The sequence below is a fragment of the Schistocerca americana genome, chromosome 6, assembly GCF_021461395.2.
Source record: "Schistocerca americana isolate TAMUIC-IGC-003095 chromosome 6, iqSchAmer2.1, whole genome shotgun sequence".
Lineage (NCBI taxonomy): Eukaryota > Metazoa > Arthropoda > Insecta > Orthoptera > Acrididae > Schistocerca > Schistocerca americana.
The window spans coordinates 3,297,226-3,441,404 of record NC_060124.1 but is presented as its reverse complement, the minus strand read 5'-3'; positions in this window follow the sequence as shown (position 1 = coordinate 3,441,404).

Genomic DNA, 144,179 nt, shown 5'->3' with positions numbered 1-144,179 from the left:
TGAGGGTGTCTTCAACATCCACAATGCCCACCATTGGTGTGTGGTTAACCCGCACTTCACCCACAACTGTGGGTCTCAAGTTCGCTTTGTTTCAGCCGAAATATTGGGCGACAGGCGTTTGGGGCCCTAGATGTTGCCTGACCGGTTGACTGCACGAAGATATCATGCATTCCTCTCAAACTATCTGCCTGATGCACTGTAGGATGTTCTACTACATGTTCAGCAGAGGATATGGTTCCAACATGATGGTGCACCTCCGCACTCTGGAATTAATGTGCAACAGTATTAGGACAGAACATTTCCAGGGAAATGGCTCGGAGGTGTAGGTCCAGTTGTGTGGCCACAGTGTTCACCCGACCGAAATCCCCTGGACTTCTTCCTGTGAGGCACCTGAAGGATCACGTGTACTCTACTCTGCCGACGAATGTGGAAGAATTGATAGCGCGTGTTCGCGCTGCTCTTGTTACTGTGGACGCAGCTTTGCTGCAAAGTGTTCACAGATGTATGATCGGGCAGGTTGTGTAATTTTTGGACGTGCAGGGAGGTCACTCTGAGCATGTTCTGTTGTGAAGGTCATGCGGTCATTAATTTGGACATTATTGTTGTCACTGGCAGCTCATGTGCGACATCTGAGCACTCATATTATATGTAGCATAAATGACAAATAGATGTTGTGTTATTGTACTGTGCTATCATCTTTAGCATCTCAAAATTTACGTTGTTTTTCGTAATTATTCTGTGCTATGACAGCTCAATTGTTTCTACCGTCTGTTTCTCATTTGTGTAACCACGTATCTGTTATGTTCAGCGTTACAAAGTGTTGTAAATGTACGATACATGTGACCTATATATTACAGGGTGAAAAGTCAGAATGAAATTAACAAATAAAAAAATGCGACTCTACCCAGAATCTAACTCTCGACCTCTTGCTTGCTAACCCAAAACTCTGTCCCTTGCACCAACGAATCAGCACGTGTATAGTTTGCTGACAGATGTAGTTACCATGCATGTGGTAACAGTGTGGCCAGATTGCCACTCTTTAACGTCCTTTTTCTGCCGGATGTAATCGCCGGACGAAATTTTGTGACAGAAATTTTTTTTTATCGTTGGCACGTGAGGAGTCGCATTGCTAAGCCCGAGTGCTCGATTTTCGCCTCACCCTGTGTACTCCGTAATCATGAGGGTGTTCAGTCCATTCAGCGTGTCCTGTAACACTTCTTTACTTTCACTGAAGATAGCAATGTCATCAGCCAGTCTCATCATTCATATTCTTTCATCTTGAATTTTTATACCACTCTTGAACACTTCATTTATTTCCACCTTTGTTTCTTCGATGCATAGATTGAACAATATGGACGGAGAGCCACATCTCTGTCTTACACCGTTTTTAATCCGAGCACTTCGTCCTTGGTCTCCCACTCTAATTGCTCCAACTAGGCTCTTGTATGTCTTTCCCTACGACTTGCCGTTATTTTTATTAGAACTTAGTACTGCCAGCCACATTCTGCACTGTTGAACGCTTTTAGCACGTTGACCAAACCTATGAACTTGTCTTGCTTTTTCATTAGTTTTTCCGCGGTTATCAACCGCAACATCAGAATTGTCTGTCAAGTGCCATTTCCTTTCCTAAAGCCGAACTGATCGTTATTTATTGGAGCCTCAATCGTCTTTTCCATTCGTCTGTATTATATTCTTGTCAGCAACTTCGATGCATGAGCTTTTAAACTATTGTGTGATAAGTCTCGCATCCATCTGCTCTTGCAAGTTGCAATCTTCGGAAATGTGTGGATGATGTTTTCCCGAAAGTCAGATGGTATATCGTCAGACTCATACATTGTACACAACAACGAAAATAATAGTTTTGTTGTCATTTCCACCAATGCGATTAGAAATTCCGATGGAGTGTTTTCTATCCTTCTGCTTTACTCGATTTTACGTCTTCAAAAGCTCTTATAAATTCTGTTTCTACCAATGAATCCCCTGCCTCCTCTATATCGACTCCTTTCTCTTCTTCTGCCACGTCAACAATCAAATTGTGCCACTCACACAGGCATCCAATGTACTCTTTCCAACTCTCCGCTATTTCTACTGTGTTCAAAAGTTGAATTCCCATTGCACTCTTAATGTTACCAACCTTACTTTTAATTTCACAGAAGGTTGTTTTGACTTCTCTACAGGGTGTTACAAAAAGGTACGGCCAAACTTTCAGGAAACATTCCTCACTCACAAAGGAAGAAAATATGTTATGTGGACATGTGTCCGGAAACGCTTACTTTCCATGTTAGAGCTCATTTTATTACTTCTCTTCAAATCACATTAATCATGGAATGGAAACACACAGCAACAGAACGTACCAGCGTGACTTCAAACACTTTGTTACAGGAAATGTTCAAAATGTCCTCCGTTAGCGAGGATACATGCATCCACCCTCCGTCGCATGGAATCCCTGATGCGCTGATGCAGCCCTGGAGAATAGCGTATTGTGTCACAGCTGTCCACAAAACGAGCACAAAGAGTCTCTACATTTGGTTCCGGGGTTGCGTAGACAAGAGCTTTCAAATGCCCCCATAAATGAAAGTCAAGAGGGTTGAGGCCAGGAGAGCGTGGAGGCCATGGAATTGGTCCGCCTCTACCAATCTATCGGTCACCGAATCAGTTGTTGAGAAGCGTACGAACACTTCGACTGAAATGTGCAGGAGCTCCATCGTGCAAGAACCACATGTTGTGTCGTACTTGTAAAGGCACATGTTCTAGCAGCACAGCTAGAGTATCCCGTATGAAATCATGATAACGTGCTCCATTGAGCGTAGGTGGAAGAACGAAACTAAAATTAGCTCTAACATGGAAATTAAGCGTTTCCGGACACATGTCCACATAACATCTTTTCTTTATTTGAGTGTGAGGAATGTTTCCTGAAAGTTTGGCCGTACCTTTTTGTAACACCCTGTATAAGCTAAGTCAGACGTTCCAACAATTATTTCTTTTTCGATTTCTTCACATTTTTCGTGCAGCTGTTTCACGTTAGCCTCGTTGCATTTCCTATTTGTTTTGTTCCTAAGTGATATGTATTTCTGTATTCCTGAATTTCCTGAACATTTCTGAACTTCTTTCTTTCATCGATCAACTGAAGTATTTCTTTTGTTCCCCATTGGTTCTTCACAGGCCATCGTATCTATGGTTTTCTCTCTATCTTTCGTGCTTCTTCAGCTGAACTGCCTACTGAACTACTCCTTGTTTCAACACCTACAGGCTCTGAGAACTTCAAGTGCATCTCTTCATTCTTCGGTACTTCTGTATCTTATTTCTTTGCGCATTGTCTCTCCCTGACTCGACTGATAAGCTTCAGCCTAGTATTCATCAATATCAAATTGTGATCTGAGTCTATACTGCTCCTGGGTACGCCTTACAATCCAGTATCTGATTTCGGAAACTCTATCTGACCATGACGTAATGTAAGTGAAATCTTCCAGTATCTCCCGGCCTTTTCCAAGTATACTTCCTCCTCTTGTGATTCTTGAAGGAAGTATTCGCTATTTCTATCTGAAATTTATTGCAGAGCTCAATTGGTCTTTCTCCTGTCTCACTCCTAGTACCAAGTCCATATTCTCCCGCAACCCTTTCATCTAACCCTTCCCCTTCAACCGCAATCCTGTCCGCCATTAGAGTTTCCTCTCCCTGTACTTACTGCATTACCCGTTCAATACTCTCAGATACTTTCCTTACCTCTTCATATTCAGCTTGCGACGTTGGCTTGTACGAGTATACCTTAACTACGTTTGTCGGTGTTGGTTTGCTGTTGGTTCTGACGAGAACACCCCTATCACTTACCTGTTCACAGTAACACTCTCTAACATACCTTCCTTTTCATAACGAATCTTGCTCCCATTACACCATTTTCTGCTACTGTTGAAATTACCTTATACCTATCCGACCAGAAATCCTTCTCTTCTTTCCATTTCACTTAACTTTCGTCGGTTACGTAGTCTTTTTCTAGTGATCGCCTCCCCCTTCGCAGTCCCTTCTCGGATATCCAAATCAGTAAGTAGTCTGGAATCATTTGCGATTGGAAAGATTATGACACTTTTTACATGCAGGCCACATGTCCTATGGATACACATATTGTGTCTCTAATGCTGTGGTTTCCATTGCCTTCAGCATCCTCAGGCCGTTGATCATCGTTGGCTCTGATGAGCTTTGACTGCTGTTCAAAAGTTCTACCCCTAGATCACGGGTGCTGCATCTACGATTGGAAAATATTTAGGTTGACGGACAGAAGGTATAGCACAGCTAATAAAAGCTGAGTTTATAGATTGATCAACACACAATTTATATTTGGTACTGAATAATTCCCACATGAATGTAGTGGAACTGCAATAGTTCTGTGAGAAATTAGCAATCATTTTCGTTTTCCTTAGTGAATTTTTGGGGTCGATTGCAGCAAATAAATGATACTTAAATGAAACTGTTGCAACTCGTAGAAGTGTTGCAATGACTCTGACGAAATTGTGCCGAGCTAGATGGTGCTCCAGTTCTGATTGCTATCAATAACACAAAGTAACATAGAAATTTTGCCTTCTCTCTCCAGTATAAAGAATAAGAAGAAAGCACAGAAAGAAAAAAAACTTCTAATTTGATAAAAATCTGGACACGTTTGATTTTGTCTTTCGTATTTCAAAGCAAATTTAGGAAAATATTAACCTAGTTACCAAAATACTATAATACCTTATTGCTAATATAGAGAATGCCCCTAAAATTCTGCAAACTGCAGGAAACCTGCTAGTCACCATAAGAAGCAACTTTGAAGTTGTAGCAGGTGAAATTAAAGTACTAATGAAATTCTGGAGCATTGATCCTAAGTTGACCTCAAAAGGAACCTATGAATTGAAGGTATGTTCTAGGAAGCTTTCTGCTGACCATGGAATTATGGATACACAAAAGTCTTTGCAAGTCACCATTTTAACGATTCTGTAGATATTTTACTTCAGCGATTAAACAAACGTTTTACCAATCTATAGAATGTTGATTAATTTTTTTCCTTACATCCTGTTCATTTCTTTAAATCAGAAAATGAAGATATTTATAAAAATGCAGACAACATATTTAGAAAGTAGGAGTTACATATAATCATAAGTCTTCCGCATGAACTTATTAGCCTAAAAGCACTTATGTCGAAGGAACTCGGAAAGATAAGAAACATGATGTCAACTAAGGACATCAAAACATTTTTGTTGAAAATTCTTTTCATTTAAGTAGTCTTCCAGATACGGGCACAGTTCTACAGCTGTACTTGAATCTACCATTGTCTAAATTGACGCTAATCAAAAGATAGAAAATTTTGTTGTTAAGTTTCTCACTATTCTCATTTCTGCTGCATCTCATTAGCTTTTATCTTTTTCGGTTTACTCTCTGTTCATTTCATCCAATAGATCCTGTAATTCTTCTTCACAAACACTGAGAATAGCAATGACATTATAAATTTTGTCATTTATATCCTTTCACCCTGACTTGTAATCGCACTATTGACTCTTTCTTTTACTTGCGTCATTGTTTCTTCGATGCATAGATTGAACAGTAGGGGCAAAAGAACGCATCCCTGTCTTACACAATTCTTAATTCCAGCACCTCGTTCTTGGCTTGTAGCTCCTTCAAACTTGTGATTACAATTTTTTATTTTATTTTTTGTTAGCATAATTTGATATCTGTGTTATTTCTGTTCGTTTGTTGTTGGTTCCCAGCTTTAGGATTCATTACCAATACCTTAGATTGTTATTCATAAGTACCTCCTTGGTTTCAGGCGACGACTATGGGAAGAGTAAAAGACATTGAAAAATACACGTATCTGTAATAAAGCATCTCTTCAAATTTCGATTCGTAATATGTGCATGGTATAGTTGCAAAGCGCACGATCGGCCGAGCACTCCGTCAGGCCACAAGTGGCCCATTGGGACCATCCGACCGCCGTTTCATCCTCAGCTGAAGATGCAGATAGGAGGGGCATGTGGTCGGCTCACCACTCTCCCGGTAGTTATGAAGGTTTTTGGTGACAAGAGCCGCTACTATTCGGTCAAGTAGCTCCTCAAGTGGCATCACAAGGCTGAGTGTACCTCGAGAAATGGCAACAGCGCATGGCGACCCGGACGGTCACCCATCCAAATGCCGGCCACACCCAATGACGCTTAACTTCGGTGATCTGACGGGAACCGGTGTATCCACTGCGGCAAGGCCGTTGACAGGAGTACCCGACGGGCTTGTGAATACATATGGGCAAAACTTCAGCTCCGTATTATCATATCGGACTGCGTACGCCAACAGGAAAATCCACAGGCATATTTCCCAAGCAGGCTTCTGTTGTGCCCTCCCAAACAATAGTGAATTCATTTACTTGTACGCACATGCTCTTCCTCCCGTATTGATATTTGCCTCGTCACAAATGGTGACCACATTCAGCTCCCGTATCGTGAGTTAAAAACTTCGAGGGATGTACTACCAAGTGATATTTTCAGCATATCTTTCTGTGTCTTTATAAGGGGTGGTCAAATGAAGATGGTACAGATGGAAAAAATGTGAATAAACTGTTATTTATTGCAAAATTAATCGCCGTAACTGTTAGTGCATTGATCTCACAGTGAGACAAGATGGTCAATGGCTTCAAGGAAAAATGTTTGCGGTTGCCTACGGAATCATGATTGAACACAGACGTGCACATTTTCCTCCAAAACAAGTCGACAGCCACGGACGTCATTCTTCAGGCCTCCAAATATGTGGTAATCGTGTGGGGAGAGAGCATATGGATGTGATGTAAGAGCCTGCAAGTGAAACGACTGTACCGTAGTTGAAGCAACAATGGCAACACGTGGGCGCGCCTCATGTTGCAACTGAGCAACGGGTCCTGGCAGTCGGAGAAAAGGTCATCAATTGCCCGGAGTCGACGTGCACAGGTTTGGACTTTTTTGATGGGAGTGAGTACATGTGCGATTGCTCCCGGGTTCTAGATGATGTTTCATACGGGACAATACGGGACAGGAACCGATATTCTTCATCGTGATTCCGTTCCACGTGCTTCAGTGATGTCGACATCATCTTCTCCTCCTTTTTCAGGTAGTGATGTACGAACTGCTCACAAATTTTCTGGAATTTAAGACACCCTGTCTTGAAGGCGTGAGCGGTATCGGGACTAATGTGCAACTTGAACCGAACGTCTTCCATCGTCCGCCATCGGTAAATTCTGATGGTGATGACGGCGGGGGTAACGACACGATGCGCCTTTCGTGGCCTGCTGCCGTCTCTCAGGGACAACCGACCCTCTCTAAATCGTTTATTCCATGCAAACACATGCGGTATTGACATAGGCTACAGTGCTGACTACTCGCAGCAGACATTCGGGCAAGAATTTCACTTGCTGGCGCTTCTTTTGGAGTGAACAACAGCAATACACTTCGCTGTTCCTGTTCCCACCTCCGTAATGCAATAGGTCGCAGACAAGGGTCACTGACCTCATGTCGAGCACGCCTGACAGAGAACTGCCTCTGTCCCTTACCGATTCCCGATAGAAGCCCCTTCTACACTCCTGGAAATTGAAATAAGAACACCGTGAATTCATTGTCCCAGGAAGGGGAAACTTTATTGACACATTCCTGGGGTCAGATACATCACATGATCACACTGACAGAACCACAGGCACATACACAGGCAACAGAGCATGCACAATGTCGGCACTAGTACAGTGTATATCCACCTTTCGCAGCAATGCAGGCTGCTATTCTCCCATGGAGACGATCGTAGAGATGCTGGATGTTGTCCTGTGGAACGGCTTGCCATGCCATTTCCACCTGGCGCCTCAGTTGGACCAGCGTTCCTGCTGGACGTGCAGACCGTGTGAGACGACGCTTCATCCAGTCCCAAACGTGCTCAATGGGGGACAGATCCGGAGATCTTGCTGGCCAGGGTAGTTGACTTACACCTTCTAGAGCACGTTGGGTGGCACGGGATACATGCGGACGTGCATTGTCCTGTTGGAACAGCAAGTTCCCTTGTCGGTCTAGGAATAGTAGAACAATGGGTTCGATGACGGTTTGGATGTACCGTGCACTATTCAGTGTCCCCTCGACGATCACCATTGGTGTACGGCCAGTGTAGGAGATCGCTCCCCACACCATGATGCCGGGTGTTGGCCCTGTGTGCCTCGGTCGTATGCAGTCCTGATTGTGGCGCTCACCTGCACGGCGCCAAACACGCATACCACCATCATTGGCACCAAGGCAGAAGCGACTCTCATCGCTGAAGACGACACGTGTCCATTCGTCCCTCCATTCACGCCTGTCGCGACACCACTGGAGGCGGGCTGTACGATGTTGGGGCGTGAGCGGAAGACGGCCTAACGGTGTGCGGGACCGTAGCCCAGCTTCATGGAGACGGTTGCGAATGGTCCTCGCCGATACCCCAGAAGCAACAGTGTCCCTAATTTGCTGGGAAGTGGCGGTGCGGTCCCCTACGGCACTGCGTAGGATCCTACGGTCTTGGCGTGCATCCGTGCGTCGCTGCGGTCCCGTCCCAGGTCGACGGGCACGTGCACCTTCCGCCGACCACTGGCGACAACATCGATGTACTGTGGAGACCTCACGCCCCACGTGTTGAGCAATTCGGCGGTACGTCCACCCGGCCTCCCGCATGCCCACTATACGCCCTCGCTCAAAGTCCGTCAACTGCACATACGGTTCACGCCCACGCTGTCACGGCATGCTACCAGTGTTAAAGACTGCGATGGAGCTCCGTATGCCACGCCAAACTGGCTGACACTGACGGCGGCGGTGCACAAATGCTGCGCAGCTAGCGCCATTCGACGGCCAACACCGCGGTTCCTGGTGTGTCCGCTGTGCCGTGTGTGTGATCATTGCTTGTACAGCCCTCTCGCAGTGTCGGGAGCAAGTATGGTGGGTCTGACACACCGGTGTCAATGTGTTCTTTTTTCCATTTCCAGGTGTGTATATAAACACTTGACTGCGTTACCAACGTCAGCGCTAGGCATGTTATGTGATATGTCTTGTTTTTATTTCAGTGTCCCTTATACATAAGCCGTCCCTATGTGAGGCGTTTATCCAGAGATGATTGCCTTCGAACCTCCACTGGATGTATCAACCATTCATTGTTAGATATGTATCTGCACACCTTTGCCTTACCCAAGGTCGGTTCGAGAATATGTTTCCACAATGAGCGAAATATCACATGTCGCCTCCCCCAATGAGAATGTGTTTCCACACTTAGCGAAATACCGTATGTAACCTTCCACACCCCATCCTTCTTCACATAGAAGCGACATATCATTTGACACTCCCACCTTTCCTCCTTCCCTCTCTCCATCGTACATTAATTCCGTTCCATAAAGCTTGCTAATACCAATCATAACTTTAAGGCTAGTGAAAGCGGAAATATCGTGTTTTCGGAATTAATTATAATGCACCCTGTGCACAAATTATGCACTGGGGGTGGCTGTGGCACCCCTCTCAGCTTAGTGCCCCAAGTGACAGCTTGTGTCCCTTGTCGTTAAACCGGTCCTGCCCCTGCCTTCAAATGTTCATTAGCACTTGCTTTTTTAATGTTTATTCATATTTCGCACCTCCAAGCCCATTAGTCTGTTTCGTTTATGATTATCTAATGGAATCCAGTGGGCAGGTATCCGATATCACAACATTCAAGAAAAGCAGCATCATCATCTGTATATTTTTCTGTCATTGCGCTCTGCTACCCACTTCAAATGGCGCTGTTTATTCAAATCCTCTGCATTGGTGGAGCTCAAACTCTCTTCCAGTTACTTCTCCAGACTGGTAGGTTGTGGCATGTGGTCTACTTGCCGTCAGTGGGCCATTACATCTTTTTGTAAACTCTCATTACACTTATTGATGTTGATAAATGATATGAACTGTACAATGTATGTTGTAGGTGCAATGCCACCCATCTTTACACAACACACACTTTTCATCTGATATCAGCGCAGTGCCGTCCACTTTTACCTAATAACACTCACATTTTGTGACTTATGTCAGCACTAGGCCATCCATATATACTGTTCACGATCATATAACTCATAAATACTCTGTTATATCAGCATATAAGTGTCCTTGTATAAAATTCATATGCAGATATTTTCATAGTTTTGCAATATGCATAATGTTGAATTGAATACAATTCTATAATATTTACAAAATCTTTGTCACTGCTGTGGTGACTACAGGGTTTTCATTTGAATTATCTCCTCACGTGGCTACTGTCTTGGTTTCCTAAGCTTGACTCACCGTTCAGTGCACTCTCGCTCTACTTGTTAATATTTTGCCATTGTGCATCAGGAGTGACTCATCCCAGTCAGCGCTTACTTTCATTCAAGTTAATAACGGCGCTCGATGCACTGTTACTTTACATCTATCTATTCAAAATGAAAATGATATGAAAATAGCCCTCATTTTAAACATCAGGTTTTATTTTCATTTCATTCGATAACTTAACTAGGCATTCAAACCAGATTCATAGGTCTTTTGAGAGAACTGAAGATACTCTAGATCGTGGTAAAAGAGAAAAATATCGGGAAATCTTCTTGCTTTAATCCGCTTGTAGCTTATTGTGGACTTTGCTGCTCAAACATATAAACACTATGAATATAACAAATATTTGTCATGTGCTTTATGTATTTGTATCTGCAGAATGGCTCATTTAAATTCGGATGGACTAACACTGCGGCTGCTCGTGTTATAATGTCCACCTACCTCAGTACCGCTTCCGCTCGACGTACCTTCACTCTGCAATCATAGTCAGCGAAAAAGCAGTGTTGAAGAAAAATGACACCTAATACCTACCCTGCTGAGCCGCGTAACGCTAGTAGTGAAAAACAGCTCCTGAAAGTTCATATTTAAGAAGATTTCTGGAGGTAATATGGTGTATTTTTGACTTTAATAGGTGTCTGAAAATTTCAAGACAAAGCTTTTTATTGCTTAGGCAACAATTGGAGGCTATCAAGTCCACATTTAGTAAGATACTACTCTATCATTCTCAGTTCACAGTCAAAACAACAAATTTCACACGCAAAAGCGGCCAGAAATTGATTTCCAGTCCGACCCGATGGAATAGGCAAACTAGCAATGACTGAACCACTACCATAAGCGATCAGTGGTATCTACAGGGTGTTACAAAAAGGTACGGCCAAACTTTCAGGAAACATTCCTCACACACAAAGAAAGAAAAGACGTTATGTGGACGTGTGTCCGGAAACACTTAATTTCCATGTTAGAGTTCATTTTAGTTTCGTCCACCTACGCTCAGTGGAGCACGTTATCATGATTTCATAGGGATACTCTACCTGTGCTGCTAGAACATGTGCCTTTACAAGTACGACACAACATGTGGTTCATGCACGATGGAGCTCCTGCACATTTCAGTCGAAGTGTTCGTACGCTTCTCAACAACAGATTCGGTGACCGATGGATTGGTAGAGGTGGACCAATTCCATGGCCTCCACGCTCTCCTGACCTCAACCCTCTTGACTTTCATTTATGGAGGCATTTGGAAGCTCTTGTCTACGCAACCCCGGTACCAAATGTAGAGACTCTTCGCGCTCGTATTGTGGACGGCTGTGATACAATACGCCATTCTCCAGGGCTGCATCAGCGCATCAGGGATTTCATGCGACGGAGGGTGGATGCATGTATCCTCGCTAACGGAGGACATTTTGAACATTTGCTGTAACAAAGTATTTGAAGTCACGCTGGTACGTTCTGTTGCTGTGTGTTTCCATTCCATGATTAATGTGATTTGAAGAGAAGTAATAAAATGAGCTCCAACATGGAAAGTAAACGTTTCCAGACACATGTACACATAACATATTTTCTTTCTTTCTGTGTGAGGAATGTTTCCTGAAAGTTTGGCCGTACGTTTTTGTAACACCTGTATAATAGAAGTGCTCACAAGTATTCCATAATGAAAACAGAATATGCCACACGGATTTTTCAGGAAAGGCTGAAATCTCACACGCTCATAACTTTCCAACAAATCAATCCAGAAATGTCCCGTTTTCATCAGAATGTGCGTAACGGCAACAGCTTTAGTCACGACTTGTTCTAAACACGAGAAACTCAGCATTCCTTCATTTTACACATAATGCGCACCATGTCATCTAACAGATCTTATATGTTCGATAGTTAGAGAGCGACTATCTCCATCCTTCCCCACTCTCTGCATATCTAAGTTTCTGCGGGCAGGAACAGCTTAATCCTGATTGGCTGATCAGTCTGACTGACCAATCAGAATGATCCTTTGAGATCATTCTCGCGCTAAAACTTGCCTAGACCACTCTTCAGAAAGTAATTTGCGTAATTCTGAAATGCAACTATTAATATAATGTTTAATAAAAATACCGAAAAGTAAAATAATCTTGAAATTAATTTAGAAACCGATTACACTTTAAATGATATTCTGGCAGCCTTCTCACAAAAGCATGCACACCTCGATATATGCCATCGGTATCGTAGTTACCATACAGCTTTCCCACAGTCCAATTTCGTAATGTTTTACAGAAAATAATATAAAATTCTACGTATATCTCACATACACTCTTTCACTCATTGCCATTTATACACACAACAAAATAATAAACGAATAATAATTTTGAATGGTTCTTACACTACGAAAAGCAGAGTAATTAAAGTTCTGCAAAGAAAAATTCCAATTAAATTATTGTTTTTTATACTTTGAGAACTCTGGATGGTTTTAAATGATAACAAAAAACAAACTGTTATTGTTCCTAACTGAATTTTGCAACCTAAGTGTCGTTTTGCTGATTTTTAAGGAATTTTCTCAATCTCTGAAACTATAACAGATAAAATTTTGAAATTTTGCCATGAGCCTTTACTGAATAAGAAAAGATGGTATACCAAGTTTGAAACCAGTTGGATAATATTTACTATGTTTTATTCAGATTCGTAAGGGGTATGAATATACGTTCGTACTAGATGAAACGGTAGCCTGTCCTCATTCTGGGTCGTGGCGACAGCTGTGCTATGAGTCATCGCTAAGACATTATTCTGCAGCCTCCTTTCAGCCACCGGCTCCACTTCTGCGCAACTTACTGCAATAAATGTTATCCCACAGTGATTTGCAACGTTACATCACGATGCTGTTACATAATTCATCTTTGATCTTTTTAAACTCTGTAAGTAGGCTGTTTAGGTTTTTATATTGTTAACGCCACGTAGCGCTCTGTATGAAAACCACTGGCTGTGCTGTGTGCAGTCTGTGGCTGGGTGACATTGTTGTAATTTTCGCTGTTTACATACTTAGAACATATAACAGTACTGCTAATGAGATTTTACTGCAACATTTTGGTTTACTTGAAAATACATTATGGATTTAAAGTGCTTTCTGAGAGATCCAGATGACGCAGTGGTTAGTTTATTTGACAGCTACACGACTATATCACGACGCTACTCATGTGTGACACAATTTACATTGTTGCTTTTGCGGTGTATCTGTTTTATATCTGCATAGTTTTTCTGTGTTATTCTGGAAAGTAAAACATGTTTTAGTATAACTTTTGTGGTACAGCTACAATGAGACAGCTTTTTCCCTAGCACAATACGTTAAATTACAGTACTTACTTTATCACGACAATAAGCGTAATAACTAAGATATCTATACGCATAGCATGTCACTTTTGTTTATTAACGAGGTAAGTACATTGACTTCTACAGAACTTCGCTCATGGACGACGATAATTACGACGGCACATTTTTACCCTTACGTAATGACAGAGATTATGTTACAACAAGACGCACGGTTTAGCGCGGCAGTACACGTATTTGAGTGATTAATTTTGTACTTAAAACATTTATTTTTAAAGATTTTTGAATAACAAAGATGGAAAGTTTCTCCGTGATACATTTCATTCCATTGATGTAATCTGTAACACCTGAGGTTATAATTATATTAATCCTCGGTGGGTAAACGCCTACATTGTGTACTATGTGTCTGGCAAGCACAAGGAGCCCTAGCTAATATGGTATTTGCTTATACAACTTTACACATCAGTACCATATTTCTCTAACACATAAATTACACAACTATCTGATTATTTAACTGAGAGAGAGAAACATTTATTTTAGTACATCAGTGGCAGATGTTTATGTAATTACACCGTTGGATAACTTCACACTTACGAAATTGTATTTTGTCTGTACTTTGTGACCTGTTCATATTTTTTCAGAACCATTGTGATATTATGACAGCTTTGAATGACGTATTTGGTATGTGATCATGATTTTTAAAGTACGTTTGAGGTAGATGACACTATTGAAATGAGCAGAGAATTTTTTTTAGGTTTTGACATTATTGCAGAAAGCTATGACGATTTTGAGATTTGACTGAGGTTTTATGATGTTATTATTACGACAACGATGTGTATTATGCTTTTGAGGTATTTTTATGATCATGGATATGATGTTATGTGAGGAATCTGATTATGCTATGTATTTATTTTCATGAAATATTGAAGACGTGTTGATGAATATGAATATGTACATGTGTAATAAGGTAAGGAATAAGAAGTAGTGGTTAGGGACTCTGATTTATGAAAAGGATGTTGGAAACCAAGAATCGTACATTAAGAGTTATGAAATGTGTGTACATACGTGAATGTTAGTTACCACAATGCTGACAAAACTTTTTGGACAATGTTATATATCAGACTTTGTTTCTACACACTTCTAATGTAAATTTCTAACCTTTGATTTTTTTTTATTTTATATGAGACTGTCACTGTAGCGGAAACTGATGTCATAAATATTTCGGTAAGGAAGGTAGGTCACCTTGACATAATGCACTCTGAACACCCAGCTGTGTGACAGTTACCTGGAAAATAAGCCATTAGTGTGTGCCTTTCAGAGGCACAGGTGGAGAATAAAATAGGCCATTATCCTCGCTATTGACATTTCTTTGTAGAAAGCATCGCAAATACGACACGCTCATTCTTTGGAAAGATACTTACATCTGCACACCTGATTATGACAAGTGACTTTCTACGAGAATCGAGAGAATTTCTACTAACTTATGAAATGAAACATGACTATTGAATGATATTTTTATGCTTTGTACATTGTTGCTTATTTCATTTGATATCTGTTTTCCAGCTGTGTTGCAGCATTGGTTTTATAAAATAAAATTAAATGCATTTGCTAATGTGAACACTTTCTGTCAACAGATCTATTAAATAATAATTTTATGATCCACATTCTTCGAAAAAAGAGCACTTGGAAAGGAAAGAACAATAAGAAGGGACTAATAACAGTAACTGCACACATAATTTTCTTTTCAAGTACTTGGTAATATTTTTTGTAGAATAAGTTGTGGTGCACCATTTTAGTGACATAGACATTAAGATGTGAATAGACATTTCCCTTATCTGCATTGTTGTCTTTAGTGTACTATTTTTTCTTCTTGTGAGTTTGTCATGTTTTGGTATAAGTTATTGCAATTTCTGCTGCTGTGTGCCAGGCATAGTGCTACTGAATTTCAATTTGTATTACTCTGTTAAGCCAGTTTTACTACTGATTTATTTTTCTTGTTGCTGCTCATTGCCTCATATTGGTTGTATTTGCTTTGCTAATTCAGATATACTGCTGCTTGCTTTGCCAATTTGCATTTTTTTGTCATTGCTGTTTGTGTTAATTGTTTTGTACTGCTGCATTGCCTCATCCGTTAGTATATACATCTCAGCTCAGTAGATTTAAGTTAGCTTAAGAGGGGGTAGACTACATAAGAAACTGACTATGGAGAATAGGGAAAGAATGCATTGAGAAGTTATATGAAAAGGATTTGGGCCAAAATGAGTATGGTACAATGAGAAATAATTATTTTGAAAGAAATATGAATAGAATACAGAAAAGAGGTATAGACAGGACTTTTTGGAAATAATGAAGAACGAAGGCAGATCCCCAAGAAGTAAAGAAAGTTTTGATTGCAAAATACTGCAGTAAAACAAACCCTGTCCTTTCCTTGTGTTATCCCACTATGTGTTTGTGTACCCTTGTGTATTTGTGTTCTTCCTGTCTTTATGTGTTTATCTGATAAGAGATATGTTGTAGAATTTTTCTAATAATGTGTTATTTACTTTGTAAAAATGTTTAGACGTTATTTATTTTCTTTTGTTTTAATGCTCATGTGTGAAGTTGATGTTTCAAAAGTTATTCTGATCTTTTATCTATTTACTTATGTCATAATTCCTGTAACACTGATGTATATGTTAGTTCGATTCTTTTGTAAAGCCCGTATTATTACAAATGTTATCTGTATTGTTATGTTCTTTAATGATGTATTTTGTACCTTTGTAATTGCATTTTATGTTATAAAATTGTAATTGTCACCAGTTCATCAAATTAAGTAACTTGTAAGCTACATTTCACTGCACACGTTTTTGTTGGTCATAGTATAGGGACAATATGTGAGAAGTAGGGACTGATAGTGTGTGCACGTGTGTTAATAATTCAGCAAGGGACTGGTTAACAGCACTGCTGGTTCTAAGGACAAAAAAAAACTTTGTGAGTGCACAAGCGGTGGTTCATGGACTTGCTATATTGTCTGCAAGACTCTTCGATGGTGATTGTGCACCTGCACAGTCGCAACGGATGGCTGCTAGCCATCTCTACAAGGACTACAGTGGGTCTACACCTTTTATGACTCACCAATACCATTATTTCTACAAGGACTGCAGTTGGTCTGTATATCTGGTGGCCCACCAATACCGTAATCTCTACCAGGACTACAGTGGGTCTGCTCTGTGATGACCTACCCACCAATATTCTTCAAAACTTTGACTGACTCTGCTGTGGGTTTGCTCTGTTGTGGCCTATTACCTGTCTGCATGTCAAGAGTCAGCACTTTCTTTCCATTGGAAGGACAACGCTACTTCTTCAAGACTGCATGGAAATCCACTACTTCCGTGTGCATTCTCTTTTACTGCTCAGACTTTGAGAAAAAAAAAACACTGCAATTTTACTGTGGTGAATGATCAGGACTGTCTTTATGGACTGTGTGAATATTTTAGCTTTTGACCAACATTGTATCAATAAGTGTGTGCATTTGTTTTCTTTGTTATTGTAATTATGAAAAAAATTTTGAAATCTGTATTGGCCAATGCCCAGAACAATTTGTAAAAATTTTTTTGGGGAGCATGGGGGCTATGTAAGTAGGCTGTTTAGGTTTTTATATTGGTAACGCACGCAGCGCTCTGTATGAAAATCACTGGCTGTGCTGTGTGCAGTCTGTGGCTGGGTGGCATTGTTGTAATATTCGCCATTGTAGTGTTGGGCTGTTGGCTGTTAACAGCGCGTAGCGTTGCGCAGTTGGAGGTGAGCCGCCAGCAGTGGTGGATGTGGGGAAGTGAGACGACGGATTTTTGAGAGCGGATGATCTGGACGAGTGTCCATGAGAAACAATACATTTGTAAGAATGGATGTCATGAACTGATATATATATTACGACTTTTGAACGCTAGTAAGGTAAATACATTGTTGTTCTCTATCAAAATCTTTCATTTGCTAACTACGCCAATCAGTAGTTAGCGCTTTCAGTAGTTAGAATCTTTTATTCAGCTGGCAGTATTGGCACACGATGTATTGCAGTTGTTTGAGTAACAAAGATTTTTGTGAGGTAAGTGATTTGTGAAACGTATAGGCTAATGTTAGTAAGGACCATTCTTTTGTAGGGATTATTGAAAGTCAGATTGCGTTGCGCTAAAAATATTGTGTGTCAGTTTAGTGTTGATCAGTATAGGTAAAGAGCGAAATGTCTGAGTACGTTCAGTTTTGCTCAGCTGTTTGAAAATCAAATAACGTAAGAAGTTCATCAGCACAGTAATTAATAATTTTTCTAAGGGGACGTTTCAACTCTTCCCCACACTTTTTAGTCGACACCCTAGTGGCATTCTTTTTAGTTAAGCCCAGCAATGCCTGAACATTGAGTGTCAAATTAGCCAGTGTCAGTCTTGATGCCTTCCGCTAAAATGACATGCCCTAAATATATAATTTCACCTTTTCCGAATTCGGACTTGTCTAGGTTGGCACTAACATTACTCTTCTGAAATTGATCAAGAACTTGTTTGAATATTTCATTAGGTGACTCCCAACTTTTGGCAGTAATTAGTATGTCATCTACCTAGACAGTGATTTTGTCTAGTAGCTGTTCCCCTAGCACTTTTTCCAACATGCATATGAAGGCTAGTGTTGATTTTTCAGACCAAATGCCAACACTCTGAAATGATAACTTCTTCCTCCACGTACTAACGCTGTATATTTTCTACATTCCTGAGGTAGAAAAATGGTTCAAATGGCTCTGAGCACTAAGGGACTTAACATCTGTGGTCATCAGTCCCCTAGAACTTAGACTACTTAAACCTAACTAACTTAAGGACATCACACACATCCATGCCCGAGGCAGGATTCGAACCTGCGACCGTAGCAGTTGCGCGGCTCCGGACTTAGCGCCTAGAACCGCGAGACCACCGCGGCCGGCTCCTGAGGTAGAAGAGTTTGGTAGAGGCTGGCAGTGAAGTCTATGCTTGCCAATATAGATGCCAGAAAACTTCTGCACCAATTCCTCCAACAGTTCTGGTCGATCCATTTGTGGCTGTATTATTTTGTTCAATGCGTGGGCATCGAGCGTAATTCTAACTCAGATATTTTTCTTTGTTACAAGACGAGAAGGCTACTATATTTACCTTGGGAGCACTCTGTTACTTTCCATTCAAATATCTTTTAAATTTCTTTGTCCAACACTTCCCTTTTTGCCAGTGGAATGGAATAGGGCTTAAGCCTAAACGGGTCGTGTGGCTTTACTTGAAAACCTGGTTTCTTTGGAAACGCTCTTTTGTGCTGTAGTAATGTGTGTTCTAACTCATAGGCTTGTTGTCAGTAAAACCCTTAATGATTGTAAACTTTTCTCTGATCCTAATCTCGATGCTTACCTGCTGCTGTGAGTCTACTCTTGTTAAGAAACAAAGGGTTTCTCTCGGTTTGAGATCCCAACACATCTTTTCCCTGAGTATTAGTATTCTGGAATTGCTTTCATCACGCTGTGGCCCCGGATTCCCTTTAAATTTTATTACATTTTCCTCCTGCCCCTCTTTCATTTTCATTACACCTTCAGCAAAATCTAGGATTGCTCTGTTAGCAATTTACCAGTCTGCTCCCAGGATTAAACTGACACATAGGTCTGACTGTGAATGTCATTTCCTGCGATGTAAATTAGAATAAAATCTGCTTCTACGTATATAACCTTGCTTCGGGCCTCACAGGTAGTAACTACCTTTACTCCTTGTACAGACAACTCTGGTATTTGCTCATTTTTCTTTATTCTCTCGTAAAAGCCACTTGACGTTACACTAACTTCGGTGGCTGAGCCCAGAATCGCCACTATCTTAATGTTCTGAACTTCAATTTCTGCAGCTAGTTGGTAAGATTCCTCTACCTCTGGCGTATCCACTTTCATAAGTGCATCTGTAATGTTATCCCTCTCCTCATATCTCAAGAATCTCATTAGTGGTCCACTTATTTCGGCCGTTCTCATTTGGACCATGTGCGAATCGCCTACATACTTCCCGACTGGCCTTGATATCTTTCTCTCTCTGGAGTACGATCTTTGCCTTGAAAATTTCTGTTCCGACACTGACAATGTTGAGTGTTTATGGGAAAAGATCAAGGCAATCGTAAAATGCGTTTTAGACAGGTTCGTGCCGAGTAAAACTGTAAGGGACGGGAAAAACCCACCGTGGTTCAACAACAAAGTTAGGAAACTACTGCGAAAGCAAAGAGAGCTTCACTCCAAGTTTAAACGCAGCCAAAACCTCTCAGACAAACAGAAGCTAAACGATGTCAAAGTCAGCGTAAGGAGGCTATGTGTGAAGCGTTCAGTGAATTCGAAAGTAAAATTCTATGTGCCGACTTGACAGAAAATCCTAGGAAGTTCTGGTCTTACGTTAAATCAGTAAGTGGCTCCGAACAGCATATACAGACACTCCGGGATGATGATGGCATTGAAACAGAGGATGACACGCGTAAAGCTGAAATACTAAACACCTTTTTCCAAAGCTGTTTCACAGAGGAAGACCGCACTGCAGTTCCTTCTCTAAATCGTCGCACAAATGACAAAATGGCTCACATCGAAATAAGTGTCCAAGGAATAGAAAAGCAACTGGAATCACTCAACAGAGGAAAGTCCACTGATCATGACGGGATACCAATTCGATTCTACACAGAGTACGCGAAAGAACTTGCCCCCCCTTCTAACAGCCGTGTACCGCAAGTCTCTAGAGGGAAGTTCCAAATGATTGGAAAAGAGCACAGGTAGTCCCTGTCTTCAAGAAGGGTCGTCGAGCAGATGCGCAAAACTATAGACCTATATCTCTGACGTCGATCTGTTGTAGAATTTTAGAACATGATTTTTGCTCGAGTATCATGTCGTTTTTGGAAACCCAGAATCTACTCTGTAGGAATCAACATGGATTCCGGAATCAGCGATCGTGTGAGACCCAACTCGCTTTATCTGTTCATGAGACCCAGAAAACATTAGATACAGGCTCCCAGGAAGATGCTATTTTCCATGACTTCCGGAAGGCGTTCGATACAGATCCGCACTGTCGCCTGATAAACAAAGTAAGAGCCTACGGAATATCAGACCAGCTGTGTGGCTGGATTGAAGTGTTTTTAGCAAACAGAACACAGCTTGTTGTTGCCAATGGAGAGACGTCTACAGTTCGGTGGCAGAAGGAACAAGACTTTTGGTCAGGTGAATACAGGGTTATAAACACAAAATCAAATAGGGGTAATGCAGGAGTAGGTTTAATAATGAATGAAAAATAGGACTGCGGGTCAGCTACTACAAACAGAATAGTGAACGCATTATTGTGGCCAAAATAGACAAGAAGCCCACGCCTACTACAGTAGTACAAGTTTATATGCCAACTAGCTCTGTAGATGATGAAGAAATTGAAGAAATATATGATGAGATAAAAGAAATTTTTCAGATAGTGAGGGGAGACGAAAATTTAATAGTCATGGGTGACTGGAATACGAGCGTAGGAAAAGCGAGAGAAGGAAACATAGTAGGTGAATATGGATTGGGGCTAAGAACTGAAAGAGGAAGCCGCCTGGTAGAATTTTGCACAGAGGATAACTTAATCATAGCTAACACTTGGTTCAAGAATCATGAAAGAAGGTTGTATACATGGAAGAATCCTGGAGCTACTGACAGGTTTCAGATAGATTATATAATGGTAACACAGAGATTCAGGAACCAGGTTTTAAATTGTAAGTCATTTCCAGGGGCAGATGTAGACTCTGACCATAATCTATTGGCTATGAACTGCAGATTAAAACTGAAGAAAGTGCAAAAAGGTGGAAATTTAAGGAGATGGGACCTGGATAAACTGAAAGAACCAGAGGTTGTACAGAGTTTTAGGGAGAGCATAAGGGAACAATTGACAGGAATGGGGGAAACAAATACAGTAGAAGAAGAATGGGTAGCTCTGAGGGATGAAGTAGTGAAGGCAGCAGAGGATCAAGTAGGTAAAAAGTCGAGGGCTAGTAGAACTCCTTGGGAACAGAAGAAATATTGAACTTAATTGATGAAAGGAGAAAATATAAAAATGCAGTAAACGAAGCAGGCAAAAAGGAATACAGACGTCTCAAAAATGAGATCGACGGGAAGTGCAAAATGGCTAAGCAGGGATGGCTAGAGGACAAATGTAAGGATGTTGAGGCATATCTCACTAGGGGTAAGTTAGATACCGCCTACAGGAAAATTAAAGAGACCTTTGGAGATAAGAGAACGACTTGTATGAATATCAAGAGCTCAGATGGAAACCCGGTTCTAAGCAAAGAAGGGAAAGCAGAGAGGTGGAAGCAGTATATAGATGGTCTATACAAGGGCGATGTACTTGAGGACAATATTATGGAAATGGAAGAGGATGTAGATGAAGATGAAATGGGAGATACGATACTGCGTGAAGAGTTTGACAGAGCACTGAAAGACCTGAGTCGAAACAAGGGCGCGGGAGTAGACAACATGCCATTAGAACTAATGATGGCCTTGGGGGAGCCAGTCCTGACAAAACTCTACCATCTGGTGAGCAAGATGTATGAGACAGGCGAAATACCCTCAGACTTCAAGAAGAATATAATAATTCCAACCCCAAAGAAAGCAGGTGTTGACAGATGTGAAAATTACCGAACTATCAGTTTAATAAGCCACACCTCCAAAATAGTAACGCGAATTCTTTACAGACAAATGGAAAAACTGGTAGAAGCCGACCTCGAAGAAGATCAGTTTGGATTCCGTAGAAATATTGGAACACGTGAGGCAATACTGACCCCACGACTTATCTTAGAAGAAAGATTAAGGAAAGGCAAACCTACGTTTCTAGCATTTGTAGACGTAGAGAAAGCTTTTGACAATGTTGACTGGAATACACTCTTTCAAATTCTAAAGGTGGCAGGGGTAAAATACAGGGAGAATAAGGCTATTTACAATTTGTACAGAAACCAAATGGCAGTTATAAGAGTCGAAGGGCATGAAAGGGAAGCAGTGGTTGGGAATGGAGTGAGACAGGGTTGTAGCCTCTCCCCGATGATATTCTATCTGTATATTGAGCAAGCAGTAAAAGAAACAAAAGAAAAATTCGGCATAGGTATTAAGGTCCATGGAGAAGATATAAAAAACTTTGAGGTTCGCCGATGACATTGTAATTCTATCAGAGACAGCAAAGGACTTGGAAGAGCAGTTGAACGGAATAGACAGTGTCTTGAAAGGAGGATATAAGATGAACATCAACAAAAGCAAAACGAGGATAATGGATTGTAGTCGAATTAAGTCGGATGATGCCGAGGGAATTAGATTAGGAAATGAGACACTTAAAGTAGTAAAGGAGTTTTGCTATTTGGGGAGCAAAATAACTGATGATGGTCGAAGTAGAGAAGATATAAAATGTAGACTGGCAATGGCAAGGAAACCGTTTCTGAAGAAGAGAAATTTGTTAACATCGAGTATAGATTTAAGTGTCAGGAAGTCGTTTCTGAAAGTATTTGTATGGAGTGTAGCCATGTATGGAAGTGAAACATGGACGATAAATAGTTTGGACAAGAAGGGAATAGAAGCTTTCGAAATGTGGTGCTACAGAAGAATGCTGAAGATTAGATGGGTAGATCACATAACTAATGGTGAAGTATTGAATAGAATTGGGGAGAAGAGGAGTATGTGGCACAACTTGACAAAAAGAAGGGACCGGTTAGTAGGACATGTTCTGAGGCATCAAGGGATCACAAATTTAGCATTGGAGGGCAGCGTGGAGGGTAAAAATCGTATAGGGAGACCAAGAGATGAACACACTAAGCAGATTCAGAAGGATGTGGGTTGCAGGAAGTACTGGGAGATGAAGAAACTTGCACAGGATAGGGTAGCATGGAGAGCTGCATCAAACCAGTCTCATGACTTAATACCACAACAACAACAGTTGACATGAATTAGTTTCTCCTGTACAGACACTGGAAACTTAAGAACTATTATTTCTGGTAAGTCAGATTCACGTAAACGATCATTTCGTTATGGTTCTTTTCCCAGAAGTACTGTAAGAACTCCTTGTAACTATTGTAGCCACTGTTTTCAAAGCTCCTAGCTTCAAATATTTCTGTTGTTATACTGTTTTGTGTACTTGTGAACCAGTATTGGTTTAAGAATGCTGTAATAAATTCTTGGTACGTTTTACATGTGATACTGGCTCCTGTTCCCATGATACTGAGTCCCCTTCAAAACGACTGGCTACGAATTTGATTTTCTACTGTTCTGTCATGTTGCCAAGTATGATGCCCTCAAACTGACGAATCAAAGCAACAGGATGTATACTACCTTTGATGGAAAAGCTATGAAGTTTGTAACCATTGGCATTACTGACTACTTCATTAGTATGAACGGCACCCTTACGTTTTTCCCGTTCAATCCACGTTTGGAGTTTCTATTTTAACGCAACTTCCACATCATCTATATTTTTATTCACATCACTTAGTTCAGGTGTGGTTTCTACCTTCTGTTCTATTTCTCTCAAACGACCCTGAATCGTATTTATATTACCACTACAAACAGATTCTATTAATGATATATTACGAGTAAGGACTGCATTTTCGTCCTTTAAGTCTCCGACCTGTTTGTTTTTCCTTTGATGGGTATCTTTGCTAGTTTTGTTTAGTATGCTCTGTACATTACTTAATTTAATGATTTCATCCCTAACTGACAAAAGTAATTTGAGCTTGCATGAGATTATTTATTTTCACTACTTCTTTATCAATCTTGCCATTAACCTCTTGCTTACTTATATGTGATTTTTGATCCCTTTCTTCACTCTCATGTTCAATTCTTTTCTCACAAGCTCTTATTCTAGTTTCATGAGAATCAACCCTGGTCTCTATATGTTTAAACTTACGTTTAATTTTTGTTATATCCTCGTTTGCTGCTTCTATTTTATCAGCAAATAATTTTTGCCCTTTCTTTCATTCATTTGAATCCTTTATTATTTCTTTTTGCCCAGATACTATCTCCATTAACCTTTCAACCACTATTTTGTAATTATCTAGAATGGGCAATGTAACGGCTGATGCTGTTCAATGGCTTAACCTTCTTCTTCTACTTCCTGATTCATTAGAAATGATGGTGTCAGAGTCATCATCTCTGACATCACCAATCACCTTATTTAAATTATTATTAACAGTAATGTCATCTAATCAGAATCCACCTCTCTAATTTCACTAATGCTATTATCCGAAATTGTGTTTTCTTGGAAAACTTAAGTTTCTACATCAGATGATTCTGGTAGATAATTATCATCCTTTTGATTTGGTACACTTTTCTCTTTACTTATATTACTAATTTCATCTGGCATGTCCTGTAATTGGCTTGCATCTTCAATTTCATTACCCCGATGCTACACTGTCTCTCTACTTCTAAGATTGTACCGCATTTCGCCTTCCCCCGATAGTTTGTTATTAATGGAATTATTACGAAAGAGTTGAACAATGTTCTTAAAAACCCCTATGGTTGTGAATACTAACCTCCTCTCGATAGCTGTAAAGTGATTATCGTACACGGTACCTTATTCTCCGACGTGATGCTGCTGCTCGCCGTATGGTCTTTGTCGTGTTGGATGCCTTCGGCTGCCATAGTCAACAACAGACGCCTATCACTGCCGTTTGCAGCTCTCTAACGCAGGACTGCTGCTGGTGGAGGCGACAGGTGTTACTTCCAAGTTTTTCGCCTCACCTGCTGTACGTTGCACTGTTAACTGCTCCCTGAAGTGTTGTTTCTCGTAACTGTGAAATAAAACGTAATCCGTTTGGACCGCGCACACACTTATAACTTTACACTTCGATTTCCGTTCCACTTTTAACGAAGCGACGTGGATTAATTAGCGGCATTATCAATTTTGTTGCCTAACAGTAAAAGGAAACTTACTAAAGTTCAAACAGGATATAATACACAGTTCACACAGTGTCGCTTTTTATCTTTTTCACTCTTCGTGGAATACTGATTCGGGCGTGTGATAATCATTACTGTTCACTTTTCTCACTATGATTTTCACATCTCACCCGGTTCACGGTTCTCGTTAGTGGATAGTAGGCGATTCTTTAAATACACGTTCCCCACCATGGATGCCATGTATAAATTATACATTGTCGTGTTCGAAGTGAGATCTGGAAGCTGGAGAAATCTGCAGAGATTGAATAAGGGTCCCTAACCTATTTTTCCGCCAACCTATCATCTTCTAAAGTTGTGTTCCCAGCGCAGAAGACAGCTCGTCGGTCGTGTGATCTTCTTCGGCAGAGCGTTTTCGCTGCTATCTCGAACATGAATTTGTGTACGTGCTTTTTTTGTGGGGTGCCACTTGTACAGGCTAGTCTCTGTATATACAGAGGAAAAGATCTGTAGTTCTGACAATGACGGCAGGCGACTCCTCTCATTAATGTATCCTGTCTGTTTATATTTTAAAATATAACTTTTTACACTGTCTTCAACAACACTTGACATAGTTTTCTTAATAGTACCTTAACTTTTCTTACAACTTCCGATACAGAGTACGACATGTCTGTCCGAAACAGGGATACACGTCCGGGTCTGAAAAACACCCGAAACAGAGTGACTAGAACAGCCAAAGTACTTCGTCTCCCAGGCTCGCCAAAGCAATCCGAAGATGGCCGAAGCTCATCGGCTGTAGTATCATTACTCTTACGTTTCTCAAAGCTAGTGAAATTTAATTAAAAAAAACGGTAGACTCGTAATATAACCATGAGAGACTGTGATACTGAAAACTGTTGAATCCAATGAACAGAACACAAGTAATTAACAAGAGAAATTAGGTGTTTGGGCGCCTAACACCCGAATATGCTGACCAACCAGAAGCGAATTCAGTACAATTTTAGGACTCTCCCACGGGAATGGTACATACTGTACCATCTGCTGCTTGTACGTCACACCACTTTTGTGCCATATGCTACTTCACGTGTATCAAGCTGCATCGAGGTGAGCTTGTAGCAAGATAAAATACTGGCGGGCACAGCCAGGAATATCACAACTGCACCATGACACAGCCGTTCCCCGCACGGTAACTTCTAGTACTATAGTGCTACTGGCACTAGTTGAAGTGCAACCATATTGGTTTGTGTCTTTGCGCTTTGAATTTCAGATGCAGTTTGATGGTCGGTGATCGCAGGTCCTCGATGGCTTGTTGCAATCGCAGCTGAAGTTGAGCGGCGCTCATACTGCGACTATACCGTGCCGTACCGTTAACATACAGGACCAGCTGGACTCCGGCCGTCCTACGTGTGTGTGTGTGTGTACAATGCGTATAGCGACAGTCAGAGACGGACCATGTGCATAGCTGACACGGATGCATCGTTCTGAAGAGTCTCCTCCGTCCACACGCCGAAAAAATGTAAGTTAACTGTTTGTTATTTCAAAAGTAATCGCGGTAGCTGTTACTGCATTGATCTCACTGCGAGACAAGACGGTCAGTGGCTTTATGGCTTCATGTTGCAAGGGGAATCTATGATCGAGAATCTGGTACAGAAGCCCGTACCTCCAGAGGGAGTGGAGTGCTCTTGACCCGTTTACGAGCGCAGCACCAAAGTACTTTTGTCGTTCTGTTTCATCCAGTGCATCTTACACACGTCAGAGTAGCAGATACGCAGTCGCTTAGTGACATCTGTAGGCAAATAGTTCACATGCAGGGAGCTGTTATATCTCAGCTTTTCGTAGAAGGTGACATGAGTAAAGGCATTCGAACACCCAACTGACCGCCACCAGTAGACATAAGCTTTCCGTTGCTTGGATGTTTTCTATTCTTCACAATCATTGCGGTGGCAATGGCATCCATATTCTACTAGTCCTAGGTTAAGTTAAGGAGTGATGTATTCTGTTGGACATTGCCGCAATGAGGTCGACAGCAAGTCGAAAGTGGGTCGAATGTGAGCTCCGTCTGTACCACTTTCACTTGTGAAAGCTGAAAGATGTGCGCCTGTATCACACTCATTTCATAATTTATATCATTTTTTTTTAAATTTTGCGACAGTATTTTGTTGTAACAAAATGATACTGAATGCATGAGGCGGTTGTGAGCAAGGTATTTAGGACCCTTAAGCCCTAAATTCGGCAGTCTGTCTCAATGCAGAGACGATGGTCTCCTTTTCTGCGTTGACCGTTTAGACAGATAACATTGGTGAGTGCTTTGAATGCTTCGTGGAAGTCATGAGATCTACCTTTGCTTATTCTCCCAAGTAGCTGTACAACCTTTATGATTCCGCTTTTCACGTATTTTTGATGTCCCAAAGAGATCTCCTTGAACCAGCTTTAGCGAATCGCAGGCCTTCGCTCCTCGTGTGGATCTATCGCCAAAACAAAAAGTAGCTCTAGCGGCTTTTCTGCCCGTCCTCATCGGCTAGTGGAGTGGGCGCCACCTTCCTCTCCTAAGAAACTCAGCTTCAGCTGTGAACAGGAGTCAGAGGTTCTCTTTGTGGCGGGGAGTCGTGGCGTCATGGTACCATGTGTGTTCCCAGGGGACCCGTGAAAACTAATTCTTGATTCGTTTAAATTAGGGAACCAGTAGACTGGAAAGCATCAGTGCCCTCTTGTTCTTCTGTAAATTCCTTGTTTGTTTTCCTATTAATTGTGTGTGAAATTCACTTACTTTTGAGCTGTTTTGACTTTGTCCTTGTACGTTATGCGCCATTCAATTTTCACACACGTGGACCCACTGGATAAGTAACAGCTTTCGCGCTTATTTTGATCAGTTTCCTTTCTAGTGATTGTCCCTCATGGTCTTTAATTCGTGTGGCAAATGAATATTTCAGAGCGAGAAATTTTTCTGGAGATAGGATCTTGACGATTTGTGTGCGATCTTGAGTCCACGTGACAGTCTGGCTAGTTCGTTATTACAGTGGAGTTCACTGATAAATATTTGTGGTCGCGATAGCAGTGATAGTTTGGCTTTCCAGTGATCCTATAACTGTATGAAGGATTTCTCTAAAGTTGCGTAAATATTTGTTCTTTTAACTGTCTTCTAGCGAGTTCTGCTATCGACGTAGTTTGCATGCTTATTATTCCCAGTTCTTTGAAATCACTGTCGTAATTTCCTGGAACGACCATTGTTCAGTATTAACTTAGTATAGCTATGAAATACAGTTAACTAGATATGCTACCAGGTGAGGGAAAGAAATCGTCTTGAAAAGTTTTCTTATTTGACAACTCTGTTTATCAGGTATCAGCAATATATGAATGTCTTTTTGTGATTTCTGGTGTAATCCTTTATATGTTTCAAAAGCCTAACGCAAGTGGTAGTCGCAAAATCTGTCTATTTTTCCTAATCTAAAGAAAGTCCCAGTAGGATATGGCAAGAGAAAGAGAGAGAGAGAGAGAGAGAGAGAGAGAGAGAGAGAGAGAGAGAGAGATACATATAGCGAGACAGGTTTACGTGAATACTATCAATTGCTTCCCTTGAAAATTTCTCTCCATCTTGCCTACTCTGTACTATCACAGATGACATCTCACTGATCACATTTGTACTAAGACTGCGGTACACACCAGCTGTCTACCTGCTTCCACCGGTCTGAGTGGAATGCATAAGTTCTGAATCCTGTTCACCATCCAGCAGTCTTCTATAGTTGTGGCCCCCTGCGCAGAAAATAGCACGTAGCTCGTGAGTGTTTTATCTTGAGGCTGTAATAAACTATTAAGGAGGAATGGGCGTAGTTTACATAATTAAATTTTGAATTGGTATGTTTCCATGGTATGTCACTCATTTTTTGTTAGCAGAATACGAGAAACTGCACAACTGTCTTCCACTTTATACATTTCAACGTACCAAATTACTACTAGTCGTCATCTTACATTGTAAGCTTAGCTTACCGCGGAGTCCGGAGGTGAGTAGATTTTGATTCTCAAGCTCGCACAGCTGACGCCAGCTACTGGGATTAGCGACCCGATGTACTTGCTTAACGCTGCTTGCAGTACGTTACACATACTCTCTATGAATCCAAACAAGTACTGTTAAATATTAATCGATCTTTTTCATACTTTGTACACGAAATTTAATGGATAATAGAATCATACTGCTAAAATTTCAAAATGAAATACTCACTCATTTTGGGGATAAAATTTGTTTTACCTAAAACACGTAATTGCGCTGGAATTTTGAAACCGAGTTAGGGACTGTAATGTATTCATATACAGTATCAATTGCAACTACAACAAGGAGTATAGGTCCCTATAATGTAATTTTCTGGCATTTTCATTACTTCCAATGCTACTTATTTCTGACGTAATTAAAAGTACTTTGGAAAATTATTATTTCATTGTATTTTGGTTGTGTGAGTGATTTTGGAGAGACAGAGAGTGAACTCCGCATGGCGTGTTTCGTGCGAATTACGAGACATTATGGCGAGAACTTCTGTACAAGAGGACTGCTGAATGACTGACTCAGTTAATTCGCAAATAGTCGTGTATTAGTGACTGTTTAGAAAGTTTAAAGTATTGGGTGGGATTAAATATCTTCTCGCGGCTTTTTGGTGTGGAGTAGGTAATATTGCATAACTAGTGTCGGGATGTTAAATGAGGGCTTGATAGCCATTTTCTCGTTGTAAAGACAAGAAACCACATTACACGAAATTTTAGAAATTTTTCAAACACAAGTCACGCAAGAATCCCGAATGTCCGATAGTTTCAGTAAGTTTCAGATGTTGCTCATGGACTACAGTTATTCGGCCTTTGTGTGATAGGTATTTCACTGACTTTTCGTTAACGCTGCTTTTATGAGTTAAACCAGCATCTTCGAGGGGCAGACAGCCTGAAGCCTGTCTAGGTAGGTGGACAGATTCGTTCAAGGAAAGTGATAGAACAACCCGTCCTGCCGCAGCATCACAGATAATTTCCATTCCTCACACTTTCATAGAAAGTAAAAGAATAAATGAAAAGCATCTCTGTGTAATTAATTACTATTAAACTGTACTCAATAACACGTGAAAAAGAAACAGGCGGCATGTCCTATAGTTTTTGTTTGGAACACTGTTGTAGATTATTCCTCAAAACAAACATCAGCCGATGACGATTTTTGCGCAGGTTCTCTGGCTCGTTACACAAGTGACATGTAGTATTCTGCAATGGACAGATAACTCTTGCCTTACATCCAATACAGCAACGCAAATTGAAGTTGGAGGTTTGAGAAAGGAAAGGGAAAGACCCAATGACATCAGCTGCATCGGGACAAGTGCTGTCGTTGGTTCCTTTCCTTTCCTCTCGCTTCCTTCCTACGTCAATTTATGTAATAGACTCCTGTTCAGAAAAAGCAGACTAGATGTAGGTACATGTACATTAGCATGTTCTGCAGAAGTGATTAGCGTTTGAACCATTCCAGCCCGCGGGTTCAGGGTCAACATCGATATCGCGGTGCAACATCACCTAACGGTAAAATCTGCCTGGGGCTGTCGTTGTCACTACAAACCGAAGGTAATGGATCGTGCGGCTTGAGCAGACCTGCAGGATGCCTCGCAGACGTACGCGCGAACCGCACCGTCAAGTCAGTGCATTTGAAACAGAGGGCGCTTTTGTTGGTGTGAGAAAATTGATGCTCGTGTGGGACAGTGTTTCGGCAGTGCAACAGGTGTGTGCTGCATGGTCCACGGAAGGCCGTAGAACACAATGCTGTGGATTAGGTTGTCGAACCACCCCCCCCCTCCCCACCTAGAAGACTGACGTATCATCCTAATGACATTGCAGGAAAGTTCTGCGTCCTCCTCTGCTCTGGCGTGTGGAAGAGTGTAACACTTAGCTCACTGTCAGGGCTGACAGACTGTCGCCGTTTCTTATTGGATAGGTTACGTGCGCGTCGTACACTACTTTGACGAACGTGCAGAAACATGTTAGAAGGCAATGTTGTATGGAGCGACGTCACTGGGGACAAGATTGGCATCAGATAGTGTCTTCGAACTAACTCAGCTTCTGTTTCTATGAAAATTATGGACGCAGCACGGGGAGCGGCATTACAATGGCTGTGTTCGCATAAGACGTGCAGCGCCAATTCAAGCCCTTATGGTGATGCGTGCTACTGGATACAACCACAAATCAGAGCGGGAGCGAGTCCAGGGCATTGTCAGCAGTGTGACTTTGACCTACATTAATATCTCGAGACTGGATCCATTCTCGTTCTGTACAACACCCCTGATGTCGTTTTTCAGCAAGGCAATGCACGAACACATGTTCCTACACAAACATGTGCTTCTTGGTTTTTCAGGATTTCAGCCTTTCGCCCTGGCCCTCCAGATCATTAGACTTGTCGGGGATATGGTAAAACAACGGGTGCGTGCAGCACTGTGACTGAATGCCAACCACCTAAGGTGAACTTTTGGAACCAGGTGAATATAGCATGAATGGCTATACCACACACCTCCATTCGCACATTATACGAGTCAATGCCATCATGCATGGAACAAGTTATCAGGAGCCATGGCGGACTCTGTGCATACTCGGCAACAGGACACGCGCTGAATGGAGGTGACTCAAATGCTAACTATTACTGCAGAACATACTGATGTACATGTCCTATGAATTTGAACGTCCTGTCATTCGTACAGAACAGTAATGCGGACGGGGACGTCATGTTTTATGCACATCGGCACTGACCTTGCGACATTATAATACTGAATCTTGTACCTGTTATTGCAAATGCGCGGACTACATCGGCACGCTGCCATCCCTACACACACCCACATGTAGCGCCACCTACCCGCAGTTTCTGTCGATGTCCTCCATACTCGTTGAAGTCAGATTCCCGCTGAAGGTGGAACGAAATTTACATCTGCACCGAGGGTTGTGCATTTATTGCTCATCGAAGCGAATCGGTTATATGAATACATCGTGTATGTTCTTTCGGACATGTTCGAAGCAGGAGATCCCAGGTTCGAATCCCTATCCAGCGCACGTTTTCGCTCGTCACTGCTGTTTCCGTCTCGATGCACCTGATATCATTAGTTCCTTCTGTTTCCTTTCTCCCCCTCCACCTTCAGTTACATGATTGGTGGATTCAACATCAGCTCTTGAAATAGCAAAGTTACCAGATATGTGGACATGGATTTCCAAGGCTGTAGGTTGAACATGAGGAAATTTTCTTGTCAAATGAGAACCTTAATGTATTTTTCCTTAGATATTCAGGAGACATGGTGAACATGTGGGAAGCTAGAAACCTGCTTCTTCACAGAGCACAAGGGAAACTTAGTTAGTAAGATTAGTACTTACGAGCCTGGAGAGATTATACCAGATGCACGAAATATACCTGCTGACAGCTCCATGATGTCCCATTGCGAAGTACCTGGTGAGCTGCCCCTCACAGCACAAAAGACCCGTCAGCACGGATGCCACCAGAAACATGTAATCTGTCGTCATTTGTTTTACCAAGACTTCTTCACGTCGGACATCAGAGTTTAGAGCCGAACTGCTAATAAATAATCTGTATTTCTCAACTTTTTTGATAGTGATTGCAAAATAATGTTAATATCAGCGCTATCCTGGTATGAGGCTGTAATGAGTCAGCCACGTGGCCCATGGCGAGAAATCGCCTTAATTACAGAGATTAAAGTTTTTTAGAAAAACTGCAGAATGGGTTTTTGGGTGAATTTTTGAAAGTTGCAACGAGTTGTGTTGGATGATTGCTATTTTTGTTCTCAATTTCACATACCTTAAATATAAAAAATTATAAAATTTCCATTGCTTGGTAGTCTCATTCTCAGAGTAAACACTAGCACTGTACGTCCTCAATAACGGTTTGTTGTGTGTAGGATGAACCAGATCACCGATAAACTTTCAGAGGTGGTAACATGGATGAAAACAAGGACACAAGTCCAGTAACCATGGGCTCTAAAGATCATGCCTCAAGAGCTATGAAACTTGTTCATCTTCGCAATTGTAGTGGGAAGAGGCAGACAGCACCGTATTAAGACTTGTCTGAGCTTTCCAAGTGATTTATTGTTTCCAACTACAGTAACCCCATTCCTCTCAATGTCACCTTTGGGTCCCGCAATGCTGAGGACACCACTTCGCTGTATGTGAAACGGCTTGGTGCGGAATGGCTGCCTCAGCGACCCATGCTGCACCACTGTGAGTCGACCTTGAACATCAGAGGAGTTGCGGCGTCATCAGAAAGCCAGCAGTTGACTCAGCAGTCTACGACGCTGCCGACTCAGCGCCGCTCGGTGTGAGCCGCAGGTGGCCAGCTGCGTGCTTCTCGCCAGCGTGGCTAAAATCGCGGCGACAACAAGCGCCTGTGATCCAGAGTCAGAATCTGTGACCCTCGCCTCTGGATGCCTCCGGTATGTGTTGGAAGGCAGGACGACTGCTCACGGCAGCGACCCCTTCAGTGGCCGAATGCTGGCTGGCTACAAACCCTGCTTCAGCCTCAGAGTGTCGAACCAGCGACCTGCCTTGGACTGGAACGCTGGCGACCCATCTGCTGCTGTATGTAGCTGGTCGTGTGACACGCCCCACTGTCCAGAAAAGCTGGCACACTTCAATGAATCTCGTTAGAAAGCCACTCCTATTTATACACGGCTGTGCGCCTCTGTTTTGCCATACGCTCCGCTTCGCGTTACGTACTCATAACACGCTAGATTGGACAGTCGGCCGCTTCTGCCTGTGATTTGCGACATGCAAAACCGCTACGTATACTGTTTCAGCAATTTTACGGCCCTGTGGCCCCTATTCTACTTCGCAACTGATGGTATGCGTAACTCACTGCAATCCGGCCCTCATCTGGCTATAACTTGTGCCCAGAATTTTGCACAGAACTAACTTCCCTTATCCTAAACGATGGTGCTGCTACACTATTGCGAAACACATCTCATTTTATGCGAAAGAGCTAAGGCCTGTGTTTACAGGACATCTTTTTTTGTTTTGGTTCTCATTACCTCCTCCCAAAATATGGAAAATAGCTTGCAGTACAATAGATGGAAAAATTCTCATAGATCATAAGGTGAGCCTTTTAGAGCCTATGTTTACTATACACAGTTTTGTGTTTTGGTTCATACTACCACTACTTCTGAAACTTCGTCGATGGAGTTGTGGATTATCCAGAATATTCTAGTCTCTGTCTTCCTCAACAGTTTCTACTCTCTGCAGCTGTCAGTAGTACCAAACAAGTACCTCCCTGTTATGTTAACTAACGTCCTGCCATTCTATCTTCTCTTCTTGTCGGTGTTTTCCACATATTCCTTTCCTTGTCGTGTCAGTGGAAAATGTCATTTTCTGTCTTATCAGTCCACCTAATTCCCAACGTTCTTCGGTAGCACCACATATCAAACGCTTCATTCTCTTTCTTTCGTTTCCCCAAGGCCCGTAACTCATTTCCAAGAAATTCTTGGGTCCAAATGTTCATTCTCAGAAAATTCTTCCTCAAAGTGAGGCTAATGTTCGTTACTTGTTGACTACTTTCTACCCAGAATGTCGTCTTCGCCTGTGCTAGTCTGCATTTTACGTCTTCCTTTCTTCGTCCTTGAGGCGCTACTTTTACTTCCGAGGTACCAGAACTCTTACGCTTTATCTACTTCGTGGGGCCCAATTTTGATGTTACCACTAATTTCATTTCTGCTATTTCTAATTACTTTCATCTGCCTTAAGTTTACTCTCAGTCCATATTCTCAGACCCGTAGACTGTTCATTCTATTCACTATTTCCTGGTATTCTTCCTGGTTTTCACTGAAAACATCAGCTAATCTTGTCATTGACACTCTTTCAGCCTGCATTTTAATCTCGCTGCTGCAACTCATTTTATTTCCATTCTTGCTTCTTCGATGTATAGCCTGAACTGCAGGCGGCAAAAACTACATCCCTACAGCCACACGGCGGCAGTCAGGGTCTATGGAAGTTTGTACCACACAGAGAAATTATCGCTGAAGTTAAGTGCCACGCCGTCCGAACGCATATTAGTAACACACTTATTGGAGGAAATCTGAGCAGGTATGGTACGCTTAAGAAACAGGGCACTTACAATACCCTCCTTCGGATGCTTATGGCGTGTTCTTGGTGAGGCTGGGAAATTTAGCAAATCTGAGTGGCGGAAGAGGTAGAGAAGATTCATGCAAGAGATGCACACTTAAAAACAAGTTTATTCAGTGAGTTGGTGTCAAAAAAAATTCTTAGTATACTCTAGTGGGGTTGCCTACAGGAAATTTGTTCCGCGTTTCGGAGAATCTTACTCTCAAAATTTCACGTGTCAAAGTAGACCTAATCACCTGTAATTTCTGTCACGCACAATGGGAAGATTTAGAAATTCGAACACGTGCAGAGCGAAGTCAACAATATTTTTTATTGCGAAGGTTCTTCAAATGATGGCAGAATTGTCAGAAACTGGTTCTTGTACACCATATAACCTCCAGCACCCACCACAGTGGCTTATAAAGTGCTCACATATGTAAATAGAGACTGAAACTTCCTGGCGGATTAAAACTGTGTGCCCGATTGAGACTCGAACTGGGGATCTGAGCTACCCAAACAAGAGTAACGATCCGATCTCACAGCGGTCCGACCTCATAGTAATATTAACTCTATTATTCAAACTGTTTTTAAATTATAAGCATCAAACAAAATATTCGCCAACTTACGTCAGAACAAGAGAAATGTATCAAAAGAACAATATACTGCCGAAAGCCACTATTAACGTCCGCAGAACTTTTATTTCTGCCTGTTCTAGAAACATTTGATATCAGAACCGGTCTCACCACTTTGCAAGAAAATTCTCGTGATTATAGTCAAAAACGATTTGCTCGAAAGTAGTTATCCTCATCTTCTCCACAGTACAATTACGAGAATGGTCCTAATTACAATATTCTAGGCATCAATGATTAAAATGAAAATTTCATTTTGTGGTAGTTGATTTTATATTCTCGCGTAAAAGTAATTTCACAAGATTCCTTCTCACTGCATAACGCCGCATTTGGTGGCCCTATATTCATTTACAGGCAATGGAAGCGAAACAGGCTGGCATTTTGCTAACTCATTTACGCATAACAGAAATTTCGTTCATTGTTACTGTCAGGATTCTTTCCTCTTGCAAACAAGTCTATTGAATAAGTGGTGGCCAATAATAACCGCTGCCTCCAATGGAACAATCATGTGAAAACTGCGTCATTTGTCAGGGAAGACAGCATTACCTGTCCGTTCTTGGTAGCGATGCTGCATTCTTTATTTGTTCCCTCCATTGATTGATGGTGTGGTATGCTGGCAAAACGTTCTTTGTTTTACAGCAGTCTACGCTCCTCATCCCTTACATAGCGCTCTTTCTCGGTACTCGTTAAAATTCCAGCGAAGCAACTAATTACTGATTAACAAACCGTCAAAATGATAGATGGGTTAGGAATTCATTAAATAAAAGGGTAAATGAATTTCTGTCAGTTATTTTCTGTTTTTGGATAAAATGCTAACGGACAGTTTCCATACACGTGACGTGTTGTTACTGCTCAGTAAATAATATTTAAAGCATTTCAATTAATGTTAAAAATGATGGTGGGTGTAGCAGTTCATAATATGTTGTGGAATTGCTACACGGATTAGAATCCGCACTGATTAATGTGGACCCGAACCGTTCTTAAACATTGTAGACGTAACAGAATGCCTTTCGCTGAGTATTTTAGGCCGAAAGACCTTTATGGTTTTCTGTAACAATGGCAAGGCCTCAGAAACTGCAAACTGACTCATTTTTGGCACATCGCTTTTGTAGAACCTAAAATGGAAAATTCTAAAATATTTTGGCTCGACAACCATCCGGTGTTCACGATGCTTAATTGTCTCAGAATTGATAGGATCCATAGACAATTGAAAATTAAGCAATCATCATATGTGAGGTCCACAAAGAATATTTCCCTAGAAATCGAGGAAAAAAACTGTTAAGACTGCCACTTATGTGTCCGTAATGTAAACGCTTTCCAGCGACAGCGCCGCTAGTGAAGCGACCAAGGCATCCAGCTGGGGAAGAGAGAACTTGTTTGCAATTCTCAAATTCATTCTGCTGTTCTTTTTATTTTGCACATATTTCCGTATTGAAACTGGTATGAATAGGGAGGTTAATAAGATAGTTAATAAGGAATAATAACAAAGTAATCAAATAAATTTCTCACATCACTTCGATTCATAAAGAATTAAAATTTTAGGACCTTATGTATAAAACAGTTCCGAGTAGGACCGCTGCGAATTCCTTACGATGCTTGTCTACAGCGAGGTGCGGTACAGAATTTTACATACCGTCAATTACTTACAAATCCCTAAAGTGTTGGAAAGTATCAGAGTCAAATTATTTTCGAAGTTCATTCTGACATTCAGTTCCAGTGCTACAAATCGTTACTAAGACAACATAAGTAAACTACTTTGGGCTCACCCTCAGGTTATTTGTTCCGCTTCTAATAAATGGATAGTATGATCTTTAGACTATATCAGTTCATTCCCGTGGCAAAACTCTTGGAAATATTCTCCCCAACTCAAGCATTTAACCAATCGTAATATTTCGATTCCAGCCTTTTATGAAACTGCTTTAATGTCTTAAGCCAAAAGGCTCTAGTAATTGAAAATGATCCTTTTTGGCTTAACTATTCTCTGTTTAATTATCTGGATCAATTGGCTGACTTGAGCGTGCTTAGTCGTAAGTAAATGACAGCTCGGGGACTGGAATCTATTTTTTAGCTGAAGGAAGTTTATTTTCTTTCCTTTTAAACGTAAGTGCTTTACAAGACCTAACATCGATTGCGAACAAATGACTTCAAAAAACAAATAGGACTACACTACGCGAGATAAAGAGAAAAATCAAAGTAAATCCTATGTGTCACTACCACCTTATATCTCGACTTAAATTGCACATTTTCAAAATATAAGGCCCCCTCAGGTGTTGGCCTCTCGCGTACCTACTAGCAAATCCTAAACGTAATGTTACTCATCATTTTTGCTACAGAAATAACGGTAGCAGTTGGAATTCCCGCTTTGAAATGGTTCAGCTAGGGCAATGTAGTCTCAATGATTACTTCACTAACAATACGTACGGGAAAAATATATTGTCTATAATAACTCACCCACGATCCGAGTATTCCCAGGTTTGATTCCATGACCAAGACAAACTCCGAGAAAAATGCTCGATAAGCAATTATTCAACATGCACAACAACATTACTACCCCGTAGTACGACTCCACACTAAAAAAAGAAACATGGCAGCCTAAGCTACCTACAGTGTACCTCCATAAATCTCCCGTAGCCACACACCGTTGGGTGGCTTGCGGAGTATCAATGTAGATGTAGATGTAGACGTACCATCCAAATCCACTGCATGTGCAGTAACTGGTATCATAGGCAACACAACATGGACAACCTCAGACAAAATTGCTGAAGTCCAAACTTTAGTTATCGTAGTGTTACAACGACTCTTGAATTCTACTATCAAATACCGTCACAGTGCACATACCACCCTTAACCAACGTTTTACCAACTTAAAATCACTTAATCTTTTCTCAAATGTCAGCCAAAATACGTGGAGCCCCACTCTGACAAAATTCAGAAAATAATTACACCCATCATCCCATAGACATGTGAAATTTGCATTTTAAACACAGTGCAGTCCAATAACAGTTCCTATCCTCTTTGCATAAAATCGCGGAAAATTCCACGCTCATGGAATAATCGATGCAATTTACGCCACGATCACGACACTTTTAAACGTGTCGTGACTCACATGCAGTAACACATATAACGTCTTACCGATCAAAGCTCGTTATCTCCTCCTCATTAGATACCGCCTAAAATCCCCTTCAGCGCCACAGTTGACCATTAGTTCAGAAAACTAGAGGGCGCTACCATAATTTCTTAACAGTTAAAATAAAGAATCTTCTGGCCATCGGTTGCTCTTCTAGCGGCCAGCTGGCTCAGGACGATCTCTGGCGTGCCCGTGGCCTGCTGTCGGCCAACTGTGTACAGTTGATCGTTGGCATCTCTGTATAAATACTTGCGTGGCCAAACCCGGAACTTTAGTTATGAAGAAATGATTAATATTAGAACCTTTTCTCTTGACTTACCTCACGGATTGGCTGCTATTACAGTAGAATTAAAAGATGAAACTATCAAGATGACACGAAAACCGAAAAAAGTAATTTTCATCCGTTACAAACTTTATTCAGATGTTACGAAATTACAGTTTGCTCCTGAAAACTCAATGGGAATTGCATAACCTCGGGGATGCAAAAATGATTCTAAGCTTACAATTCACTATCAACGTTCCAGGTAATGTTATCTCGCGCATTATAATTAATACCTGAAAAAGAACCATTTTTAACTGTAACCCAAGACCTGTTTCCACAAAATCTTCGCATGGAACGATGTAGTCGCGTGAATATTACTTTCATTACATTTTCTCGGAGCCTTGAGGATATTTGCATCGAGTGTTTATATGACGAACACCATCCACAAACTTATTCGAAGAAAAGCGGGAACATGTAACAGAGTTAGTGAAAGAGCCATTGTAAGGGCAGCAAGGATTAAAATTCCAACTGTTTAGTCATACAAGTCACTTGATAAATTTCTTTGCCTAGCTTTTTATTGTCTTATTTCCACCAATTTCGAGCCGGCCGTTGGTGGCCGAGCGGTTCTAGACGATTCAGTCTGGAACCGCGCGACCGCTACGGTCGCAGGTTCGCATCCTGCCTCGGGCATGGATGTGTGTGATGTCCCTAGATTAGTTAAGTTTAAGTAGTTTTGAGTTCTAGGGGACTGATGGCCACACCTGTTAAGTCCCATAGGGCTCAGAGCCATTTGAACCATTTTTTGAACCAATTTCCATATGGAGAAAGTAAAAATAAGAAACGAACACACGCAGTTTGCTTCCCAGCCAGATGCCTTGTTTGCTACACCAGGGACGTTTCCTTTGAACAGTTTCTCTTATTGATTCGTAAGCGACAGTCCTAATAGCTTTTCTCCTCGATTTCTAGGAAAATACGTGTTTTCGCAACCCACGTATGATGATGAAACATGCTCAGTATTCTATTATCTATCGACACCTCATTCTGTGTCGATTATGCGTGGTCGATTATGGGGTGGTTTTCTCTTAAACTGGGGAAATGGGGGTTCAGACGTTCCTTTAGAAAAAAAAAGTTTCTTTTCTTATTGTACTAAGAATAAAGGCTAGCTCTGGTGTGTGTGTGCACTACCTTTCCTTAATTAAGTGATCATAAATTTCTTTTGAGTCGACAGCGTAAAAAGCAGTGAAAGATACCAGCCATCTCTGTTTCAAACCTGAACTTCCCAAACGCTCACGGACAAGCGATAATCGTTTTCTAAAACAAGAAAATGTGACGCTAAATCTGTTGTTTTATGAACGGTAGCCTGCTCACTGCCGTCCGATCTTACTTCTTCTGCGCGGCAGAGTAGACCTCTCTGTGAGTGTCTGTGGTCTACATAGTTTTCCGCTCGCGCAGACCAAACTTTTCTATGACTTATACTATGGTGGTCATTTAAATAGTAACTCCTTTCCCTCGTATTTTGACTTGTATATGTATTTATTCTGTATTTTTCAGAGTATTCCACGGCTGGAACAACGAAGTTAGCAACGAATTGTTGGAAGCCGAAATGACCGAACACGTATTGTGTTCACTCATAAATCTGCCGTTGAGGAAAATACAAAGCGGCCCCGAGATACATTACCAGTAATTTAATGTATCTTGCAATAATTTCTGGTGCAGCCTATGCTAAGAATAATTCGGTCATTGACCCCCAATCAATGACGTTGTCGATTTTCAATGCTAGTCAGATACAGGCCCCACTATTCTAATTTAAAATATGGTTGTGGAATAAAAGCAGTGATACTCACATTCAGCGTTCTATACTGAACATAAGTACTTGCTTTCCGAAGTACGAACACCGTGCGATGGCAGAATCACTTACCACAATCAATTACAGTGTCGTGCATCCTCATATTTTCGTAGCGCAAAGACTGTTCCATAAAATTTGGGGCGTGCAGCCGCATAAATTGGACTTCTTCTCCTAATATGTCGGCCGAATACCGTCCAGCCATCTTCAGAGCGAGCCGAGGTGACTTACGCTCCAGCCGCTGCAGAATATATTGGGGCATCTAGGATTGCCCAGTCTGAAAAGAGAAGTTTAAGCCATGCGGCTACGCCTTCAATTATAAAACTTGACATTAAAACAATAGCTTTTTGGTTGTCTTGTTTTTTCTGCTTTTAAATGATTTAAAAAGACATTGGCTGGATGATAATAATATTTTTTATTTTTTATTTTTTCATTTTTAATTTTTCTCATATTTTTATTTTTTATTTTTATTTGTTTTAATTTTTTTCCCATTCGCTCAAACATTCACACGATATAGACATTGTACACACTCGTACATATTACAGTTAGCACATTCTGACACTCATTCATTCACCTTTTTTTAATAAAATTAATAAATAATAAATAAATAAATAAATAATAAATACAATAAAATAAGATTTAAAATAAAATTTAAATAAAATAAAATTAAATTAAAATATTCAAGTTATATAAAAACATATACACAAGATGTCTAGTCTTGTTATTCGCGTAGATATTCAGGCCATCTGGTGGAGGCCAGGTAGTGCACCCTGTGTCCAAGTTCTGTACAAGTTCATTATCTGACTGTTGTGTGTTTCCGTAAAAGGTTTTGGCAGTGTTTCTGAATCGGTCCCTCAAATAGGGTACGCCTGCGAGTTGGTGAAGTTCGTTCGTTGGGAACCAATATGGCAGGTGGTGTGCCCCTTTCAGAGCACGGTTCTGAATTCTTTGTAGCCGTTGTATGTGGCTTGGAGCAGCATTGCCCCACACAACAGCGGGGTATTCCAAGATTGGTCGCACCAATGTAAGGTACAATATCACCCCCTGTCTTGGTGGTAGTGTTGACGATGGGTTTAATAGTGGGTAAAGCTGTGCCATTCTTCTCCTGGCTTTCACTCGAATATTTTCTATATGAGGTTGCCATGTCAATCGCCTATCAAGGGTCACACCCAAGTAATTTGCTGTTTTTGACCATGGGACTGGGGTGCCCGTTATCTCAATGGGCTAGATGTTGGGCCAGAGTGGTGTTCGACAAATAGCTATTGCCTGCGTCTTGGTGGCGTTGAAAGACAATCGCCATTTCGTCGCCCATTCACTCAGCTTATTACATGCTTGTTGCAGTCTTGCCTGGAGGTGTGCAGCATTCATACTTCGGAAGTAGATGTCTGTATCATCGGCATACAAAGATAGGTGTGCTCTGGCCGTCGATGGTAGGTCGGATGTATACAAGATGTATAACAGTGGTCCCAGTACACTGCCCTGAGGTACTCCTGCTTTGATGGGTCTGGTGGACGACGTACCATCTTGAGCGCGGACATGAAATTCCGGTTTTCAAGATAGCTCTTCAGGAGTGTTGCGTGTGACACGGGGACCCCTATATCTAGGAGTTTATACAGGAGTCCCTCGTGCCACCCGCAATCAAAGGCACGAGAGACATCCAAAAATACAGCCCCGAAGTATTCCTTCCTTTCCATGGCGCCGAATGCTTCCTCAACTAGGCGTAGTAGCTGCTGAGTGGTGGCGAGGCCTCGGCGAAAGCCGAACTGGACGTCTGGTATCAGGTGCTCTGCTTCCACATGCTGCTGAAGTCTCTTTATATATAAACGTTCAGAAAGTTTCGATATGGCAGGTAAAAGACTGATTGGTCTGTAGCTAGCAGGTGATCGAGGGTCCTTTCCTGCCTTCGGTATGGCGACGACCTCAGCCAGTTGCCAGTATCTCGTTGAAAGCGGCCGCTATTAAAGGTACTGCGGTAGGTGGTAGTTGCTTCAACAGCTCATTTGTTAGGAGGTCTGGTCCTCCAGCCTTTTTACCATTTAGTTCTTCGAGTTGTTTTGTAACTTCTGCTGTTGAAATCGGTTGAATGTGGTCATCTTCGGCTCGACTGGCGAGGAATCTTGGAACTCTCTCGTTGACTAGGCCAATGTGGGCTGCGTCGGCAGGGTCATTCATCGGCGTGAAGTTTTTTGCGAATACATCTGCCAAAGCATTAGCTTTAGCATCTGGGTCGCTAATTACATTGTTGCCCACGCGTAGTGGGGGTAACTTCTGTCCGTTCCTTAGTAGAGACTTCGTCATCTTCCAGGCTGATTGGTCTTGTAGCTGTAGCAGTGCAACCTTATCTGCCAATACTTGATTCTTATGTTTTTCTACTTCTGCCTTTATTTCTCGTTGCAGTCGATTTACTAGGCGTTTTGTGGCTGGATTGCGCATTGCCTGCCATTCTCTGAATGCTAGGTTTTTTTCCCTGATGGCTGCTATGTTAAGTGGAGGCAGTTGGTGAGTTTTTGGTCGAGTAAGCAGTCTCGGAGGCGTGGCTTCTGTTGCAGCATCTAGTGCTTTAGATGTTAGGTATAATAGAGTGGCTTCTGCTCCTGCTGTCTCTGGGTCTGGTGTGTCCGGAAGGTCTTTTTCAAGCAGTTGGCGATATGTTTCCCAGCTGATTCCTCGAATATCAAGATGGTGTCTTGGCGGTTTATTGATGCCGACGATGTCGACGTCAAAGGTGACAGGATCATGATCTGATGTAAGGGCCCTTCTGGTAGTGGCGGTAACATCATTGGGAAATCCCTTAATGATGGCTATATCCAGCACGTCACTCTGGCCTCTGTTCGGAAAACAAGTGGGGTCATATTGTCCCACAATGATGGCGTGATTTCTTTCTGCAACTAGTAGGAGACGGCGTCCACTGATGTTAGTGATGCAGCTGTTCTAGTTGGTATTTTTGGCATTAAGGTCGCCAGCAAGAAAAAGATTACCTTGTTGTGACAGTAACGTCTCAAAGTCTGCTTCTTCTAGATGGCCACGGGGGTGGGGCCTGTACACTGCAAAGAATTGTATGCGGCCTCTTGATGTTTGGACTGCAACCGATGTGGCTTCTACTGTGGCTATTGCTGGGAGCGGCAGTTGGTGAGGCATCAAGGAGTTTCTTACATACACTGCTGTTCCTCCACCAGCAGTCGACCGGTCCGTCCGGAAACAGCTGTAGTTGGCGACTCGTACGTGGATGTCGGGTTTGAAGTGTGTCTCGGTGACAAGGCACGCGTCGATTCTTTCATCTTGAAGGAATTGACGGAACTCTCCTACTTGATTGCGAATTCCATTGGCGTTCCACGTGCACACAGTTAGTCCAAATCTAGCTGCCATATTGAGTGGTGGACTGATGCACCAGCACTTGCCCGTCCTTTCAAACCCGCGGACCGGACCATTGCGCATGCGGCCACAGATACACAAGACGCCAGAGAAGTCGATCGGCGCCAAAGATGGCATTAGATCCATGGATGTGCAGTCGATCCATTGTGATATAGATGTATCACTGCGAGCTGCGCCGTCGGGAAGTCTTCGTGACTTTATTGCAGAAATTTGTCAAAGCTGAAACTGCTATCTCTGTTAATTAAATTAGTCGCTAACCGAATTTTAATTGCTTCCTTCTCTACTTAGTCACAGAAAGGTGAAGTCGAGGCTAAAATTTGGAAGTTATCGTACACCATCAGAGTGCCCAGTGTCAACAAAGTGCTCTGCCACCGCAGATTCTTAAGTCTGTAAGAGCCGGGTGTACCTGCGGTACTCTGTATATCTCTCCTGGATAGTGCGTGTCATCTGTCCGATGTATCAACGGCCACACTCACAGGGGATCTTGTAAACCCCTGGCTTACAAAGCACAAATCGTCTTAAACGGAATTCAGTGGTGCTGCTGTCTTTGATGAAGGGCGAAATATTCCTTTCATTTTGTGTTGGTGAACTGAAATCACTCAAACTGAACAATTCTGGTATGTGTGTCAGTTTCGATGTAGCGTCGTTGTTCACAAGGATTCCTCTTTCGGAATCGTTTTTCTCACTGGAAAAACCTTCGATAAAGAGCTTTCAGCTTTGTTTGAACATGCTTTGACCTCGACATATTTTTTTATTTAATAACGAATTTTATGAACAGACTGACGGTGTCGCCATGGGTAGTGACTCCTAGTGGCTCACCTTTCTATAGAGAACTTCGAGGAGAAATCGCTGGAATCTGCCAGCTTTAAGCCCATAGTGTTTTGGAGGTTTTTTGATGGCACGTTTGTAGTGTGGTCCCATGGTGAAGACAAAAGAATTTTTAAACCCTCTGAATTTCATGGGCAGACAAATTCAGTTCACGATGGAAATCGAAAAAGATGGGTGCCTTCCATGTCTGGATGTGTTGGTACGGCGCAAAGATGATGGCACTTTGGGACATTCAGTACATCGAAAACCGGCCCATATGGATTTAATTTTAGGTGCAAATAGCTGCCTCCATCCTTCGCTGACGATGAGTGTACTCAGATCCCTGGTACACATAGCATACGTCATTGCTGACGAGGGCAGTCTTGAGCACGAGCTTCACACCTGAGAGGAGTTTTTGAAGCCAACGGGTACTCTCCGCAGCAGATACGTAAGGCACTACAAATGAAGCCAACAGTGGGTATAAGAAATGCAGAAGAAGACACGGTAAGTTTTAAATTCATGGCTTTTCTGGCGTTCGTAGGAAACCTGTCATCAAAAATAGGACGGATCCTCAGCAACCATAAAGTGAGAGTGGCTTTTCGCCGTCCACCAAAGACAGCAGCACTCCTTGGTTCCGTTACAGATGATTTGGTGTTTCGTAAGCCTGGGGTTTAGAATATTCCCTGTGAGTGCACCCGTTCATACGTCAGACAGTCGACACGTCCATTCCAGGAGAGATGCACAAAAATAAATCTGTGGTGGCAGAGCACTGTATTGACACTGGGCACTCTGTGGTGTATGACATCGTCGAAATTTTAGCATCGACTTCATCTTTCTACGACTCAGTAGCGAAAGAAGCAATTGAAATTCGGATGGTGACAAATTTAATTAGTAGAGATAGTGGCTTGAGATTAGACAAATCTTGGAATCCGGCAATTTCTGTAATAAAGTCACGAAGACGTCGCGACGATGCAGCTCGCAGTGATACATCGATATCATCGTGTGGATCGACCGCGCAGCCATAGATCTACTTCCATGCATATGTCATACCTCTTTGCCACCGATCAACTTCTCTGGCACCTTGTGTATCTCCGGCCGCATCCCAGTGGTCCGGTCGGCGGGTTTAAAAGGACAGAGAAGGGGTGGAGCGTCAGTCACCTCGGCTCACGTTCAGGATGGCTGGACTGTCTCCGGCCGAAATATTAGAAGAAGAAGTCGAATTAATGTGGCTGCACGCCCGACGTTTTATGGAACAACGAAAGTGTTGTTCTCTCGCGGCGATTGTTGTCAACATCTGTTATAAACAGGTTGATTCTTCTAATGTTTAAAAACCTCCGAAGCGACGTAGATGACTCTGAGACAAGTAATTAAATCTAAGAGATTTGGGATCCAAAATGTCTGGAAACGACCTAATATTGGATGACAAGTGTCTATCATGTGACGTCAGATGACGTACCTCGCCGCACCCGCATCGGTTGAACCTCTTTGTCCGCCGTAGCTGATCCTCCCAACCCAAGTCACGTAATTAGGTCTGTGTGGCTCTGAGCCCCCACGCGCGACTTTAGCGCATGGGTCTCAGGGTTCGAATCTGCATCTGGCATGGAGTACTTTTTTCATTCCGTTAGACAAGTATGTGTTTGCATTCAGGTAAGATTTCTTATTTTATGTGCTGGCCGTGAGGTCTCATTCGGTTTATTTCGAAGTACAGTATCGTATAACAAAAACCTACCATAATGCGTCAAAAGTAAATGAGCATAAGCTTCCTAACTGCGTCATTACCAGTAAATGACGTACGTTTCCTTTACTGTCTGTAAATGAAAAACAGATGGGATCAAAGTAAAGATTTACAAATTGATAACAGCTTTATCTTGGTTACAGCGAGGACAATAATTATTTAACATCTGCGTTTACAAGAGGTAACGTTTGTAAAAGGTGTTGGAAATTTGCACCGTTTACTCGAATGCAGGTATTGCATCGGTCAATCACTCCTCTACTCCCAAGGCCTACCGCTTCACGTGTGGTGACGTTTGTCATCTGCTAACGTCACATGTTCAACATTTATCATCTATTTTGGGGGTATTCCCCGACATTTGCCTATTGGAATTGAAGCATCTTATGTGATAACCTGTTACCTGGCATCCTAATAATTTGCTGGTGCCATTTAACTTGGTACCCATGTACTTCAAATACATTTCCTCAAAACAATATGTATTTTAATATTTGTGTATCACTCTGTAATTCAGATTCAATTTAGGGAGTACAAGTCACATTTTTGTGCTGTTTGTTCTGGCCTCGTCATTTTATCGAAGATCTTTTCACTTACATAAAGAAGTACCAGTTTTTATGAGGGATTGTGAAATCTGATTTGTACTACTTATCTCTTTGGTTTTTAATAGTTCCTTTTTAATATTCCATTTAATTTATTAAATTTATTCAGCACGACTGATTCTTGTACTATTATTTTAATAATGATTAAAATTTTGACATTTGAGAGACCTTTCACAGATATAACCATGGCTTTGATAGTGTTCCGGACATTTGCATATAATACTTTGTAAGAAACTTTGAAGCTTTTAGGCAGACGATTTAGAGACCTTCGTCTTCGGTCAGTACTGATTAATTATTTGCAAACAGAAATGTACTCAACGGTAAAAGTTGTTTTACGCCAGGTCGATTTGGTTTTTAGTTCCCAGAGCATTTAGTAAATGTACACACTATGTTATAGTGCTAATAGACCATAGTGTTGTGTAATGTTTCATATGCTAAATGTAAGTTTTGGCCTTTATTCTAAATTTCTTGACTAATTCTTGTAATAATTGATATATTGCCGTGTCTATTATTTCAGTTCCATCACCTATCCGAATTCTAGTCTTGCAAATACCATTCATTGTGCCGTTATATTTTTATTTCACGCTTCAAATAAGAGACTTAGTGATGAAATGATGGACGGTGAGTGACCGAATGATAATCGCATTCTTTCGTTACTTCTTCAAATGAAACTAAAGTGTCCCTGAGATATTTCATACTGATAAGTCTCCAATATCTTACATGATACTTTTTGTAAAAACTGTAGTAAATTGATCAGTCCTCTCTTCCGTCTAACAAGCGTATAGACCGTTCGCTTTCTCAAAATAACTCAAATGGCTCCAAGCACTATGTGACTTAACATCTGAGGTCATCAGATTAGACTTACAAGTACTTAAACCTAACTAACCTAAGGACATCGCACACATCCATGCCCAAAGCAGGATTCGAACCTGCGACCATAACAGCAGCGTGGTTCCGGACTGAAGCGCCTAGAACCTCCCGGCCACAACGGCCAGCGTTCGCTCTCTAGTCCGATATAAAAGCAGAGGAAGAGGGAACCTTTGTGGTAGAAAGTATTAAATTGTATTCTGCCTCTTTCGCGCTGAATTATAAGGTGTATTAAATTACATTTCTGTCCCCCATCTTCAAGGTTACCTTTAGTGCATGTCAATCAACTATGATAGTTTTTGTAAGGTAATGACTTACTATCATGACATGGTTGTTATGTCTGTGGAATATTATAAACTTTTATTACATTATAATTAAATGAATAGCACACTGCCTAGTAAGCAAGGAGATCCAGGTTCAAATCCTCACAATGGGACAAATTTTAATTCATTTCTTTAACTTCCATCTTTTTATTGCATCATTTTATTATAGTGTCAGAATTACTTCAGACTTAATCCGCAGCTCGTGGTCGTGCGGTAGCGTTCTCGCTTCCCGCGCCCTGGTTCCCGGGTTCGATTCGCGGCGGGGTCAGGCATTTTCTCTGCCTCGTGATGACTGGGTGTTGTGTGATGTCCTTAGGTTAGTTAGGTTTAAGTAGTTATAAGGTCTAGGGGACTGACGACCTTAGATGTCAAGTCCCATTGAATATTTTTGAACTTCAGACTTGATAATATGCCAACATTTCTGCATTAATTATTGATTACATAATAAATATTTTCGATGTCTCAACATACCATATACACAGGAAAGTTAATTTCCGTTCTCTTCTCTGTTAATTTCGTATCTATGGAAGTAACACTTATATGGCAAAAACGATTTCTAAATCCTCATCGCTCTTTTCCAAGCTTCTTCACGATTTTTTACGATTTTCTTGTTAGGTTTGATGCATATATTTTGCTTGCTGTTACTAGGAGAGCCGGGAGGAGTGGCCGAGTGGTTCTAGGCGCTACAGTCTGGAACCGCATGATCACTACGGTCGCAGGTTCGAATCCTGCCTCGGGCATGGATGTGTGTGATGTCCTTAGGTTAGTTAGGTTTAATTAGTTCTAAGTTCTAGGCGACTGATGACCTCCGAAGTTAAGTCGCATAGTGCTCAGAGCCATTTGAACCATTTTTGGACCAGAGACGGATGGGGATCACCCTAGCGAAAATAGGGGCTGCAAACGGGCAACTCAACTGAGACAAGTAAGTTCGTCCAACGACAGACTTTTGGGCACTGCCTGAGAAAATGTACATGTCTTCACACGCTCCCAAAGACATTAATTTGACTGACTAGCAAAGCCCTCGACTCCACGAGATGTATCCTCTTGGTGAGGACATGAGTTCAGCTCTCACCATTTGTGGTCATTACACCGAATATTCTCAATATCAACCAAAAGCTTATCTACGTCAGCAAAGAAGCTCGGTTTCTCAGTAAACAGTATCCCCATCTTCTGCCCTCACTCCTTGTAGGATGTTTGACACTGCCTGTTCCTCAGAGATTTCCACACTAAATGGGAAAATACTAAGACGCGCCTCATTAGCATTAGTAAGCCAAAGCCCATGCTAGCCTTAAATACGTGTTCACCAAATCACTACCTACACTAGCACCTAAACACTTACTTAGCAATACTTTGCGGAAATCCCACAGCGTGTCCGCCACGATTCTACTCCACCGACCGATAGCCAGCGGATAAACCAATTGTAAAAGTATTCCATGATCAACTGGCAATCGATTAGCCTGTTCATGCACCCTCATCAAAAGCCACAACAATTACACTAATTGTTCAATGCTATCTACCGACAGTTGCGACACGCTTTTGGGAATCACCATGAGTGGATTTGGTAATTTACTAAATGGGTTGCATGGTTTGCTTTTCGACTCTCCCCATTGGTTTTAACAGCAGCACCTTTTTCCTCGTCCCGCAAATTAAGAAACAGCATACGCTGCTGAAGGACCGGAATTCCATCCTGCTGTTTTTGTACCTAGCGAGGTGGCGCAGGGCTGACACTCTCGACTCGCATTCGGGAGGACGACTGTTCAATCCCGCGTCCGGCCATCCTGATTTACGTTTTCCGTAATTTCCCTAAATCACTCGAGGCAAATTCCGGGATGGTTCCTTCGAAAGGGCACGGCCGACTTCCTCTCCCAATCCGATGAGACCGATGACCTCGCTGTTTGGTTTCCTCCCCAAAAACAACCCAACCAAGTTTTTGTACTTCTGGCAATATTGCAGGGCCTTTAGTACCACTACGAGTATTGCGAATTCTGTTTGCTAAATGATCTAACAGAGCCTGAATCAGACATACTTGATTTCTGGATGGCTGTACAACTTCGAAAGCTAATACCTCATGCTGAAGATCATCCAACAACCCGTTACAAAATTCAACAGCTTCATTCACCACCCCTACGGGTTCGGTGGTAATTTTTACCGGAACAGTCGAAGCAGCATGTAAGCGCTGGCAAAGTACATCCTCGTTGTCCTCTTTGTTTTGTGAGCGTATGCGGAGCTCATACTGTAGGCAGGATTTTCTGAACTTTGTCACGCCGATGACCTTCCCAAACGTTGGAATATCCATGCTGTAACACACAATAATATCAACAACACAGTATTCCACTAAGGTGTCACCAACACAAAATATCACAAAAATTTAATACATTAATTACTATGCTATTGCCTGTGCCGTTTTAAACCTCCTCCCCCGTAAAGATCGTAACCACTCCCCTGGTCCAAATGATATGTTTGTAGCAGGTCTCAAAACTGCAAAGAAATAAGCGCAAAGTTTAAGAATATCTACACTACTCGCCATTAAAATTGCTACACCACGAAGATGACGTGCTAGAGACGCGAAATTTAACCGACAGGAAGAAGATGCTGTCATATGCAAATGATTAGCTGTTCAGAGCATTCACACAAGGTTGGCGCCGGTGGCGACACATGGAACGTACTGACATTAGGAAAGTTTACAACCGATTTCTCATATACAAACAGCGGCTGAGCGGCGATGCCTGGTGAAACGTTATTGTGATGCCTCGTGTTAGGAGGATAAATGCGTACCATCACGTTTCCGACTTTGATATAGGTCGAATTGTAGCCTATCATGGTTGCGCTTATCGTATCGGGACATTGCTGCTCGCGTTGGTTGAGATCCAATGACTGTTAGCAGAATATGGAATCGGTGGGTTCAGGAGGGTAATACGGAACGCCGTGCTGGATACCAACGGCCTCTTATCACACGCAGTCGAGATGACAGGCATCTCATTCGCATGGCTGTAACGGATCGTGCAGCCACGTCTCGATCCCTTAGTCAACAGATGGGGACGTTTGCAAGACAACAACCATCTACACGAACCGTTCGACGTCGTTTGCAGCAACATGGGCTATCAGCTCTGAGACCATGGCTGCGGTTTCCCTTGATGCTGCATCACAGACAGGAGCGCCTAGGATGGTGTACTCAACGACGAACATGTGTGCACTAATGGAAAAGCGTCATTTTTTCGGATGAATCCAGATTCTGTTTACAGCATCATGATGGTCGCATCTGTGTTTGGTGAAATCGCGGTGAACGCACATTTGAAGCGTGTATTCTTCATCGCCATACTGGCGTATCACCCGGCGTGATGGTATGGGGTGCCATTGGTTACACGCCTCGGTCTCCTCTTGTTTGCACTGACTGTACTTTGAACAGTGGACGGTACATTTCAAATGTGTTACGACCCGTGGCTTTACCCTTCATTCGATCCCTGCGAAATCCTACATTTCAGCAGGATAATGCACGACCACATGTTGCAGGTCCTGTACGGGCCTTTCTGGATACAGAAAATGTTCGGATGCTGCCCTGGCCAGCTCATTCTCTAGATCTCTCACCAATTAACAACGTGTGTTCAATGGTCGCCAAGAAACTGTCTCGTCATTATACGCCAGTCACTACTCTTGATGAACTGTGGTATTTTGTTGAAGCTGCATGGGCAGCTGTACCTGTACACGACATCCAAGTTCTGTTTGACTCAATGCCCATGCGTATCACGGCCGTTATTACGACAAGAGGTGTTTGTTCTGGGTACTGATTTCTCAGAATCTATGCACCCAAATTTCTTGAACATGTAATCACATGTCAGTTCTAGTATAATATATTTGTCCAATGAATACCAGTTTATCATCTGTATTTCTTCCTGGTGAAGCAATTTTAATGGCTATTAGTGTACTTTTTAAGACAACTGGAAAGGATTCCTTCCTTATTCGTACAGGAATGATCATGGATGGGAAAACAGATTACCCATCAGAATAAACACAACTGAAGTTGGCAGCGGCAGACAGCAGTCTTGGCAAGGCGATGTGATGCAGACGGTTGTATTCAGGCCTCTGCGCGGCTATACCGCCCGTAGTTCCGCTATTAGCATTAAGTCTCATGCCACGTCGTCCGCCCACGAGCATTGTTTGCGTACTCGGCCAAAACAATCTCCGGCCTCGCCCGGCCCACCATTGACCACGACACTGCAAGGACGACGACTGAGAGGGTCAGCGCCCTCTCTCGGCAAGCAGCGTGACTTCCAGCGCGTCTCGCTGCGGCGCCCACTCCCTTTCGAATCGTTCAGCGCGCGCCTAAACAGGCGACCGCGACCAATCGTAACGCGGCAAAGCGGCGGCACGACAAACAGCCGACACACCAATCGTACCAAAGATACGTTACGGCTCAGATGGCAGAGCCGCAGTGAATCACCGAAATAGGAAGTGGATTTACAAAATTTTCTATGTTGTGAAAGGAAGTAGGTGATATGACAAGTTACAGACCTTGGCGTTGCATTGACCTGACGTTCAATCTCATGTTCATCTTAGAAGATAACGTCCCTGGCAGGGGACGCTCACTGAAAGATATCGAAACCTGTATATATAAAAAGGTGATCCTGGCAAGATACGCTAAATTGAATGGTTACAAAATCTGATCCTTCTGACAGGGTACGCAAAATGGAACAGTTACGAAAATTTTTCTAACATGGTCCGCCAAATGGAATGTTTACTGTTGGCACAAGACGCTAAATTCCATGATATCCTAGCAGAGTCGTACACAATGAAAGTTAACACTTGGGGTGACTATAGTAAAGTGATGATTTGATTGAGAAGGTAGCCAAAATTTAGTTTACTAAAAACATTTTTCTGTCCAAACACACAAAAAACAAAAGAAACAAAGGCAGGCCTAATTAAACCTAAACAGATTATTTTCGAATGTCGTAAACAACTAACAGGTGGTTTAAGACCACAATGAACACGGATCCTGGGTGGCAAAGGTGAGTTAAATACACGAGCCCTAAAAAAATGTGGATAACGCTATCTTTAATTGTTCTGACGCTGAACAGACTTTGACTGTTCAACCTACATTAAGCTATGTGGGTGCAGCTGAGAGAAAGTGGCGATTGGGGGTTTTTACGCCTAGACAAGGCCGGCGCATCAGTACTTTACCCTTTTTGTTTCGCGCAGCGATGTAACTTGCATGTTCGCTGGTCGTACCAAGGACCAATTCGACTCACTTATGCGGCCGGGCGCCCAAGGATGCTGGACGTCGAGACTGGTAAACCAAATCGAATAAGTGTGCCCTCGGCAAACGAGTGGCCCCAGATGATTGAAGTCACACTGGCGGTGCAGTGAAAACTTCACCATAGGCTCCCCAGTATAACTTTTCGCAAGTTTAGTCAGTCTTTGGACGGGTCCCAAGTACCAACCACTCCTGCCAGTTGCTTCCAGACCAGAGTCTAGAGCCAGAGTGCCTCGCACCTCTCCAGATAAACAAAAATTCCCGTTTTTCCGCTCAGTACAAGAACGACAACGCCTTCAGTTCCGTTTTTAGCCCACCACAGAGCTTTACAGGCGTTAAATTTCCCCTCCTACACGCCAGCACAAACTCACACCAACCAGCGCAAGAGTTAAAAAATTGGTTCAAATGGCTCTGAGCACTATGGGACTTAACATATGTGGTCATCAGTCCCCTAGACCTTAGAACTACTTACACCTAACTAACCTAAAGACATCACACACATCCATGCCCGAGGCAGGATTCGAACCTGCGGCCGTAGCGGTCACCGGTTCAAGACTGAAGCGCCTAGAACCGCACGGCCACACCGGCCGGCGCAAGAGTTAAAGAGACCTTCGTCTCTGGGAAAAAAGAGAAACAGCCAATTACTGACTTATTAAGTTTTCGCGGTGGGAGAAGGTGTTTTTCTCTTAAGTCCAGTAGCTTCCCACAGCAACAGGCAAACAGATACAATCTTACAGATCTTTATCTTAATTGCCTGTGCCTTGGAGCAAGTTAGTCCTAGCTATGTGGTGTATTAAAGAGTCTGTGTCTAAACGTTCCCCAGACGCCAGCGTTTCCTTTACGTCCAAGACGGCCGATAGAAGTGGGTCACAGGCCAATTTGCAGTTTTCGGCGAACACGAAAACTTGCAAATTTTAATTAGGCGTGGCGCAGTTCACAATGCCCTGTTTACAACCCCAGTGGGTAGATGCGTTCCTTCAGTCTGTCGCATCTAGCCCAGCCGTAGGCTGGCGCCAATGCGGGTAAAGCGGACAGACACTGTCCTGCTGGAAACCCATCTCGACTAAGGGTGTTCTGTCGGCCCCTATGCGACCGTGGACCTGTCCGGCAAGATTTACAGAGGTTTGGCTCGCCGCCACTTACTTTCCACTTCAAACACGCCGTTTTTAAGAACTGATAACCATAAAAATTCCTCATGCTTGTAGCTCCATCAGCGACCGCTCAAGCAGTTAACTTTCTGGGGTCTCCCACAAGTTGCGTAACGTTGTAACAAAAATGTTTATTTCATACGAAATATTTATGAAAAATCGGTGAGAGAGTAACTTGTTCTTTCTCAATCCTCAGTCAACATGATTACTACAAGGCCAAAGCCTTACGTCTGGTCTCTTAAAGTGGCTATGCTGGAGCAGAAAACTGATTCATACATCCATGTTGAGCCTCGATATCGAGGGACAGAATACCATCAACACTAGGAGGCCACGTCACAGTGAAAACCGTTCCAGAAGCCTTGGTTATAGTGGACATGTTCCACTCTTCTGTGTTTCACATATACCACGTTGTGGAAGAGTCTTTGTCTGCGGCTGCTTTATGATACAGTTTGTCCTGGCCGTAAAGTTCTCAAGAACATGAAAGTTTTTCAAACATAGTAGAATTCCAACACATACATCAAAAAAAGTTTTGCGCCACCTCGGTTCCGAGAGTTCTGGAACCCGTACAGAAAATTGGAATAGAAATCAACATTAGCATCGTTTCAGCCCTTTTTATTGCTCATGAAAACCACACATTGGACGTTGTACCATCATACAGCGAGACCTTCTGAGATGGTGCTCCAGATTGCTGTACACACCAGTGCCTCTAATACCTAGTAGCACATCCTCTTGGACTGACACATGCTTATATTCGTCGTGGAGTACTTTCCGCAAGTTCATCAAGGCACTGTTGTTCCAGATTGCCCCACTCCTCAACGGCGATTCGGCGTAGATCACTAAGAGTGGTTGGTGGGTCACGTCGTCCATAAACAGCCCTTATCAGTCTATCCCAGGCATGTTCGATAGGGTTGAAGCCTGGGCAACATACTGGCCACTCTAGTCAAGCGATGTCGTTACGCTGAAGGAAGTCATGATGGCGGCGCGAATTGTCGTCCATGAAGACGAATGCCCGCCAATATGCTGCCGATATGGTTGCACTATCGGCCAGAGGATGGCATTCACGTATCAGACAACCGTTAAGGCGCCTTCCATGACCACCAGCGGCGTACGTAGCCCCACATAATGCCATCCCAAAACAGCAGGGAACCTCCACCTCGCAACACTCGCTGGGCAGTGTGTCTAAGGCGTTCAGCCTGGCCGGGTAGCCGCCAAACACATCTCCAACGATTGTCTGGTTGAAGGCATATGCGACACTCATTGGTGATGAGAATGTGACGCCAATCCGGAGCGGTCAATTCGGCATGTTGTTGGACCCATCTGTACCTCACTGCATGGTGTCATGGTTCCAAAGATGGACGTCGCCATGGACGTCGGGAGTGAAGTTGCGCATCATGCAGCCTATTGCGCACAGTTTGAGTCATAACATGGCGCCCTGTGGCTGCACGAAAAGCCTTATTCGACTAGGTGGCGTTACTGTCAGTGTTCCTCCGAGCCATAATCCGTAGGTAGCGGTCATCCACTGAGTGGGGCATGTTGTCGACAGTTCCTACCTCTCTGTATCTCCTACATATCCAAACATCATCGCTTTGGTTCACTCAGAGAAGCTTGGACATTTCCCTTGTTCAGAGCCCTTCCTGGCACAAAGTAACAATGAAGATGCGATCGAACCACAGTACTGACAATCTAGGCATGGTTGAACTACAGACAACACGAGCCATGTACCTTCTACCTGGTGGAATGACTGTGTCTGCTAGACCGTCAGCGAGAGCAGCACCGCTAGTTCCTGCTACTAATAAGACGAGTACACCGTTCGCTTGTTACATATTTTTACGAGCTTCTAACAGGAGAGACTTATTTTCAGCTATCTGTGTAGTTACTAGTTTATTTTTGTAATTTCTTGCGTGTTTGACTGCTTACTAGACACAACCTTTTATTTTAATGACAGTGTAGCGTACAGTACCACCGTTGTTATCGACGCTTGTATCGACCCTCTTATCGTACAGGCTTTTGTTTGTTTGGTTAGAACAGCTCATTGTCGTTAGACTGTCAGCGAGAGCAGCACCACTAGTTCCTGCTCCTAATAAGCCGAGTACACCATTCGCTTGTTACATATTTTTACGAGCTTCAAACAGGAGCGACTGCATTAATGGATAGGATCTGTGATTGTTGTGTACAGATGCGAGCTGTGTTGGCGACCCTTCGCTCACAGCTCCAGGCTGCTTTGACTTCTGTCACGCAGCTTGAGGCTGCTGCCAAGGGGCGTCACTGTGGGGGATCGAATGCAGGGATGCGAGGGACGTCGAGCACGTACCACGTGTCCTCCGATCGGTCCAATGCTGTGGCCGCCCCAGGTACGGCCAGCACTGAGGTTGATACTTAACCTGTGGTCGAGTAGGAGGTCATTACAAAGTCTGGTAGGCAGCGAAAAACTTTCCGAGTGGGCCAATCATAGGGCCTCCCCAGTTCATTTGATGAACAGGTTTCGGGCGTAATCTGTGGCTGACGACGCCTCTGAGCCGCATGCAGTCGTCCACCCTGTTCCAGAGGAAGCTTCTCGGCCCGCAGGGTCTGGATATTCACAGAGGATTATAGGGTTGGTTTGCTGGTAGTTGGGAGCTCCAACGTTAGGTGCGTAATGGAGCCCCTTAGGAAGATGGCTGCCAACGAGAGGAAGGAAGCCAGTGTGCACTCCATGTGCATTCTGGGGGAGTCATTCTGGGTGTGTAAAGGGTGCTTCCGGATGCCATGAAGAGTACTGCGTGCAGCCAACTGCAGGTGGTGGCTCATGTCGGTACCAATGACGTGTGTCGCTCTGGACTGGAGCACGATCTGTCTGGTTTCGGGCGGCTAACGGAAATGGTGAAGACTGCCAGTCTTGCTTCCGAGATTAAGGCGGAGCTCACCATCTGCAGCATCGTCGATGGAATCGACTGTGGTCCTTCGGTGCAGAGCCGAGTGGAGCGTTTGAATCAGAGGTGCAGGCGGTTCTGTGACCGTGTAGGCTGCAGATCCTTTGACTTGCGCCATCGGGTGGTGGGTTTCCGGGTTCCGCTTAATAGTTCAGTAGTCCACTACACGATGGAGGCGGCTACACGGGTAGCGGGGGCTGTGTGGAAAGAACTGGGCGGTTTTTTAGGTTAGAGGGTCTCAGGGAACCACAGAAGGGACGTCCGTCTAAAAGTGGGCTGGTAAAACACAGTAAGGTAGTTGTAGATACGATTTGTATTGTAGTTGTAAATTGTCTTAGCTGTGTTGGGAAAGAACCAGTGCTCCAAACCCTAAAAGAAAGCGCTGAAGCTCAAATAGTTGAAGATACAGAGAGGTGGCTAAAGCCGGAAATAAGTTCAGTCGAAATTTTTTCAAACGATCAAACAAAGTTCAGAAAAGGTAGATTAAATATAATTGGTGGTGGAGTATTTATTGCTGTCGGAGGTAGTTTGCCTTGTAGCGAAATTGAAGTATATATCTCGTGCGAAGTAGTATATGTAGAGGTTATACCTGAAAATCGGACTAAACTATTAATTGGATTGTTTTACCGACTCAGAAGATATAGTTGCTGAACAATTCAATGAAAACTTGAGTCTCATGTCAATTAAGTAACCCGCTCATACAATTATAGTCGGTGGTGACTTTAATCTACCCTCGATATGCTAGAAAAATTATACGTTTAAGGCCGGCGACAGGCATAAAACGTCATCCAAAATTTTACTGAATGCTTTGTCAGAAAATTATTTTGAACAATTAGTGCATGGGTGCACTCGAAGCGTAAATGGTTGCGAAAGCATACTTGACCTTTCAGCAACAAATAATCCTGGACAAATAGTGAATACTGTGATGAATACAAGGATTAGCGACCACAAGGCAGTTGCTCGGCTGAATACCGTAACAACTACAACCATCAAAAAGAAACGCAAAGTAGATCTATTTAAAAAAGCTGATAAAAATGCTCTTAACGCCTTTTTAAGAAGCCATCTTCAACCCTTCCGATCTGATCATGTAAGTGTAGAAAAGTTGTGGAATGTTTTCAGCCGCGCAGGATTTGCCAAGCGGTCTAAGGCGCTGCAGTCATGAACTGTGCGGCTGGTCCCGGCGGAGGTTCAAGTCCTCCCTCGGGCATGGGTGTGTGTGTTTGTCCAGAGGATAATTTAGGTTAAGTAGTGTGTAAGCTTAGGGACTGATGGCCTTAGCAGTTAAGTCCCATAAGATTTCACACACATTCGAACATTTGAATTTTTTCAAAGAGATAGTATCGAGAGCAATTTGAGAGATATATACCACATAAATTAATAAGTGATGGCACTGATCCCCCATGGTAAACAAAACTGGTCAGATCGTTGTTGCAGAAACAACTAAAACAGCATGCCAAATTTAAAAGAACGTAAAATCGCAAAGACTGCCTAAGTTTTGCAGAAGTTCAAAATATAGCACATACTTCAATGCGAGATACTTTTAATAATTTCCATAATGAAACTCTGTCTCGAAATATGGCAGAAAACCGAATGAGATTCTGGTCGTATATAAAGGACAACAGTGGCAAGACGCTATCAGTACCTTCACTGCGCGGTAACAACGATGAAGTCACTGATGACATTGCCACTAAAGCAGAGTTATTAAACACGGCTTTCCGAAACTCCTTCACCAAAGAAGACAAAATAAATATTCCTGAATTCCAATCAAGAACAACTTCCAAGATGAGAAACATAGAAGTAGATATCTTCGGAGTAACGAAGCAGCTTAAATCACTTCATAAAGGCAAGGCATCTGGTCCAGTTTGTATTCCAGTCAGGTTCCTCTCAGAGTATGCTGACAAAATAGCTCCATATTTAGATATTATATACAACCACTCGCTCTGCATCTACATCTACTTCTACATCCATACTCCGCAAGCCACCTGACGGTGTGTGGCGGAGGGTACCCTGAGTACCTCTATCGATTCTCCCTTCTATTCCAGTCTCGTATTGTTCGTGGAAAGAAGGATTGTCGGTATGCTTCTTTGTTGGACTCTAATCTCTCTGATTTTATCCTCATGGTCTCTTCGCGAGATATACGTAGGAGGGAGCAATATACTGCTTGACTCTTCGGTGAAGGTATGTTCTCGAAACTTTAACAAAAGCCCGTACCGAGCTACTGAGCGTCTCTCCTGCAGAGTCTTCCACTGGAGTTTCTCTATCATCTCCGTAACGCTTTCGCGATTACTAAATGATCCTGTAACGAAGCGCGCTGCTCTCCGTTGGATCTTCTCTATCTCTTCTATCAACCCTATCTGGTACGGATCCCACACTGCTGAGCAATATTCAAGCAGTGGGCGAACAAGCGTACTGTAACCTACTTCCTTTGTTTTCGGATTGCATTTCCTTAGGATTCTTCCAATGAATCTCAGCCTGGCATTTGCTTTACCGACGATCAACTTTATATGATCATTCCATTTTAAATCACTCCTAATGCGTACTCCCAGATAATTTATGGAATTAACTGCTTACAGTTGCTGACCTGCTATTCTGTAGCTAAATGATAAGGCATCTATCTTTCTATGTATTCGCAGCACATTACACTTGTCTACATTGAGATTCAATTGCCATTCCCTGCACCATGCGTCAATTCGCTGCAGATCCTCCTGCATTTCAGTACAATTTTCCATTGTTACAACCTCTCGATACACCACAGCATCATCTGCATAAAGCCTCAGTGAACTTCCGATGTCATCCACACGGTCATTTATGTATATTGTGAATAGCAACGGTCCTATGACACTCCCCTGCGGCACACCTGAAATCACTCTTACTTCGGAAGACTTCTCTCCATTGACAATGACATGTTGCGTTCTGTTATCTAGGAACTCCTCAATCCAATCACACAATTGGACTGATAGTTCATACGCTCTTACTTTGTTCATTAAACGTCTGTGGGGAACTGTATCGAACGCCTTGCGGAAGTCAAGAAACACGGCATCTACCTGTGAACCTGTGTCTATGGCCCTCTGAGTCTCGTGGACGAATAGCGCGAGCTGGGTTTCACATGACCGTCTTTTTCGAAACCCATGCTGATTCCTACAGAGTGGATTTCTAGTCTCCAGAAAAGTCATTATATTCGAACATAAAACGTGTTCCAAAATTCTACAACTGATCGACGTTAGAGATATAGGTCTATAGTTCTGCCCATCTGTTCGACGTCCCTTCTTGAAAACGGGGATGACCTGTGCCCTTTTCCAATCCTTTGGAACGCTACGCTCTTCTAGAGACGTACGGTACACCGCTGCAAGAAGAGGGGCAAGTTCCTTCGCGTACTCTGTGTAAAATCGAACTGGTATCCCATCAGGTCCAGCGGCCTTTCCTCTTTTGAGCGATTTTAATTGTTTCTCTGTCCCTCTGTCGTCTATTTCGATATCTACCATTCTGTCATCTGTGCGACAATCTAGAGAAGGAACTACAGTGCAGTCTTCCTCTGTGAAACAGCTTTGGAAAAAGACATTTAGTATTTCGGCCTTTAGTCTGTCATCCTCTGTTTCAGTACCATTTTGGTCACTGAGTGTCTGGACATTTTGTTTTGATTCACCTACCGCTTTGACATAAGACCAAAATTTCTTAGGATTTTCTGCCGTCAGTACATAGAGCTTTACTTTCGAATTCTTTGACGCCTCTCGCATAGCCCTCCGCACACTACATTTCGCTTCGCGTAATTTTTGTTTGTCTGCAAGGCTTTGGCTATGTTTATGTTTGCTGTGAAGTTCTCTTTGCTTCCGCAGCAGTTTTCTAACTCGGTTGTTGTACCACGGTGGCTCTTTTCCATCTCTTACGATCTTGCTTGGCACATACTCATCTAACGCATATTGTACGATGGTTTTGAACTTTGTCCACTGATCCTCAACACTATCTGTACTTGAGACAAAACTTTTGTGTTGAGCCGTCAGGTACTCTGAAATCTGATTTTTGTCACTTTTGCCAAACAGAAAAATCTTCCTACCATTTTTAATATTTCTATTTACGGCTGAAATCATCGATGCCGTAACCGCTTAATGATCACTGATTCCCTGTTCTGCGTTAACAGTTTCAAATAGTTCGGGTCTGTTTGTCACCAGAAGGTCTAATATGTTATCGCCACGAGTCGGTTCTCTGTTTAACTGCTCAAGGTAGTTTTCAGATAAAACACTTAAAAAAATTTCACTGGATTCTTTGTCCCTGCCACCTGTTATGAACGTTTGAGTGTCCCAGTCTATATCCGGCAAATTAAAATCTCCACCCAGAACTATAACATGGTGGAGAAATCTACTCGAAATATTTTCCAAATTATCCTTCAGGTGCTCAGCCACAACAGCTGCTGAGCCAGGGGGCCTATAGAGACATCCAATTACCATGTCTGAGCCTGCTTTAACAGTGCCCTTCACCCAAATCATTTCACATTTCGGATCTCCGTCAATTTCCTTCGATACTATTGCACTTCTTATCGCTATAAACACGCCTCCCCCTTCACTGTGCAGCCGGTCTCTGCGGTATACATTCCAATCTGAGTTTAGGATTTCATTACTGTTTACATCTGGTTTCAGCCAACTTTCTGTCCCTAGCACTATATGGACGTTGTGACCGTTTATTAATGAGAGCAGTTCTGGGAGCTTTCTATAGACGCTCCTGCAGTTTACTATTAGCACATTAATATTGTTATTCCCTGTTGCATTTTGCCTACTGCTACCTTGCCGCGTCTCAGGAGGCGTCTTGTCGGGCCTAGGGAGGGAATTCTCTAACCTAAAAAACCGCCATGTGCACTCCATACGTACTCTGCTACCCTTGTAGCCGCTTCCGGCGTGTAGTGCACGCCTGACCTCACAGGATGATCTGTATCTAAAGACTGGAAAATTGCTCAAGTCACACCAATACCCAAAAAAGGAAGTAGGAGTAATACGCTGAATTACAGGCTATATCACTAACGTCGATTTGCAGTAGGGTTTTAGAACACATAGTGTATTGGAACATTCTGAAATACCTCGAAGAAAACGATTGATTGACACATAGTCAGCACGGTTTCAGAAAATATCGTTCTTGCGAAACACAGCTAGCTCTTTATACTCATGAAGTAATAAGTGCTTTCGACAAGGGATGCCAAATTTATTTCATAGTTTTCGATTTCCAGAAGGCTTTCGACACCGTTCCTCACAAGCGTCTTCTAACAATACTGCGTGCATACGGAGTATCGCCTCAGTTGTGCGACTGGATTCGTGATTTCCTGTCAGAAAGGTCACACTTCGTAGTAATAGACGGAAAGTCATCGCGTAAAACAGAAGTAATATCCGGCGTTCCCCAGGGAAGTGTTATAGGCCCTCTATTGTTCCTGATCTATATTAACGACCTAGGAGACAATCTGAGTAGCGCTCTTAGATTGTTTGCAGATGATGCTGTCATTTACCGTCTTGTAAAGTCATCGGATGATCAAAACGACATGGAAAATGATTTAGATAAGATATCTGTATGGTGCGAAAAATGGCAATTGACCCTGAATAAGGAAAACTAAATACTTAGGAATCACAATTACAAATAACCTAAACTGAAACGATCGCATAGATAATATTGTGGGTAGAGCAAACCAAAGACTGCGATTCATTGGCAGAACACTTAGAAGGTGCAACAGGTCTACTAAAGAGACTGCTTACATCTTGCTTGTCCGCCCTATTCTTGAGTAATGCTGTGCGGTGTGGGATCCGCAACAGGTGGGACTGACAGAAGACAGAAAAAGTACAAAGAAGAGAAGCTCGTTTTGTATAGGGGAGATAGTGTCACAGACATGATACGTGAGTTGGAGTGGCACTCATTAAAACGTAGGCGTTTTTCGTTGCGTCGGCATCTTCTCATGAAATTCCAATCACAAGTTTTTTCCTCCGATTGCGAAAACATTCTGTTGGCACCCACCTAAATAGGGAGAAATGATCATCGCGATAAAACAAGAGAAATCAGGGCTTGCACAGAAAAATTTAAGGGCTCGTTTTTCCCTTGCGCCATTTGAGAGTGGAACGGTAGAGAGACAGTTTGAAGGTGATTCACTGAACCCTCTGCCAGACACTTAAGCATGAATAGCAGAGTAATCCCGTATATGTAGATGTAGAACTGATCGCTTGTCGGACCCTCTCCGTCTAATAGGCACTGCTCATGCATGGTTGTTTACATCTTTGCGTGGGTTTAATGACATTTCTGATCAGTCCAAAGCTACTGATACAATATCAACGTCTATCTTCAGGAATATTGGGAACTGGGCTGATACTAAACCTTTTTTGATGTGCGTCTATTCAGGTTATCGACGTCCAGGTGGGGCAACGGGAAACATAATCTGTTTTAGAATGTTAATGTGTTGGACTGAAATAGCTACAGTACAGGGTGTATCAAAAAGAATCTTCCAGTAGGCACGTGTATATTTCTCAAACTAATGAAAATATGCAATGAATTCGGTTTTTGATGAACGGGAAACTCGTAAAGCTTTTTTTTTTTTGGTTCCTTTTCGTAGGTGTTCGATATGACCCCATGGATGAATGGTATATGCCAATGCGGTATACAAATCGCTCCCACATAGCAGCGGGCATACCTTGAGTTACAGCTGCTGTTATGAGATGTCTTAGTTCATTCACTGCTATTGGTAACGGAGGCACATAAGCAGTGCCTTTTGTAAATCCCTCAAGAAATAATCACATACAGTCAGGTCCAGTGAGCGTGAAGGCCAGTAATGTAAAGCTGAATCATTTGGTCCAGTGCGACCGATCCATCGTTCAGTAATCCTTTGATTTAAAAATTCCTACACCTCCAGTTACCAGCGTGGCTGTGCCCCATCCTGTTGGTAAATGAATTCGTTCGAATCAGTCTCCAACAGTGAGAAAAGGAAGTTCTCAAGCCTATCGAGATATACGCTCCCTGTAACAGTGTTCTCGGCAAAGAAACGAGGACCATACTCCTTTTCCCGTGAAACTACACAAAACACATTAAAGTTTGGAGTGTCCCTCTCATGTTGTAGTAGTTCATGTGCTTGTTCCGTAACCCATATTCTCACATTGTGACGGTAAACATTTCGATCTAAATGGAATGCTGCTTCGTCACTAAACACTAAGCTTGCCAAGAACTAAATTACAGAACTCCACACATTGTTGTTTGCCACCTTCACGAAGAGCTTGCAGTTTGTATGGTTTCATGTGTAAACGTAGCCACAACCGACGCCAGACGGAGACACGTTGAGCTGTCGGGCTGCACGGTGAACGAATTTCTGAGGACTGCTTGTGAAACTATGAGGGATGCGTTCGATGTCTGTGTCAGACACTCGGGGACGGCCAGACGGTTTGCCTTTACACAAACAATATTTCGTGCCATCATCTATGGTCTGTGCTGTTGGACGACGCACACCATACCTAGCATGAAAGTCACGCTGAACAGTTATTACTGACCTGCAGTGTGTAGATCGTAGAACACAAAACGCTTTCTGTTGTCCCTACTCCATTTTTACTGGACCGGAAGTGGGCGCACATTGCTGCTACCTAGCGGTAACCATGTAAAACTCGAGAGTTGGTTTATTCTAACAGTACGTAGTTCACGCACATATCTGAAATAACATACTAGTAATCATTTTTTTTAAAAATGAGATGATTCATTTTAATATACTCTGTACATTTCATACATTAACGCTTCTTAATAATTCTCAGCACTCCAATTGCTCTGTCATTTTTTTTTAAGATAGGCAGGCAATACTTTTCACGAGGCTGACTATGACTGTCATAAAATGAATTTTTATGTCATGGAAAAGATGTGCAATTGGAAGACCAAATAATCGGTGACTAATGCACCGCTTTCAGTGGTTGATGTAAGCAGCAGTTCTGGAAACGTATGCAGTAATTTATCAGTCCCTTTCAGTGACAATTTGGCGGTGATGCTATGTTGGGCAGCGTCTGTTATCTAACCAACGTTTTCTATGGCATGCTGGTGGCCAGAAGCGATGATTTCTTTAGCGACTGAGGTTCCTTGTTACGTTCTCACAATCGTAAAGTAGGTTTGTTTCTTACACAATAAGTTGTGATAACTTTGACATACGATCCTCTGTAACATACTGCTATATGGAACAAATGACCTAATCAGTCAGAATAACTGTAAGGCAATAATAGATGGAGGACTCTGTATTTCAAAGGGTTCTGTTTCAACACACGAACAGCGATGTAAATTCTACAAATATTATTGCTTTGTGCACCTCTTATGATAATATAATTTGGTCACTCCCTTACTGCCTGAAGCAGATTTTTCAAAGAATGTTTAAATATGGTAGCTGATCATCTCAATCCAAGTGCCAACACTGGAATCGATGGTGATCTGGATAAATTTACAATAGACATCGCCCAGGGTATTAATGACTCTTTATTGATAAGTGACATGCGCTTTAACAAAAAAATTAGTTCTGTTAGTACAGGATGATATATGTTCAGTTACGCTAACAATGATCGATGCGATTTAATTTCGTTTTTAATCTTCTTTAATTATGTAGAGTGAGAGATGAGTGCTCATAACTCTAGACACTGCCAATGGATGACACTGTCCGACCTACTACAGGAGCAATTAACTCTGAAAATACGTACAGAGTGATCCTTCGGTATGGAATCAGCCTTCTAAAGCAAAAACTGCTGCATAAACTGTGAGGCTATGTTACCAACATGGTAGCGATTTTGGAGCGCCATTTTGGAGGTAACTCATAATTTCCAAATACAAAGGGGTTCACATGACATATCAGGCAGACTGAGATTCGTGCCAGAAAAACGACGGTGCCTTTCATTTGAGAGTAGCTGTATTCATGCTCGTACTATGGTGGATGTTTCTTCCTGACAGGTGACGTGAAAGTTGATGTTAAGACAAGCCGAGGGCATTCAGATCGTCCTGGTGTCAGGAGTGAGAAGCGCCCGACTTGTTGCAGAATGTCTGAACCAACACCCACTAGAAAGCACACTCATTACTCACAGTGCGGTGGTGAAATGTATTACAAAATCTCGTAAGATTCTCTAAAATCCAGCAAATGCTACGGATGAAGCGACATCGGCCGCCGTATTGGCATCGTTCGTGTCTATGCCTAGACCGCAGCATTTGGTGAACATCCAAGGAAACTTGTGTCAGCCGTACATCAATAAAGAGGATTTTGACCAACATAAATCTCTCACACCATCCAAACATTACATATCACTGAGATCGACTATATCGTTGTTTTAAAAAAAAAAAAAAAAGGTTCACATGGCTCTGAGCTCTATGGGACTTAACATCTGTGGTCATCAGTCGCCTAAAATTCAGAACTACTTAAACCTAAGGACATCACACACATCCATGCCCGAGGCAGGATTCGAACCTGCGACCGTAGCGGTCGCGCGGTTCCAGACTGAAGCGCCTAGAACCGCACGGCCACACCGGCCGGCTCCTTGTTTTCAGTTTCTCTTATTCTTCTTCATTACGGCTCAGCTAACAAGTATCGGTTAATTGTAATTATGCTACTCAAAACGATGATAAACGAATAAGTTACTGTTTCAGTGATTTTACTGCCTGCTAAACTGGAGCGTCATCTCTGCATTCAAACGAATTTAGTATGTCAGTGCTAATTCTGTTTATCGAGATTGTTGTCAGCCAGAGTATTTACGACTTTGTTCCAGATGTTGATAGATAAAGAATGTACTGTGATAGGCACCTTCTCTGATACTGCACTGTCTTACACTTTCTGTACTGGTATGAACACAAATAGTCACCCATCAAGCCATGCATACAAAACATAAACAAATACAGTAATTATAACATGCAGCGAACTCTTATTTACTAAGTGGCTGCATGTGTCAATGACCTTGAAATTTACTTAAAACACGAAATACATTATCATGTATTTAAATTTACTCTTTACTCTTGAATTCATGCATTCTGTGATATATTTGAATTTACTGTCTACTCTGTAGTTCACGTTTATGTGAATACGTCGTTTTCCTATCGTGATACTGCAACATAAGTCGTTGCTGTGCCAGATTTTTCATCTTAGAGTAGAACTTGCAACGTACCTGATCAATTATTTGCTGGATGTATTCCAGCCTCTGTCTTCCCCTAGAGTTTATGCCCTCTACAGCTGTTTCTAGTACCATGTAAGTCATTCCCTGACTTCTTATCATCCTGCCCCCTCTACTTGTCAGTGTTTTCCACACATTTCTTTCCTGTCCGATCCTGCGGAGAACCTCGTCATTCCTTACCTTATCGGTCCATCTAATTTTCAACATTGGGCTGTAGCACCATATCTCAAATTCTTCGATTCTTTTCTGTTCCGGTTTACCCAGAGTCCGTGATTCTCTAACATACGATGCTGTGCTCCGGACGTATACTCTCCGAATTCTTTTCCTCTACTTTAGGCCTATGTTAAGATTTGTGTATTGTATTCTTTCTAGGCAGTTGTATAATAAATTGTACAAATCCAGCTGCGAGCGTCGCAATGTAATGTCTTCATTGCAACAAGCGAACTTACTTGTTATTGATAATGTGCCCTTATTTCACAATATAACTTCATTGAATCACTTTTCTTTACTCAGTTGATCCTATTGTTTAAAAATGTTTCAGTCTATTTGCTGAAACGGACTTTGTTGATGTTATAATTCTCGTAGCTTAGTATACAAGCTTTATTTGTCACGGGCAACCGAAGACGTCTCCTTAGTCTCCTAACTGTGGCTGTGTAGCGTTTTCTATCGCCTGATGCCTGGTGGCGTATCGCTGGACTGTTCTGCTGTCGCTGAGCTGAGACAGATGCGAATTAACTGAGTCAAATTACGCTGTAAATTGTTTCCCCATCAAATGTGGCTCCGTAAAGTAACTTGAGGAACAAGAAATAGTTTAAATCACTCAGCGACTAGATCGGAATAAGTTTGAGGTGATGTTTTATGCAAAATTCAGATATTGTCTTAACAGTATAAACACGCCATCTTAACTTTTATTATAAATAGACAGGCATATCAGGAATGTCACTTCTAAACACAAAAGCATTCTACACTAAACTGGTTAATTTAATTCCGACGCCTCAAAAAAAATGCAGTTTGTCCCTACGATGCACAGTGTGCGCTCCTCTTTACGGATCATGCACCACACTACTCTCTGCTGACCAATCGAGTTATTACCGAGCGAGATGGTGCAGTGGCTAGCACACTGGACTCGCATTCTGGACGCGTAGTCTAGGGCACCTTGTCACGGTCCGTGCGGCTTGCCCCCGTCAGAAGTTCGAGTCCTCCCTCGGGCATGTGTGTGTAAGTTGTCCATAGCCTAAGTTAAAGTAGTGTGTAGGCTTAGCGACCGATGACCTCAGCAGTTTGGTCCCATAAGACCTCACCACGAATTTCCAATTTCGCATTCTGGAGGATGATTGTTCAAACCCGCGTCCGGCCATCCTACTTAAGGTTTCCAGTGATTTCGCTAAATCGTTTCAGGCAAATGCCGGATGGTTACTTCGAAAGGTCACGGCCGACTTTCTTCCCGAAATCAAGCAACGAAGCAACAGTATCACCAATGCTGCATTTACAGCACTACTCTTCTCCCTGTCCCTCCACCTAACAGCCTTCAAAAAGAGTCCAAAAATTAATAATCTCCTCCAGACGTGATGTAGCTGACTACCATTAGACAAACTAACATCTCGATCTTCTTTAAAATCTTCTTCTACTGCACGTTAACTCTGCTTCTGCTTTTGCCTCTCAGTCCGCATCCCTTCCTTCGTCTTTGAATTTTTTATATGCGGCTTAATGTTCACCGATGCATTACACCACGCTTCCTTCACACAGGCCTCTACAACACTGTTCGTTACACTCATGGACGTACCCAGCGAGGCGAAGGGAAGGGTGGGAGCTGCCCCCTTCCTCCTTGAAGATATCTAACACGTTCGCTTATACCCCGGAGTTCAGTTTGTGGCGGTGGGCAGATTTATTATTGGCGGGCACTGTGACGTCACCTTAACTGCCAGTCTGTGGAAGGATGTGATTACTTGAAGTTTCTGACGGACAATGTTGTTTTTATTAGCATTTTTAAATGTAAATTACTTTCTTGCGACTAAAATATTAATTCTAAAAATATTAATTTTCTGTGAGAAACACGTATCCTGCACATTAGTAGCTGATTAAATCACGTACGAATTTTGTCATTTTCCCACATTTCAATTGCAACCGCTGACTTAAAAATTCAGAAACGTGCATTTCATATCTTCTGCAAATCGATAACAAAAGGAAATAAATGTTGGGCTCCACGACTTACAGAAATCGAACCGAATTCACCTTCTTGTGAGTGAAGCTAACATGCAATACGGTAAATATGTCAGACTTCGGCATTATTAATGTTGTAATGCTGCGAAGTAATTGTGGCCGATGATTAAATTGTAAGAACAAGAAACATCGACCAGTTGCACTTAGAAGATTTATTTTGATCTTCTCCGATTCGGATAATTTTATATAATCATTGTCAAAACAAAACACTGTTGGGACACGTATAAGACATTAAATGCATGTCACAATCAGGGACTGTGTGTTGTAGTATCAATGTGAGTACAGCATTTTCTTTGAATGAAGTTTTGAAATAAGTTTCCATACACGTCATTACAGGCGCCACAGTGTCTACATTATGTCACAATTTGAAGGTCCCTACACAGTTCTTATTTGCCCAAATCATCCAGACAATTATGAAGACAGCAAGAGTCGACAACTGCGAGAATTATTGCCGAATCAACTTACCAGCTCCTGTATCCAAGTTGCTGACAACATTAATATACAGAAGAATGGTAAAGAAAGTATAAGATCTATTTGATGAAGCTTAGTTTGGCTTTTGCAATGGTAAAGGCATCGGAGGGGCAGTTCCGACTTTGCTCCTGTCAATGAAAATAAGACTGAAGAAAAAGTCAAGGCACGCCTATAGGATTTGTCGATTTGGAAAAATCGGTCCACAATGTAATATGGTGCAAGGTGTTCAAAATTATGAGAAAAGTATGGGCAAACTAAAGGAAAAGATTGTTAATATACAGTATGTACAAGAACAAAGAGGGAACAATAAGACTGGAACATTGAGAACTAAGTGCTCGGATTAAAATGTTGCAAGACAGGGATCTAGTCTTTCATCACTACTGTTCAGTCTATGCATCGAATAAGCAATGGTGAAAATAAAAGAAAGATACAAGAGTGGGATTACAATTCAAGGTGAAAAGATCTGCTGATACCGTTCCTATCCTCAGTGAAAGTGAAGAATAATAACAGGATGTGTTGATTGGAATGATCTGTCTAAAGAGTAGAAAACGGATTGAGAATGAATCTAAGAAAGACAAAAGTAAGAACAGAAGGAGAAATGAGAACACCGAGAAATTCAACATCAGAATTGCACATCACGAAGTAGACGAAGTTAAGGACATTAGCTACCTAGGCAGCAAAATAATTCATGATGAAATTAGCAAGGAGGACATAGAAAGCAGACTACAATTGGCAAAATGAGCATTCTTGGCCAATAGAAGTCTTCTAGTATCAAACATATGCCTTAATTTGTTGTAGAAATTTCTGAGAATGTATGATGGAGCATAGCAATCTATTGTAGTGAAACATACTCGTAGACTCGGAAAACCGGAACAGAAGAGAATCGAAGAATTTGTGATGATGTGCTACAGAAGAATGTAGAAAATTTTGTGGTTAATAAATGAACAGGTCTTCGCTAGATCGGCGAGGGAATAATATAAGGAGAATCTTACAACAAGAAGAGAGAAATGATAAAACATATGTTAAGACATAAGGGAATAATCTCCATAGTACTACAGAGAGCTTTACTGTGTAAAAACTGTAGAGGAAGACAGAGATTGTAATACATCTAGCAAGTAATTGACGACGAGGTTTGAAAGTGCTGCCTTGATATGAGAAGGTTAGAACAGGAGAGCAATTTGTGGCTTTCAGCATCAAACCAATTAGAAAAGTGATGGCAAAGAAAATTAAAGAATACTTTAATTGCTTCGCTGAGCAGGTTCTTCAGTAGTATAGTAAAGAAAAGATTGGAAAAAGTTGAGCAGGTCGTTGCACAGCTAAACCAGTCGGATTTTGCTGCTAGGAGAAGCTGTTTTGATACCATCCTTTCTGTAGGCCAAATGTTCAGAAATTGATAGAAAAAAATCAGGATCTCTGTTTGGTGTTGTTGATTTAGAAAAGGACTCTAATTCTGTGCGAAGGAGGGTAATATGGACAGCTCTCCAAAAGAAGTAAATGGTGCATTAATAGTGTCTGTGAAAAGGGTGTATCACTAACGTGAAACAGTTGGGTAGGTTGGTTGCAAGTTGTCGGACAGTCTTAAAACAAGCAAAGCATTAAGACAACAATGTCCTGCGTTACTAATCTTATTTAAATTTTATCTAGATTTGTTTTGGTTATTTGAACAGACAGTATAGAATTTTCGGTGGGACAGTATAGTATCAAAGTTTACACTCATTACTGTCCGACTCTATATAAGGATGATGACATGTGTCAAATGAGAAAATTAATAGACACTCATAGACAATGGGAACTAACAGTCAGTATGGATAAAACATAATATCTTGTTATCGGAAGTGAGCAAGGTACAAAAAAAATGGTTAAAATGGCTCTGAGCACTATTGGACTTAACATCTTAGGTCATCAGTCCCCTAGAACTTAGAACTACTTAAACCTAACTATCCTAAGGACATCACACATATCCATGCCCGAGGCAGGATTCGAACCTGCGACCGTAGCAGTCCCGCGGTTCCGGAGTGAAGCGCCTAGAACCCCACGGCCACCGCGGCCGGCTAGCAAGGTACAGATTTGAATTTTGTGCTTCGGTAAGAAATGTGGAAGTGTTCAAGTAACATTAGTTCACTAATCGATAACGCCGGACAGAGTGACATGGACATATCAAAAAGAATGAGTCGAGCTGGGGAGGCTATTAAATGAGCAAATGGTGTCCGAAAGACACATATTCAGGTGAACTAAGAAAGTAGTGCTGCGTGCTGCGGTTGAAAACATTCTGACATATGGCTCAGAGTGTTTGACACTGAACGAGAGACAAAGGCGGGGAAACTGAGGAGGTCGAAGTGTACGGGTTACGGCGGGGCGTGAGAGTCAGCCGCTTGGATCGAGTGAGGAATGAATATTTAAGAATGGAGATGGATGTAGTGGAACCATTCACAGACAGTACTGAAGCTCGAACACTGAATGGATGGAAGAACAACGATGTCCGTAGTGTTTCCGTCAACTGGCTTCCGCCAGGTAGAAATAGCCAAGGGAGGCCGAAGACAACGTGTTTGGGAACTATAGCCAAAGCCATGGGAAAAAGAGGTCTATCGGAAGAAGATTCGCAGGCAGCTGCTGATAAGTGGAAACGCCTGCTAAAGTAAATTGTAAGTGCATTTACAAGCAATGTCTTACCCACTCTTGGCTGATGAAACAGAAGACATAGGTGGGAAGGAGCAATTATCAACAGGTGAACAGTTCTACTCCGAAAACGAAGTGATAATCTGGAAAGGATTTTTAGGTTATGTAGAACTTAAGCCACAAAATGTCTCATCAATAGGCGAAGAAGTTGAAATTTTCTTCATCAGCAATAATCTTCCTGCAGAAGACTGGATAGCATTCAGCTCCGACGGCAGTTGTGCAACAGGAAGTCATTTTAACAGAGAAATGTTGTTGAGTATCACACGTTCATTGCTGAAGTTACGAAGTCAGCCTTGTGTTGAACGATGAGAACGGAGTGGCGGAAATTAGGAACACTACCGCAAGTGTAATCAACACTATAAACTTTTTCAGAGACTCGACTAAACTTCGGATTTATGCTTCCATCTTATCACGAATGTGTGAGACGAGATGGTCTGAAAAATGTAAGTCCATTATTCCCCACAGAGTGTGGAAGCTCCAGAAGAGTTTTCTACAGAGCGAAATTATGCAACGAAAAAACGTGTTTATCAGTTAGAATGAGCCATTACAAAAGCAGTGTTCATCTTAGCTTTACAAACTATAACCACTCGTCAGTATTGGAGCCAGTGCTAATATCCTGCAGTGTAAGTCTGTAGATACGGTCGTGGTGAGGGGACACATTCTTGACGTTCTCAGTAACGAGCGAAAGGAAGCTGACTCAATCAGTAACTTGCTTGGAAAAGCAGAAGCTACTGCAGAGGAACTGGAAAATACATAACTTTTCCACGTTTAGCCTGTAAGCAAAAATTCGGAAGACATCCGCTATCGGAAAATGGCAGAAAATATTGGCGAAATTAACACAATATCGTACATCGAATCATTTATGTCATCATTAAATACCCGTTTTTGGCCAGAAAATGCTCCAGTATTTGCTCTAAATAAACTAAATCTGTTTAATATGAGCAAAACTCGTATAAGATACTTTCATAAAAATGCAGAATTGTTTAAAAATTTTATGATTTGGTTTATATTGCTGGAGAACTGTACCTACGGTACAATACATGTAAGAAAAACGATATAACCGAAGCTCTAGTAAGGGATGTAGAATTCGTTGACCTGTTTACAAGACCAGTAATGTTTACCCCAACATCAGAAAATGTTAAGACTTATGAAAAGTATTCCATGCACAATGGCTAGTGTAGAACGATTCTTCAGAATGCTTCGAATAGTAAAGACCTGGCTTAGGAGCACTATGAAAGTACATTCACTGGATTGTGCATGATTGGCGTACACCGATATTAAGTAAAACGAAACTGCGAGAGGTTAGCAAAGAAAATACACACCAGTCCGAAAAGATTATTACTAAATTAAAAAGATACATTAATATGCTAGTGCGTTCTTTTGTTTGACTGTTTATTAAAATTAACTTTTCCGTAGTTTGGTCTCTTATTTATTAAGTAAAGATTTATGTTCGTTGTCACATGTTCTCCAATTAACATTACTTTAGCTCTTTCCCATTGCAGTGTTTCTTCCCGTATCTTGCCGTCAAGTCACAGCCTAAACATAACTACGGATTACTTCTTCTTTACTACATTACAACACGGTACTTGCACTAATGAAGTTCCATTGTCCTCAGTCCTCCACATCTGTCTCCCGTCTCCTACCTTCTTTTCCAAACACAGATATTAATTTTGGCATGACGTTCAATATTTTAGATTAAATTTATCTTAAAATTTGTTTTGCATAAAATTACAACACATGAATTAGTTTACAAATGCAGTTTTATACAACAAGGTACATTTATTACGATTTTGTATTTGTGTGAACAACAAGCAGTACGGTAAATAAATACGCAGTAACAAGGAGAATCAACCGAAAGAGCCCGCAGTCAAATTAGCAGACAGATCTTCACTCTCCAGTCTTATGCATTGATCAGCCAAAACATTATGACCGCAGCCCACCGCGAAGTTGGATAACGCCTGCTGGCGTTGCGGACACGTGTCGCGGTAAAAAAAGTATGTAGGCGGAGGGGACACGGACGGAAGATCACCCTAGCAAAGATAACGGCTGCTAATCGGGAAATCCATTGAGACAAGTCACGTGGACATGGGGCAGATTATTATTGCGTAGAACCTGTGAACGAGTATTTCGAAAACGGTGAAGCTCGTCGAATCTTCACATGCTACTGTTGTGAGCATCTACGGAAAGAGGTGGAAGGTCAATGAAATCACCACTAGGCGCTAAAAGGTTGGACGTCCACGACTCTTCGAAGAACGTAGAGTTCGGAGGCTTGTCTGCTCTGTAAAGTAGGATAGATGGTGACCTGTGAGATCTCTGCCAAAAGAGTACAATGTTGGTGCACGCACAAGTATTTCAGGACACTCCGTTCATTGTACATTGTTGAACATGGAGCTCCAGAGCAGACCACCCCTACGTGTTGACATGTTGACCCAATGACATCGTCAGTTATGACTGTAGTGCGCGTGGGACCATCGGGATTCGACCGTCGATCAATGGAAATGTGTCGGCTCTTCAGGCGAATTACATTTTTGCTACAACAGGTCGTTGGTTGTCCCACAGATGCCGCCGTCGAGGTGATTGGTGGCTCAAACGTGCAGCGCGCCACAGACCCAGGCTGGTGGAGGCAGTATTGCGCTGTGGGAGACATTATTCTACGCTTGCATTGGACATGTGTTAGTAATTGAAGATACGCTGAAAGCTGCGAACAAGCTGCGTCCCTTCATGTTTGATGTCTTCCCCAACGGCTACGTCTCCTTTCAGCAGCATAAATGTCCGTGTCTCGGAGCCAGAACCGTACCGCAGTGGTTTGAGGAGCATTGTAGTCAATTCACGTTGATGTCTCGGCGACCAAATTCGTCAAGTCGTCTAGGTCGGTATCGGGTGCCATTACCGCGTACGCAGATTAGCAGCCCGTTAGTTATGCGAATTACATGACCTGATATGTACTGCCACATACCTCCACAAACCTACGAACAAACCGTGAGATTCATGATACGCAGAATAAGTTACGTATTTCGTTCCAAAGACGGATAACAAGCTATTAACCAGGTGGACATAATGTTTTGGCTCATTGATGTAAATACGACCACCTGATCAAAGCCCGAATAACCACCTTTATCAGTGCAGAGCGCTACGAGACGTTCAGGAAGAGTCAGTGACGTTATGAAAGGAACCGACAGCAGCGTGTAGCCATGGCGTCTCAATTGCTGGCTAGGTTTGTCTGTTGAGGATCTGTGCCAAGAGCAGCCCGATTGAGGTGGTCCCACAGACTTTCCATCAGGCTTAAATCCAATGCATTTGATCCCAGGGGGAGTATGGTAAACTCATCGTCATGCTATTTGGACTATGCACGCTCTTAGTGGTGTACTGGAGCCACCACCACAGTTTTGGGGTCAAGTTAATATCAAATTAACTAATTGGTCAATTAATTACCCTCACCCCTGGATGATGTCATGAGTTTTCCCCAGCCAGCACGTCGCTCTCCACAGCTCCCCTCCCCTCAATCACTCCCTCCCCATTCTCCACCTGCCCTACTGGTCAGAATTTCGATTTTTCATGGGTATTTCGAATTTTGGTGGTAAATTCAAAAAATGGTGGGAATTTCAAGAGTGGCGGGGATTTGCATATCCCGAGGCTGTGCTGACTCCCACCCTCAGCTCCATCTGGAAATTAGCGGGAAATTCAAAATGGCAGTTGGCCCTCTGGAACTCGAATCCTGATCCTTATGAGTGAAAAGCCCAAGTACAACTCCCCCGCCTCCCCCCCCCCCCCCCCAAATACAGGGTAAAGATCAGTGTCTGCACAGCAGCAGGAGAGGAAGGTAAGGTTAGTGTGCTTTACTTATTTTGTTAAAATTCATGGTGAAACCTTCAGCCAACATTTATTTTCCACAGTTCGCAACTAGTTTCAGTCAATGACCATTATGAAGCTCAGTTGGCATAAATGGCTGAAAACTTGTATTAAAATTTGAACTGAAGTAAAGATCGCTCCAGATTACAGACTTAATCATAAAGGTCGGTGATAATCACACAACTACATGCATAGCGCTGCCCAAGGAACGCTTAAAATCGCAATACAGCTCAAACATTCGTGATGTCATACAAGTGGTTTTATCCTGGTGGGAAATAAAAATTCAGAATATCACTCTAAACTAGTAGAAAGACATACTCAAATAGCAACTACTTTTGCCTACAAGTTAAAACAAATCTGTCTGCTCCATTTGTGAACTTGTGGGAAAAAGGCTGGAGTGGAAGATTATTTTTGGCAAAAAATGTGCTCAACTGACGAGATTTTGGTGTTGGACAGAGAGAAGTTTAATAAGTATATTACCCGTAAGCATACAGCTGAGGACTGTGTCTATAGCCTCCTACTCGAGGAATAGAATGAGAATTCAATGGACGTGTGTGTGTGTGTGTGTGTGTGTGTGTGTGTGTGTGTGTGTGTGTGTGTGTCAGTGTAAAGAAAAATCGAGAATTTAAACTCCAAATAAAAAAATACAGTCCAATTAATTATCTATGTTAAGCGATTTCTTTCACTTTGTTGGACAAAATTGCATGATTGGAGAGCATCACTGACATTCAAATCACTGTTCATGAATAGTCATGCATGTGTGTATCACAAACATTCCAGACACTGGTTATAACATTAAAGAATACAGTCTTGTATTAAGTTATTTGTTAGTTGACAGTCTGCCGACTGCACTTAGCATCCTGGACCGTAAGAGCTTCGCTTATCCCTACGTACAATTGCGTCTACCCAGCAGCTTAGGTTATAGACGAACACCAAGTTATGCATTCGAACCGCACCCGTCCACGTCTGATAGCTCTGCACACATACACATAGAGTCTGCATGAGTATTATCAATGGTGAAGTCTCAATTTCAACCAATTGCATGCTCCGCAGATAGCAAAGAACTCGCAAAACGGTTCTGTAGGTGATGTAGGCAGGTTTAAATTCACCCTGCTAAAGAGCGTAACATAGATGCGAGTTATATTATCGATATTTCCAGACAAGATTGCTTCGATTCTTCAGTAATAACGACAAACCAAGGCATTCTGCTGCGCCAACAACATCACCTCTTATAATCTTAATGATCCACGATGACCGCACATGATCACCCCAGTTCCACTATTTTGTTTGCTAGGTGTCCGCTGGATGGAGGCAGACAGTCGTTCGTACTATTCTTATGTATGAGATAGAACAGCACATTCTATAAAATCACTGCATTTGCTCTATTTTCTGTATGTCTATGTTTATGATTGTTGATGCCTGCGCACTGATTCCTTTATTTGCGATGGTTTAAGTCCGCGACGAATATGTGAACTGGATAACAACATCATTATGTTCAAATGGCTCTGAGCACTATGGGACTTAACATCTGAGGTCATCAGTCCCTACTTAAACCTAACTAACCTAAGGACAACACACACATCCATGCCCGAGGCAGGATTCGAACTTGCGACCGTAGCAGCAGCGCGGTTCCGGACTGAAGCGCCTAGAACCCCAATGAAGAAGTGTGCCCTCCATGGGGGCAGTACGCGTGCGTGATGCCGAGGTTATCGATACAGCAAGACGTTGTTCCCGACGTCGGCCAGTAGAGTGGTACCACGCAGCATGCAGGCTCTCGCAGTAAGGTGGCTAAGGTCGTCGCATCGACTTGAAAAATAATGTTTTATAACCAAAAGAGCGCGAAATAACACGGTGTATTGGAATCCTTACTAAGACCAACTTGCTTCCAGGACGTTTTGTATTACATATTGAAAGTCCCTCCTAAAATATTTGATTTTTAGTAAGTAAATTACTTCTGGACTGTTGTATCTGGAAAGGAAGAACATGCGTTGCAGAAACAGAGAAGTTCCACATGTGGTACTAGATTACATACTGGACATAATGAAACAAAGTTGACATCAATGTAAAAAGAGAAAGATGTTTAAAAATTTAAAATGCTTCCAATACGACTGATATCACACTGGAAATTTTTTTGAGAATGAGGTGCACTGCACACCTTACTGTTAATAGCTTTTTTTTTCAAATCTCCTGGTAAACTAGATTGTCTTCTGTGACATGCGCTGAGCACAGCTACCGTTTACTTGTGATTTTACTTTTTATCTCGTTGCACATGTGATTAAGAGAGAGGCCACATTAAGAACAAAAGTTCCTCCAGGTTTGCAAAATATGGTTTAGATTCGTATCGGTTAAACCTTCATAATAATTGTTATTTGGATTTTAGGTCTGATAATGCGATCTCTGGATTTCAGTCAAGGAATTCACTACGCTAAGCACAGTGGCTGAAACGTCCCCTTTGGAAAATTATGTATTACAGTGCTGGTAAACTTCGTACGTTATTTGTTTTACAAACAGCTGAGCAAAACTGAACGTACTCAGACATATCTCTCTTTACTTATTCTGATCATCACTAAACTGACGGCCGGCCGCAGTGGTCTAGCGGTTCTAGGCGCACAGTCCGAACCGCGCGACTGCTACGGTCGCAGGTTCGAATCCTGCCTCGAGCATGGATGTGTGTGATGTACTTAGGTTAGTTAGGTTTAAGTAGTTCTAAGTTCTAGGGGAATGATGACCACAGTAGTTAAGTCCCATAGTGCTCAGAGCCATTTGAACCATTTTTTTGAACTAAACTGACACACACTATTTTTAACGCAACGCAATCTGGCTTTCAATAATCCCCACAAAAGAATGACCCCGACTGACAATAATCTATACCTTTCATGAATCACTTTCCTCACAAAAAACGTCGTTACTCGAACTACTGCAATACAGCGAGCGCCAATACTGCCAGCTAAATAAAAGATTCTAACTACTGAAGGCACTAACTGCTGATAGCCATAGTTAGCTAATGAAATATTTTGATAGAGAACAAACAATGTATTTACTTCAATAGTGTTCAACCAGATCGTCCGTTCTCCAAACTCCGCCATCTCTCTCCCCACATCCACCACTGCTGGCCGCTCACCTCCAACTGCACAACGCTACGCGCTGCTCACATCCTACTGCCCAACACTACACAAGAGAATATTCCAACAATGAGTCCAACCAGCCACAGACTGCCCACAGCGCAGTCAGCGATTTTCATACAGAGTACTACGTGGAGTTACCAACATAATCTAAACAGCCTACTTTCATGGTCACAAGAAAAGAAACACAAATTTTAACCTGGTTTCTCAAGGTCTCTTGCTGACAAGTCATAGTAACAATTATCCTAAATGGAGTTTTGTATCTCCATTTCATTTTTTCCGCTCTCGACAGGTACTGAACGGTCATCTGAAACGTCTGAAAGCAATAACAAACTTTAAGGACTCCGCTATTGTCTTCTCTGATTAACTCCTCTTAATCTTGTGTGTTATGCAATTCCTTGGCATGTATAACATGATATCGTATAAAAGAAAATTTCTTAAGTTAGCATTTCAACCATCATCGCGCTATACGTGGGCCAACCGTTTTGCGTTGTACGTGAAGTGCGTCCTCGCGACTTTCAGACAGATCTAGTTAAAATAACTGAGAAGAACGTTCAGGATACCGAACCACATTGCTACCAATATACAATGATTTATGACGAATCTTAAGATATATAAATGCTTACGGCTCACTAAGGGCCGCTAGAAATAAGAATAGCGACGTGCGCCCCCGTTGCTCGCTCAGTAAGTTCTCGTAACTGATACAGAGAGTTGTCGGGGTGTAAATCGGCGAAATTAAAAGTTAGAGAGGAAAACAATAATGTCAACCAGGGCTGCACAACGTAGCAGCTCTCCGCTTAATTGAAAATTGCCTGCAGTACTTCAGTATTTTTCAGATTCTGCGCAAGTATTCGTGAGATGATACAGGCAGCAGTTGCTAATTGCAACAAAAGTTCCGTAGCTTTTATTCAATGAATCCTTTTCATAAAGGAAACTTGAAGACAGCTGTGCTCTGTACTGTGGACTATTGTGAGCTCCGCGCTGAGTTTGAGATAATTCGTTCCAAAATATTCAGTGAGATGGCACTAATCTTCATCGCTGAGATTTTGCCACAGCTTTACCTGGAAATAAGTGGAGTTATGGGGATGAACAAGAGAAATCATTTAATTTTTCGTATCTGCTACATACTCTGCATTGTAATCATTACCGTCGATGCGGCAATATTTCTGATATCACCTTTATTACATTATGAAAGCTACATACCTTTTCAAAAATTTTCACCTTTTCTGCAACTCATGTCAACTCAAGTCCTCAGAGCTAGCACTATTTACTTGCTTTTTGCAAATATCTTCCCCTTTTAATTCATCCATCTGAAACCTCTGTTTGTGTAAGTTGGACATTGTTTTTATTTATACATCTTGCTTCCATTTTCCGTTCGTAAACGGAAGTATTGTTTGTTGTGTATTACTAGTTCGAAGGCACTTCAAGAAGTAGGTCACACATTACTACGGCAGGCCAAGAAATTCTTACTCGGTGCTGTGCTGCACTTCAAAACGAAAGAAGAGCGCACCGAAAGCTATATTAAGGGACATACACGTCGTTGACCTGTTTAATGAGACGAATATATTTTTTTAAATCTCAGTACGAGAAAAAGGATCATGGGAACTAATCTACGCACAACGCCGTCTGTGGAGCTGTCCTTGAGAATGCGTCGAAGAGGAAAGACCTGGCTTAGAGGTACTATGGGAAAACGTTCAGTGAATCGTGCTTCATGGTCGTGCAAAGAAATTAGGTAAAAGAAAACTGCGAGATATTAGAAAAGAAATTATTTGACAAGTTTACGCCAAATCCGAGAATATTATTACTAAATTAAAATGTTGTGTTATGCAAGTGCGTTTCCATGTTTAAAATGTTTATTAATGGCAGTTTTTCACTAGTTTTCTCTTATGTATTACAAACTTGCTCCGCCCCTCGATGTTACCCGCCGTTAAACAGTTATTTATTTAAAAAATGACCAGGTACGTATTATACCAACTTCCTTTAGTCCACACTATTTATCAACAAAGTCACAAAGTCTGTGTTAACCATCGTCGGGACCTTCTACCAGTCTTCCAGTTCCCGACAACAGAAACTCGCACCTTGTTCACGCAGTCATTCGAGAACCGTTGTGTGAATCTCCTTGTCGTTGGAAAATTCGTGATTGCTGCGAATTAATTCCACGATTTTACGGACATTGCTGTCTGCGTGTTGGTGGCGATGGTGTTCTTCCCGATGAGCATAAGCCACGTGTATGTGCCCTTGGTTAAACTATTGACACTTCTTCACCAGCACTGGACGCGGCACTGCAAATTGTCCTCATGCAATCAGATTTTCACGGTGGATGTCTGTGAAATTTTGCCCACGTGCTTCAACATTAGACTACTTCTGCAAGAGGCGCTTCATCTCAACCGCACACTGTGAAGCATCTGATCAACGGTATAGCGGCGAAACTACGTTAGCAGGAAACCAAAAACGTGTACTCTCTTTGGACTATGCGCCACACCGGTCTTAGCGTGAGACGATTTGTGTATGTTACCTTTTGAAGTCCCTCCGTTCAGCCGCTGTGTATACAGACCAGAAGGGCTTCCCTGTTAAACTGTTTCTCAGGTTCTCGGTTTTAATTTGCACTGTCCCCCAAACGGTATGGAACGCTGAACATTATGAATACATACATACAGGTGTTTGACAAACTAATGGAAACAGAAAAGACACTGACTTCTACTACTTTTTATCGATTTACACATCATTTGCCTGCTCTTAAGTATCGGAAGTATTGCTTGGAGTGAACTTTATTTGGTTATGCAAATTGCAGTTTCAGAAGATCTGCAACACAGAAGTACACTATGTGATCGAAAGTATATGGACACACCCACAAAACATACGTTTTTCATATTAGCTGCATTCTGCAACTACCTGCTGCCAGATAGTCCATATCGGCGACCTCAGTAGGCATTAGACATCATGGGAGAGCAGAATGGGGCGCTCTGTGGAACTCACGGACTTGGAACGTGGTCAGGAGATTGGGTGTCACTCGTGTCATACGTCTATATGCGAGATTTCCACACTCCTAAACATCCCTAGGTCCACTGTTTCTGTTGTGATAGTGAAGTGGAAACATGAAGGGACACGTACAGCACAAAACCGTACAGGCCGATCTCTGTTGACTGGCAAGAGACCCCGACAGTTGAAGATGGTCGTAATATGTGATAGGCAGACAGCCATCGAGACCATCACTTAGGAATTCCAAACCGCATCAGGATCCACTGCAAGTACTATGACAGTTAGGCGGGAGGTGAGAAAACTTGGATTTCATGGTCGAGCGGCTGCAAATAACGTCGGTAAATACTAAACTTCGCCTCGCTTGGTATAAGGAGCGTAAACAATTGAACAGTGGAAAAAGTTGTGGAGTGATGAATCACTCCTTTTATTTTGAGTGACACTATCACAGCGCAGGCCTGCATTGATGTTTCAAGCACCTTCTTGCTTCGCACTGTTGAAAAGCTGTTCGGGCATGGCTATTGTATCTTTCATCACTATCAAGCACCTATTCGTAATGCACGGTCTGTGGCGGAATGGTTACACGACGGTAACGTCCCTGTAATGGACTGGCCTGCACAGAATCCTAACCTGAATCCTACAGTACACCTTTGGGATGTTTTGGAACGCCGACTTCGTGGCAGGCCTCACCAACCGACATCGATATCTCTCCTCACTGCAGCACACTGTGAACAATGGGCTGCCATTCCCCAAGAAACCTTCCAGCAGCTGATTGAAAGTACGCCTGCGAGAGTGGAAGCTGTTATCAAGGCTAAGGGTGGGCCAACGCCATATTGAATTCCAGCATTACCTACGAAGACCGCCACGAACTTATAAGTTGTTTTCAGCCAGGTGTCGGGATACTTTTGATCACATAGTCTGTTATACTCTCCGGCTTTATTTACTGCCTAGATCCCTCACTGCACCAGGTGAATAGAATGAAAGTTTACAGCGATACAGTTATGGGACTTGCAATTTTAACTAATGTAATATGTTAAATGAAATAGTGGAGTTCATTGTCAGCGAATGTAGCGTTGGTAATGCTCGCAAATAAGACTAAACACATTATAATTTGTGCTGCAGCTAGAGGTAAATAGATTTTAATTTGTCATGCTGTTTGCATGAGATTTACATTGTTCCACTGTGCACTCGTTTATCAGTTGTAATTAGTCTGCTGTAACTTCTCGATGTACTGCGCTGTACAGCAAATAACAGTATATTCCACTAGGAGAGTCGTACAAATAATGATGTTTTAGCGAATTTAACTAATGTTAACACACAATCGATCTAAACCTTGTAATCTCCCTGCAGTGTACTCTACAACACGACATCCCATAATTTACTTAACTTATTTAACACTGTGACACTTTATCGACGCTTTAAAGAACGTGGAATATTAGCCACACTTGACGTCTACTGAAGTGTTGGATTGTTAAGTGAATCAGATTAGTTCGACTGGCAGTGCTTCAGATCTGAAGAGTTGCATATAGTATTATTTGGGATATCAATATTAAAGGCTAATATGCTAGAATGAAAGTTACGTAGTTAGTACTGCTCTGTGAGGTTTGTTGTGGCGATTGAAACAAGTCGTAGAAGACAGCCACCGATCTTTTGAGATTAATACCACCAGAGCATGTGCCGAGAGCAGATCCGTCGGATGCCCTATGTGCAATGCACCACCACATTCAATAAGGAATAGAATTTTAAACTGGACAGAGTCGAAAAGTATGCTAAGGTGTTTATAACATGCGTTAAACTGACTTGTGGATAATGTATTAAAAGAAGTTTCACGTTGAACCCCGGCCTCTTGGAAACAACAGCCATTAACAGGCAATGATATTCCAGTACTTTAATTTCTTTTTGGTTTCATGGTACTTCCAGCTCCCCCTCGCGCTCAGCCAAGAGCCTTCTCCCACCAGCTCCTCAGTAAGCATTACTTTATTTATGTGATTTTGGTGGCCAGCTGAGTACGTCAAACTCGTTCTACTGCTCTTAGAACCACGGGTGTGCACTGTGAACTGTGTGCAATGTTCCATTGCCCTTTTGGTAGATGCTATCGTGTCGAGGAAACACAAACTGTAAGTTGGCATGGTTCCCAAAGACGGATGCATTCTTGTGTTAACCCATTGCGTCCTCCAGAATAACAGCATCACCCACGGAATGCCACCAAATCATTTCCCAGATCATCAGATCATAACGCTCCGACGATTGTTTCAGGGTGTTTGCTTTCAGACGTTTCACGCTGTACGCGCCAACAACCATCTGGCCGATGGCCCATAAACTGTGATTCACCTGTATAGGCCACTTGTCACTCGGTGTACGTGCAGTTGCGGTATTGGTGTGCAAGTTCGAGACTTCGTATCCAATAAACAGTACTCAGGATGGGCTCGTGGACAGTGCGCCTGCTGCGAAGGCGCTTACGCAGCGCCATTCCCTGGACAGTCATTGAGAAGAAGGTGTTGGTATCCCTTGGTTCATCTGAGCGGTTAGTTCCTCAATAGTTGCACGTCTATCCGAACGTACACATCTCCACAGCTGTCGTTCACCCCTGTAGTCAATGGCCCTTTGTGCGCCACAGTTGCCTCGGCGCCGGTTTTGTATAGCTCTGTTCGGCCAGGCACAGCATTCTTTAACTACGGTGGCACGTGAACAGTTTAGCCCTTTTGGTCGTCAGATAAATCGCTCCCTTTCCATATTACGAAAACGTATGCACTGTTTTTTGGTCCCCCTAACAAGCTTCACATACGCTCCATTGCAAATACTGAAACCTGACATATTTGCATGATTACTGTAAAATAAATGGTGGCCACATTAATGTGGCTGGACCACGTATATCGTACTAAAGAAATGCATATACTTCAGGAGAGTGTTTCTTTTGTCTGCTTCTGTTCGATCATAGAAACGACATCAACTTAAAAAAATGGTTTTGTAGAGGTTATTAGTGACAAGTGAAGACTCCTTCGGTTAAGCAAAGCGAACTTAAAAGATTTTCATCAAAAGGATAAAGCGTCAAACTTTAAGGACACAGTCATTACGGGGGTAGCAACATACATAAATATGTTTTGGTTGGCAGGAGAGCCAACACCGTGTTACTAGAGGAGGCCGAAAGGCACGCGTTTTAGCTCACGCAGGCTAGCGTGAGGTCTGGAACAGGACAAGGAAATCAGAATTTAGAAAAAACGGACGTAGCTGGTGGAATACTTAACTTTAATCCATAAATGGTGAACGTCGGTCTTTACGGTACATTATTCATAATATCAATAGTAACTGGTAATGGCGCCTTGCTAGGTCGTAGCAAATGACGTAGCAGAAGGCTATGCTAACTATCGTCTCGGCAAATGAGAGCGTATTTTGTCAGTGAACCATCGCTAGAAAAGTCGGCTGTACAACTGGGGCGAGTGCTAGGGAGTCTCTCTAGACCTGTCGTGTGACGGCGCTCGGTCTGCAATCACTGATAGTGGCGACACCCGGGTCCGACGTATACTAACGGACCGCGGCCGATTTAAAGGCTGCCACCTAACAAGTGTGGTGTTTGGCGGTGACACCACAAAATAAATACGCCAGGCTTTTTTATAGTTAGGATTGTAGATGGTCTGCAGTGGATAAAACTTCTCTGGAGGCTACAGTGAATATGCCTGCAATTCCGAAGCGTGAGAAATGTAAAAGTTCACTTACTTACAAGTGAAACGTAACTGTTGTGGCTTGTTGATCAGTCAGGAGATTAGGCTGTACTCTTTACATACGGATGATATGTGGTAAACATCTGTTTACCACCATGTATTCAATAACTATTCAGAGTCACAGACTTATTTGCTAATCACAGATGAACTTGTGGGTTGTGAAAGCATCTAAATTATACCCGTCGTTATAGTGTAGTGGTCACGCCACAGATAAGGATGTTTAGTGGACGTGGAAGCCGTGCAAGTGACGTGCTGACGCTGCTGTTGTAGGAGGTCCAGCTCAGGAACGGGTGTGGGTGGCAATCGTAGATATTAGGGTAACATCAGTATCCAGAATAACATTTGTTTACTACGTACAGTGTACAAAGTTGTGTCTACAGACGTGCAGTCGCGGGCTGGCCACTGCAAAGAAGTGCTGATTAGGAGTTCAAATGTGTGTGCAATCTTATGGGACTTAACTGCTAAGGTCATCAGTCCCTAAGCTTACACACTACTTAACCAAAATGATCCTAACACACACACCCATGCCCAAGGGAGGACTCGAACTTCCGCCGCACAGTCCAGTACTGCGCTGATTAAGAATGTTGATGTTTCTAAAGCTATAGATTTTTCCGATATATCGATATTTAAAGAGTTGCCTCTATGCGCCCTCGATATATTGGAAAGAGTATCGATATATCTGCATATCGAAGGGAAAAGGCCCGATGTACTGGCCTATAAAAATATCGGCTGCACACTGTAAACATAATGCCAGTTTTAGAGCTGAATATTTCGGTATTGATTTATTATTAGATATTCTGTACATCAGCCTGCATAACCCCCTTAGGGCAAGACAGAAAGGAAAACGTTGCACGTTGACGTTTCGCGTTATCCACTTTGCTGACAATGGTGACCGCATGTAAGTGGCGCAATAAAAGTTATCCGTCGTTCGGTTTGGTCACATATCGGATTTGTCCGGGATACGTTATGAGCACTTCCTTGTTTTTTTTCATTTCTGCCGACCCCAGCGACCTAGTAGTTTTAGTGTCACAATTGCGTGGTGAAGTTAAACGTTGCAGTTTCAGTTGATAACTCCAAGCGCCGATTACATTTACAATTCCCGTCACACGTTTCCGTCCACCGCAAACACGTTTTGTCACTCAGATTTTTGTTCATTTTCAGCAGCTATTTTTGAATCACATTGTGAGCCTCCTCCCCCCCTCCCACTGATTTGTGGTGCGTTTGGATATGACAGTGACCCAGTCTGGGAACGAAAGGGCAGCTGTATTCATCTTCAAGGCTTTGTTAGACCGTGTCTCACCACCACAGTGGAGAATCTCTATATTTTACACAAAACGTACTGTACACATTATCATCTGCACCCGCCCTACAGGAACAATCTATGAACTCCTGGCAGAATCTTCTGTCATCCCACGCCACTGGTCGGAGATTAGGAGCACCTGCACCAGGGAATTGCTGGGTCAAATGGCTAAAATGGCTCTGAGCACTATGCGACTTAACTTCTGAGGTCATCAGTCGCCTAGAGCTGAGAACTAATTAGACCTAACTAACCTAAGGACATCACACACATCCATGCCCGAGGCAGGATTCGAACCTGTGACCGTAGCGGTCGCTCGGCTCCAGACTGTAGCGCCTAAAACCGCACGGCCATTCCGGCCGGCAGGGAATTACTGTGTGATACGTAAGCTGTCGTTAATACGACGCCACAGACTGTCGCATTCGTGGTGATGCCATGACTGGGGAGCATGGATTGCTGACAAATGGCTTTGCACTGTTTTCTGGGATTAATTGCAGTTCTGCACTACCCGTGATGACAATCGTTGCTGAGCATGCATCTGCGTCTTGGGGAGAGGTCGCATTCTTCCAGTGTTTTACAGAGGGGCAGCATATTCCTGGCGTATTGGTGTGAGGAGCCATCGGAAACGGCTTTAGATCACAGCTGGCAGTGACTGCAGGCGCTCTGATGCCACAACAGTACATCACAGATTCCTGAAATATCCATTTTCCAATAGGGCAATGCTCGTCCATTCATAGCACGTGTCTCTACAAAGTGTAAGTAGGCTCTATGTTTTCTTATTGGCAATGTTACGTAGTGCTCTGTATGAAAATCACTGGCTGTGCTGTGTGCAGTCTGTGGTTAGTTTGCATTGTTGTCTGCCATTGTAGTGTTGGGCAGCTGGATGTGAACAGCGGATAGCGTTGCGCAGTTGGAGGTGAGCCGCCAGCAGTGGTGGATGTGGGGAGAGAAATGGCAGAGTTTCGAAATTTGTAAGACTGGATGTCACGAACTGCAACGTATATTATGATTTTTCAACACTATTAAGGTAAATACATTGTTTGTTCTCTATTAAAACCTTTTATTTGTCAACTATGCCTATCAGTACCTAGTGCCGTCCGTAGTTTGAATCTTTTATTTAGCTGTCAGTAGTGGCACTCGCTGTATTGCAGTAGTTCGAGTAACGAAGATTTTTGTGAGGTAAGTGATTTGTGAAAGGTATAGGTTAATGTTAGTCAGGGCCATTCTTTTGTAGGGACTATTGTAAGTCAGATTGCGTTGTGCTAAAAATATTGTGTGTCAGTTTAAGGACAGTCTTGTACAACTGTTCTAAGGGGACGTTTCATATGGCGACCCTGCCAGGATACCTCACTGAAATCTTCTGATTTTTTCTTGTAGTTTGTGTAATTAGTGTAGTTTTTGTTTATTGCTAGTGTGTAATTGTAGAGAGAATCTCCATTGTAGTTGCAGTCTTTCACTGTTCTACAGAAAAACAGTTGTGGCATGCATATAGATTTGCACCAAGTATTTTGCAGCTGCACTTGTAATTAACTAGATATTATTTTCAGCGCTATGTTAATGTGTTCTCTTATTATTGCACTTCAAATCGTGCTTTTCTGTTTTATCATGTGAAATGTTGTGACAATAATGGCGTGTGCAAAATGTAACACTAGGCTCCAATGTAAACTGAGAAATAATAGTGACGGCGAGTGTAGCTTACCAACACCACTGTGTAATGAATTAACAATTATTCAAATTAGTAATTTGGTAACTGTGCATAGGGAAATGGAGCAGGCATCAAATAATGGTGTAGACAGTGAAGCAGGTAGTGAACATGGAAGCATTATCGATCAATCGGTCGGCAACAGCTCGCCTCAGGAATCGGGAATGACAGAACACAATATTGCAAATACTGTAGACCCAGGTTTTGGGTTCTCACCGTTTTCTCAAATGAGTCAAGACACATTTTCTGCTTGTCAAAATGTGAATGTTGCTGGTACAAATTCACTGCCGAAAAGCACTCAGGAACATGTTTCAGACACCAGTGCATTGTTATTACAATTAATGCAACAAATGGGACAAAAGCTTCAAAAGTTAGGCACAATGGAACAAAATCAGGGACAATCACAGCAAAAGCTTCAAAAGTTAGACACAATGGAACAAAATCTTCAAAAGTTAGACACAATGGAACAAAATCTTTGGAAGTTAGACACCACGCTTGAACAAACACGTGAAGATTTAACTACTGAGTTACATAACATTGAATCGAAATGTCAGAAAGTCTGTAATGACGTAAAAACACAAATTTGTGAGCATTTTCAACCTATTTTTTTGCGGCATGAAAATTCATCACTGAACCACGAAGCAGCCATAAAAGAACTGCAAACTATTGTTCATGAAAATCATGAGACCTTGCAAGCTAAAGTTGACTCAGTTGCATCTACGGATTTGGTTATGCAACTTGCAAAAACCCAGGAAAACTTAAAGAACACAGTAGATACGAGTTCAACACAAATAAACACACTGAAATTTGGTTCAGAAAAACACACTGAGGAAATAAGTACACTATCGGAGAAAGTAGCCGAACTTTCGGATCAGTTCACTAACTTATCTGCAAAGGTAGATGATGATCTGATTGACACAAGACCTGTAGCCATCACTGACACAGAAGAGTATGAACAAATTAGAAAATTCAAACAAAATCAGAATCAAATTAATACGCAATACAAAAGAGAAATCCGGGAAGTACAAGATCAGTTGGCACAAGTAATACAAAAATTACATATTTCAGAGGATACTCGCACTCCAACACGGGAAGAGGAACTTAGAAATACGGAAAAGTCACAAAATAATAACACAGGGAATTTCGGAAATTATGAAAGAAATTGGCAAGGTTCACCGAATTTTGAGATGGAACCGCCGACACGACGTAACAATGTCCGATATGCGACTCGCCAACATAATGATTTTGACTATAAGCTGTTTATTACTACACGTAAATTCAAAACATTTAAGAATTCCAGCAACGACATTCATCCACAAGCGTGGCTTCATCAATTCTCCCATTGTTTTCATTCCAACTGGTCATTAGAGCACAGATTAGAATTTATGTGTGGCTATTTAGAGAATGAATCAGCTGTAAGAATGGAATCGGTCATTCACGATTGCCACAGTGAAGGAGAATTTTATCATGCCTTCCTCTCAGCATATTGGTCTCAAGCTACACAAGACCGAGTAAAACATAGCATCATAATGATGAAACATTTCGAACAATCTGAATTCTCCAGTCTTGTGAAGTAATTTGAAGACATGTTGCACAAGAATCAGTACCTGTCAAACCCATACAGCCCCTCAGAACTCATCCACATTTTCTTAATCAAATTACCTGAACATTTACGACATATTATTTTGGCAGGACGTTGCAAAGACGACATTGAAGCTTTTCAGGGACTCTTACAAGAATTAGAAATTGACACTAACAATCGCAGAACGCGAAAACTGGAACACAACAATTACAGGTCACATCCGTCGCAATTCCGCGATGAAAGAAATAATAACTGGACACGACAAGGCTATTCTCACAACGCAAATCGTGACCAAAACAGACACCACCCGTATGATAACCGTTGGCAGAGGAGTAATATTTACAGGGAAAGATCACCTCTCCGCAGTAGTGACTATAACAGAGACAATCACAGAAACAGACAATATGGGAACCAAAATAATTATTATCAAGGGAGACAGAATAACTTTAGACGTAACGGTCCAGCGCGCAGTTACGATTCTGGGAGAAATTCTCCACCACACGACCGACAAGAAAGAAACTATGGAATCTACCGACATGACGAAAAAATTAATCGGCTTTACCTCCTGTTAGACAACAGTTCGGAATTTTCGACGGAACTTGACACTAACAATCACCCTGCAAGTACTGACAGGGATGATATCGACGGCGCATTTGATACTAATGAGTTAATTCAGAATAAAATTCAAACAATTGAGAATTGTAATGACACTGATAGGGAGGACATTTTTGAGATTTTACAAGTACATTCCACAGTTTTTACTCACAAAACAGGAACAATCAAGGGATTTCGATACCAGTTTCGTGTTCGTGAGCATACTAAGTTTTGTGTTAGACCATACGTAATTCCGGAACATTATAGGGACCGTGTTAGAACAGAAATACAATCTATGCTTGACGAGGGCGTTATTGAGCCTGCAGTAAGCTCATACAACAATCCATTACATGTTGTTGAGAAGAAAAATGGATCGATCAGGCTTGTCTTAGATTCAAGACAAATCAATACTATCACCATTCCTGAAACAGACAGCCCGCAAACGTTGGAAGAACTTCAAAATTTCAATGGTGTAAAAGTGTTGTCTTCTATTGATCTCAGATCCAGCTTCTATCAGATCTAACTTCATCCAGAATGTAGAAAATACACAGCTTTCCTTTGTTTCGGCGTTTGTTATCAATTTCGGAAACTTCCTTTTGGTTTGAACATTTCTTCGGCAGCGTTCTTTCGTGGGCTAAATTCCATATTACCTGAGTTCCTAAAACGTCACATCACCTTATATTTGGACGATATTCTGATAGCAGAAGCCTCATGGGAACAACATAATCGCATCCTCAACAGCGTGTTACATATTTTTGCAGAATCTGGAATTACAGTTAACTTGGAAAAGTCTGAATTCGGTAGGTCAAAGGTGAGGTTTTTGGGACATATTATTTCTTTTGAAGGCATTCAGCCGGATCCTGAAAAGTTAGAAGCAATCAGAGCCATTCCAGTTCCATCCACAAAAAAACAAGTCCGCAGTTTTCTAGGTCTCGTAAATTTTTGCCGTCGTTTTCTGAATATGCAAATTCTTGTTACACCAAAACTTTGTTCTCTCACTGGAAAAAATACTATTTGGAACTGGGACGAACAAGCACAGTAGGAATTCAATTCTTTGAAAGAAGCGTTACTTAACACGCCAATACTAGCTCATCCAGATCTGTCACAAGATTTCTGCCTTAGCACGGATTCTTCTAAAGTCGGTCTTGGTGCCCATTTATTTCAAGAAACCACAGAAAATGACACTACTGTTCAGAAAACCATTGCTTTTGCTAGCCGAGTGCTAACAAAATCTGGTAAAAATTATTCCGTTACTGAATTAGAAGTTTTACCTATCGTTTGGGCATTTAACAAATTCCGTTTCTTTATTTCTGGCAAGCACGTAAAAGTACACAGTGATCATCGTGCACTACAATTTCTTATGTCTTCAAAATTAAATCATGACAGGTTAAAACGTTGGGCATTGTTTCTGCAAGAATTCCACTTCACAATAGTCTACATTCCCAGCAAGGAGAACATTTTTGCGGACACACTGTCACGCGCACCGGCTGGGCTTGAGAAAAGTACCACAGAAGGCAACCTCGAGAAAAATTTCAGTATTCTTTACATTCAGAAAGTCGCCTTTGAAAACATCACCACATCTTTAAAGGACATTGCTCATGAACAAGATAAAGATCCGATTTGGAAAGACGTCAAAGGTAAATGGCATGAAAAGACACACACCCAGATTCGGCATTATTACCTGGTTAGAAACAACATACTCTTCAAACGCTGCACTGTTGATGACAAGCTATGGGTACTTTGCATTCCAGACGATTTTGTTAATAAACTCATTTGGTACATTCATTTCAGCTACGCACATTTTGGTCCACGAAAATGTTATCATATTCTTCGAACGACTTGTTATTTTAACAATATGGAAAAGAGAATTCGAAGAGTCTTGTCTATTTGTAAACTTTGTCAAAAGCCGAAACCATCTACTATCTCACATCGTGCTGTGTTGTTTCCTATTATTCGTTCTAAATTAAAAGAATTTGCTGCTGTTGATCTCTTGGGACCGCTTGTAAGAACATCTAATGGATTTTCGTACGTTCTAGTCGCTGTTGAACTTACTTCAAAATTTGTTTCTTTCACACCGTTACGTAAAGCCACTGGACGGTCTGTATCCAACGCCTTTGTTAAAAATTTCTTATGTGAAGTTGGACACGATAGTAAAGTCATTTCAGATAACGGACCGCAATTCATATCTGCTGTTTGATCACGCATGCTACAGAATCATTAAATTAAACCTGGTTTTATTTCATTGTATTCACCACTTTGTAAGCCGTCTGAACGAATTATGAAAGAAATCAATAAGCTGTGCAGACTTACGTTGCAGCACAGTACTTTCTTCATCATGGCAATAAGGGTAATAACTAAGATATCTATATGCAAAGCATTTCACTTTTGTTTATCATGAGGTAAGTACATTGACTTCTGCAGAACTTAGCTTTCGGAGGATGATAACTACGACTCTTCCACAGAGATGATCTTACAACAAGACGCACAGTTTAGCGCTACAGTACCCGTATTTGAGTGATTAATTTTGTACTTCAAACATTTATTTTTAATGATATTTAAAGTACAATGATACAAAGGTTTTCCATGATACATTTCATTCCATTGCTGTAATCTGTAACACCTGAGGGTATAATTACATTAATCCTCAGGGGGGTACATGCTTACTTTGTGTACCATGTGTTTGGCAAGCACAAGGAGCCCTAGCTAGTATGGTATTTGCTTATACAACTTTACACATCGGTACCATATTTCTCTAACACATAAATTACACAGCTATATGATCATTTAACTGAGAAAGACAAACTTTTTTTTACTACGTCAGTGACATGTTTACGCAATTACACAGTTGGATAACTTCATACTTATGAAATCGAATTTCGTTTGTACTTTGTGAACTGTTCATATTTTTTCGGAACCATTGTGATACTATGAGAGCTTTGAACGATGTATTTGGTATGCAATAATGATTTTTAAAGTACGTTTGAGGTAGGTGACACTATTGAAATGAGCAGAGAATTATCTTTAGGTTTTGAAATTATTGGAGGAAGCTACGACGATTTTGAGAATTGACTGAGATGTTATGATATTAGTACGACGACGATATGTATTACGCTGTTGAGGTATGTTTATGATCAATAAGCTGATGCTATTTGAGGAATTTGATTAAGCTATGTATTTATTATGATGAAATATTGAAGAAGTGTCAAATTATATGTATATGTATGTATAATAAGGTAAGGAATAATGAGTAGTGGTTAGGGACTCTGATTTGTGGAAAAGGATGTTGGAAACCGAGAATCGTACTTTAAGAGTTATGAAACGTGTGTACATGTCTGAATGTATCACAATGCCACTGAAAATTTTTTGGACACTGTTGTATTTATAGAATTTTGTTTCTACACATTTGTAACGCAAATTCTCGACCCGTGAAATTTTTTATATGAGACTGCCACTGTAGCGGAAACAGCTGTCGTAAATATTTCGGTAAGAAAGTAAAGTGACCTTCACGTAATGTGTCGTGGACGCCCAGCTGTACCACCTGCCTGGAAAAAAGCCATTAGGTGGAGAAGAAAGAGGCTATTATCCTCGTTACTGACATTTCTTTGTAGAAAGCATCGTAAATATGACACGCTCAAGCTTGAAAACATGAGTACACTGTAGAGTTCTTAATTTATGATATTTACTGAAATGAAATGATGAGAAACATTTCACATCTATTGTCTTGCTAGTTGAAAGATTATTCACTGCATTATGAAATGCCATATGGCTAGTGAATGACGTTTCACGCCTTGCTTTGCCTATTTTGTTTAATATCTAGTTTCTAGCTGCACTGCAGCATTGGTTAAAATAAAATTTTATTGATGTACTAATATAAATATTTTCTGTCTACAGATACAGTAAATAATAATTATGTGATACCCTTCCAAAAAAAAATGAGGGAGCACAAAAAGACATTTCCCTTCACAGGAACTGCATACATAATTTTCTTTTCAAGTACTTGGTAATTTACTTCATAGAATAAGTTTTTTGTGGTGCACCACTTTAATCACATAGACATTAAGATGTTAATATACATTTCCCTAACTGTGTTGTTGTCTTTAGTGTACTATTTTTTCTGCTTGTGGGTTTGTCATGTTTAGATATAAGTTACTACATTTACTGCTGCTAGCTTTGCCAATTTGCATTTTTCTGTCATTGCTGTTTGTACTAATTGTTTTGTGCTGCTGGATTGCCTCATCCCTTAGTTTAGCATCTGAGCTCAGTAGTATTAGCTTAAGATGGGGTAGGCCATATAAGAGAACAAGTTGTGATGAATTGGAAGAAATGCATTGAGAAGCTATAAGATAATGGTTTGGCCAAAAAAGTATTTTGAAAGAGGATATGAACCAAAAAAGTAGGGTTTAGGGAAAACAGGTTTAGGTAGGATTTTCTTGGAAATAAATGATGAGGTAAGATAATGGAAAATAAATAATGAGGTAAGAAATGTGTACACATATAAATACAGAAAGCATGCTTTGATAGAATTTTTTTGGTGGAAACAAATGTTGAAATAAGAGGATATATGGAATGAAGTTTTGGGGTGGACTGCAGTACCAAATGTCACACTGAAAACAAACCCTGTCCAGTATTTTTGTGTTATTACACTATGTGAATTTGTGTTTTTCCTGTCTTAATGTGTTTAGCTAATAAGAGTTATGTTGTAGAATTTTTCTGATAATATGTTATTTTCTTTGTAAAGATGTTTAGACATTATTTATTCTGTTCTGTCTTAATGCTCATGTGTGAAGTTGATGTTTCGAAAGTTATTCTGATCTTTTATGTATGTACTCATGTCATAATTCCTGTAACACTGATGTATATGTTATTTCGATTCTTTTGTAAAGCCTGTACTACGAATGTTATCTGTATTGTTATGTTCTTTAATGATGTATTTTGTACCTTTGTAATTGTATTCTTATGTTACAAAATTGTAATTGACACCAGTTCATCATATTATTAACTTGTAAGTTCAGTTTCACTGCACACGTTTCTGTTGGTCATAGTATATGGACAATATGTGAGAAGTAGGGACTGTTAGTGTTTGAATGTGTGTTAATAGTTCAGCAAGGGACTGGATAACAGCATTGCTGGTTCTAAGGACAATTCCAGAAACTTTGTGAGTGCACAAGTGGGTGGTTATGGACTTGCTATATTATCCGCAAGACTCTTCAATGGTGATTGCGCACCTGCACAGTCACAACAGATGGCTGCTGGCCATCTCTACAAGGACTACAGTGGGTCTGTATCTTTGATGACCCACCAATACCATTATTTCTACAAGGACTGCAGTGGGTCTGCACCTCTGGTGGCCCACCAATACCGTAATCTCTACCAGGACTACAGTGGGTCTGTTCTGTGATGACCTACCTACCTACCAATATTCTTCAAAACGTCGAATGACTCTGCTGTGGGTTTGCTCTGTTGTGGCCCATTACCTGTCAGCATGTCAAGAGTCAGCACTGTCTCTCCGTTGGAAGGACAACACTACTTCTTCAAGACTGCATGGGAATCCACTACTTCCGTGTGCATTGTCTTTCACTGCTTAGACTTTGAGAAAAGAAACGGCAGTTTTATTGTGATGAATGATCAGGACTGTCTTTATGGACTGTGAGAAAATTTTAGCTTTTGACCAACATTGTATCAATAAGTGTGTGCATTTGATATCTCTGTTACTGTAATTATGAAAATTTTTTTCAAATCTGTATTGGCCAGTGCCCAAAACAAATTGTAAAATTTTTTGTATGGAGCATGGGGGTTATGTAAGTAGGCTGTTTATGTTTTCTTATTGGCAACGTTACGTAGCGCTCTGTATGAAAATCACTGGCTGTGCTGTGTGCAGTCTGTGGTTAGTTTGCATTGTTGTCTGCCATTGTAGTGTTGGGCAGCTGGATGCGAATAGCGGATAGCGTTGCGCAGTTGGAGGTGAGCCACCAGCAGTGGTGGATGTGGGGAGAGAAATGGCGGAGCTTTGAAATTTGTAAGACTGGATGTCATGAACTGCTATGTATATTATGATTTTTCAACACTATTAAGGTAAATACATTGTTTGTTTTCTATTAAAATCTTTCATTTGCTAACTATGCCTATCAGTAGTTAGTGCCTTCCGTAGTTTGAATCTTTTATTTAGCTGGCGGTAGTGTATTGCAGTAATTCGAGTAACGAAGATTTTTGTGGAGGTAAGTGATTTGTGAAAGGTATAGGTTAATGTTAGTCAGGGCCATTCCTTTTTAGGGACTATTGAAAGTCAGACTGCGTTGCGCTAAAAATATTGTGTGTCAGTTTATGGACAGTCTTGTACAATTGTTCTAAGGGAACGTTTCAAAAGTTTCAACGTGATGTTGAGGTAGTCCTGCGGCCAGCAATAACTTCACATCAGTCGCAGTTAGAACGTGTGTGGGGCCACCTCGGTGATCAAATCCTTTCCACTGCCAGTATCCACGATATCGAAAGCTAGGTACAACTTATAATCACCTTGTGGAGCAGTTCTCTTGTGTCCATGCTGGCGACGACAATGGGATGAGAAGTTCCGCCATACCTCTCTCTCTCTCTCTCTCTCTCTCTCTCTCTCTCTATCTATCTATCTATTTATTTATCTATTTATCTATCTGTCTCACTCTCTGCCCCAGTAATCAATACACACACCCAAACCCACACAAACCATACACCACTGATGCCAAATACAATTCATACTCACGTGCCTCACCTAGCAAAACACGCTGCGAAACAAATGTACAGTGCAGTGCCAAGCGACCATAGGTTCGCCAACAACATAGGAGAACGCACCACAACTCAAAACTGTAAGTTTCACACAAAAATCGTGATACAGACTCATTTCCGTTCGTAAATGCATAGCAAACAGAAAAATAAATTACGTTTTGATCTTTGCAGATGACAAGTTGTGTATTGTGAAACAGAGTAGCTACCAAAATAAATGGACAATAACATCATGTGAGGTATGTATCAGTAATGCTTACATCGACTTTTCGCCAATTAAGCTATAAATGGGACTCTTACATAATGTTGTAAACAACACAGATGTTAATATGTAGCAACAATTTTACAGTTAAAAATAAAAAATTTGGCCCACTGATGATAGCACAAAAGTGCTGAAACATGTATGGGTGAAACAAAAAGAGAAGAAGGTGTCCTGCATTTGGCGGAACTTATCCCGCTACATACGACGCTTATGGGACTGAGGGCTCTGTGGAAGCATTCCCAACGTAGTCAGCGTCATACTGCCAAATTCTTTGCAAATTTAATTCGACTCTGTAATCACTTAAATAACTTCACGTATTCTCTCATCCTGTGAAGATGGTTCGGTTCCTCCTCTACTTCCGGCTGGTTCACTATTATGTCAGGCTCTATCATTAAGATAATGTATTTTTACGTCTGTACTATTTCTTCAACTCTGTATTTCCATTAAAATTCAAATATGAAGAGGTCACAATATTTTTTTCTGGTATCTGTGAGAATTATAATTTTGCACTCTAATTCTGTTTATAGTTTCCTGTGCTACAATATTGTAGAACAAAAGCAAACTGGTGCTTTTCATTTATTATTATAATGTTCTACCAAGAACCGATGGAAGATTCTGTTAATATGAGTTTCCTGTGCACTAGTATCTGCATATACACCGCAATATTTACCATGTATAACTGAAATGGTAATTTTAATACAAATAACGATACGTCAATAATGTAACTAAATTACTACTGTCTTACGATAACACTGATCAACTACGATTTTGTCCCTGCCGTGTGTTACATCAGTTCCCATTTTCATCGCAGAAACCAACTTTACTCCTAGAAACGTGGTATCGCATAAGGTTTTCGAGACGTATGGAAGTTTCTTTTTTTTCAGTTTTAGACGATTTCGTTATTTGATTTCTTTATGTGCTGTATTAAACATATATAACGTATCATTATTTCACAACTAAATGAAATATTGGTCATGAGACATATATATTGCATGTGACTTGTTATCTGCTGTAAATAAATGTTGCGAATTGTCATTATTCTTTAGACCATTTGATAGTTCTTGGAATTTTTATTAATTGATTCTTGTTACTTACTGATCTCTTGCCCACTGAGGGCTGTTATTAAACTAATTCAAAGAAATTTTGAAGTTCCTTTAAATTAAATGTTTTCCTATCTGAAAGCTTTACATTGTCGATTATTGTTTTAAAATCTTAAACGTTGTTTGACTTTTACAACATTTATATTTTCATGAATGCTGTAGTTCTTTTTTAATCGCTAGGCGTTTTGAAGAAGGGTGGTAAATGTTTTTTTTTGTATAATATTTTGATTGTTCCCTTGTATCATGTAAATTTTTGAATAATTTTCGGACTGTGTTTGACACATTTGATATTTGTCACCACATACTACAAGTAAAATGTGTGTCCCAGTAATAAGGTATGGTAGAGAAAATCTGTTTGCACGTCTTAATTCAATGTCACAGGATTTACTAAAGTCGCCCAATTAGAAATCCGATATAGGAAAAAACCGATTTCTGAGAAGTGTTGTTGAAAACACCTGAGAAATAGCTACTGTTCATATAGCAGCATTTATGAAGAAATCTTAGTAACTGATTACTTGCAATACCAGTTACAGAGAATCGCTTCCCTTCTTGCCTTGATCGTGTAGTCACACGCACAGTTCTTTCAGTGTGTCTCCGTATCATCAGAGCAATCGCTGCCAGCATCGCCAGGAATCTCCTCAGTATGCGGTGAATGAGCCTCTCCTTCGATCGCCTCGCCCCGTTCAGGCAATTTCCGCGCCATTTCGCTGGGGCTGCCCTCCGGCAAGCGCTGTGCTCCCTCCACTCCGCGTAGTGGGCCCGATGTAATCGTGCGAGCACGATGACATTTAGTGTTGCCTTCGATTTCTGTGCGTGAACCATCGCCACATTACCGCAAGCACATACCGTGCAGATGACTCATTACCGGGTAGAGTGCACTGAGGATTGACAAAGCCCCTCTCTAGGCGTCTGCGATGTGCTGACCTAGAATTTAGGTAATGGTTTCCGTCCTCCATATGCCTCAAATGCTGGGAGCCGGAACTACCGGCCAGTCTTTAGTTAGATCTAGCACCTGATGTTGTGCTGAAAGAATGACGATATGGTACGTTGTCTGACCAGTTAGACTTTATCACCGTTAAGAGTCTCTTCTTTGGTATCAACGGTCAGGCCTATCTTTCAGTGAAACCAAGACCACTATCGTTGATTTCCAGTCGACATAACTGTGGTAGCAAAAGGTATTCTGCAGAGAATGGGGGCGAGATCTGGCTGGGTCATGCGCTACATCTCGAAATAAACTACACAACACTAGTAACTACCAGTTAACTTCCGATTCTTTGAGGAGTCTAGCTCCTAGTGGTTGTTTACAATATTTCCAGCATATGTAAGCAGTTGTGATTTTGTGTAACCGTGTTTGTACGACGGAACAAGCAACTGTGGACAACATGTATATGGACATAGCCTATTGCACAGGTGCTTTATGTTTTTAAATATTTTAGCGATGATAAACATTTTATAATGCGCTGTTTTATCCATTTGACATCCCGTCTGTGATATCAGCGTAAAATAACATGTTTTACAACAAAAAGATTTTGAGGTACGCAAATGTAAAGACTCACTTCCGAATTCTACAATCCAAGCAAAAACTGTTAAATTGTCTGTAGTTCAACCATGCCTAGACGGTGAATACCGCGGTTCGATCGTGTCCACTTTGTTACTATGTCCCAGGAAGGGCTCTCAACAAGGGAAGTATCCAGGCGTCCCGGAGTGAAACAAACCGGCGTTGTTCGGACATGGAGGAGACACAGAGAGACATGAACCGCCGTTGACATGCCTCGCTCAGGCCTTCCAGGCACTACCACTGCAGCGGATGACCGCTACCTACGGATTATGGCTCGGAGGAACCCTGACAGCAACGCCACCATGTTGAACAATGCTTTTCGTGCAGCCACAGGACGTCGTGTTATGACCCAAACTGTTCACACCAGGCTGCACGACGCGAAGCTTCACTCCCGACGTCCATAGCAAGATCCATCTTTGCAACGACGACACCCTGCCGCGCGGTACAGATGGGCCCAACAACATGCCGAATGGACCGTTCAGGACTGGCATCACATTCCCTTCACCGATGAGTGTCGCATATGCCTTCAACCAGACAATTGTCAGAGACGTGTTTGGAGGCAACCTGGTCAGGCTGAACGTCTTAGACACACTGTCCAGCGAGTGCAACAAGGTGGAGGTTCCGTGGTACTTTGGGGTAGCATTATGTGGGGCCGACGTCCGCCGCTGGTGGTCATGTAAGGCGCCGTAACGGCAGTACGATACGTGAATGCCATCCTCCGACCGATAGTGCAACCATATCGGCGGGATACCAGCGAGGCATTCGTCTTCAAGGATGACAATTCGCACCCCCATTGTGCACATCTTGTGAATGGCTTCCTTCAGGATAACGATATCGCTCGACTTGAGTGGCCAGCATTTTCTCCAGACATGAACCCTATCGAACATGCCTGGGGTGGATTGAAAAGAGCTGTTTATGGACGACGTGACCCATCAACCACTCTGAGGGGTCTACGCCGAGTCGCCTTTGAGAAATGCGACAATCAGGACCAACAGTGCCTTGATGAACTTGTGGATAGTATGCCACGAATACAGGCATGCATCAATGCCAGAGGACGTGCTACTGGGTGTACAGCAATCTGGACAACCACCTCTGAAGGTTTCGCTGTATGTGTGGATTTCATTCACAATAAAAAGAACGGAAATGATGTTTATGTTGATCTCTATTCCAATTTTCTGTACAGGTTCCGGAACTCTCAGACCTGAGGAGAAGCAAAACTTTTTTGATGTGTGTAATTAATAGTCATGTCTGATGGTGAAGTTTTATTGCACGAACAGTGAAAAAGTAGCATGTGATAAACCTTCTCCTTTCAGAATTTTGTAGGGTGTGTGATCGAGAAAAAGTTTCATGAAGGTTTGAAATTAGGATAATTTTTTTGGAAGTCGGTAAGTGCTGTCATCCTCAAACACTGGCTGATTACAATCCGGGTATTTGCGCAGCGCCAGCTACGCTGCCTTACGACAATCACATAGTTGGTAACAGTAATACTACTGTTATAGTATTAAACTTTCAACGTAACATTGTACCTATTAATGAGCAAAGTATGTCATCAATTTAAACGTTCAATGTCGGTCAGCTGTTACGCGAAATATTTAAAATTTTTATTGCCACTGGAAGCCGTTAGAAAGACAGCCTACAAGTGTACAGGTTGCGGGTGCCGGATTCTGGGTCCGGGCGTCTGACATTTTAGGTTAGAAATATAGACAGCCTTTGTATTAGTCGCAAGAGATTTTACTGACTGTATTGGTACAGTGTGACAATTATTGAACTATACGAAAATAACGTAAATTAATTACAAACTACGGCGTGCACACACTTTATTCAACACGTAAACGCCACTACAGACATTCGGGTTTAGGTTACGACATGTTCGATGTGGCGCAGACGAATAGTGAAATTTTCTCGTCCCAGTAAAGTGTCGGAACATCGATGGTGTCGATGACCTCCTGAATGGCCGTTTACAGCCAGCAACCTTGAGTTGGTGCTGTACACCTTGGCTGTAATATAGGTCCACCAAAGAGAGTCGCATGTGTTCAGGTCTGGAGGATACGGCGGCCAATCGAGGCCTATGCCAGTGGCCTCCGGGTGCCCGAAGTCCCAAAGTGCTCCTCCAGGACATCAAACACTCTCCGGTTTCGATGATGTCGAGCTCAATCTTGCATGAATCATATCTTGGCGAAATTAGGGTCACTTTGTATAATGGGGACGAAATCTTGTTCCATCGGTAGTCACCGTGCCATCAAGGAAAATCGCACCGTTTATTCCGTGATTGGACGATGCACACCACACAGTCACTCGCAGTGAGTGGAGAGAGTTTTCGATGGGTAAATGTGGGTTCTCAGTCCCTCAAATGCGCCAGTTTTGCTAATCGACGAACCGATCCAAATGAAAGTGCGCTTCGTCGCTAGATCAAACCAAACCAAACAATACAATACTAATTTCCATCATGCACCGCCACTAGCCGTGCAGTTTGAACGTCCTAACGTAAAACGTTCAAAAGTTATGACGATTTTATTGCATAAATTTCAATACTTGTCACCCTGTATGAAAAAAATTGTATATTGATTTTTTTTCTGTCTCAGCTGCATATTTTTAAAACTATGGCCAATTTCGTTCTTTCTGGATACCTTTAGATCTAAAAACTAAAGTGAAACAAAATGTATACTTTGTATTGAATTATAAAAAACAGAAAACGCGTCTGTTGAATTTTGCCTAAGTAATTTCGTCAGCAACCAGCCGTGTCTGTATAGAAGTTACACGTCAGAGTACTTTGACATGTAGCTGTGGTCTGTTTCTCATAGGTAGGTGGTGATGGAGGAGTGGGGGGGAGGGGGGAGGGTAAAGTGTCGGAGGGGAGAAAAATTGAACCGAAGACGGAATGGAAGGCAGGGAGATGTCATGAATATAACGGGTTCACATCCGGTAAAACACAAAAATAATTCATGTGTGCATGACGACGTCGAAAGCAGAAAGTAAATAATTAGAGAAAGTCCATGACTGTACTGAATGGTTATTTCACTGGGTAGATGGAGATGAAAATCTAATTATCTTAACAGATGAAGGATTGGAATGCGTCTGTAGGGGAAGAAGTATAAGAAAGAGTCATGGAAGAAAATGCGCTTGGTGGTAGGAATGAGAGAGGAGAAAGATTAATTGAGTACTGAAACAAATTTCAGCGAGTAATAACGAATACTCTATTAACGAAACACAAGAGGAGGTATACTTGTAAAAGGCCGGAAGATACGGGAATTTTATCATAGCTCGGCAGAGATTTTGAAATCAGGTATTTGACTGTAAATGTTGTGCACAACTTTGTGTACAACGGAGATGCAGGCTACAGAGTGGTGGAGCTACTGTCATCTTAGGAAAGTTGGAGCAGAAATGGTTAGTGAACAAGTCGACACAACAAACAGAAGATTTACTTAAATTGTATTTCTCCAAGTGTACGAAGTCTCATGAGAAATTATGCGGCAGGAAAAAGAGTCCAGTCGCCCATGTCAACAAGGAAGATGCTGTCTGTATCAAAACACGAACGGTGGAATCAACGTCGTGACTAGGCAGCGTCTGAAAAGCGTCAGGTAGTGTATTGGTGTTGGTCGATTGGGCTGTGTGGTTGCCGCCGACCATTTACAGAGGGCGCTTGCAGCCCAGAGTTGCTACTTTGTAGACGAATGGCTCAGTGGGTGTGCCTCATTGGGTCTGAAAGATCCTGCACAACTGCCATCACCTACTGGTGGAAATTCTCTTGCCAACATTTTGACGCCCCGTGGGCTGGCACTGATATGTGATACCATATTTATCAGCTTTATTATTGATTTATTGTTATTCCTCCTCATTGCAGTCAATTGGTGTAGATGAGTGAATGACGCTGGGGAGGAGGGCTGGATGCAGGTGGCAGTGAAGAGACAGGAGCTGGAACTGAGAACAGTGCCAAACTGCCACCTGCAGCCTGGCATACGTCCTAAGCCAAACTGGGAACACCAGCCAGAAGCCAGGCAGAGGGCAGGCACCAAAATCATACGTGGAACATCAAACGGAGCCGGAGGCATCTCGACAACTGCAGAGGGAGTCGAGTTGGTTCGTGTGATAGTCTCTGTGAAGAGGGTCACACCTCCAGACTTCGGTGACTGCCAAGACGGCTATGAATGTGAAAGGGAGTCGACTACCATCAGCTCTGGAACTGGGGTGAAGGCGCAGTGCCTGAGGAGCTGGATGCAGTGAGGGCTGCTGCTTCCGGGCAGTCACGGAATCTGAAAGCACGAAACCGACATCAGGATGTCGCAGTTTACATGGAGGAATTTGATTGTGATGGTGTCTCAGCAGTCCTATCAGTCCCTACGGTACAAACACAGAATGTCCAAGAAAACGTAAAATGTTGCTTCGCTCCCAATACTTCCGTCCACTACACAGTCTGTAAAAGACCGAATAACTAGCTAGCGTGATACTTTGAGTGTACAGTTGGAGTGAGCGTCGCTCGCCGGGGCGGGTGCGGCAACTGAGCATGGTGCAGTGGTGCCGTCCAAGAAACACTATCGCTGGCAGTGGTCCGTCATGTGCCTGGGAGCAGTAGGGAACCAACAACAACAACAGAGTTGGTGGCAACAAATTGGGGTCCATTGACCGTCACAATCTCCTCATGCAGTCCCTCGAGGCAAAATACCGACAACAATGCCTAGATTGTGGAACGAGTTGTAGTGGAGTGCACAGGAACCAGGAAGGGAAACGAGGATGAGCCAACGTCTATTCAGTAAGTACCCACAAAATCCAAATGCTAACGTTGCCAAAGTACTTGGGGTTTGGGCCACTCAAAGAACCACTGTGGAGGGGCTGAATGTTGTTCAGCACCGACTTGGCTCTGAGAGGTCAACTGTTCAGCTTATGCATCAGACTGTGGCAAGTGCAATGCCGTCAAGCCAACTGATTAGTGCGAACGACACCCAAGTGCCTTTGGTGCAGCGAACTAAGCACGTCAGCCGTGAGAGCCAGTGGACCACAACACAAGGCTGGTCATTATTGGTGCAAAGCAAAATAACACGTTGGTGGAACTAAAAGGGCGTGCCGACGGGCAAAATATCAGAGAAACACAGAGTTAGACAACTGTGTCACGAATGCAGCCAATCATTGCGAATTTAGTGCAGCAGAATCTACAAACCAGGATCCGTTACTGTGACCTGGGCAGTTTTTAGGTGATTAAAGGGAATGTTATGTAAAGCATCTGTATCTTGTGTGTCAGTGTAATAACAAGAACTAGAGGACTCGTAGAATGTCGAATGTGTGCAAACAGGAGATGAGGAAGAACATCTGCGTTGGAGTGCTTAGAATTGGACCGACATACAGTCTCATATTTGTAGTCTGACAAAAGCCTCCTTTTCGGTTTGCAAATAATGACACCTATTCGTTCATTAACTTCGAAGCAAAGGACATCAGCCTGTCACCAGGACGAAATTTATGCGATGAAACTGCACCGATGCTGATAGAGGAAGCATCTAAAGCCAGGACCACAGTTTTGACTGGATGAAAATGAATAAGTCATTGATCACTTAGCAAAGCATCTTTCAACTTCCAGATACCAGACTGCCAATCTTGCGACCAAACGGAAGGAGCATTCTTCTTGCGCAAGCGATGCAAGAGAGCCGCGATTTCAGTGACGTCAGGAATAAGTGAGATACAAGATGTGAGCTTCCCTAACAGAGACTGCTGTCGCCACGGACCGCGCGAGGGTGGAAGGTCACGGACAGCAAGCAAATGTGATTGCAGCGGATGAACACCCTGGTTATTAATGACTTAGCGCAAGTACTCAAGTTCAGTTTGCAAAAACACACATTTTTCTCTATTACATTTGTGACCAGCTGCAGACAACACTTGAACCTAAGACGACAATGTCATCTAAATAGTTTCAGCAAAAAGGAATCTTTGAATTCAGTTGCTCCAGAAAGCGTTGAAATATGGCTGATGCAGAAGTACTGTCAAATGGCAATCTCAAAAGTTGGAACATACCTAGATGAGTGTTAATGGCAAAGACCTCTTGCGACTGCTCATTCAGAGGGATTTACAAGTAAGTGGGGAGCAAATCAGTTTAGGAAAAGTAACGACCGATGCCCAATTTACCCATCAAGTCTACTGCACACAACAATGGGTAGCTGTCAATGACTGTTTGAGGATTTTCAGTTTTCTTAAAATTGGTGGGTAGCCGGAGTGTGCCGGATGGCTTCTGTGGAATAACAAGAGGGGGCACCCACTGAGTGGCAATATTGGGTTCTACTACCCAACTTTCTTGCAACGCAGTAAGTACCCGGGCCACAATATTTCAAAGAGCCTGAGGGACAAGACGAGCTCTAACGAAATCTGACTGTGCATTGTCCTTGAAATGAACAACAAAACTATTGGCTTTGCCTAAACCCTCAAAAAACCAATCTTTAAATTCTGCACATAAAATAGCAATACCGTCCCAAGGATCAAAGGAAGAAACAGAAAGTACATTGTCCAGAATGGTCAACCCAAACAAATCAAAAGAGTCTAGACCAAAAATATCAGTACTGTCTCGGGCGGAAAGCATTGTAAATATCACTGACTTTGTCAAGTTTCGGAGAGTTGCAAGAAGGCTAAACGTGCCTAAAACAAGATTGTGTCGGCCGTTATACGCCCTCAGATTATGGCGCAATGTGCAGAGCTTAGTTTCCCAAGCAATTCGTAAGTACTGCGGTTGGGTAAAGCCACTGAATTTCCAGTGTGCCACTTGTACCCTGTCCTCATAATACTATATAAGCGCTGATAATGGGTCCTCGTATTGTACTAGTTCAGGGTGGGACGTGGGAAAAAGTTAGACGTACAAGTGATTTACAGTCACTCCCGCTGTGGCCGTTTGTCAGTACATTGTATGTGTTGCTCTGTGGTACGTGCGTTGTACTATGCGACGTACTCTGTCCAGTCTTGCTTCGCAGCGTCTGACTCATGAAATGGCGGCACATGTGCAGGCAGTACAGACGATGACACTGCTGTTGGGTCCGGCGTGTTGTGTGACACCATCTGCGCCAACGTAGAGGGATTCATCACTTCAGACAGTTGCGCCATTTGTTTAAAACTGAATAAACTGAGTTACATTGACTGCAGGATGTGCAGCAGTTGATTACGGCTTAGTAGCCATATTAGCCAAGCAATGTGCAAAATAAAAAGAGAAATAAGAACAGAGAAAGGAGAATGGGGTGCAAAAGCAGCAATGGTGGAAACCAGAACATAAAGAGCACAAGCTAGGCAAACACCAGGGACACAGAAGAGAAGCAATAGAAAAAGAACAACCAAACAAGTGACATAACAGGAAGAAGTAAACTGGACTTGATGATTCGACACGTAGGTGTTGGTACTCGTCGTCAGATACGTCGTATACGACTTTGTACACAGTGGTAAGGAGAGGTGGGTACAGAGTGGTGCGGCAACTATCGGCGTAAGGAAGCTGGACAAGAACAGAAAGGATTAGTGATCAAGTTAACGCAGTAAACAGAAGATTTACTTAGGTTTTATTTCTCCAAGCGAACGAAAACTCCTTACAAATAATGCAGGAAGAAAGAGTCCAGCTCTCAGTGTCAACATCGAAGATGCTGTATGTACTAAAGCGCGAACGATAGAGTCGGAGCCGCAAATACACAGCGTCTGCGTGGCTTCACATATGAAAGTGACTCCGAGTGGGCTGTGTGGCAGCCGCCAGCCACCCCATATTGAGGCGGCAGAGAGCGCTCGCAGTCGGGGGCTGCTGGAGGCGCGGGCACAGTGACCGCACACCAGCGCTTCTGTCAGGCCCCGCAAGACCCCTACCGGCGTCTCATGGAAACCTGCTACTCTCCTGCCAACTCTGTGAAGCCCGTGGGATGGTATCTATATGTGATAGCGCATTAAGGTGTACCAAGGAGCAGTAGTAGACTCAGCTCACACTTTAATAACGATGCAGTGTAGGGTGGAAGCTACTCAGAAAGAATCAACGCGCAAAGAAGTGGGATACGGAAATTCTAAGCAATGAAGAGATACGCTTTACTTCCTCTCAGGCTAAAAATGCTGCGATAACGGATAGTTCAGTCGGCAGTTCACTTGAAGCGGAATGGATATCTCTTAAGAGAACAATCACGGAAATTGGAAATAAACAGCGGCCGTTGTGGCCGAGCGGTTCTAGGCGCTTTAGTCCGGAACCGCGCTGCTGCTACGGTCGTAGTTCCGAATCATCGAGCATGGATGTGTGCGATGTCCTTAGGTTAGTTAGGTTTAAGTAGTTTTAAGGTCTAGGGGACTTATGACCTCAGATGTTAAGTCCCATAGTGCTCAGAGCCATTGGAACCATTTCGAAATAAAACTGGCACAAGGAAAGTAACTGCGAGGAAACCATGGATAATGGGAAAAATACTTCAGAGGATCAACGCAAGTAGGAATTACAAAGATGTTCAAGGAAATTCAGGAATATAGAAATTTAAGTCATTTAGGAATGAAATACTGTAAGTAGGAAGTGAAGGGACGCTAGGGTGAAACGGCTGCATGTGAAATGTAAAGGAATCGAAAGGTAAATGATTGTCGGAAAGACTGGCGCAACATATACAAAGGCAAAACATTTGTCAGTGAAAATAAAAGCAAGGGCGTTAACATTAAGTGTGCAGTGAGAATTCAACTGTTAAATTCAGAACAGAGAGTGAATGAATGGGAGGAGTACATTGGAGGCCACTACAGTGGGAGGGACTTGCATGATGACATGACAGAAGACGAAATCTTCCGGTTTCAGCAAATTCGGACTCTGTGCCAACACCGAGAAAATTTCATACAAGGACGCCACCTTGAAAAACATTGATATCGCACGTAGAGATGTTTCAAATGCACCAAAGAAATCTAATGTGTTACGTGTTACACAGACAATGTCTCACCGACTCAATGACATGTGTATCACTTAACAGGCAGCTAAAAGTTTGGTTTTGGTTTTCTTTTGCTTTAGGGTGCTAAGACCAACTGGGCTCATACGCGCCCAAGTCAAAACTGCAGAACAAGAAGACAGAGAGGAGATAGAATAGACTATACGTCAGTCCCAATTGACATAAGAGACGAGAGCTAAAAACAGTGACGTGGAGAAAGGTTCAAGCGTTTAGACTGTAGCAAACACGTTTCTTGAGATCAAACGGCTATTTCAGCGAGATGACAGTTATCCCACTGTGAAATCAAATTGCTTTACTCCATAGCCCGTTTGTCGCTGCATATGAGTTTCTACTATACACTGGATCTACATATTCATTATTATCGTACCGGCATATACTTCACCATCTGAAATACATGACAAAATATGTTTTCCAGGCATGATAATTCTGTTTCACCATTTGTTGTCGATGAGCATTAGCCGTTGTTTTCGAGTTCCAATTTCGTTCAAAGAAGGTTTGGGTAGCACATCAATGGATCAGTAAACCCCAGTCAGCAGCACTTTTGGAGCTGGGACGGAAGATTACGAACCGACACAGTGACGAAACACGAGATCAACAGTTGTGGCAGACGAACAACCAACGGAGCAATCACAGCGACCACAACAATGCCACTGTGGAAGCGCCGCCTTTGGCCCTGACATTCCATACAAGTGTTTATAAAGAACAGAGATGAGGTGGGTGACAGCCGCGCGCGATTAGCCGAGTTGTCTTAGGTGCTGCAGTCATGGACTGTGCGGCTGATCCCGGCGGAGGTTCGAATCCTCCCTCGGGCATGAGTGTGTGTGTTTGTCCTTAGGATAATTTAGGTTAAGTAATGTGTAAGCTTAGTCCCAGCTAAGTCCCATAAGATTTCACACACATTTGAATGTGGGTGACATGCGGCTGCACATAGAGCCGTTCTCTGCCAACAGGGAGTCGAGAAACATCGGAATAGGCAGATGAAACCTCAACGCGCTCCTCAGCGCCCAAGGAACAGACAGGATGCACCTGTGGGCCGAAGCTGATGGAGCACATTGTCGAACGTGGAGGACAAAAACTCTTTATGATCTGTTTCAGTTAGTTATGACAGGATGGAAACAAACTAGAGGGGAAAAATACTGATATATACAATTAGGTATGGTTCCATGTGCAGTCATCATTAATAGTAGAAATAGATTAGCACTACATTAGATATTATAATGTGTATTGTATCGTTAGCCGCCAATGCATAGGAAGAAATTTCTCAAAAGATTTAAGAAAACGACAAACAATGAAGGAATTTCCCGAATTAGACGGAAATCGGCAGATGTGATCTACATGTATAGACAAACGAACCGTTATAATTTCATGGAAACTGAATTATTTAAGTGTAGGAGCTTCTCTGAGGCTATAGATAAAGTGATAAGGAAAAACTCAGTAGGCTGTCTAGTTGAAGAGGAATGGACATCTCTAAAGCGGCTCTGTCCGCAGATGACGAAGAGGTCGTTGAAATGTATGGTGAGATAAAAGAAATTAATCAGATAGTGAAGGGAGACGAAAATTTAATAGTCATGGGTGACTGGAATTCGATACTAGGAAAAGGAAGAGAAGAAAATGTAGTAGGCGATTATGGAATGGGGGTAAGGAATGAAAGAGTAAGCCGCCTGGTAGAATTTTGAACAGAGCATAATCATAGCTAATACTTGGTTCAAGAATCGTAAAAGAAGGTTGTATACATGGAAGAAGTCTGGAGATACTGATAGGTTTCCGATAGATTAGATAATGGTAAGACAGATTTAGGAACCAGGTTTTAAATTGTAATACATTTCCAGGGGCATATGTGGACTGACCACAATCTATTGGTTATGAACTGTAGATTAAAACTGAAGAAATTGCAAAATGGTGGGAATTTAAGGAGATGGGACCTGGACAAACTGACAGAACCAGAGGTTGTAGAGAGTTTCAGGGAGAGCATTAGGGAACGATTGACAAGAATGGGGAAAATAAATACAGTAGGAGAAGAATGTGTAGAGTTGAGAGATGAAATAGTGAAGGCAGCAGAAGATCAAGAAGGTAAAAGACGAGGGCTAATAGAAATCCTTGGGTAACAGAAGAGGTACTGAATTTAATTGATGAAAGAATACAAAAAGGCAGTAAATGAAGCAGGCAAAAAGGAATACAAACGTCTGAAAAATGAGATCGACAGGAAGTGCAAAATGGCTAAGCAGGGATGGCTACAGGACAAATTTAAGGATGTAGAGGCGTATATCGCTAGGGGTAAGATAGATACTGCCTACAGGAAAATTAAAGAGACCCGTGGAGAAAAGAGAACCACTTTCATGAATATCAATTGCTCAGATGGAAACCCAGTTCTAAGCAAAGAAGGGAAGGAAGGAAGGTGGAAGGAGTATATAGAGGGTCTATACAAGGGCGATGTTCTTGAGGACAAAATTATGGAAATGGAAGAGGATGTAGATGAAGATGAAATGGGAGATATGATACTACGTGAAGAGTTTGATAGAGCACTGAAACACCAAAGTCGAAACAAGGCTCCGGGAGTAGACAACATTCCATTAGTACTACTGATAGCCTTAGGAGAGTATAGCGTCCCCAGTGCTATATTACGAAAAGACTTAAAAAACGGTATTTACAAATTAAATAATATATTTTTATCATGTAGCCGTAAAATAATAATCTGTGTCCAAGTTTCATATGCAAAGAAATAATTTATGACAAAATGATCTAAAGAGCCGACAAGATACGCTCTTTTGTTAATTTTTTTAGTCGTTGGCACTTCCTCTTTTGTCTTGAATGTGTATAGAGGGACATCTTGCGAGTGCTGGCAAATGTAAGCATATTTGTATGAGTTAAGCATATAATATACTGATTTAATATTATTGTGCACTTTTAATTTGTAAGGGGTGATCCCGATTTCATGTCCGCCTTCAATTAACCTGCATTCAAGTAATTTACAGATCAACAATCGCAGCGGCCGATGCAGCCAACGACGCCATTACGTGGCGATATTAACTTATGAAAAATTAGCGGAAGCGGAAAACTCGCCCGCTATTGACATAATATTAATTTTTCTCCACAGCCGCCCGACGTTGCAGAAAATACTTAGCTTTAAGATTCTTATTTTCAGTACCATAGCCGAGAGCCAGAGCCAGGACTCCGACTACAATACAATGGTTAACGGAGGTAAGAAAAATACTCTCGCGCGTGTTTAGGCCGCAATTTTAATTAATAACTAAAGATCTTATGCTTCAAAGTGAACTGACTAGCCGAGGAAATTAATATGAAAAGTTTATTACATTGTACAACTTATATGCTCATGTTTTAAGATTCAGCGAGTCTAACATTCACTAACGTAACAAATAATTTAAGATTAATATTGCTAAAAATGGAGAACTTCAGGAAAGCATTTAATCGTAAAATCAAAATTAAATGAAATATCATTTTTATTAAGGCCCACCACGTAAGTCGGCAATAATCAAAAAATAATAATAACCATAACAATATATATATTAAATTACGATGGCCGACGGACGCGAGAAGAGCCAGCCCTGATAAAACTGTACCATCTGGTGAGCAAGATGTATGAGACAGGCGAAATACCCTCAGACTTCAAGAAGAATATAATAATTCCAAGCTCAAAGAAAGCAGGTGTTGAGAGATGTGAAAATTACCTGACTATCAATTTAATAAGCCACAGCTGCAAAATACTGACGCGAATTCTTTACAGACGAAAGGAAAAACTGGTAGAAGTCGCTCTCGGGGAAGATCAGTTTGGATTCCGTAGAAATGTTGGAACACGTGAGGCAATACTGACCCTACGACTCATCTTAGAAAATAGATTAAGGGAAGGCAAACCTACGTTTCTAGCAATTGTAGACATAGAGAAAGCCTTTGACAATGTTGATTGGAAAACTCTCTTTCAAATTCTGAAGGTGGCAGGGGTAAAATACAGGAAGCGAAAGACTATTTACGATTTGTACAGAAACCAGATAGCAATTATTATAGTCGAGGGGCATGAAAGGGAAGCAGTGGTTGGGAAGGGAGTGAGACAGGGTTGTAGCCTATTCCCGATGTTATTCAATCTGTATATTGAACAAGCTATAAAGGAAACAAAAGAATAATTCGGAGTAGGAATTAAAATCCATGGAGAAAAAATAAAAACTTTGACATTTGCCGATGACACTGCAGTTCGGTCAGAGACATCAAAGGACCAGGAAGAGCAAATGAATGGAATGGACAATGTCTTGAAAGGAGGATACATGATGAACATCAACAAAAGGAAAACGAGGATGTAGTCGAATTAAATCGTGTGATGCAGAGGGTATTAGGTTAGGATATGAGACGCTTAAAGTAGTAAATGAGTTTTGCTATTTGAGAAGCAAAATAACTGATGATGGTCGAAGTAGAGAGGATATAAAATGCAGACTGGCAATGGCAAGGAAAGCATTTCTGAAGAAGACAAATTTGTTAACATCGAGCATAAATTTAAGTTTCAGAAAGTCTTTTCTGAAAGTATTTGTAACGAGTGTAGCCATGTATGGAAGTGAAACGTGGACGATAAATAGTTTGGACAAGAAGAGAATAGAAGCGTTCGAAATGTGGTGCTACAGAAGAATGTTGATGGGTCGATCACATAACTAATTGCATAGAATTGGGGAGAAGAGAAATTTGTGGCACAGCTTGACTAGAAGAATTGATCGGTTGGTAGTACATATTCTGAGGCATCAAAGGATCACCAATTGAGTATTGGAGGGCAGCGTGGAAGGTAAAAATCGTAGAGGGAGACCAAGAGCTGAATACACTAAACATATTCAGAAGGATGTAGGTTGCAGTAGGTACAGGGAGTTGAAGAAGCTTGCACAGGATACAGTAGCATGGAGAGCTGCATCAAACCAGTCTCTGGAGTGAGGACCACAACAATAACAATTCATAGGATTGTCGACCTCCCACGCCCGGGTTCCCGGGTTCGATTCCCGGCGGAGTCAGGGATTTTCTCTGCCTCGTGATGGCTGGGTGTTGTGTGCTGTCCTTAGGTTAGTTAGGTTTAAGTAGTTCTAAGTTCTAGGGGACTTATGACCACAGCAGTTGAGTCCCATAGTGCTCAGAGCCATTTTTGATTGTCGACCTGGAAAAAAGCGTTCGAAAATATAAATGGTGCAATATGTTTGAAATTCTTAGAATAGGATTAAGTTGTGGCGAAGACGGGTAATGTATAATACGTACAAGAAGCGAGAGGGAACATTAAGATGGGAGATCAAGAACTAAGAGTACGGATTAAAAAGCGTATAAAGCAGGGTTGCCGTCTTTCGCTCCTACTATTCAATTCGTACATCGAAGAAGCATTGACGGAAATAAAAGGAACATTCAAGTGCGTTAACATTCCTGATGACATCCTATTCTCAGTCAAGGTGAAGCAGAATTTCAGTATGTGTTGAATGGAGAGAACAGTGTAATGGGTACAGAATTTGGAGTATGAGTAAATCGAAAAAACAGGAAAATAATGAGAAGTAGCCGAAATGAAAACAGCGACGAAATAACATCAGAATTGTGGATGACGTAGTAAATTAATTCTGTTATCTAGGCAGCAAAATAACCCATGACGGACGGAGCGAGGATGACATAAAAAGCAGAGTATCACTGGCAAAAAGGGCAATACTGTCCAAGAGAAGACTACTAGTGTAAAACAAAGGCCTCAATTTGAAGAAGAAATATCTGGTACGATCGTTTGGAGCACAGAACTATATGGTAGCGAAAAGTGGACTATGAGGAAACCGGAACAGAAGGTAATCAAAGCACTTGAGATGTGGTGCTGCACAAGAATGTTCAATATGAGGTGGACTGGGAATGTAAGGAATTAAGAGGTTCTCCGCTGAACCGGAGTGGAGAGGAATATGTGAAAAACACTGACAAGAAGATGGGACAGATGATAGGACAACTGTTAAGACATCAGGGAATAACTTCCATGGTACTAGAGGTAGCTGTAGACAAATTAAAACTCTATTGAAAAACAGAGATTGGAATGCATCCAGCAAACATTGATGGTGTAGGTTGCTAGTGCTACTCTGTAATGAAGAGACTGTCTCAGAAGACTTCGCTGGCCAATGTAGGGTTTGGCAAGCACGTAGACAAACAGTAGGATCTCTAGTCCGAGTGCAGGTGGTCGTTATCTTGCTGAATTGCTTACCATGAAGGGTAACAAAACGGGGGATGTAATATCGAAGACGTATCGCTGTGCTGTAAGGGTGCATCGGATCACAACCAAAGGGGTCCTGCAATGAGAAGGAATGGCACCCCAAAACACCACACCTGGTTGTCAGGCCGTGCCAGGTGACAGTCAGCCTGGTACCCCCACCACTGTCCAGGGCGTCTGCAGACAGATCTCCGGCCTTGAATCTCATTGACTGAAGTAGGATTGTCTTCTAACTTAGCCACGATGAACAGCAAAGCCTTCTCTGGGGACGCCCCACATAGCAATGGCATGCCAATCTGGCCGTCGCCCATTGTATGGCCCGACAACCAGGAGTGATGGTCTAGGGTGTCATTTCATTTCATATAGCAGGACCGCTTTGGCTACCATCCACCCTACACTTACAGCACAGCGGCAGTACATCAAGGATACTCTATGTCCTGTTTCGTTGCCCTTCATAGGATGCCATCCTGGGCTGACATTTCAGCAAGATAATGCCAGCGTGCACACAGCGAGAGCAAAGGGTGAAAGTTTTCACGTGTTGTCTTCGCGCTCGTCAAACCCTTTCTTGGCCTGCAAGGCTACCGAATCTCTCCCCAGCTGAGAAATTTTGGAGCACTGCGCGCAGGAGGATATCCAACAACTCTATTCATAACGCCAAAGACGAATAATTGCATGCGTAGGGGCCAGAGGCGGACCAACCCGTTACTGATTTACTCAATTTGTAAAACACGTCCTTTAGAATAAATCACCCAATTCTTCGGAAGTTGTTTGTCTGTACATGAATATCACATCTACCGATTTCCGTCTAAATGGGGTACTTCCCCCTTGGTGTGTCGCTTCTTTTTTCTCTTAGCCACGTCACAATAAACAAAGTGTCTGTTTAAATTATAGGTAATTGGGTGCAACATAATAAATAAAACTTGATCCCTCCACGAAAATAAGCGATTCTGCTTAATCCTGGGTTCCAATTATTCCAGGTGGTTCTTGGGGAGTTCCTGTAAACACTACGATAGCGACTATTCCGTTAGCATAATACATTACTGCGTAGATAACGGGTAATTACGTCGATTAAGTTAGTACGTGAAAATATTGGTAATTATCGGATTAATATTCGTGCGAAGTCGGACATGGCCAGACAAGTACAAAACATTCACTGCAGAGGTAATAAGTTGACTGAAGTATCGGTAATGCAGGATACGATCGTCTGTTCTGGAAAATTACAGGCTTTGAGGCAAATTAAATAAAAACTGACGAAAAAGACGCCACGCCTTTCAGCATTTCCATTTCGCTTAATTGACAACAGGAGTATGCAATTACGGGAGAGGCAGAAATATCACCGGCTCGAGAAACACAATTAGAACGGCTCATGACATTGACTATCCTTCTGTATCGACTTTTCCGTTTATGGAATCAACAATCCTGGCAAGACTTCAATTCACTTATTCAGTTGCCTCGGTAAAGGGATTATGTCAGCCGGCCGCATAAATCTTCCAACGTGTTTTAAAAAACTATCTCTTGTTAGTGCTTCATAAACAGCGAAAGATACCTGTCAAATTTTGATATAATGTTATCGGGGAACATAACTGCAGAATCGGGTGTAACGGAGACAGACATATCAGTAACTCAAGTAGATTTTGATTATGTTTCTGGACTAATCTGTTTACATATCGACACTGTTTCGGAGTATAATGACCACCGGCAGAAAATGCTACAGCCTCAAGCACTGGGTTCAGTACAACCAGGCTATAATATTCTCATACAGAAGGGTTGCAGTGTTAGTGATCACAGGTCGCGGTCGTCAGTGATGAGCTGGAGTCCAGGAGGTCGGTCTGTGCACCCCCTGTATTTTGACCTTGTGATTGTTTTAGCGTAGAACGGTTTATGCATGCTAAGATAGAACGATGCACCACAATACGTCCAATCGCGGATTTGCTGGAAGCAGGGTGGACGTATGGACAGATCGCTTCACATCTCTGTAAATGAATCGGAGGTGTGTCGATGCTTCCTACTGTCTGTGGAACATTCCCACACCTGTAGAGCAACTTCTGGACGTCCACCTAGGACAGATGCCTTGTGCGAGCTACGGTGGCCGACAGAACATCACCACGAGACGAAATCCACGTACGTGCTACGCTTACTGTATCATTACGGCCGAGGCAAACAGTCTGCTTTGTTGAGTGTTACTTAAGTAAATAAATTAGTGAAATAAAAGTGAACTAGAAATTAGAATATAAATGGAAAACTTGTTTTAGTTTAGAGAGTTACATACTGGCATTCAGCGTGCAGAACAGCAGAACAGAAGAGACAATGACCGTGAAGTCAGCAGTTCCACATAAGCGGGCGCTGTCGATTCAGCCGTCAGGGCATCGCCCGACCGGCTTACGTGTTCCTCAGTTGTCGCATGTGAGCAAAGGCCCTCGCCTACATTCCACGAGCCAATGACCGACGTTAAGAAGATGCTTCGAGAAGCTTTTCAACGTGACAGAAGAGGCAATGGCCGTGAAGTCGTTCACCTCCAGTGAACTGAAGTGAATAAATACGCGAGATGCGGTGGGCCCGACAGATGAAGACAGATGAAGACAGATGAAGACAGACGGAGATGAAGACGAGAGACGAAGGAAGAAAAGAAGAGTAGCAGTAGTTTTCAGTCAGTTTCGGTGCTGAAGACCGTCATGCAAGAAGAGACTACATCATGCACAGTCGCACCAAGTCCGCCGCTGTAATGGAATAGCAAGCAGCAGCAGCGGCGCCAGAAGACAGAAGTTAAAAGGTATTGGAAGTCTGATTTTTACGTACCCGGGTGACTCGTGAGGACAGGAAGGAGACGGCCTCACCTCAGCAGTCACCTGTGAGCTGGGATAAAGACCTGACAGCCGAAGACTGGCAAGCGGGAGTCCATGGTTCGAGTTCGGGACACTGGCCTTGCCCCGCCGCGCCGCTCCGCTGGTCGACGCACATCACACGCGGCCGGTTGGGAAAGAGAAACACTGGGACGCCACACGCAAGGTATCATCCGATGCACGACTTCGCTCGCAATAGTTAAACCGGCCACCTCGCGCTGCGCGTCTCCGGTCAGCTGGGCGAGACGGCGACACGAGATACACACCGCTACGCGTAATCAGACGCCGCCGCCGCCGCCGCCGCCACCGCCGCCGCCAACGCCACTGCCGCTGCCGCAGCAGAAGACTTCACAAACGACACAGCCGCCGCTCTCCGAACCAGAACATCCCGTAAGATACATTTGTATAAATCTTCAATAAAAGTTATCTTATGTAAAAATGATGTTTCATTCGACCTCATACCCGAGCCAAGGAAGAACCCACCCTGCCCACATGTTGTTAAGAGAGAAAAGTTAATTATTTAATATTTTCACCCTGATAGAATGCTTTAGAAAGCTCATCCTGACAATTGACAGCATCAAAAGAGAAAACTCAGTTATATTGAGTGACAGAAGTAACACATTTAGTAACACAACTGTTACATTTGGGTGTCAGAAGCCGTTGTAGTTGTTACATTTGGTGTCAGAGAAAAAACCCTTGGCTCAATATGAGGTGTGAATGACAGTCACTAAAGGTCCACAGTTAGTATTTTTTAATGTGTGTAGGGATAGAGGTTTGCATAGCAGTCGTAATATTTTCTTTATTTAGAAGTGTATTTTCTCTCATGATTTTAAGAGTTTGTCGGAAGTATTTAAACATCTTTTAAATTCAGTATAGGAAGATCGTGTAACTAACAGTTTGTAAAATGATGACACGAAATCGTACAAAGTCAGAGTCAGCACCACAAGCGGTTTCTACTGAGGAAGCTATTCAGATCTTAGTTAATCAGATAGAACAGCTTAAAAGTGATAATAATGCATTATTTAAACAGTTGAGTGAGGTTAGGCAAACCAGTTCAATCCCTCCCACCCTAGATTCCTCAGCAGCAGCCTTAGTAACTCCTTTTTCAGGTAAACCTGGCGAGGACATAACAGCCTTTTTTGATGATTTAGTAGCAGCTGCAAGGTTAGGATCATGGTCAGATGAACAGCTCTTACAAATGACAAAGTTAAGATTGACAGGAGAGGCTAAAGCACACGTTTTATACCATGAAGAATTACGGAATGCTCCAACATTTGAGGAATTGAAGAAAGGATTGCTTAAACGTTTTCAAAAACAGAACAGCTGTAGATTTTACAGGGAACAGTTAAACACTATCACTCAGAGGCAAAACGAGTCGTTAGAAAGCTATGTAGATAGGATTAGAAAAGTTAATATTAACACCTATCAGTTGACAACTAGTGATGAAGCAAATAAAGTTATTTTACAAGAGGCAGAAAATAGAGCTCTGGATACATTTTTACGTGGGTTACCTCCTTAAACGTCCCATCGTGTCAGGGCAGAGTTTCCTAAACATTTAGCAGAAGCTGTATCTGTGGCGACAGCTTTTGAAGAAATTGACATTGCCACCAGATACAAGGAGAAGCGAAATATATTTTCAGCAGGAATACGATGTTTTAGGTGCGATCGACACGGACATATAGCAAAAAACTGCAGACAACCTCAATGCACTAATTGTCAAAGAATAGGTCACACGTTCAAGGAATGCAGGTCTAAGAAAGTTTTTGGACATAGAAATCAGTTAAACTCAAACGGGAATGTCGGAGCCGCCGCCAGGCGTTCCCAATAAAATATCATGCCATTAAGGCGAATGTGAAGGCGGAATGCTGGTTATCTGCTACCATACAGAATAAAGAGGCAAGGATACTGGTGGATACAGGCGCAAACATATCAATAGTAAGTAATGAACGTATTGGAGAAAAGAAATATGACCCTCCAAGGTATAGATTGAGTGGAGTAGGAGGAGGTACAGTTAAGTCATTAGGATGTACATCATTGATTTTCTATATTCACGGTGTACAATTTCAGGAAGATGTAGAAGTGGTAACAAAGGTAACTGACGGGTACGACGCTATCCTAGGGTTGGATTTCCTGAATAAACATCACGCTAAAATCGACCTCAGACAGCAAACTGTAGAACGTAGCGGAATAGTGTTTCAGCTAGGTGACACCGCTGCAAAGGGCTCTCTGCCGCAAGATTTCCCTAACCGGAAGGCAAAATCAACTATACTGCGTGCAACGTCCTTGAAGGTTGATTCGCGGGATCAGATACCATCTGGCTCAGGAAAACTTCTCTGGATGACCGTTGACCACGAAGTACCTACAGATAATGTGTGTCTAATAGAGCCATTAGAGGAAAATGAGGAATTAGATGTATCACATTGTTTTGTACGTAGGAGTGTTGTACGGGTTCAAGACGTTGAGGGAGAAAGAAAAGTACCAGTACATATTGACAATTTCGGAGTGGAGGACAAAGAGTTGCATAAGGGAATATTGGTAGCTACAGTCAGTACTTTTGAAGAAGAAGATTTCATTTGGTCAGAAATTAATGATGGTCGGAAACCAGACGCCTATAAAACCGCATTGCGCCAGAAGATTGAGCATTTGAAAGGAAAGGATAGAGACACGATAGAAGCCGTTTTAGTTGAGTTCCAAGATTTATTTAATGCAGAAGGTCCATTGCCAGCAACAGACATCACACAGCATAGGATCCCAACAGGAAATAGCCCCCCAGTTTATAGGAAGCCTTATAGAGTTCCGCATCACTTACAGCCAGTACTGGATGAATTTATAGAACAGCATCTAAAAGATGGAATTATAGAATATTCTGATTCTCCTTATAATTCAAATATCGTAATTATTCCAAAGAAGTCTCCCGACGGTACGAAACGATATAGATTTTGTTGTGCCTACAGACACCTTAACAAACAAACTATCTCAGATGTTTATCCTCTTCCAAACATTACAGATATCATTGACAGTTTGGGTAACAGTAAATACTTTTCAACAATCGATTTACGTAGCGGATATCATCAATTGGAAGTTGCTCCTGAAGATAGGCATAAAACAGCATTTTCTACCCCTGGAGGCCACTGGCAATTTAAAAGAATGCCTTTCGATTTGAAAAATGCACCAGCAACTTTTCAAAGACTACTCGATGGAGTATTGCGAGGACTCAAAACTCAGCAATGTTGTGTATATCTAGACGATATTATTGTATTCTCCAGAGACATTAATGAACATGCTGTGCGTCTGCGTAATGTTTTTCAGAGACTTAGAAAAGCTAAATTAACATTAAATATGGAAAAATGTACTTTTGCATTGACAGAGGTTACATACCTAGGGCATGTCATTAGTGAAAAAGGAATTAAAACAGATCCTCGATTAATTTCGGCAGTTAAGGACTTCCCAACACCACAACGCGTTAAGGAAGTACAAAGTTTCATTGGTCTCGCATCGTATTACCGAAAATATGTTCAAAATTTTGCTGAAATTGCCCGACCCTTAACCCAATTGTTGAAAAAGGGTGCAAAATTTCACTGGTCTGAAGATTGTGAATCAGCATTTCAAACCCTTAAAGATAAGTTAACACACAGTCCTGTATTAGCCTACCCAGATTATAACAAAGAATTTATTTTATCCTGTGACGCAAGTGGTCATTCAGTAGGGGTTGTTTTGAGTCAGAATATTAATGGCGCGGAACACCCCATAGCCTACGCTTCGAGACAACTAACAACGGCAGAAAGAAATTATTCCACAACGGAGAAAGAATTGTTAAGTGTTATTTATGGTATCAAATACTTTAAATGCTACTTGTATGGTAGGAAATTCAAGGTCATTACAGACCACGCAGCTTTAAAATGGTTGCTTGGATTAAAGGATCCATCTAGTCGTCTTACCCGTTGGGCCCTATGTCTTTCCGAAATGGATTTCGAAGTTATCCATAAACCAGGCAAAAAACACACGAATGCAGATTGCCTAAGTCGGAAAATAGCACTTTTGGAAGCAACAGGCCGAGATACTGAGGACTGGAGAAAGGCACAAGATGATTATACAGAATGTAAAAAATACGCAACTCAAAAACAATTTTGCTTTGAAGATGGTGTATTATGCCGTAAAACAAAACTTGGACCGCGAATTGTTGTTCCCCAACACCTTAGACAAGAAATAATGGCAGAGGCCCACGATCATATCCTTGCAGGACACGGTGGACAGCGGACAACCGAAAGACGAGTAGCAGAGCGATTTTGGTGGCAAACCAGAAAGCAGGATGTTGCGCAGTACGTTCGTAATTGCATTGCGTGCGCACAAAGAGCTGAACTTTCTCGTTCAAAAATACCCTTACAGAGGCTCCCCGAGGCTTCATGTCCATTTCAAATCTGCGGAGTGGATCTCTACGGGCCATTTCATAAAAGACCTGCTGGTAATAAGTATGTTCTTACAATTATCGATCACTTTTCACGCTATCTAGCTATGGTGAGTCTCCCAGATCAGCAAGCAAATACAGTTGCCCAAGCTTTAGTTAACAACTGGATACTTAAATTTGGCGTACCTGAAGCTGTTATCACAGATCAGGGATCTAATTTTATGTCTGAATTAATGAAACAGCTATGCCACTTATTAAAAATACGCAAATTACGCACAACTCCGTTACACCCTCAGTGCAACGGGCGCACAGAAAGAGTTCATCGGACAATTGGCAAGATGCTTAGTTATTATATTAACGAACAACATTCTAATTGGGATACGTATTTACCAGTAATCGTGTCGGTATACAACGCCAAAACGCATGAAGCAACTGGCATGTCACCTTATGAAGTGGTCTATGGAAAAAAAATGCCGTCCCCTTTTGATGTAATCAGGCAGAAAAACGGAAAAGTCGGAGAAACAGTAAGAGATTTCAGTCGAATGATGAAGGATGTATGGAAAAAGGTTCAAATATCTAATACAAAGGCTTTGGAACGACAGGAAAGATTAGGTAATACCCAAGCTAAATATCCAAATTACAAAATCGGTCAGTGGGTTATGCTTTCAACTCCTTATATAGCGAAAGGAAAAACGAAGAAATTTGTAACAAACTACAGAGGTCCTTATCAAATTATTGAGATCACTTCACCAGTCAACGTTAAATTGCAACTGCCCACCCGAACTACCATTGTCCATGCAAGTCGTTTAAAACCTTTTAAGGGCGCTCCATATGTAATTCCTTCAACAATAGTATCTGCTTTTCCGAAGGGTGGAGGAAGTTCCCGAAAAGGAAAAAGAGTGGCCACGCCAGCACAACATACTGACACGGCACCATACAATCTTCGACCAAGAGTGCGAATGTCCTAGTTGAATCTTAGTAGACTGTAGTATACAAATGTAAATAATTAATAAATGATAATGGTTTATTTTTTAAGAAAAAAAAAGTTGAACGTAGAAATATGTAGATCTTGTAGTTAACAATGTATTTCCTATTTTCTTTATTTATGTTTTTACTAGGTTCATAGGTCTATAACCATGTTTGCTTTTTTCAGAATACGCCATGCAAGCATCTCCTACACAAAACCTATCCTACCTCAATGACTCCCTTGACAGTTCCCTTCTGAAGTCATAAACTCACAGCAAGGCAAAATTGATGCCAATGTTATGATGCAAAAGGTATTAAAATTAAAAGGTGAACGCAAAACTAAAATAATAATGCTAGGAACGGGTATATCTGGAACCTTTGTGTTGGTGTTTCTGCTATGTACAGTTTCCTTTTATTTAAGACGAAAAAATAAGCCAAATAATAATATACCACTTCATCAACTCCCTGTTAACTGGATACCACACTCTTAACTGGTGTACTTCAGCAGTTAATTTTGAGCATTAGTGTATTAATTTTGTTTATTGTACTTCATTCTTTATTAAACAGTCCCTTGTTAACATAAACAATACTGTAGAATAGATATTCTTACATTAGTATAGGGTAGATTAAACAGCTGTTGCCCTGTAATTTTCTAAGTACAAAATCTATCTTTTGTGTATTCATTGTCATCAAGATTTGTTACACTTATTACAACCATTTATGTAAGAACTATGTGATTCATGACCGTACAGTGCTTTTGTAAAGTGATAAAGTATTTTCCACATACTTAATGTGAAGCGTGTGTAATCTTCTAAGTCGAGAGTTTTCAGTGTTTGTGCTTTTGCCGTGTGAAGAGTGGAGGAATGTTGAGTGGTAAATTCGAGGGCGAATTTCTCCGAAGGGTGGAGGAATGTTGAGTGTTACTTAAGTAAATAAATTAGTGAAATAAAAGTGAACTAGAAATTAGAATATAAATGGAAAACTTGTTTTAGTTTAGAGAGTTACATACTGGCATTCAGCGTGCAGAACAGCAGAACAGAAGAGACAATGACCGTGAAGTCAGCAGTTCCACATAAGCGGGCGCTGTCGATTCAGCCGTCAGGGCATCGCCCGACCGGCTCACGTGTTCCTCAGTTGTCGCATGTGAGCAAAGGCCCTCGCCTACATTCCAAGAGCCAATGACCGACGTTAAGAAGATGCTTCGAGAAGCTTTTCAACGTGACAGAAGAGGCAATGGCCGTGAAGTCGTTCACCTCCAGTGAACTGAAGTGAATAAATACGCGAGATGCGGTGGGCCCGACAGATGAAGACAGATGAAGACAGATGAAGACAGACGGAGACGAAGGCGAGAGACGAAGGAAGAAAAGAAGAGTAGCGGTAGTTTTCAGTCAGTTTCGGTGCTGAAGACCGTCATGCAAGAAGAGACTACATCATGCACAGTCGCACCAAGTCCGCCGCTGTAATGGAATAGCAAGCAGCAGCCGCGGCGCCAGAAGACAGAAGTTAAAAGGTATTGGAAGTCTGATTTTTACGTACCCGGGTGACTCGTGAGGACGGGAAGGAGACGGCCTCACCTCAGCAGTCACCTGAGAGCTGGGATAAAGACCTGACAGCCGAAGACTGGCAAGCGGGAGTCCGTGGTTCGAGTTCGGGACACTGGCCTTGCCCCGCCGCGCCGCTCCGCTGGTCGACGCACAACACACGCGGCCGCTTAGAGAAGAGAAACACTGGGACGCCACACCCAAGGCATCATCCGATGCACGACTTCGCTCGCAATAGTTAAACCGGCCACCTCGCGCTGCGCGTCTCCGGTCAGCTGGGCGAGACGGCGACACGAGATACACACCGCTACGCGTAATCAGACGCCGCCGCTGCCGCCGCCGCCACCGCCACTGCCGCTGCCGCAGCAGAAGACTTCACAAACGACACAGCCGCCGCTCTCCGAACCAGAACATCCCGTAAGATACATTTGTATAAATCTTCAATAAAAGTTATCTTATGTAAAAATGATGTTTCATTCGACCTCATACCCGAGCCAAGGAAGAACCCACCCTGCCCACATGTTGTTAAGAGAGAAAAGTTAATTATCTAATATTGTCACCCTGACAGAATGCTTTAGAAAGCTCATCCTGACAATTGACAGCATCAAAAGAGAAAACTCAGTTATATTGAGTGACAGAAGTAACACATTTAGTAACACAACTGTTACATTTGGGTGTCAGAAGCCGGTTTAGTCGTTACAGCTTGCAGCAGGATTAAGCTCACGTGTGCCTCTGATCAGGCTGTCAGTAACACCATAGCTATTCTGATGTCGTAAAAGAGTTGACTAGAGTGTGGAAACAGATCTCTCTAGTTTTCAATGACGTGTAGGTTATGTCTCTATGCGATTGGTGGACGTGCCTGGTGCGCTGCCCATTTAGAGTGCATTCGATGTCGACACACAGATTCCACTCCAGGCTACAAGCTGTGGAGGCCCTCAGCAACGACCCTCGGTCACTTTTGGGGTTTCTTCAGGGCAAAATAACCAGTGCTCGCTACATTGCACAGACTAATCTCTGCTTGCTACTGCCGGACAAATTACGTCCTCATTCACTGTGGCAAAATACTCATCGCGGTGTACAACTCTTGCCTTGGCCAGAAAGAAAACCAGAGAGCCGAATTACAACTACAGGAGCAAGATGCTTCTGACAGGCTATCTCAGGATGCCGTTCGGCACCTTTATGATCGTTTGAGTACGAGGATACACACCAGGGCTTCCGCCAGACATGGGCCCAGGATGTATTGATGCGACTGTTTTTGCTCCCCCTATCGTGACTTGTGTCTTTCATTTGGTGTGAATTACCCGTCACAAACTCCTGTAACTTGAGGCAGTCTATAACAGGATAGTTTCAATCTCGCATGTTATTATATTCATCAACTAATTTCAAAATTAAATCAACTTATTTGTAATTTCCTGGAAGACAAAGTTTTTTTGGCATCTTTCTTTCAATGTTCTATTAAGTCATTCAATAGCAGATGCTTTCAATTATGTTAGAGTTGAATAATGATAAAATTCCTTACCATTATCTGTTTGTAATTTTTTGGGTTGTGTCTTTCTCTAAATAGTTTTTTCAAAAGCATCAACAACATTCTTACCTGCTTAATCTTGAACTGGATTAGCCTAAGCAAATTCTGAAAAAGCATCTATAACAGTCAATAAATATTTATATCCTTTATTTATTTTTAAAATTTCTTTCAGAGCACCTGAAACCTTTCAACTAAATCATCTCACCATAGATCTCTGTTCCAATAGAAATTATATTTCTTCGTTTAAAATTTTTTCATTTTTTTATGTAATTCATTAATAATTTGTTCACGAGTATTTTATCCGTTACCCATAAAAATTTTTTCGAATTCGCTCTTTTTAGTTTATGTACTATACAAAGTCCTTCTTCGTCTTCCATTTTGAATTGTTACTTCGTGAGGAATATGTGTTTCAGTAAACTTTTTACATTTCAAATAGTAGATATGATTTTCCATTTATGTAGAATAAAACTTTAATGCGATCTATATTATTTCACCAGATGTAATTAACTTTGCATCAAATGGAATATATTTTAATTTTTCCTTTCATCGTACAATTAGAAAATTTCATTTGAGTACAATTATTGATGGATTATTATTATTTATTTCAAACAGTTTATCATATACTCTTACTGCAATATCAAAGTGACCAAATTACAGACCTGATTCTAATCTTACCAACAACAATAATTCTCTTAAGTCTCAATCATATTCAAAATTGTGTACTTTCTGTTCATCTTCAGGCATAAAAGTAAATTAAATTATTTGCCTGTCATATACTACATTTTCCAGTCCATTAAACCTATCTAAAGCAAATGTAAGATCTGTAAGATGTATGCTTCTCATTTCTTCATCAACATCTGTTATATTGTTAAAATTCTCTTGATGAATGTAAGAAACGTTTTCATTACAATCTGTTTTACTGACATTATTACTCAACTGCATGGTTAAAGTTTAATATTGAGCTTTTCTAAGATATTTTACTAATAGCATCATAACCATTTTCTGGTTCCTTTATAGATACTATTGTTCTACCTTTAAAATCAATGGATTCCTTCACTGTTTTAAAAACAACACACAATTTTTCTGGAATTGTATAATTAAACTTCCTATTTTCGGATCAGCTCTTGCTTCAATTCATTTTTTATGTTTTCTAAATTTATTGCACCATCAATTGCGTGACCCTTCGGCGACACCTTTTTTGCAAAAATATCCCTTTGTTAAAGTCAAAATATCATTAAACCATGCATAGTAGTTTTGAAACAAATAGACACAAATGTACAAATATTTCTTCATCAGAATTCTGAAGTCGTTGTCCATTTATGTACAATTGTCCTGAACTGAGATATTTGACTGTTTGTTTCAGAATATTTCCACAGAATGAATCCAACACAATTTTTTTATTATTATTCTTGTAATAATAAGTCCTATGAGTACCAGAATGATCAGATGTATCTAAATTTACAATTTTGTCTAAACTTTTCGGTTCATTAGATAATTCATCAGTTATATAAACGCTATGAAGATATTTGATTTTTAATTGTTTAACTTATTCTTCTATATCAAAATTAGATAAATGATTATATTATTTTAGGGTTATTATTTCAAAAGTTTTTTACTCCTCATCCTTTTTCTCCTTTGCTTGATTATTTGTTTTCTTTCCTTCCAATTCTGCATCAATTTTTTTCTATTTATTTGTGACTGCTGCAATATCACCAGCAAGTGAACCAATAGTTGTTAGATATGATAATGCTCCTGATACCAATGGAAGAAATACACCTTCGTGTTGTGTTAGACCTTTACCTTTTTTCCTTTGCTGCATTTGCGACTGCTGCAGTATCACCAGCAAGTGAACCAATAGTTGCTAGGTATGATAATGCACCTAATACCAATGGAAGAAATACACCTTCGTGTTGTGTTAGACCTTCACCTTTTTTCCATTTTGGTACATATTTCACAACAGGAATACCTAAAATAATAAGTAAATTTCCATCAGTTGTTTGACCTCTCTTTCTTTTTTGCACATAATTTAAAATGGTTCAATAGACATGTAATCTTTCATTATTTAATTTCATTGTAGTTGATTTTGGTTTAGTTCTGCCACTATGTAGCAAAATATCCACAATTGAAAACTAATCATTTATACAGATAAAAAATTTATAATGCTTAACATTTTTACAATCCACAACCGTTTTCTTCAATATCAATGCCCATAACTAATTTTCGTTTTCCGTACACTACTCCTCTAACTGCAGTTGAAGCTGTTTCTTTTCCTAATGAAGCATCACTTGCATACATGCTTCCTTTCAACAGCTAAATGAAGTTTTTTTATCTGCTTTACATTTTTTCTAATTCTTTGTTATCTCTACAAAAATATTATTACCGTTACATGCCTTATCTAATGGATTGATTCCTTGGTCTCCTCTAGCTAATCTTTCATCTGCTTTAATTTATGGGCCACAAAATCGATAGCCTGGAAAATGCATCTCAAATGCTATATATTAAGCAAAGTGCTAACTAATCCTTTACCATATTTTTCACTTTCCGAAAACGTATGTGGTAAATTATTCAAAAGTCTAATCAAATATGAAATCCTTTTGTGGTTAAGTCACATTTTTTGTCGGCATCTGTGCTATTCCAATTCCTTAATTGAGATAATTTTTATTTCGAACTAACTCTTCAACATGAATCAGTGCTAATCTATGGATTAAACCTCCTCATCATTCATCCAGACATGTTCACCTGGTTTTTCTGTATGCTTTCTAAACCATCAACTGTTTTTGCCTATGAATAATCTGAAGAACATGAATCTGATGACAGTTGATATACTTTTGGAAAATAGATATTAACAATTTCCTTTGTCAGTTTATTGTATTTGTAGCTCTACTTTATTTTATTTTATCTGGGTTATTCTCAGAATATAATGATCCTGAATGGTGCAAAATATCTGCATAATTTCATAAATCATAAGAATCAAATTTTTTACCTAAATCATCCATAGTAATTAGTTTTTCGTTAAAAGATTTATTAGACCATCGGTGCCTTCATATTCTTTTCCATCAATTTTTAATTTATGACCTTTGAAACCAACTGTAAACGCCTAACAAATATAAATCTATCAACAGGTTTCAATCCAAACGGTGGTTCTTTCCTATGATTAATTGATTTTAAGATTCTTTCACTACCATTTATTTATTAACATCATCCTGGCTACTACCAAAGCTGTCTTTATACTGCATCTCCTTTATTTCTTTATTGGACTGTAACTTCTTTATTTTTGTAAAACAACATTTCTTCTCTTCTACATATTTACGCAATTCAACCCGGAATTCTGATTCACTTAATGTAGTTTTCTAATTCCTGATAAATCTACATATTCTTCTAGACAAGGATGTTGTTGATAAGGACCCATTTGTTTCACAACTTCTCTGTTTCCTTTAATACCTTTAAAATGGATAAAGATATTGCAACATCTTCCATCAGTGCAAGCAATGTCGCGAGATGAGTTATAGAATCATTTTCTCATGCTGTTCCTGGAAGAACATTCTCTCATGCCAAACTAAACAGTTCATAACTTCATTCATAGACAGCTCTGACGTAAGATCCACTGAAGATAATAAGGGAATATGTTTCACTGTAAACACAAACTATTTTTTTAGAAGTTGTTTTTAGGATTCTTACGAACTTTTCCATGTTATTTACATTTTATCACTTCAAATAAAGTAGTAAAATATGAAGAAAGTAATTTATTTACTTCCAAAATAAACTGATGAAAGTAGAATACCAACAATACTACACAATCTTATAGGTTCTTTACTCTGTCAGAACTCTAAGCTCAGTGCATAGACTGAATAATTTTTTCCATTATCCCACAAAATTATCAAAACATCAGTGGTTGGAGGAGAGCTAGTCATTTGATGAAACAATCATCGCCCTTGCCTGTGTACTTAATAACAGCATGAATAAATGAAGCAGTTCTGTTAATTCAGAACTTAGTTTTGGGCAGTTCTGTGTACATATGGTCAGAGGAGCCCCAAGAGGGACAATGTGGTGGTTGTTTTCAAGTTTATGAGAATTAAATTTTATAATCTTTAAAGTGACAATACCAAACAGTTAAAGCAATGTGGTGACTGTCCAGGGAAAAAGAATTTTATAAGAACAAATATCAGAAAGATGGATATTGTTGGATTTGCAAAGAATGTAGAAAACATTACATGATAACTAAAGTTACTTGTTAATGTGGTAGAATCATAAATAAGAATTCTCCCAAAAAAGCATTTACAATCACATGTTCATAAAAATCTTATAACTGATCAAGAAGAAAGAATTAGAATTTTTTTTTTGGCAAGGACTAGCTTTCTTACATTAACCATAGTTCGTCTCATCTATTTTCTTACCTTCACCTTTTATAAAACAGAAATAAATTTTATTTTCTTATGTTCAGCTTCCATTAAAAAGTATTAAATTTTGTTTTCTTACTTTCACATTTTGTATGAAAAAATAATTATTAGGAAATTTGGTGGACACGACACGAAAAAATATTCATTTTTATTAATTTTTCTGAATAATTTAAATGAAATTAAAGTGAGTTAGACATGAAACGGGGATTATAAGAGATAAAAAGTATAGGTTCTACGTAAGTTTTGATTTTCTAGTGAAGGAACGAGTTAAACGAGTGAGTCAGCTAGAAAATGAAATGTGAACCAGAACCTACACATTTTACATACTTCGAAGATCTGTAGTTTATAAAAATTAAAATCCAGTGATGGATAATATATTAGACAGACAGGAGGGATATTTTCCATGAGATAATAGGAAAATAAACATGTCTTTAGATTAAGTAACTACAACAAAACAGCTGTTTGCTAAGCTACGAAAACTGCCATCTGCTTAGGGGTATATGGTAAGACTGTTGGAAAAGTAGGGTCCAATCGTTAGTGAAATGAGAACCACAGCGAAAATCCGATCGAGCTTTGCACAGACATGTTGGAAAGTGTCGCCAGAATACCCATCAATCGTGTGACATCGCTATTTCAAGTTCTGAGCGCACACTAAGTGCGTAAAGACACGTAGAAGATATTGTCTCCCGCCAAGCCTGAGTGCCTGCTGAGAGATTTGGCCTGATTTCGTACATCCCAACATAACGTAACTGTCACGCAATTCCTTCTTCATTACGATTCTCGACCGCAGTCTACAGGTGTAAAGGTTTCGATACGAAGCGTATAATCACTCACAACACAGCCCCTAATTGGCTCGTCGTAAATTTCATCTCTGATCACATGAATCGCTGACGCAGACGAGCTGCAGACTAGCGTAAAGAATTGGCGAAAAACCCAAACGGCTGCCTTCTACAACGAGGTAAAAATGATAAGTCAGTTGTGTCAGCCAGAGCGGCGACTGTTTAGAGAAGAAGCTGGAAGTTGTACCTAACAGTTATAAATAAAACGTTTTTGATTTTCGCAGTGGTTTCTATTTCGCGAGCGATTGGACGACACTCTCTGGATAACCCTCATGAGAAAATATGGGAGTATTGCTCATACAATAGAAAAGGAGGAAACTCGACTTTCTACAAGAACTGTAGATCAGCATTCATAAAGAAAAGGCATGGTAATATTAAGAAAACACAAGTGAAACACTACGAAAAGCGGATTCTTAACGAGTTTCTAGAATTATTTTAGGGTGGATAGATGACGATAAATTAGCGATATCTGGTCGACGGAATACGTAGAATCTGATGATTGTAGGCTTAAGACATCAGGAAAAGTAGGCGATCAATAGAAAACCATTATGATTGAGTTAGTAGTTGCAGTGACACAATAATACCAGGCTCACGTCTGTTCACAGCAACCTCTAGACCTCTGCAGAAGCGTCAAGTTGTCGCTCTTGGAGCCCACAGCAGAGCGTTTGGACGCTGCCTCGTGCAGTATGGGGCGTGATCTGAGACGGCCACTGACTGATGTCGACGATTTTAATATAAAACGAGGACCCACAGTCCAAAGTGTTTTCGTTCCATTTGGTCTTGCGAACGCCGCAATTATTATTGTTCTTAGATTTTTTTAGCGTTTTAACATTCTGACTAAAGTTTCACACTCTTATCCTCGAAACGCGTTGTTGAACTGTGAGCAGAAAAGAAATATGGTTAAATGCTACGAATTATTGCTGTAAGCACTTAACAAACAATACCTCGCATCTGTAACGGATAAAATTAAGAAAATATCACTCTTGTATACAGAATTTAATACTTTTAAATCACTTAATAGTAAATGTTGCCAGATTGCTTTGAACAGCACTTCATTCCCTTTCCTTTTCCTTCACATGAACTGTGATACATTTGTTTGTCTTTCCTTTATCTCTTGTCTGTATAACGTCTTCCTCTTACAGTGTGTGTATATTTTTCATGTATATATTTTTACTGTGACTTTTCCTATGTTTTACATGTTGTTAGTTCTCAGTAACTGAACGTTTTTGTACCATAAGATCTATTGTTGTACATGCATTATATTTTCTTGTACATTTTAAGGCCATTTGTCACCATTAGAAGACTGTCTTTCGTCAGTTGCTCCTCTTGTTAACTTTATTTTGTCCGTAGCAGAGAATAATGCATAATTCATTCTGTATGTAAATGTCTTCTGATCATAGTGATTATTATAATCTACAAAGATTCAGGTTTAGTTCACTTACTTCATCTTACGTGTCTATGAAATGCTCTTGCACTGTTTCAAGTATTTGTTAAGAATAAACTAAATTCTTAGAGGGACATACTGTATATGCAATTCACGTAGCCAATTTGTGATGCAAATCATGCATTCAGTGAGGTTGACAAGTATTTAACTATGTTTTGCGCATACTTAAAGGAAATAGTGGATAGGACTTCAACTGGACAAATGAGTTGCCAGTGTAAAACTGCTTCCCTGAGTGAGTCTGCTCATATTTATGAGACTTCAATTGGACATATGAGTTGTCAGTATAATTGAGTCTGCTTATATTGGATTTTACATTTACTGCCAGTTTTCTGAGTACAGTCACTGATGGACATTCAGTTGTCTTATTGGCTGAAGTGATGGACATCCAATTGTCATACTGGCTGCACCTAAGCCTGAAACATTCTTTCTTTTCATCAGATTTGCTCACCTGTGGATTCAGTACTACAAGTTCAGTGACATCATCGGTGGCTGTACATTAACAATTGTGTCAATGTTGTGGTAGTTGAATTTCTTTTCTTAGCCATAATATTAATGACAAGAGACATCAGCAGTAGCTTCATTGGTGCTAATTGATGCAACATTTTACCTTCAGTGGTAATCATATACTGGGTCAAGATTAATGATATGAGACATTAAAGTAAATCTTCAACGGTTATGTGTGATACCTACAGTCTAAAGGAACCAGCAAAAACAGTGTGGGTTCTTTCGACCTGTGCAAAGACAATCAGAACATTCTTTTGCGCATTTTGTAACATGAATAATAACACCCTTACCGTTATTTATAATTGTACATGATTGTACTTACTTCTTGTAATTTTTTAAAAAATCGTCTCCTCGCCTTACCATAGATAAGGCAATCCATATGAATTTTTTTCTGGGGGCAAGAAATAATGTAAGGTTCTCATATGTTTCCGCTATTGTAAATAGTTCACCTCTACTGCAGTGGGACAAATATGCATGCACACACTTTAGGACTAAGAAACAAGATTGATGACTCTGTGTTTAGTTTTATCTGTGGTTGACATGTTAGTCAGTCAGCTGCGTAGTGCTAAGACACTCTTATTCGAGACATAGTAGCGAGCAGTCGAGTTTTTCAAAGAATGAGATTTGCTTTCTGCGTATTTGGGAGAAGCTGTCTAGAATTGTTTATGATGGAGATAAAAGAACTGATCTATAATACTTCCTTGTCCTTATATTGACGAAGAATGTTTCAGACTTGCTTGTAATTTTTGTAATGAGAGAATTTAGCAGCTTTTAGAGTCTTCATTTGTTGTAATCTCTTCTTTCTTAATAATTAGAGTTTCATTGCACGGAAACGATTTTGTAGTAAGTGAAACCCACCTATATAGTTTGTACTAATGTTTTGGTTGGTTGGTTGGTTTGGGGGATTAAGGGGACCAGACTGCTACAGTCATCGGTCCCTTTTTCCAAAACTTAAAAACAATCACAAAGAATAAAAACGGACAATGGAAAAAAGACAGATGACACAGGACAAGAGAAACTTAGGCAAAGTCCAGCCAAGACGAACTAAAATCACACAGAGTGTGATGGTGGTTGGCCGACCATAGCGACAAAAAAGGAAAATAAAACCACCGAGAAACACACTAAAAAATCAAACTAAAATCTTAGGCCGTAGGCCGGAATCAACACAAAAAGACAAACACTTACATTAAGCGATAAAAGCCCCCTGCCCGATTAAAACGCAAAACTAAGCCCGCCATAGCAGTGTCATCAGTTAAAAGGGCAGGGAGTGTATCAGGCAGCGCAAACGTCTGCCTGAGCACACTTAAAAGTGGACAGTCCAACAAAATGTGGACCACCGTCAAAGCCGACCCGCATCTGCATAGATGCGGGTCGTTGTGCCGCAGTATAAAGCTGTGTGTCAAGCGGGCGTGGCCAATGCAGAGCCGGCTAAGGACTACTGAGTCCCTGCGAGTGGCTCGCAGGGTTGACCGCCACACAGTCGTCGTCTCCTTGACAGGACAAAGTTTGTTATGGGTGGTCAGATCGCGCCATTCAGCGTCCCATAGCGCGAAAACTTTGAGGCGTAAGACTGCTCGCAAATCAGTCTCCGGGAGGCCAACGTCCAGAGATGGTTTTCTGGTGGCCTCTTTCGCCAGGCGGTCAACATTTTCATTGCCGGGTATCCCAACACGGCCTGGGGTCCAGACGAAGACCACAGAGCGGCCGCAACGGGCAAGAGTATGGAGAGACTCCTGGACAGCCATCAACAGAGGAGAGCGAGGGAAACACTGGTCGATAGCTCGTACACTGCTCAGTGAGTCGCTACTGATAATGAAGAACTCACCTGAGCAGGATCGGATATACTCTAGAGCACGAAATATGGCGACCAGCTCAGCAGTGAATACGCTGCAGCCAGCCGGCAAGGAATATTGTTCGTAGTGGTCCCCTAGAGTTAGAGCATAATCGACACGACCAGCAACCACCGAACCGTCAGTGTAAAGCACGCCAGAGCCCTGATATGTGGCTAGGTTGGAATAAAAGCGGTGGCGGGAGGCCTCCGGAGAGACTGAGTCCTTCGGGCCCTGTGCCAATTCGAGCCGAAGGCAAAGGCGAGGCAGACAACACGGGGGTGTATGCAGAGAGCCTGGAAAGGAGGTGGAACAGGGAAAACCCCAAGCCTGGAGAGAAGCTATCGGACGCGAACGGCGATCGTACAGCCTGACCGGTGCCGATGTTCTGGGAGATGGACGACTGACTGCGGGAACAGGAGACGATAATTTGGATGCCCAGGCAAGCTACAAACATGGGCAGCATAAGCAGCCAGTAAATGTTGGCACCGTAACTGCAGTGGAGGGACGCCTGCCTCCACAAGTATGTTGTCCACAGAGCTGGTCCGGAAGGCAACAGCGGAGAGTCATATCCTGCTCTGTAGGATTTGGTCCAGCACCCGCAACAATGATGGGGATGCTGAGCCATAAGCCAGGCTCCCATAATCCAGACGGGACTGGATTAATGCCTGTTGAATCGTATGAGGGTAGATCGGTCGGCGCCACAGCTGGTGTGGCACAAGCATCGCAGAACATTTACGTGCCGCCAACACATCTGTTTAAGCTGCCAAATATGAGGCAGCCAAATCAACCGGGCATCAGAAACCACACCCAAAAACATATGTGACTCCACCACAGCAAGAAGTTCGTTGTCAAGGTAAAGCCGTGGCTCTGGATGAACAGTGCGTCGCCGGCAGAAATGCATAACGCTGGTGTTGGCAGCCGAAAACTGGAAGCCATGCACTACAGCCCAAGACTGCGCCTTGCGGATAGCGCCCCGCAACTGACATTCAGCAGCGGCTATGCCAATGGAGCTATAGTAGAGGCAGAAGTCGTCAGCATACAACGAAGCGGAGACAGACGTTCCTACCGCCGCAGCGAGCCCGTTAGTTGCAATTAAAAACAGGGAGACACTTATGACTGATCCCTGTGGTACCCCGTTCTCCCGAACTTGGGAGGAACTGTGGGAGGCCGCGACTTGCACGCGGAAGGTACGATGCGCCAGAAAATTCCGTATGAAAATTGGCAGCGGACCCTGAAGACCCCAATCATGAAGAGTAGAAAGGATGTGATGGTACCATGCCGTATCGTACACCTTCCGCATGTCAAAAAAGACAGCGACGAGGTGCTGACGGTCGGCGAAGGACGTACGGATGGCTGACTCCAGGCTCACCAGGTTGTCGGCGGCAGAGCGGCCTTTACGGAACCCACACTGAGACAGAGCCAGGAGGCCCTGAGACTCGAGTACCCAACTCAATTGCCGGCTCACCATCCATTCGAGCAACTTGCAAAGAAAGATGGTGAGGCTAATGGGGCGGTAGCTGTCCACCTTCAAAGGGTTCTTGCCAGGTTTCAAAACAGGGTGACAATGCTTTCCCGCCATTGCGACAGAAACTCACCCTCGACCCAGAGACGATTGTAAAGGTCGAGGAGGCGTCGCTGGCAGTCCACTGAAAGGTGTTTCAGCATCTGACAGTGGATGCGATCTGGCCCAGGAGCGGTATCAGGGCAAGTGGCTAGGGCACTGTGAAATTCCGACTCACTGAATGGAACATTGTAGGAATCAGAATGGTGGGTGTGAAATGAAAGGCTCCAACGTTCCATCCGCTCTTTAATGGAGCGAAAGGCCAGTGGGTAATTCGCAGAAGCGGAACTCAGAGCAAAATGCTCTGCCAAGTGGTTGGCAATTACGTCAGAGTCAGTACAAACTGCTCCATTGAGTGAGAGCGCAGGGACCCTGACAGGGGTCCAATAGCCATAGAGGCAGCGAATCTTGGCCCAGACCTGCGATGGAGAGACATGGAGGCCAATGGTGGACACATACCGCTCCCAGCACTCCTGCTTGTGTTGGCGAATGAGGCGGCGGGCCCGAGCATGGAGCCGTTTAAAGGCGACGAGGTTTTCTAAAGATGGGTGCCGTTTGTGACGCTGGAGCGCCCGCCGGCGATCTTTAATCGCCTCGGCGATCGCAGGCGACGACCAAGGCACAGTCCTTCGCCGAGGGGACCCAGAAGGTCGGGGAATGGGAGATTCTGCGGCAGTAACGATGCCGGTGGTGACTGAGTGAACCACTGCATTAGTGGCGTCATTAGCGAGAGGCTCAATAGCGGCAATGGAGGAGAACAAGTCCCAGTCAGCCCATCTGCTAGGATGCCCAGAAGATTGACGCTGTGGTAGTGACAGAAAGGTCGGAAAGTGGTCACTACCACACAGGTCGTCATGCACACTCCATTGGACAGATGGTAAGAGGCTAGGGCTGCAGATCGAAAGGTCGATGGCGGAGTACGTGCCATGCGCCACTCTGAAATGTGTGAACGCACCATCATTAAAAATGGATAGATCGAGCTGTCTCAATACATGCTCAACGGTGGGTCCTCAACCTGTTGCCTCTGACCCACCCCACAGAGGGTTATGGGCGTTGAAGTCGCGCAGTAACAAGAAAGGTGGCGGCAATTGGGCGATCAGCGCACCCAAGACACGCTGCGCGACATCGCCATCCAGTGGAAGATAAAGACTGCAGACAGTAACAGCCTGTGGCGTCCACAGTCGAACAGCGACAGCCTCTGAAGGTGTCTGTAGAGGTACAGACTCTCTGTGAAGAGAATGAAGGGCATAGATGCAGACGGCACCAGATACCCTTTCATAAGCTGCCCGGTTCTTACAATAACCCCGATAGCCATGGAGGGTGGGGGTTCACATCGCTGGAAACCAAGTTTCCTGAAGAGCTATGGAGAAGAAAGGGTGAAGGCTGATAAGTTATCGAAGCTCAGCTAAATGGTGGAAGAAACCGCTGCAGTTCCTCTGGAGGATGATATTGTCCATGGCTGAGAAAGGCGTGAGGGACTGGGGAGGCAAATTACGCCGCTGGGTCACCTGATGCCTCCGACTGAGCACCTGTGGAAGTGCTGTCCATTGCGTCTGAGGGACTGGCTAGATCCAGGTCCTCAGCGGACGCTAGAATCTCCACCTCATCTTCAGATGCAGAGCTTGTAGGAAGCAGTGGGACGGGTGCCACCGCAATGTCGTGGTTCTTGGAGGACTTTATTATTTTTCTGCTTCTCTCGCTGTGCCTTCAGTGGTTCAGGCTGGGAGGGCTTCACTGGGTCAGTCTCATGGACGGACGACGACCGTGAGGCCCTACAACCAGCGACTGGTGGTGGTTTCAGCCACTTGTAAGTGTCCGCTTTTCCGCTGGTCGGAACTTGCGATGGGAGGTCCCGAAGGGACCCCTTCCTGGCGAGAGTAGCCAAAGAAGTCTTACTCTTCTCTGGCTGGGAAGGGGGACCTGATGTCCCCAATGGCTGGGGGGGGGGGGGGTGTTGTTCCTGAAGTAGATGGAGCAGGAGCAACAGGGAGTGAAGTGCCCCACCCACCCCCCTCAACAATCTAGGGGGCTGGTGGATTCTGACTGATCACAGAGCCAACCGTATAGGACAACACAGGAGATGGGAGAACCGTCGTTGCAGCAGCGGCATAGGTCGACGTCATTGGCACAGGATGGAGCCTCTCATATTTCCGCATAGCCTCTGAGTAAGTCAGGCGGTCCAGGGTCTTATATTCTATTATCTTCCGTTCTGTTTAGAATATCCTACAGTCCGGCGAGCACAGGGAATGGTGATCTCCACAGTTAACACAGATTGGAGGTGGAGCACATGGAGTATTGGGATGTAAAGGACATCCACAGTCTCGACACGTGATGCCGGAAGTACGTCAGGAAGACATATGCCCAAACTTCCAGCATTTAAAACACCGCATCAGAGGAGGGATATATGGTTTCACATCACAGCGGTAAACCATCACTTTGACCTTCTCGGGTAAGACGTCACCCTCGAGGGCCAAGATGAAGGCACCGGTGGCTACCTGATTATCCCTCGGACCCTGATGGACGCGCCGGACAAAGTGAACACCTCGTCGTTCTAGGTTGGCGCGTAGTTCATCGTCCGACTGCAGCAGAAGATCCCTGTGGAATATAATACCCAGGACCATGTTTAAACTCTTATGGGGCGTGATGCTAACTGAAACATCCCCTAACTTATCGCAAGCGAGCAACCTCCGTGAATGGGCAGAGAATGCTGTTTTGATAAGAACTGACCCAGAGCGCATTTTCGACAAACCCTGCACCTCCCTGAACTTGTCCTCTATATGCTCCACAAAAAACTGGGGCTTGGTCGACATGAATGAGTCACCATCAACTCGCGTACAGGCTAGGTACTGGGGAGAATAATCTGCACTGCCTTCTTTAGCCATACATTCCTTCCATGGAGTGGCCAGGGAGGGAAATGATCTTGGATCACATTTCTGCCTGTTGAGGTTAGACCTTGATCGCTTAGAGACTGCTGTTGGAGGCCCACCAGCGAGAGATGATGTACCACTCTTCATTGCGAGTCATTCACCCCGATGCCACCCACTCCAACCAGGGGCTCTCCCAACAGGTGCCGCCCAGCCACAGCAAAAACCACCTGCCAGGATGGCCTTTGGTGGGAGTCGCGATGCCCCAGAGGGATAGGCATCTACTCCTCGGCATACATGGGGAGGTAGCAGCTCAGGCATCAGCAGTGCGATCGCTGTGTAGTCAGGGGGCTACCACCAAGAGGGTACATGACGACCCCACCACAACAGACTGGCTACTGTGGTGGATGTTGGGTGTCGAATATCCATGTACATCACGAGAGCAAAGATGGAAGTGCACAATGGAGGGACTGTGTGTTACCCAGAACACACTGCAGCTGATGTGACTGGAAGCTCAGTGTAAGTCCAACTCCATGACAATATCGGGTGTGCCAGATCTTAGGGCAAGATGGATATATGATGCACCACGTAAGGCGTCCTTCCCCAAATGGTAAGCACTAACGGAAAATTATGAAATGGAGTGGTCAAACCCGTTAGGGGACCATCACATTAAAGGCCGAAATAGTTGAGACTTCCTTTAGTCGCCTCTTACGACAGGCAGGAATACCGCGGGCCTATTCTTACCCCCGAACCCGCAGGGGGGATTAATGTTTTGGATTATCGTCATGAGCGCATTGCACCTTACACTGCGCGAAGCAACAGACTGTTTCTGACAAAAAGAATTTAGAATGAAACTTCCTGGTGGATTAAAACTGTGTGCCCGACCGAGACTCGAACTCGGGACCTTTGCCTTTCGCGGGCAAGTGCTCTACCAACTGAGCTACCGAAGCACGACTCACGCCCGGTACTCACAGCTTTACTTCTGCCAGTACCTCGTCTCCTACCTTCCAAACTTTACAGAAGCTCTCCTGCGAACCTTGCAGAACTAGCACTCCTGAAAGAAAGAATATTGCGGAGACATGGCTTAGCACACAGTTTTAATCTGCCAGGAAGTTTCATATCAGCGCACACTCCGCTGCAGAGTGAAAATCTCATTCTAGAATTTAGAATGGATTATCTTTAGCTGCTACATCTGCTGACTTGTTTTTGTTTTCGTGAACATCGGTACTCTAGACACTAAAACAGCATGCTGAACAAGAGGTAAGTCAGTTTTATTTTAGGGCACACACACCTTGCATTTTTGAGCAAACTGTGTGTAGTCATGTGAGTGTTGTGCTAGCAAGTACATTAATTTTCAGTGGACAGTGTTAGTAATTTCAAATAGTTACTTTCTTCCGAGTAGAGCAATAATTTACTTTTACATTTACTCTAACACGACACTTTATATCACACATTGTTCATAATGTGTTTCGGCACTGAGTTTTAGTTACATAGTTATCACTGAGCACACAGTGACTTTCCCCTGGCATTTAATTGAATTCATTTTCTATATTTCTAAAATTTGCATATAATGAAGTTTAAACATTCATTTATCGACACTATCCACATGCGCAACAGAGAGCCCACCAATATCAGCTTTGCTCACGAATTGAATATGTTAACTGAGGAGAAAGCTATCGAAATCAAGGTATTCAGTTTTCTCTTGGATAGAATATATTTTATAGAATGCTCACAAAAACACAAGTATTATACTCGAATGTACTTGCGATATTTTTCTTTGACGTAGAAAATTGGACAGTACATTTAGCAGAATTGTACATTTCCTTCTAATATCTTTCAAAAATTGAGTGATTTGGGAGAGTAATTTCAAAGATGATGTGAGACTGGAATATGCAAATCGCTT